Source organism: Panicum virgatum, chromosome 6K (genome assembly GCF_016808335.1).
Source record: "Panicum virgatum strain AP13 chromosome 6K, P.virgatum_v5, whole genome shotgun sequence".
NCBI classification, from domain to species: Eukaryota; Viridiplantae; Streptophyta; class Magnoliopsida; order Poales; family Poaceae; genus Panicum; species Panicum virgatum.
The window spans coordinates 45622555-45763900 of record NC_053141.1 but is presented as its reverse complement, the minus strand read 5'-3'; the positions used below and the strand labels follow the sequence as shown (position 1 = coordinate 45763900).

The 141346-nt window shown below is 45.9% G+C and overlaps 9 protein-coding genes, 2 long non-coding RNA genes and 2 other non-coding genes across 16 annotated transcripts in view; 5 read left to right on the top strand and 8 right to left on the bottom strand.

Moving 5' to 3' along the window:
• LOC120713016 (transcription factor bHLH137-like) overlaps positions 1–2854 on the top strand; it is an 8009-nt gene extending 5155 nt beyond the window's left edge. Inside the window, exon 8 of the mRNA XM_039998976.1 lies at positions 2829–2854. The gene's annotated coding sequence lies outside the window, so the exon portion shown is untranslated. The remainder of the gene's footprint in view (positions 1–2828) is intronic.
• Positions 2855–59872: 57018 nt separating this feature from the next.
• Positions 59873–59946, bottom strand: TRNAV-AAC. Its single transcript has one exon. It is a non-coding gene; the product is annotated as a tRNA-Val (tRNA).
• A 110-nt stretch (positions 59947–60056) lies between these two features.
• LOC120713015 (cysteine-rich and transmembrane domain-containing protein WIH2-like) lies at positions 60057–62349 on the bottom strand. Of its 2 annotated transcripts, XM_039998974.1 has the most exons (4): positions 62181–62336; positions 61754–61795; positions 61498–61708; positions 60057–60515 (listed from the first exon to the last, which is right to left on the bottom strand). In XM_039998974.1, the coding sequence occupies exons 1-4, from the start codon at positions 62332–62334 to the stop codon at positions 60461–60463; spliced, it is 462 nt and encodes a 153-aa protein (XP_039854908.1). In that variant the 5' UTR covers positions 62335–62336; the 3' UTR covers positions 60057–60460. The 2 variants fall into 2 exon arrangements, with proteins under 2 accessions (XP_039854908.1, XP_039854907.1); XM_039998973.1 differs by having other exon boundaries at positions 61498–61795; positions 62181–62349.
• Positions 62350–62440: 91 nt separating this feature from the next.
• TRNAN-GUU lies at positions 62441–62514 on the top strand. Its single transcript has one exon. It is a non-coding gene; the product is annotated as a tRNA-Asn (tRNA).
• Positions 62515–65053: 2539 nt separating this feature from the next.
• LOC120713557 lies at positions 65054–69075 on the bottom strand. Its single transcript, XM_039999494.1, has 4 exons — positions 68919–69075; positions 68056–68632; positions 67017–67142; positions 65054–66642 (listed from the first exon to the last, which is right to left on the bottom strand). Exons 1-4 carry the CDS (start codon positions 69073–69075, stop codon positions 66612–66614), a joined length of 891 nt encoding a protein of 296 aa, XP_039855428.1. The 3' UTR covers positions 65054–66611.
• A 3304-nt stretch (positions 69076–72379) lies between these two features.
• On the top strand, positions 72380–87054 carry LOC120713014. 2 transcript variants are annotated; one of them, XM_039998972.1, is made up of 2 exons: positions 72380–72915; positions 86701–87054. In XM_039998972.1, exons 1-2 carry the CDS (start codon positions 72412–72414, stop codon positions 86752–86754), a joined length of 558 nt encoding a protein of 185 aa, XP_039854906.1. In that variant the 5' UTR covers positions 72380–72411; the 3' UTR covers positions 86755–87054. The 2 variants fall into 2 exon arrangements, with proteins under 2 accessions (XP_039854906.1, XP_039854905.1); XM_039998971.1 differs by having other exon boundaries at positions 86697–87054.
• An 8453-nt stretch (positions 87055–95507) lies between these two features.
• Positions 95508–99863, top strand: LOC120713013 (zinc finger protein CONSTANS-LIKE 15-like). The gene is made up of 4 exons (XM_039998970.1): positions 95508–96621; positions 97628–97855; positions 99040–99284; positions 99404–99863. The coding sequence occupies exons 1-4, from the start codon at positions 95734–95736 to the stop codon at positions 99516–99518; spliced, it is 1476 nt and encodes a 491-aa protein (XP_039854904.1). The 5' UTR covers positions 95508–95733; the 3' UTR covers positions 99519–99863.
• A 157-nt stretch (positions 99864–100020) lies between these two features.
• On the bottom strand, positions 100021–100686 carry LOC120713556 (CASP-like protein UU-1). The gene is made up of 3 exons (XM_039999493.1): positions 100481–100686; positions 100209–100374; positions 100021–100131 (listed from the first exon to the last, which is right to left on the bottom strand). Exons 1-3 carry the CDS (start codon positions 100684–100686, stop codon positions 100021–100023), a joined length of 483 nt encoding a protein of 160 aa, XP_039855427.1.
• Positions 100687–101477: 791 nt separating this feature from the next.
• LOC120713012 lies at positions 101478–106635 on the bottom strand. Of its 2 annotated transcripts, none has more exons than XM_039998969.1 (7): positions 106223–106635; positions 104310–105695; positions 103973–104224; positions 103208–103288; positions 102517–102676; positions 101992–102422; positions 101478–101700 (listed from the first exon to the last, which is right to left on the bottom strand). In XM_039998969.1, exons 2-7 carry the CDS (start codon positions 105459–105461, stop codon positions 101644–101646), a joined length of 2133 nt encoding a protein of 710 aa, XP_039854903.1. In that variant the 5' UTR covers positions 105462–105695; positions 106223–106635; the 3' UTR covers positions 101478–101643. The 2 variants fall into 2 exon arrangements, with proteins under 2 accessions (XP_039854903.1, XP_039854902.1); XM_039998968.1 differs by having other exon boundaries at positions 101499–101700; positions 102505–102676; positions 106223–106625.
• Positions 106636–108604: 1969 nt separating this feature from the next.
• On the bottom strand, positions 108605–117011 carry LOC120713011 (pyruvate dehydrogenase E1 component subunit beta-1, mitochondrial-like). The gene is made up of 14 exons (XM_039998967.1): positions 116711–117011; positions 116518–116589; positions 112646–112726; positions 112540–112566; positions 112371–112433; positions 112192–112278; positions 111384–111509; positions 110947–111080; positions 110789–110861; positions 110619–110684; positions 109998–110036; positions 109768–109892; positions 109572–109686; positions 108605–109022 (listed from the first exon to the last, which is right to left on the bottom strand). Exons 1-14 carry the CDS (start codon positions 116750–116752, stop codon positions 108954–108956), a joined length of 1119 nt encoding a protein of 372 aa, XP_039854901.1. The 5' UTR covers positions 116753–117011; the 3' UTR covers positions 108605–108953.
• A 9501-nt stretch (positions 117012–126512) lies between these two features.
• LOC120713010 lies at positions 126513–129029 on the bottom strand. The gene is made up of 3 exons (XM_039998966.1): positions 127039–129029; positions 126870–126968; positions 126513–126782 (listed from the first exon to the last, which is right to left on the bottom strand). The coding sequence occupies exons 1-3, from the start codon at positions 129012–129014 to the stop codon at positions 126683–126685; spliced, it is 2175 nt and encodes a 724-aa protein (XP_039854900.1). The 5' UTR covers positions 129015–129029; the 3' UTR covers positions 126513–126682.
• A 2275-nt stretch (positions 129030–131304) lies between these two features.
• Positions 131305–132066, bottom strand: LOC120713008. The gene is made up of 2 exons (XR_005691142.1): positions 131928–132066; positions 131305–131831 (listed from the first exon to the last, which is right to left on the bottom strand). It is a non-coding gene; the product is annotated as an uncharacterized LOC120713008 (long non-coding RNA).
• LOC120713007 lies at positions 132062–133455 on the top strand. Its single transcript, XR_005691141.1, has 2 exons — positions 132062–132198; positions 132998–133455. It is a non-coding gene; the product is annotated as an uncharacterized LOC120713007 (long non-coding RNA).
• The last annotated feature ends 7891 nt before the right edge of the window (positions 133456–141346 follow it).

Here is a 141346-nt window from a genome sequence, read left to right as displayed (position 1 = left end):
TTGAACTAGCCGTTTGGAGCCGTTAGCAGCTTTTCTGCATGGGCATCGGATCTTCCGGTGCTGGGACATCGGTTCTTCCGGTCACTCACAAGCTGAAACTAGACGTTGGCTTCTCTGACGCTTCTACAGCTGAATTGGCACCCATCAGTTGAACCGATGCAATGGTGTCGGTTCAACCGGTGACTCTTGATCATCTTGTAGTCGTTGCCCTTGCTGACATCATTGCTCCGACACCTTGCTCCGACACATCACCGGTTCAACCGGTGCTGAAGATTTCGCTTCTGGTCGCTTGACATCGTCTCTGGACAATGGTACATTGATTGCACCGATGTCTATTTTGAAGCCGTCGGTTCAACCGGTGCTTCACTTGATCTTCCATTGATCTCCATTTGGCGCTCAGACTTGCACCAAAGCGAGGGCGTCGGAACTTCCGACAACCATCGGATGCACCGATGCTATATGCATCGGTTCTTCCGGTGCTACTGATTTCAGTAGAACTCGTCCAATTCAGCATTTCTTTGAGTTCTTTCTTCGTGTTTTGCTTTGTATGACCTTTTTAATTTATCCCTGGGATCTAGAAATGTTCACTTAACAAAAGCATTAGTCACATTGATTACGTTGTCATTCGATCACCAAAATCATTCGAAATGGCATAAATGGTGTCATGTTCGTAACAATAAGACATCGATTGATTGATTGAGATATGAATAATAACGCGCGTGTCAGCGCAAAGAACGGAACCATAAATTTTCCCAGATAATCCTAGCTTGAAGCTTCGAGGAAAAAGGAAGAATCTTTTTTTTTTGAAATAAGAAAGGAAGAATCTTTAAGGCGACCGTGTGAGCCTCATCAGCTAGGAGGCAGTAGCACACAACTGCAATGAATTGGTCGAGGCGGCCGATCTAGATCGACGACGACGACGGGGCGACGGCGGCCAATCAGCCACCGTCGACATCCGCTACCCAGCACGAACTATCAAGGCGCCAGTAGCGAGCTCCCGGCCGCCAGACACGGCGCCTCTGCCGGAGACGAAACGGTCACCCGCCACGCGGGCCCACTGAACGGCGCACTCCACACGGGCCCACATGCCAGCGACTGTTTCGCCGGCTGTGGAGGTCGCTGACGTGCGTGCGTGCTACTGGCTGCGCTGCTGATCGACGAGCTTGCTCGCCTGCCATCGGATAAGAAGGGAAATGCATGGAGGCATGCGTGTGGTTGGTTGCCCGTGAAGGCCGCCGCGCGCGAGTGACATGGATGGCGGCATCCGGGGCGGTGCCACCGTGTAGGGCCGGCCGGCCGGCCGACCGAGCGCCGTAGCCGGGCCCGGGCTCCGGCAGCGGCAGCGGCGGGGCAGGGCCGCACCGCGCGCATGGGGCCGACGAGCGGCCATGCATATGCATGCCATGATGCCCACAAGGATCAGCAAAAACGCAAATGGTGTGAGTGATCTGCGCTTAACGCAAGGTGTTAGCTCGAGGGAACAGTGGCCTTCCTCTCTCTAAGATACTGAGCCTGGTCATGTGTTGCTCACATGCCGTCATGCCCCGGCCGTATAGTTGTTGGTGTAGTATTGCATAGTATTTGCATTGCTGCTGCAGCTAGCCTGAGCCTGGTCATGATGATGAATGGATGGGCGAAGTGATTGATGAGAATATGGGTTAATTATCCCACAATGAAATAGATCAGGAAAAAAAAGATATGGTGATCATTAATCGACCTCATTGGACCCGGGCCTCTTGCTCATGAATGGATTGTTTCTCAACTGATCTGAATGCTACTGGATGAAGACGGGAACCAGCCATGACAGCTTTTCAAGCCTATACTACCTGCAGCCCTGCAGGTAGATAGGAGGTCATGTCCAGGGGCGGATGCACACCCCGGGCCACCCGGGCCATGGCCCGGGGTTCGGCCCAATTTTTTTTCATTTTACAGTAGCTTCTACTTCTGGACTTGAATCAATTGCTGAAGAAGGACTTGGATCAATTACTGAAGAAGAATAAATATATTACTTCGCGATGGCGCTTTTTGTATGTTATCTATCTTTCCGTTTATATTTTCATGTATCTTTTGAACTGTGAGTTTGTGGACGTCTATACTTAAAACTCGGCCCGGGGTTCGACTCAATCCTGGTTCCGCCACTGGTCATGTCCGGATCCTGATACCTCTCTCATCTTTTCGCAAGCATGCGTTGGCCATTGTAGTAACCTCTGTGTGCATAATTTTAAATCAAGGTTTTAAATCTCTGGCTAAGGGTATATAGCGGATGACCTCTAAAACAGTTATAGCGGAGGCTAAACGAGAATATAGCGGGATATTTGTCATAGCTTGATGAGCCAAAAACAGCTATAGCCGGCTATAGCGACGGCTATAGCCGTAGATTTAAAACTATGTTTTAAATGAGGCCAGGTTTCGTCTTCCTGGCAGGCAAATGCACGCCCTCGATCTCCATCAATCGTTTTCACACACTCGCACATTTGTTTCCCTGCAGATGAGATCAGAGCCCCCATCTATCTCCACTGGCCACCTGCAGCCGCGCGTTCTTCCCAAGGTCTCAGCACCAGCAGCAAAACATGCTGTTCAACTCAAAAATCTACTCCCATGATAGTGTAGCTGCTCATACAGTGACAGTGACTGGGCGACAGCGTCAAGAGCCAAAGGATTGGCATGGAGCGGCCTGCCTTTTCAGCGTTTCTGAAGTTTGCATGGACTTGGCCTGCACCGGCACAGTAAACTGAATGGATCCAGCAGCATTTATGCAAAAGCTGTGAGGCACTCATCAACCATCAACAGACCTCACCAATTCTTCACCATCCATTATCTCACCTTGAAGAGAGAGAGAGAGAGAGAGAGAGAGAGAGAGAGAGAGAGAGAGAGAGAGAGAGAGAGAGAGAGAGAGAGAGAGAGAGATTGGTCCAGTCATCAGATGTGGCAATTCAATAATGTGGGAAAGAAAGCGAGAAAGAGAGATGCTACTCCTAGCTAACGGTACCACACCACCACCACCACTGGCAAGCTATGGTGATAGATACTCCTACAAGCCTATGCCGGTGCCCCTGCAGCGGAAGTTGTTCGCAATTGGCAAATCATTTGACTGTGACCAGCTGATGTGACCATCTCCGAAGAGCAAGCAGGAGCACTGAAAACCTAATAATGGACATGGATCCCCACCATCTCATTACGAGCTAATCTACCTTATGGTTAATGATATCATCAAGCTAAGTCAGGTCAGGGCTTGTGGTTGCTAATGCCAATCCAATTTTTCAGGACCCACAACCTTTCCAATGCAGGGGGCCAAGACAACACTGGTACAACATGGGAGCAGGCAAAGCAACAATCCCCAGCTGCTCGCTGCTGTAGGCTCTCAATTCAGAACAGCTCGACGGTTGCAGGAAATTAAAAAAGCTAGTAGAAAAACGCATCCAAATCTCACGATCGATTTGGCATCCGAGACGTGTACCAAACAGTCCGCGCTTTGTGGCTGTCGACGGATCCCTCTGCCCATGCGTGTGTGCACGTACACTGAATTTGGCGCAAAGATAGGGTTTGCAGGGAGCTAGCTGCCATGCATAAAAGCAGGGAGGAATGGGAGGTGGAGAACTGGAGATCTCGCAGCCGCAGCAGGGGGGACGAAGGGGTGGTGGCCCGGTGGGGCTGGGCCTGCCGGCGACCTGCCGGCCGGCGGGGACCCATCTGTAGCTGCCATTGTGTGCGGGATTGAAGGCATGGCTTCTTTAGGCCCATGTTGGGACATAGCTTGCTTTTTTTTATTGTTCGTTCAAACGCAGCAAATGTATAATGTAGATGATCAAGATTGGGTGTGAATGCAAAAGAAAAACGAAAAAAAAACTTACATAAAAAATGTCTTTTAAATTTGTGAATTTGTGTACCTCAAGCTACAGCTATACCTCGATCCAGGTCTGAGCAACAATATTCACATCCAGACTTCAGTTATGCCTCGATCCAAAAAACAAACTGTCTTTTAAATTCTTTGGTCCTTATGAGATATTGGAAAGGATTGGTCCAGTTGCATATAAACTGAAGCTTCCACCGACAAGTGCCATAGACCCGGTCTTTCACGTTTCGCAAGTGAAGAAAGCACCTCGTAAAGAGTCTCCAGTTCTACAAGATTTGCCATCTATTGATTCATCTTTGCATATATAAATCAAGATTTTGCAGCGTCAATTCGTGACTCGTGGTACTGAGCTATTCTCCAGTTTTCTTGTTCAATATTGGTCGGGTATGCAAGTCTCTCGGGCGCTGCTGGGGTCACCCGTGTGACCCAACAGACCTATCACACTAGGCTCCCCCACTCCAGATTTTATGTTTTGGGTCTAAACTAGCCCAAAAAACCGGTCCACATGTTTAATCCAGTCAAATTTGTTTCGGAATAAATTATTTTTGTTTCGAAACAATTTTTTAATTAATCAAGCAATATAAAAAATTTGTTCGGAAATAAAATAAAATAATTAAATCTTGTGTGATAGTTTGACTCAATGTCTCTCGCTACTTTTTTATTTTATAAAACTGTCTCTCGCTACCTGGGAAGATGCTAAACCTTTGAAGCAGAAATTTCCCCGCACACCTGCATGGGGACAAGCAGGCTCTCAAGAACGGGGGAGTGTTACCAGTCTACCAGGCGGCCCACAAGACGGCGGCCCTGAAGCGGAGCTCGGCAGAGGCAAAAGGAGGACTCGGCCCAACATTAAGCTTACCGGCCCAGAATGGGTCCAGTAGCGGCTAGCTGGCACTTGCGTGTGTGGCGTGAGTATACGTCTGGAGGACTTGTTCGTGAGATGAGCGACAGAGTTGTAACCGAATCTTATTCCTTAATCTAACCTCTGCCACTCCCCAAATTTCTCTCCAATCCCTGTATACGATTCTTGCACTAAAAGTGAGCAAACCATCGTGCCACATCATCCAATGACCCGTCAGATCGATGGATCAGGCAGAGCACCCCCTCCCGCCTCCCTCTCGCCGTCCTCGCCGCCGTCGCACGCTATGCTGCTGTCGCGGCTGTGCTACGCCGCTACAGCAAGGCCAGCGCGCTTGGCTAGCAGACGAGGGCCCACCTGCCACCAAGCTATGTCGGGGATAGCGCGGGCCCGGCATAGCTCGACGGTCGGCCATCCGCCGTCGCTGTGGCCTTCCCCGGCTGGATCACACCATCGGAGCTTGCTCGCCACCGAGCGGCCAGCGTGGATTCTCTGACTTCCTCAAGCGAAGTCACAGCTGACTTCCTCCCTCTTTGATGCCATTCGTTTTCTATCCAACGGTTGGCAACATCTTCCAGCTTTCTTGATCAACCTAGACATAAGTCTTGGCCCATGTAAAGGCCCAGTTTGCCGATAAGTTTTTACCTTTTCTTCATGCGATGCTTTTGACTTGTGCTTATGGGTAACTAAAAGAAATCTTCTATCCTTCCCTCTCCTTGTTCCCAAAGGTGAAAAATATACTCATATTTGTTCATGATTTGTGCAGTATTCACTGAATCTTTGTCTTCAAGTTAAGACTCAATGGCGCAACCCAACAAGTAAGTTTGGTTTACATTCGAAATTTCTTTGCTTTGTTTGTGTCCAGTAAGTTAGGTTTACAAGATGAAAATTTACTTAGTTCTGCACGTCTAAAGAAAAAGGAGTTCAATAAAAAATTAAGGAGACAGAGAACTTGGCTCAGAAGATACTTGGTGGAGATTATTTTTTATTATTTTGTGCATAAAATAGTCCAAAAGACTAAAGTGAAATGCTTATTTAATTTTGTACTACAATATCGTGTTAAACTCGAGCGCAGATTATTTGCTTCATAATTTAAACTCAAGCTCAGCTCATTTGCGTCATAAGTGGGGCTAACTGTTGTGTACTAGAAAACTGAGAGATGCAGCACTGTAGTATGTAAAGTGGGTGGCATCGGAGAGGGAGAAAGTCAGCTGTGACTTCGCTTCAGCAAGTCAGTGAATCCACGCCGCCGAGCGGCACGACTTCAGCCCACCATTACTCGTGGATGCGGGACTATAGGCCCTCTCCGCCCTCGATTCACATCTCCACACGGGAGCACGGCTGCCGGCTGCCCGGAATCGGTTTTGCCGAGCTTGTTCCCTGCTCTCACGTGAGAGAGAAGTGAGGAAAGGAAGAAAAATGATTAGGGAAGTTCCTTCAGGGTTCCTAATGTAAAGATCTAGACTCAGATAAATAGTGCCGCATAGTGCTCATGTGCTTCAGTTTAATTACCTAGAAGTTTAGGGTTCCAGGTCCAAAATCTTTTTGTCTTTAGTGGCGAATCTTTTTTTTTTTAATTTTTTAAATCGGCTGAAAATTGATAAATGCGTAGTAATTCGTAGATAGATCCAAAAATAACAGATTTAGTTTTGTTGAGCTCCACATATGTAGATCTATACAATAATCAAATAATATGACATGTTTTATTAGAAAGTTTTCGCTGTAGATGCTTGCCTATGTTTTTTAGTGTGAAATTCATATCTTTACTCCACATATCTGCAATTATCTTGCTTCAAATACTAAGAAAATTTTATGATAGGCTATTCATGTGATGCTTGATCTGTGGTAAAACAATTTCACCTTCGTTGGTATATCTACGACCAAATTGTTGATTGGCTATTCATGTGATGCTACTCATGTAACTGCATTTATAATACGTTATTCATTGGTGCATCTATGATAGTCTATTCATGTGATGCTTTATGTGTAATAAAAGTTTCAGCTTCATTCGCATCTATGACTAAGGGCTTGTTTGGAACATTAGTCCAAGACTAATTTTGAGAGTTAATGTTTAGCCTTGAACTAGAAAACCTCGCGGCATTCCCGCGAGTTGCCAGTGGATGTACCCGTGATATGCTTAGATTTTTTTCGCATGCGGTTGTATAGCTATTTTTATAAATGAATTGTAGAAGCACTTTGAATTTCAAGCAACTTTTATATTGAGCACTTTTTTATTTGAAGACATTTCGGTGTTCCAATTATAGGTTCAATGGGTGATTTACTATAGAGCTTCGGGTTTCTAAATTTGCTCTGTAGTGAAGTTGTAGGTTGCTCTTTGTCGGAGGATTTCTCCAGCCGGGTGGCGGATTGCACCCGCCTAATCCTAAGTGTAGGATGAGCTTGGGGGCAGTCAAGGAGTGCTCGATCTAGAGACGAATGAATGCGAGAAGCACACAAGGATTTAGAGTGGTTCGGGCCGCCGGAGCGTAATACCCTACGTCCACTTTGTGTTGTATTGCCTGTCCCCAGAGTGTGCTCTCGGAGCCCGAGAGTGAGGATATGTTCAGAGTGTTCTGAGAGTTGTGACTCAGTTGTTTTGGTTTTGTGGACTTGAACCCCCCCCCCCCCCGTTTTCTACCGTGTGTGCTCTCCCTTTTATAAGCCCAAGGGGAGCAGTACACTGAGCGGGACCCCGACAGGTGGGCCCGTCGATGTATTATAAACTACACTTTGGCCTTCAATGCCTCAGATCCGGAGATCTTGTCGTCGGCTTCCGTGCGTAGCTTCTGACCAGGGATGGTCTTGAGCTGTCCTGTCGGAGTAGAGTCAAGCATCTACAGCCGCGCGTCGAGGTCATGATGAAGCGCCGAACTACTGACTCAGTCTGCTGTAGCAGGGTACACTATTGCTTCAGTTAGTAGCTGGTTATTATGACTCGTCGCCCATGCGCGCGGCGCTGAGACACTGCTGCGTGCCTCGGTAACAGACGAGCCGCCTTGGAAACAGGCGGGCTTACCGTGTTGTCATGTCACGCCTGTCCAACCCATGAGCGGGCATCCAATGCCCTGCTCTGGCAGCACACGCCTCAACCACCATCATTTAATGTGGAAGGAGGGCTGGCTTCAGGCGGAAGGCTCGCGCCTGTGGGACACGTGGCGGCACCAGACCCAGGGGTCGGCGGCCGCGCCCACAGGGGGATGTGGCGGCTCCGGACCCCTGCCCGAGCGGGGAGCGGAGGTCCGGAGGTCCGCGCCTATGGGACACGTGGCGGCACCGGACCAGGGGGTCGGCGGTCGCGCCCACAGGGGCATGTGGCGGCTCCGGACCCCTGCTCGAGAGGGGAGCGGAGGTTCCGAGGCTTGCGTCTGGCTGGCTTGAGGACTCAGGCCTCCTGGAGGTCCGGCTTCCATTTGTAGAGGCCCAGGTCCGGCCCGCGGAGGTTCGTGACCTGTCCGCGGGGGTCCGGGCCCGTGGTCCGTGGTTGCCGCTCCTGAGCGCCTTCGTCCTTGTCTTGTAGGAGAGGGTACCCCTATCTGAGTGTACCGACAGAGGCCCCCGGGCCCACCTGCGTGTGAGGTATGAACCCGTAGGTGGGGCCAAATCCATATCGTGGTTGCCGCCTGCTCAGACGGACCGCGCCGGTGTTCTTCACGGGGGAATTCGTCCCCTTCAACGCCTGCAACGCCAGTAGCTGGTGTTGCCGGTCTCTAGGTACTCTGGCCCCCCGTCCTGTACACAACTCAGGACTGGAGTTTAGTAACTTGCCCACGTGGTCCCGGATCCCGTTGGCAGAGGTCCTTTGAGATACGCAGCCGGTCCTGTGGAACAGAGTTTAGGAGGCCATCCCTCAAGCTAGAATGAGGTCCTGACCTCTAGGTACGCAGTTCTGGGTACTAGGGCACCTGTTATAGAGTGGTGGAGTGCGTAGGCTTGGGGTACGGAACCAAGCTAAGCGGCTGCACATGGCTCCGGACCACCCTTGGGAACAAGTACCTCTTCCGCGAAGCAGGTTCCTAAGGACCCAGCCCCCCTCTAGCAGTGAGGGGGTCCCCATCTGAACCATAGGCCGGCCAACTCAATTCGGACACAGGAGTGGGAAGCACGCGGGGGTTAGCGCAAACAGAATGCGTAGATTGAAATTGGAATGTAACATCCTTAGAGGCGAACTAAGAATAAACTTTTCCTTTATAACTAGTTGTACATGAGATGTGCGATGTAAGCCAGAGCACGAGTTTATGAGGCCGTAGCTGTCCGGACCTCCGGGCCCCCAGTCTTAGGTACTACGGTACTCGTCCTAGGGAGGTAGAGCATGCAGGCTTAGGGTACGGAACCAAGCTAAGCGGCTACACGACTCCGGACCTCCCCGGAGGGTGAGTACGCTTCCCTGAACCTGGTTCGTAGAGGTCCGGACCTCTCCATTGGGGAGGCTCAACGGACTGGACCACACGGAAGTACTACCTAGTTACAAAGGAAAATGTTTTATTCCCTGCTGGGTCTCTAAGGGTAGGACTTATAGAGATGTAGAGTCGGGGGTACGACCGGAGTCGGCTTAACATGGGAGAGAGCCACCAGAGTCGGCTTAGTGCGACCGAAGTGGGCTTTCCGCCGGAGCGGGCTTGGTGCGACCGGAGTCGGCTTTCCGCCAGAGCGGGCTTCCTCACATGAGTGAGGTATGCTGCGAGTTGGGATTTGTTGAAGCTGTGCTCCCCCCAGACCTGCTTGATGACGAGCTGGGAGAGCATGATCCGCTGTCGCCATCCTGCTGACGCGGGCGCTTGCCGCGTGAGTTCTGGCCCCCGGGTGTATCTTGAGGGGCCGAGTGCCATGCACGGCCCTCAGCGGCCCTGGCACACTTGTCCGCCAAGGCAAACAAGGTAGCAACAGTTTCCACCTGGTGTGTGGCCAGCTTCTCCAGCATCTTCTCGTCACGGACCACCTGTCGGAAAGCCGTGATAATAGATGCATCAGAAATACTGGGAATGGTTCCACATATCTTGGTGAAGCGGGAGATGAAGGCCCGGAGCGACTCCCCAGGTTGCTGCCTCACGACGTGGAGATGGGTCTCCACACTGTGCTGCTGGTACGCGCTGGCGAAGTTCACCGAGAACAGCGCGCCCCAGGATTGGATCGACCCGGGGGAGAAGTTCATGAGCCAAGTCCGGGCTGGCCCGGTCAAGGCAACATGGAAGTAACTCGCCATGACGACGTCGTTACCCCCAGCCGCCGTGATGACGGTGATGTAGACCTGCAGGAATTCCGACGGGTTGGTCGTCCCGTCGTACTTCTCCGGTAGGTGCGGCCAGAACTTGGGTGGCCAGGCCACCGCGCGGAGATGCTCCGCGAGGGCGACGCAGCCCACACCAGCCACCGGGGTCTGGATATGACCCTGGGACCTTGGTGCCGCCGCGCCGAGATCGGCGTCAAGGTTCTGACCCTCGATGTTGAGCCGGTGTTCACGTGCCCGCTCCATGGAGACGTGGGCGTCCTCTCCCGTACGCCTGCGGTTGAGTTCTGCCCGCAGATCAGCTATCAGCGCGCTTCCCACTGTAGGAAAGCGCGCAGAGGATGGTGCGCCGCCCTGTCGTCGACGCTGTCCTGACCCAGTCCCCGTGGAGCCGGGGGTGGCCTGGGCCAGGATGATGAGGCGGTCGATGTCGTCGCGCCACTGCCTCATCACATCCGGCGAGACCGCCAGTTCTGGCGAGTTGTGGAGCAGCTCCCTGGCCGCGGCTAATGGTTCGCTCGGAGTGACCTGCGCGGGGGCTCTGGGGGCATGCTCCGCTACACGCTGCTGCGTGCCGTGGGCAGCAGCCCTCGGCGTTGGACGGCGAGAGGCCTGCGGCGTGGGTGTCGCCGCGCCCTCCCCCATCGGGTGGTCATGGAACTCGACAATCCGAGCCATGGAGATGCCAAGTGGGCGATCAAGCGAAACCAAGCTAGCCCCTACCTGGCGCGCCAAATGTCGGAGGATTTCTCCAGCCGGGTGGCGGATTGCACCCGCCTAATCCTAAGTGTAGGATGAGCTTGGGGGCAGTCAAGGAGTGCTCGATCTAGAGGCGAATGAATGCGAGAAGCACACAAGGATTTAGAGTGGTTCGGGCCGCCGGAGCGTAATACCCTACGTCCACTTTGTGTTGTATTGCCTGTCCCCAGAGTGTGCTCTCTGAGCCCGAGAGTGAGGATATGTTCTGAGTGTTCTGAGAGTTGTGACTCAGTTGTTTTAGTTTTGTGGACTTGAACCCCCCCCCCCCCCCCCCGTTTTCTACCGTGCGTGCTCTCCCTTTTATAAGCCCAAGGGGAGCAGTACACTGAGCGGGACCCCGACAGGTGGGCCCGGCGATGTATTATAAACTACACTTTGGCCTTCAATGCCTCAGATCCGGAGATCTTGTCGTCGGCTTCCGTGCATAGCTTCTGACCAGGGATGGTCTTGAGCTGTCCTGTCGGAGTAGAGTCAAGCCTCTGCAGCCGCGCGTCGAGGTCATGATGAAGCGCCGAACTACTGACTCAGTCTGCTATAGCAGCGTGCACTGTTGCTTCAGTTAGTAGCTGGTTATTATGACTCGTCGCCCATGCGCACGGCGCTGAGACACTGCTGCGTGCCTCGATAACAGATGAGCCGCCTTGGAAATAGGCGGGCTTACCGTGTTGTCACGTCACGCTTGTCCAACCCGTGAGTGGGCATCCGATGCTCTGCTCTGGCAGCGCACTCTTCAACCACCATCATTTAATGCAGCAGGAGGGCTGGCTTCAGGCGGAAGACTCGCGCCTGTGGGACACGTGGCGGCACCGGACCCAGGGGTCGGCGGCCGCGCCCACAGGGGGACGTGGCGGCTCCAGACCCCTGCCTGAGCGGGGAGCGGAGGTCCGGAGGTCTGCGCCTGTGGGACACATGGTGGCACCAGACCCGGGAGTCGGCGGCCGCGCCCACAGGGGCACGTGGCGGCTTCGGACCCCTGCCCGAGCGGGGAGCAGAGGTCCCGAGGCTTGCGCCTGGCTGGCTTGATGACTCAGGCCTCCTGGAGGTCCGGCTTCCACTTGTAGAGGCCCAGGTCCAGCCCGCGGAGGTTCGGGACCTGTCCGCGGGGGTCTGGGCCCGTGGTCCGTGATTGCCGCTCCTGAACGCCTTCGTCCTTGTCTTGTAGGAGAGGGTACCCCTATCTGAGTGTACCGACGCTCTTTATGCTGAACATTTTTTAATTTGGAGACGTTTCATTTCAATGGGTTTGGGCATGAAGACATGTTCAATAACTTTTGGTTAATTTGTATGCATTTGGATAAATTTATAGAATGTATTTAGAATTTGTTCTAATTAAATAATGCATAGAAGGGCAAAAATGGAATATTTAGAATGTAGTCATTGTAGTCATAGTATTTGTTCATATGAACATCACGTTGATGTTATGTTTACATATTATCGCATATGGGTTCCATATGAAGTCTCTTTGATTACGCTAATGTAGCATAAAATAGGATGGCAATATTTTTTTGGTTTTAAAAAGAGAATATTTAGGGTTCCTTTTTTTGAAGAAGTTGTGTGACTTCTTAAAGAAAAGAAAATTGTAACGGAACAAAACCTATTTGGAATTTTAAAACACCTTTGGTTACAATACAATGCTTTGTTCTATAATCGTGTAACACGAATAAACTATTTTAGAATATCATTTGATATGCTTGTGTACCGCTGGCCGAAGCATTTGGCGCCAGCGGTGAGTAGCGGCGGGCGCCACGGCTTGCTCGCGTAGCTGCCGCCTTCGCCTCCGCTGCCGTTGCCGCCCTTGCCTTGACGTGCGACCAGCACGGACTGGCGACGGCACCGAGCAGGGTGTCGCTGTGGCGGGGTTCGGCCACGCCGGCACGTTCTGGCGACGGCGGCAAGCAGGGCTTTGCGACGGTGGAGCCGGGTTGGGCGGCGGTGCGACGACGCAGCTCGGTGGAGCAGCACGGTAGCCTGGCGGGAAGCTTGGTGCGGCATCGCGGCTGCTTGGCGGGAGGCGCTGCGATCCGAGGGCCCCGCGGCGCGTGCTGCTCTCGATGGCGTTGTGCAAGTGGGGGCCGCGGACAGCACTGCAGTACAGGGGGATACAGCCAGCTCTGCACCTGTGAAGTTGTTCACGGATGGCTCGGTGGCGTCTGCTGTGCCGTCTCTGTAGGAGGAGCTTGCTGTTGCTTCGCACGGAATGGGGAACACCGGTGACTCTGTTCCACAGGATGATCCTCGGGAGGAGGCAGTGGACAAAGAAGTTACTAGGGTGGAAAAGCAGGTGCCCGCAGCTAGGGCCAAGGGTGGGATTGTTTTGGAAGCTGACACTCTCAAACCCACCACTCTTCGTAGAAGCTCCAGATCTAAAGCCAAGGCAGATGAACATACTTTACAGAAAACTGAGCGGTTGGCTGCGAAAAAAAAACCTTGAATCTCTAGGTACTTCTTTTACCAGCTTTCTAGATACTCGTATTGTTTCGAACCTTGGTAGGATAGGCATCAACCTAGGCTCTAGTGCTGATATTGTTAAAGCTTCTACTGTGGCTATCAAGAATCTTGAGGTAGATAGAATGGTGGTTGTTGCTAATAAAAAAAGGTAATTTAAAATTTGATAAATTACAAGTTGAGAGTGATGATGAGAGGGAAGCTAGACTTGATGCTGTTCTCAGCCACGCCTGTGGTAATCTAAATGAGAACACGCATGACAAGGAGACTGATCTCATTATTGACCTATCTCCTGTCCGTCGTAAGAAAAAATCTAACACTGTCAAAAATCCAAAAAATGACAGACTCCCCAAAAGCCAAAAACCCCTTCGAAAATTGTTGTCAAATGAAAGGGGTATTCTAGAATAGCAGAGGTCTTGTAGACTTGGCTAAACACAGATTTTTGGATGATTTAGTGAAGGAAGAGCAAATTAATTTCATAGCTCTTTCTGAAACTAGCAGAGATGATTTTCCAGATCATATCTTAAAGAACCTGTGTGCGGGCTGTGATTTCCTGTGGCATTGTATGGCACCACACGGCCGATCTGGAGGCATCCTTCTGGGAGTTGATCTGAATGTTTTTGATATTGGAGCCATTGCCGAGGGAGATTCCTTTGTGAAATTTACCTTAAGATGCAAAAGTGATGGCTTCAAATTTGTGCTTTATACTGTCTATGGCCCGGCACAATATCAAAATAAAGAGGCCTTTTTAGTGGAATTGGCAAACACTTGCTCAAAAGAATCGCTCCCTTATTTAATTGGGGGTGATTTTAATATTATGCGAAAACCGGAAGACAAGAGCTCCAGAGTGTTTGACCCCAAATGGCCAAATTTGTTCAATGCTGTCATTGAATCTCTTGAACTCAAGTAGATTGTTATGTCCGGCCGCCATTATACTTGGGTGAGTGCTGGCGACAACCCAACCTTTGAGAAGCTTGATAGAGTACTCGTTAGTACGGATTGGGAAGATAAGTTCCCTCTATCAACAGTACAATCAAGAGATAGAGATATATCTGACCACACTCCTCTAGTTCTTAATATGGGGGCGTCCACCCATGCACCTATCCAACGTCCTTTCAAATTTGAAAGAGGATGGTTGATTAGAGATGGTTTCTACGATATGGTTGTAAACATTTGGCAATCAGACGTTTCAGGACGTACACCCCTTGAGAGATGGCAGAATAAAATACGCAGGCTCAGACAACATCTCAGAGGCGGCCAAGCATACAGCAGGAACTTATAGAAAAGAAAAGAAGAAGCTTTTAGCTCTTTTAGAAAATCTAGATAAAAGGGCCGAGTTGGCACCTCTTTCCGATCAAGAAATTAATTATAAACACTACCTAAAAGAGAGATTAGTTCTTCTTTTGAGAGAAGAAGAGATCAAATGGTACAAGAGAGCTAAGGTTAAAACTCTTCTGGAGGGAGACGATAATACTAGGTTCTTCCATCTAGCTGCTAATGGTAAATACCGAAAACAACACATTTATAAACTTGAAAATGATCAAGGGGTTGTTATTGGCGATGATCAGCTTAAAAGCCATATCACTCAGTTTTATAAAACCTCTTTGGGACTCCAGACATGTCAGAGATTACACTTATGGAAAATCAAATCTTGGATATTGTTGACGCTCCTTAGCGCCCCCGATTTATATACCGCAAGCGCACGGTTTCGTGTAGCTTTTCCCTCAGAGTATTCCCCCAAGGTTTATCAATCCACGGAACCAAAGAGATAAGAAACAATCTACTAGCATAGAGATTCCTTTATGTGAGATGGTGAAAACGAATCTAATCTACTAAAAACACGACAAACACCGAAGGTAGCAAGAGAAAGTTAGAGATAACCAATCTAGATCACCTAGATCATGCATATGTTGTAGTTCCAGCTAGATAAAGTGAAGTAAGATAGATGTGAATCTCAATGAAAAGCCTCTTTAAACCCAAAATCTCCAATCCGATCCCTCGATACCCAACCTACTCTGTGGAGACGGCCTGTCACGACGCCCCCCTTTTCAACGGGATGCCCTGAAGCAAGTCGAACTCACTTTGGTAGTTCCGCCATGAACCTCTAGCCACCATGACTACAAGATCATGCTAAGTGATCTATCTCGATAATAGATCTAAGATGAAGCGAACCCAAAGAAAAGAACGAAATCGAAAGAGGAGAACATGGTCGCTAAACATTCGGAAACACAAATAACTTCACCATGAATGATAGTACATCACAAGATCACAACCGGGGCCCTACCTTGATCTTGATGATCCTAGCTCCAGAACTCCGACGTGGTCTTCCTTGCAAGGTTCCCACGTCGGCTAGGACAAACCCTAGACAACTAGCACGACCCTTGGCTCTCCGAGAGGTGTCCCTCTATCTTCTCTGCTCCTTGGCGTCATCTCCCGAATTGCTCTCCCCGTGAACCTTGGGAAGGGGTCTTTAAATAGCCTCAGGGAACCCTCGGTCAAAGGGGAGGTCGAACTGACCTAAAAACAGGCTGGGCCGGCCGGCCCAATGAGCCTAGGCCGGCCGGCCTGGGTCTTTCCTTCGCCGGCTGGTGCTCAACTTTCTCCCCAAGTCTCCTGGAATCTTCTAGAGTTTATGTCTTTCACGATTGCACCCCTTTAGACGTCGTTATCTTCGAGATTTCTTCGAGAAGAAGGATAGGATGGAAAATCCTTCCTTAAATATCTCTTTGCTTTGCTTAGCCCCGAAGCATCTCAATCTTATCTTGTGGGCTTTGTCTTTTGGGCTTCATTGGAGGGTGGATGTGCATGAATGGGCCTCTAATCATCATGGCCTTCGATCCTTTGTTCGGGCTTTGGCCTTCGTCATTCTTCGTGTCATCGCGTGATCGTGGGCCTCGCCATTTCATGCTCCAAAATTGGTCAAAAACCTGCAAAAACGAAGTACCTCCAAAATATATGTGCAAACGTGAAGACGGCCAATAATTGGGCCGAGGTTAGGATGGTTAGTGATTTTGATATTAAATTCATGCCATTATCAAAGTTAAACAGGGGATAAAATGGATACTTAAGGAGCGCCAACATTCCCCCCATGCTTAAACCTTGCTCGTCCTCGAGTAAGTCTTTGATAAAAATCAGCACTGCCTTTCAGTGTCCAATCCCTGCACTTGATCATACACGAGAAAACACAATGCTCCCAAAAAATATTTTGTATTTATTAGTTCAAGTTGTACCCAGCTTTTTCAATGTGGAAGGTAGATACAAGTTAAATGCTTCCCCACAATTATTAAGCACATGCTCTCAAAATTAAACAAGTCTCAGGAGTAAGAAAGTAAGTTCCATAAGTAATGCTAAACCAAGATCAATAATTCAAACCTCATTGCAATTTGCTCATGGAAACTCTCAGCTCATCTTGTCTCTCAAACTTGCTAGAACTCTCTCCTTTCTTTCTCTCATATGTATGTGTGAGGCTTTATCTGGAGCTCTGGAAAGGTTAGTTCTAACAAAAGATATTATAATCAAGATATTATCAAAACAAGAAATACTTCTTATGGATTTACCGAGACTCGTCAAAAAGACCATTGGAAAATAATTTCTTTGTGGAGAGGGAGAGAATGGAACACACACTTTAGATGGTGGACATGTGCAAATGGCAACGGTTGATCCCAAGGCACGACTGAAGTCCTTGTTATCGGATTGCACATGGTTGGAATAATTGAGTATAGAATAATCTTCAAAGTACCTGGAGTTTAATGAAGCAAACGGGACCGAGGAGCTTTTCATCATTATTTATTTTTTTTCTTTTCTCTCTTCCTCTTTTTTTTTATTTCTTTCTTTTTGCTCCTCAGAACCACTGGCAACACAATGCACTTACTCCACCTCCCCCCATGCTTGAACGTTTGCTTGTCTTCAAGCAATGAAGTGATGATAACTTGATGGAGTGAGTGCACAAAACTTCTATCAATTCTCTGGACATAACTTTGGAATTCAAGGGAGCTTCTCCTCATAAAAGATTGAAGCCAACAAAGGAGGAAAAGGGGCAAGCCGGCCGGCCTACTGCCTATAGGCCTCCACTTCTTCGGATTTTTCTTCTGCGAACTCTTTGATGCTTCCCAAGCTTATGTTTTACTGAATTTTGCTCTTGATTCCACTGTTTTGCCGTCGAAATAAATATATATACTCAATATATAGGTTGTGGTCAAGGAGGTGTTTCACAAAAAGATGTTTTTGGTTAAGGGTGGATATCCAGCGAGGTTTGCGATGTTCCCGGTATAGAAACTCACAATGCATGGATATAATGGCTAGCAAAAGATAGGTACGCAAAAATACGGAATGGTCAGCTTCTTAGTCTCGTACCAAAGAAGATAAATCCTGAATTAATTCACTTGAAAATAATTCTTGCTCTATGTTTTGTTATGATATATCATTTAAGCTTGTAGAAGGGTAGAGCAAATGCAAAAGGTATCATTGACAAGGTTAGCTCAAAATTAAATCCAAATTAAATTTTCCTTGACAAGCTTAAGTAAGAGAGCAAAAGTAAAAGATATGGGTCCTAATTTATCATAACCTCCACAATTGAATTAGTCGGCATTTAATTAATTTTCAGATCATGTTAAAGAGAGCATTAGTTTAATCATGCATAAACCAAGCACAAGAAAGTAGACAAAGCGGCAACGATCATCATATTTTAACATGGCACAAACTTTCTATCATCATTACTAACCATAACATTAAAGCGCGGGTGATGCATTTATTTATCATGGTGATGAAGACAAAAGAAAACAAATTGCACACATGCTGAAATAAATAAAACAGAAAATTGCTACGCACACACAAGCTTGCACACATGCTGAAAATGAATGAAAAGAAATAGAAAATCCAAACCACACGTGCGAGCATTTTGTTCATGGTCATGCCGTCGATCAATCTCCTTGATTGACTCTTGCGTTGTATCCTTGATCATAATACTGCTGAAATGTTCCTCCATTAAATTGTTCCGGTGGCGCCAGACCTAGAAGTCCCATTTGATATGCAATTCTTGCAGTTCCATCTTCTAGTTGGGTTGTATGCCTCCGGATGGCATTTATATCTTCCATATTTCTTCTCGCATAAGCACCCATAATTCTCATTCCGTATTCTGGTTGAGGGAGGTCAAAAAAATTGTGCTCCAAATGATGGGTCGGGCATCTCTCCTTGATATGACGAGGGTGGGTATCCGTAGTTGCTAAATGGTGGGGGTGCCGCCGCAGCGTGCCCCCATGCTTGTTCTTGGCTTCCTTCCCATTGACTCGTCCATCCTTGCGGGTATCCCTGTCCACTTGATGCACCTTGAAATTCATTTCTCCAATAAGAAGAACTTGGCGGTGGAAGATTTACTTCCAAGTCTTCTTGATGTGCCGATGCCGATGTCCCTTCAATTAACCTTCCTCCTTTTGATTTCTTCACCTTTTTTCCAATATTTTCAACTCGCCAATCAGTCCTCCCTCTTGCAAATAATTTCAGCCTTTGATCGGGGAGGGAAATATCCATCTCAGAAATAGTAAATCCCTTCTTTTCATCTCCTCCGATATAATGGCCTTGCCTCAAATGATCAATCACAATATCTCTTCCCGGGACATAAAATTTTTGGATCACTCGTAACCTCGGATTCATTGCTCGGGCTATCATTGTGAGATAACATCCCGAACCAACTTCTCCCGTACCGGATGATGCTTCACAAAGTCACCTTTCAACCATGATGTTGGTGGGATCAATTACTTGCTTCTTCACCAATGCAGCATACATCTAACTTAATTCCTGGTCGGTGACCTTTGATTCTCTCATCCTCCCGTGAATTCTTTTGCTCAACAAAGAGTGGAATATTTGGAGGGTAACATTACTTATATTCTTTCTTTGGCGGTTGACATCTTTTGCTATTTTTGTCCAAAATTCATCAAGCTCTCCATCTTCAACTTGCACCATTTCATATGCATTATTTTTGAATCCGAGCAAGCTTCCTATTTCACCATAGGTGATTATTTTCTCTTCATTCTTGAGCCTAAATTTCAGACATGAAACTTCTTCACCATCCACCATTTCTGTTGATTTTTCTAATGTCATGAACATCACAAGAGCCACTTCTTCTTGCATATCAACCGTGACACCATCGGAAAATAACTTCCAACCGATGTTCTCCAATAGCTCATAGATGTCATGATGAAATCCCAGCTTCACCAATGCTTCATCATCAAAATCATAATTTGCTCGTAGTCTTCCCTTCATGAACTTGAGCCTTTCTTCTTCTTCCTTCGACAAGATAATAAACCCATATTCTGGATTCTTGGGCTTGTATGGTGGTGGTGCGGATGACCTTGTCGAACGCCGTGGAGGAGGTGGCATCCCTTCGGTGAATCTCATGGAGGAGCTTCTCGGGTCTCTCATCCCACCAAGGAGCAACATGTCGCTCCTCGGTGCAGGGTTGTCTTCCTCCATGCTCCGCGGAGACTCGGAGACCGAGTGCCTCCGCGAAGAACTTGCCGATGCGTCGGATGTTGATGAACGTGTCCTTCTCCTCCCGGCGATGAACTTCATGAGGCCACTCATGGTGACTCCTTGCTGCACACACTCAAAAACAAACACACCGGGGCTTTCTTGCCGGCGGGAGAACAATATATCGAAGAGTGGAACAAACTAGGAATTGTGGTGAATTTTCTGAGATTTTTGGAGTAGATTTTGGTGGACGAATTTTTCGGGGCTCTAACTGATGTTTCTGGGCAAAGAACTTGAAGAACATAAGCAAGGAAATGAGTGAGGAGCATACCTGCCAAAGGGGAGCACCAGAGGGCATAAATAGGGGCCAGGCCGGCCGGCCTAGGGCCTTGGGGCCGGCCGGCCTAGGGTGTTTTTCCCTCTTCTCCACTTCAATTTTCTCTGGTGGATTCCTGGTGCAATTATTTGCTTCTGTCCAGTACATCTTGTATGCTTTGCACCGCCCAAATCATGTGAACCACTCCTTCTTTGCCTTTGATGTCCACTTGCAACATTATTTCTCCACTTTGTGTCATTCACCTTGTCCCATGCTTAATCATTCATCACATGGTGCCATCTTTGCTGAAAATCACTTGTCCTTCCCATGCATGGCTGCCCCCTCCTTTGAATCATTTGCATGTGGTGGTAGGTAGAGAGCACAACTCTTTCCCGTGAACTCACTTTGATCAATGGATGTTAATCAAACACATAAACCCTTTCCAAATGATGCTTAGATGTTTAATCCTCCTCTAACTTCGAAATTTCAGAATTGACTCAAAGCATGCAATGAGTTTAAATGAATAATTAGAGGGGAATTGAAACATCTTTACATTTGTAAGTCGAAAAATATTTCCCGACTACGTTAATTTTTGGTTGCACCGGAACCGTTCACTTTCATGAATCGATAGCGAACAATCTCGAATTCAACCGTGGGTCTTGGGTTTAGATTCTAATTTTTGCCAAAGTGAGAGAGAATTTTGAAAAAGAGAATAATTAAGGTTAGGAAAATTCTAGTCCTATGGTAATGAAACTGAAAATTCTCTCTATGTTTGTGTGAACCTACGCATCAAGAATTTAAGTAACATAGCGCGGCTCTACTCGTGTGTTTTAACTCAACTTGGTCTGGCCGTCATGGAGAGGACGGTCGCCAAAAATAGGTATGGAATTTTGGATGTGGCTTTCTCAAGAAGAGGCAAATAAATCTTAGGATGGCTCATGTCATTGGTTTAAAATAAGAAATAACATTGGAATGACTGAGCGAATAAAATCCAAATTGAATTGTTCGACCGAACGACCAATTGTTCAAAAGTATATCATGTCCTTGCGTAGCAAAATTCTCGACTCACTTACCTAAACTTTTCACGGGTTGTCCTCTCGGCAGCTTATTCTTGACTCGACGAACGGGTTGAACTCCCGGTAGCTTTATTCTTGACTCGACGAACGGGTTGAACTCCCGGCAGCTTTACTCTTGACTCGATGAACGGGTTGCCTCCCGCAAAGCGCTTCATTTATAGTCTATAGCTAGACTTTCTTCTTCTTCACTTCGGACCAACGCTCGATGATGGCGCTGCAGTCTTGGGTACCCACTTCCGCACAATCCTTGGTGCGGGTTTGTCTTCTACGTTAGTCGTCTTTTTGGTCTTCACAGGCGGGCTTTTAGCTTTTTTCTTGACGGGTGCAACGATCTTCTTTGTCGCGATGGACACGACGACTTCTATCTCCTTCTTCGCTTCCTTCTTGTTCGGCTCCTCTTCTTTCTTTGGCTTCTCCTTTGTGACACGGCGGTGAGGCGGAACATATTTAACATTGATCATGTTGCATACCTCGAGGCGTGGACGAAACTTGAATTCGCTTGTGGTGCCATTGATGTCGAACTTTATCTCCCCCTTGCCAACGTCGATGTTTGCCCTTGCGGTCTTGAGGAAAGGCCTCCCAAGTATGAGAGGCGCCTTGCTCCCTTCTCCCATATCGAGAATCACAAAGTCAACGGGGATTAAGTGTTCTCCAATCTTCACGGGCACGTCTTCGGCGATTCCCAAAGGATAGCGAACGGAATTGTCCGCTAACTCTAGGCACATGGCGGTGGGTTCCAGCTCTGGTAAGCATAGCTTCTCGAACACATTCTTTGGCATGACGCTCACACTTGCACCGAGATCACAAAGTGCTCTTTCGAACATAAGAGATCCAATGGAACACGGGATGGTAGGACATCCGGGGTCCCTCTTCTTTTCAGGAGCTTCATTAGTGATTGCCACACTACATTCCTCGGTTAGCTTGACAGTGCTTGGCGGTATCTCGCGCTTGTTTCCCATGATGTCTTTGAAGTAGCGAGAATACGTCGGAACTTGTAGAGCGTCCAAGAGTGGCATATTGATGCTCAACCTGCGTACCATGTCAACAAATTTGTTGAACTGCTCCTTTGCGGTATCGTGGCCATGGCGGTAGAATCTTGGTGTCTATATCATCTAGCTCAAACTCCGGCTCTTCGGTGACTATCTCTGGCATAGGAGTAGGTGCCTTCTCCTTGATGATGGTCTCCACTTCAACTCTTGGCTTAGGCTTCCTTGCTCCCGCTGCATGTTCGGGTTCTTCGGTCTCCTTTCTCGAGCGAGTTTGAATTGTCTTAGCCGTCTCCGGACTTTGAGGTTGCCCGGGCAATTTTCCTTCGTTGCTAGATAGGCATCCGGCGAGCTGGGCTACTTGTGTTTCTAGCATCTTCATCATGTTGAGTACTTGAAGATTAGAGCTCCCGACCTCCGTCACCTTGCCATCAATGTTCTCCAAGATCTTGTTCATAGCCTTGAACTTGGTGACGGTGTCCTTGTTGATCTTGCCTTGCTCCTCCATAAACTCCTTCAATTGTATACGAAGAGGCACCGAGTTTTGAATGGAAGAGCTTGCATTAAATTGGGGTCTACCTTGCCCGTAGCGGAAATTGGTCGGCGGAATCCATTCTCCCTTTTTCATGTAGTCGAGCATTTTGGCTTCCTCCGGGCAATTCTTTTGTACATGGCCGTACTCTCCACATTCTTCACATGTAGACCTTGCTTCGGCCGCCTTCAAATCGATAGCTTGGGCTTCTCTCTTTTCCACTTCCATCTTCTCCAACCTTCTCATGAGCGAGTCGATCTTCCCTTCTAGCACTTCTTCGCGTTCCACTTGTAATACACTCTTCGCGGCGCCCACGGCTTGGAGTGGTTGCAGGCGCCCCGATGATGCCCATGCGTCATTGTCCGCCACCTTCTTGAATAGTTTGAAAACTTGAGTAGGCGTGAGTTCAATGATAGAGCCTCCGGCCGATGCGTCAATGATCCCCCTTGATGCAGTAGTGAGGCCTTAATAGAACTTCTGGACCACATCCTCCCTTGAGAACTTGTGATGAGGTACGGCGCGGATGTAGTCGTTGAAGCGCTCATAGGCTTCAGCAATAGTCTCTGTCGGGGCTTGCGCGAATGTTGCAATCTTGTTGCACAGAATCTGGGTCTTGCCCGGCGAGTAGAACTCCGTCATGAACTCTTTCATCAAGGACTCCCAATTTTGCACCGTGTGCGGTGGTAGAGAATGAAACCATTGCAGCGCTCTCCCAAGTAGAGAGAATGGAAAGAGCCTCGCTCTTATTTGATCTTGAGTCATCCCTTGCATGTCGAAGGTGTGGCATAGTTGGAGGAACGCTTGAAGATGTAGATTAGCATCTTCTTTTCCAGTGAAGGGCGAGCTTTGCACCATCCTTATGATTGAAGTCTTGATCTCGAACGGAACTTCGATGTTGTCGAGATTTTGGATCGGCAAGTCCCGAACGTCCGGAGTGCATAGCTCTCCGATCGTACGCTCCGGATCCGGTTGCGCCATCCCTTGGTGAAGTGACGCCTCCTTTGGACTTGTTGGTGGAGTTGCTTGAGGTGAAGACGATGAATCGTCGGCTTCAACTTTTGGATCTACTAGTTCTGGCTTCTTTGATCGTGCTTCTCGTCTCCTTTGCCTGTAAATTTTTTCTGGATCATCCACAAAATTTTTGGGTTTGTTGGAGAGGCTCCCGTCCATCTCCTATTAGGGGTTAGTGAAAAAGAAAAATATATACGAGATCTAAAAGATGAATATACAAGATCTAAAACATAAAAGAAAAATAAATCAAAATAAAGAAAACTCTAGATTAGATTGATTTTCGTGAAATAGATCCGTTTTTTTAGTTAGCTTAGAAAAAATAAGAGACCTAAAAAAAATCAAAAAGAAAAATCAAGAAATATTTACGAATGCAAGTAAGATTGGATCTTAAATCGATGGTTCCCCGGCAACGGCGCCAGAAAAGCTTGTTGACGCTCCTTAGCGCCCCCGATTTATATACCGCAAGCACACGGTTTCGTGTAGCTTTTCCCTCAGAGTATTCCCCCAAGGTTTATCAATCCACGGAACCAAAGAGATAAGAAACAATCTACTAGCATAGAGATTCCTTTATGTGAGATGGTGAAAACGAATCTAATCTACTAAAAACACGACAAACACCGAAGGTAGCAAGAGAAAGTTAGAGATAACCAATCTAGATCACCTAGATCATGCATATGTTGTAGTTCCAGCTAGATAAAGTGAAGTAAGATAGATGTGAATCTCAATGAAAAGCCTCTTTAAACCCAAAATCTCCAATCTGATCCCTCGATACCCAACCTACTCTGTGGAGACGGCCTGTCACGACGCCCCCCTTTTCAACGGGATACCCTGAAGCAAGCCGAACTCACTTTGGTAGTTCCGCCATGAACCTCTAGCCACCATGACTACAAGATCATGCTAAGTGATCTATCTCGATAATAGATCTAAGATGAAGCGAACCCAAAGAAAAGAACGAAATCGAAAGAGGAGAACATGGTCGCTAAACATTCGGAAACACAAATAACTTCACCATGAATGATAGTACATCACAAGATCACAACCGGGGCCCTACCTTGATCTTGATGATCCTAGCTCCAGAACTCCGACGTGGTCTTCCTTGCAAGGTTCCCACGTCGGCTAGGACAAACCCTAGACAACTAGCACGACCCTCGGCTCTCCGAGAGGTGTCCCTCTATCTTCTCTGCTCCTTGGCGTCGTCTCCCGAATTGCTCTCCCCGTGAACCTTGGGAAGGGGTCTTTAAATAGCCTCAGGGAACCCTCGGTCAAAGGGGAGGTCGAACCGACCTAAAAACAGGCTGGGCCGGCCGGCCCAATGAGCCTAGGCTGGCCGGCCTGGGTCTTTCCTTCGCCGGCTGGTGCTCAACTTTCTCCCCAAGTCTCCTGGAATCTTCTAGAGTTTATGTCTTTCACGATTGCACCCCTTTAGACGTCGTTATCTTCGAGATTTCTTCGAGAAGAAGGATAGGATGGAAAATCCTTCCTTAAATATCTCTTTGCTTTGCTTAGCCCCGAAGCATCTCAATCTTATCTTGTGGGCTTTGTCTTTTGGGCTTCATTGAAGGGTGGATGTGCATGAATGGGCCTCTAATCATCATGACCTTCGATCCTTTGTTCGGGCTTTGGCCTTCGTCATTCTTCGTGTCATCGCGTGATCGTGGGCCTCGCCATTTCATGCTCCAAAATTGGTCAAAAACCTGCAAAAACGAAGTACCTCCAAAATATATGTGCAAACGTGAAAACGACCAATAATTGGGCCGAGGTTAGGATGGTTAGTGATTTTGATATTAAATTCATGCCATTATCAAAGTTAAACAGGGGATAAAATGGATACTTAAGGAGCGCCAACAGATATTCCACAAGTTTCCCAAGAGGAGAATGATGTGCTCATCAGCGAGTTCACAGAAACTGAAGTAAAAGATGATGTGTTCTAGATGGAACATAATAAGGCACCGGGTCCTGATGGTTTTCCAGTGGAATTTTATCAAGTCTTCTGGAACTTAATTAAGGACGACCTTATGGCTCTTTTTTCGGATTTCCACAAAGAGGTATTAAACCTCTACAGCTTGAATTTTGGGATCATCACGCTAATTCCTAAAATTCAGGAAGCTACTAAAATTCAACAATATAGGCCGATCTGTGTCCTCAATGTCAGCTTCAAAATTTTTACCAAAGTTGGCACGAATAGGTTGAATAAGGTAGCTCAGACGGTGGTGAGTCCTACGCAGACTGCCTTTATGCCAGGCAGGAATATCATGGAGGGTGTCATTATTCTACATGAGACTATTCATGAACTGCATACCAAAAAGCGTGATGGGGTCATTTTCAAAATTGATTTTGAAAAGGCCTGCGATAAGGTTAAGTGGTCATTCCTTCAGCAAACTCTACGCATGAAAAGTTTCTCTCCTAAATGGTGTAGATGGATTGAAGGAATGGTGACTGGCGGGAGTGTGGGAATCAAAGTTAATGACGATATTGGTCCCTACTTCCAAACGAAGAGAGGGCTCCGTCAGGGAGATCCGATGTCACCTATCTTATTTAACATTGTGGCTGATATGTTGGCTCTCCTGATTAAAAGAGCAAAGGTCGATGGTCAAATAAGGGGTGTCATTCTTCATCTTGTAGATGATGGCTTGTCGATTTTGCAATATGCTGATGACACTATCATCTTTTTAGATCATGACTTGGAACAAGCAAAGAATCTCAAACTTTTGCTTTGTGCCTTCGAAGAGTTATCCGGTCTAAAGATTAATTTCCACAAGAACGAAATCTTCTGCTATGGTGCAGCAGAACAAATGGAGGATATTTATAACGACCTCTTTGGCTGCAACGCATGAGAATACCCTTTCAGATATCTAGGGATTCCAATGCATCATAGACAACTCCTTAATTCTGAATGGAGTAAAGTTGTAGAATGTTTTGAGAAAAAGCTATCCTGCTGGAAAGCAAAGTACATGTCTTATGGTGGACGTTTGGTTCTACTAAACTCGGTACTTAGTAGCCTGCCCATGTTTATGATGTCCTTTTTTGAGATCCCCAAAGGGGAGCTCAAGAATCTTGACCAGTTTAGATCTAGATTTTTTTGGCAAGGATCTTCGGATAAGCATAAGCTTCGCCTTTCCAAATGGGACATCTTGTGCCCAAATGGGACATCTTGTGCCGTCCTAAAGAACAGGGGGACTTGGGATCTTAAATCTACAGTTGCAGAATAAATGTTTATTGGCAAAATGGTTAGTAAATTTGCTAAACACCAATGGTTTGTGGCAAAATCTACTAACTAATAAGTACCTAAGATCTAAGTCGATCTCTTAGGTCAAGGCCAAACCTTGCGACTCTCATTTCTGGAGAGGAATGATGAAAATAAAAGATGAGGTGTTGGCTAAAGGCTCCTTTCAAATCAAAGATGGGAGCAAGACTAGGTTCTCGGAGGATACGTGGGCAGGTCAGGAGCCTTTCAAAGTTAGTTATCCATCAATCTATAATATTGTGCGTGACCCTCATGCAACGGTGGCAAAAGTATTGGCTACGAGACCCCTCAATTTATCTTTCAGAAGGACATTAGTGGATAACAAACTTGTGGAATGGCACAATATGGTAGCACAGATCGCCCATGTTGATTTGGTGGATGAGTTAGATAGTTTTAGATGGAACTTGACCAAATCCGGGTTATTTACAGTTCGATCTTTGTATCTGCATCTTATTGATACACATCCGCCATTTAGATATAAGTTGATCTGGAAGTTGAAGATTCCTCTAAAAATTAAGATTTTTCTCTGGCTTTTATAAACGGGAGTGATTTTAACTAAAGACAACCTCGCTAAGAAAAACTGGACAGGAAGCCAAAAATGTTGTGGGTGTAACAATAATGAGACTATCAAACACCTTTTCCTGGATTGTCCTTATGCGAGAATAGTCTAGAGGATTATCTTTTATGCTACAGGCTTGACGCCACCTAGATCGATTCGCCATATGTTTGACTCGTGGCTTTCTAATCAATCTAAAAATATTAGGAACTTGATTTGGGTGGGGGTCGCTGCTGTTTGCTGGGCCATTTGGAGATGTCGAAATGATATTATTTTTAACAAAATCAGAGTTAATTCGATTTTGCAGGTTATCTTCAGGGGAACGTGGTTACGGTTCTGGGCGCAGCTGCAGCGTGAGGAGCATGCTAAGAACACACTCTCCGTGATGAGCAAAAACATAGAGATCATTGCTATGGAGCTAGTCAAGGGAGGGTGGAAGCATAATTATCATTTTCTTTAGTTCTTTGTCTGGTTTACAGACTGGCGGTGCTTTTCTTCCTTTGTAAATGTTGTAATAATTGGCTGTGTACGTACACGGACGTAGAGGCCGGATTTATAGTCCTTTTTCTATAAAAAAAAGCAGCCGAGCAGCATGCCACCACGGAAATGAGATCAAGCTTAGGAGCGGCGCTGTTGCGATGACACCGGCCTCGGGAAGGAGCCGAATGGGGACTGCGCCACCGACGCCAGCAAGGAGCCAAACTCGAAGCTGCTCCTGGCGCGTCGCGCGGCCGGGATGGAGCTGCACGACACCGCACACACGCCGGCGATGAGGACCGCGCCGACCCGCAGAAGCACGAGCTCGCCACGCCCACAGCGACTTCGTCGCCTCCTCCACCGCCTCGCCATGGTTTTCGGGGAGGGCAGCGCCGCCGCGCGTGCGCCCTCGAGCTCGAGCGTAGTGGCGGAGTTGCGGCGCCCGGCACTCCGACCTCACCGGCTCCCTCCTCTAGTGCCCTTCCACGGCGGGGCTGGCCAGATCCGGCGGCCTCGAGATGGGCCCGTGGCGGCGGCAGCCGGATCTGGTGGCCTTGACGTCCGGCTACGGCGGTGGTGGCGCCCTCCTCGAGCTCCGTGGCGGCCCGATTTGGCGCGTCCTCCTCCCTCCTTCCTGGCCGGCCGCCATGGCAGGTGCCCGCGCGAGGCCATGGCGGGGAGCAGATCCCCTGGCAAGCGGCGCGGTGGAGCGGCTGCGGCGGCTCCTCTAGGTGCGGTGGCGGAGCAGGAGCGGGGGCGGCCGGCGAGGCGCGGGTCGACGTGCTAGAGGGACTGCAGGTTGATTTTCCATTAGTACAAGGGTTCTTTTTTGCAAAAATTATAGGATTTGCAAGATCCACACCGTTAGTGTGCTCAATCGAACGACCGGGAAAAGCGGGTGACGTGGCCACGCTGGCCGGCCAGCTTTTGTTGCATGAATCGTATTTAGAGATTGGTAGGCTAAGGATTAGCCCAAGGTAGATTGTTTGGATTTATGGGCTAATGGTCACCCCCTCTCTCTCTCCCATTCTCATGTAGCATACTCACTTTTTTTGTGGGGACCATGTAAAATTAGCCACATTATCACTCTTTGGAGGGGCTAAGGATTTTGAGAGGGATAATACACTTTAGCCCAAAATTATTCCACATGTTTGGATGCATGAAGATAAAAGGTGAGGGTTAAAGATTATTCTTTTTATCCAAACAGGCCCTAAGTTGTTGATTGATGGGAGAATTCCTACTCCAGAAGTAGCAGCTAGTGAGTCCAAAGTTAACAATGCTGATTCAAAAGCAGTAGCTGTGAAGCAACAAGATATTGATAAGGATGAAATTGGAATTGACAAAAATATGAATGGTGTATTCCCAGTTTCGAGTGAGAAGACTTTCAAAAATATGTCAAAGTCGAGGACGACTTTGTTTCAAGGAAGGGAGGATGATGAGCCCATGGCTCAACAAAATAATTCATTTGGCAATTTCTCGGATGAGAACAAGGATTCAATTATTTTATCTAGTAATAATCTAAATGCTTCTTCTTTTATAAAGATTGGTGCATTTTCTTTGGATGTGACGCAAATGATAAAGGATGGAATTATAGACAGTATGGTTTCTTTGCCGAACAAACTAATATTTCAAGGAGATAAATTTCTTAAGAAAATAAAAGCAACCAAGCAGATTTCTACTCAATCTAGTCCTGTGCCTTCTCGTGAGATGATGAAATTGAATGTCAAACAAGGAGGGTGTGGAGGAACCATGCAGATGGAGATGAAGTGCAGTCCAACCTGAGCACGTCATGGACTTGAGCTTTCCTAAGCACGTCATGGATTTATTTGTTTATTTAAATTGGTCTCCAAATAAGATCATTAGCATTGTGGCCGTATTAGTTTAATATTTTCTGGGCTCAATTAGTTGGTCATAGTTCAACGTGTCCATGCTGGGCCGAACCATCTTGGTGACCTTGTCACCGAGTCCATATATTAGGGAGTAGTCCGTTCCTTGTAAGGGGGGATTAGACTGGATTTTCATCGTGAGTTTATTTTAGGTCGAGGGTTTCGCCTCCTCTGTGAAGAGGCGGCGGCGCTGCTTCTTCCTTGCCGTGGCGATGGCTGTCGATCTTCCGAGATTGTGAGCGAGGCATGATCAGATCAAGTAATCTGGGTGTGCTTGGGAACCTCATTGGTTCTCCTTTTCTGATCGTGCTTCTTGGAGTGCACGGGTGGAAGAGATCTTTAGGGTTCTGGTTTGCTTCAACCTAAGTAAGCAGGCCAATCCAATTATTCTATCTTTTTTACGCGAACTACGGCGGACTCCTTTACGGAGCCAGCCTGAACACATCCATTAACCATTGGGAAACCAATTACAGAGTAAGGTCCGAGGGCCAAAGGCAGAAGGAGCAAAGAAAGAAACCTGAATCAAGGTTCAGGGACAAACTAGGAGCATACTTGAATGCTCAACAGAAGCTATGGAGAAAAAAACAACTGTAGGAGGGAAAATTACATAGAGGAAAGAAAAACACACCAATCGCTTATTACAAGCTTGTCCGCTGGAGAACGGAATCTGCATTGCCACAACTGAAGGTCGGCGACACAACGACAGAAGATGACAGTGTTGGTCTGAAGCTCAGAGTTGAAAACCAACGCATTCCGACATTTCCAGAAGTTCCAGAAGAGGCACGTAAGAACGGTAGAGCGCAACTTGGAAGAGGGCCATCCTGGTCCTGCCAACGTAGCAGACCACAGCGATTCAACCTGCAAAAAAACAGAAGAGTCGAGGCCCAAGGCACTCCAGAAAGTGGAGGCGCGATGACAGTGAAGAAACAGGTGAACCACGTCCTCACGCTCGCCGCAAAAATGACAGCTGCCGTCGTTGTCAATGCCGCGAGAGAGAAGGCGGCCGTTTGTATTGAGCTTACTGTGATGAAGTAGCCAAAGAAAGAACATGCAACGGGCGGGGGGGGGGGGGCAGCATTACACCAAATAAGAGGGGCGAATGCATCATCCGGTAGGTCGGAGAAGGAGAAGTGATAGAGGGAAGATACTGAAAGAGGTGTGTTTACACTTTACAGTCCCTCGGAGGGATCGCAAATCCATGGCTGAGGGGTGAAGGGTTACCTGAGCCAGGCAGGTAATGAGCTGATCGAGTTCCAGTGTCGCAGCCGAAGTGAGACGAGGCCGCAAGCAGAGGGAGAAACTCCCTTGAAGAACAGAGGCGACAGAAGCGTTGGGGCGGAGGCAATGAGAGAATAGGGACGGGAAAGTCTCAGCAAGAGTGCTGTTGCCGATCCAATGGTCAAGCCAAAAGAAGGTGGTTTGGCCAGAGCGAACGATCACAGAGGTAGCAGCGCGAAATTCGGCAATGCCGTCAATGATTCCCCGCCAAACAGCCGTGTCAGAGCGCCGAAGATCCCCAAGATCAGAGGAAGCGCACCAACTATACTTGTCGCGGAACCAAGATTGCCAGGGAAAGGGAGCCCGGCTCAAGAAGGCGGATAAGAAATTTTTGCAAGAGGCATCTGTTCTTGGTATGAAGATCCGGGATTGCAAGGCCACCCTTCTCCTTTGGTAAGCAAACGAGTTCCCAAGGTGCTTTGCAGTTTGCACCAACGCAGCTGGTGCTGCCCGTCCAGAGGAACGCGCGCCTTTTGGCATCAAGGAGATCAATTGCACCTTTCGGGAGGAGGATGGAGCACATAGCATAAATAGGGAAGCTCGAAAGGACAGAGCGCACAAGAACAGCTCGCCCACTTTGATTGAGAAGGTTTCCACACCAGCCAGCAAAATACTTGTCCTAGCGATCTAAGTGGGGCTGCAGATCACTAAGTCTAACCTTCGTAACAGTGAGGGGAAGGCCGAGGTAAGGTTGGGGGAACAAAGAGATGGGGCAGCCAAGCACCTCTGCCATAGCTTGAGCAGCTTCGAGTGAGACATTCATGGGGATGAAGGTGCTTTTCTCATAGTTGATATGAAGGCCAGAGAAAGAGGAAAAGGAGGATAGAATTTCCTTGAGGCGAACGAGTTGAGAAAGGTCGCCCTTCAAAATGATAAGGGTGTCGTCTGCATATTGGAGAGTAGGACAAGGAAGAGAGTTGGAGAGGGGGTGATCAAGCTCGCCACAGGTGGAAGCTTGAAGGATTAGCTGTTGCAAGGTATCAGCTAGTAGGATGAACATGTAGGGGGATAAGGGGTCTCCCTGGCGCAGCCCTCTTCTGCATTGGATCCAGCGTCTAGGCCGGCTGTTAAGGAGGACAGCCGACTGGCTGGTGGTGGCTAGGTCCAAGACCCAATCGCGCCAAAGCTGCGGAAAACCTTTAGCCGCAAGAACAGCATCCAAAGCATTCCAGTTAACCGTGTCAAATGCTTTCCGAAAGTCCAATTTGAGAACGATAGCAGGCATCTTGCGTTTATGGCAAGTTTGGATTATGTCTGCGGCATAGACAAAATTTTCAGAAATGCATCGGCCTTTAATGAACCCAGATTGGTCATTGTGAACTAGGAAGGGGATCAGAGGTTGGAGCCGCGTGGTGAGGGCCTTGGACGCAATCTTCGTGGGAGATCGGTCTATAGTCCGCAGGAGCACAAGGTCCCTGCTTCTTGGGGATAAGAACAATGTAGGACTTGTTCACGGAATTGAGGTTTGCTTTACGGGCATAGAAATCAGAGATGAAAGATAGCAGATTTTGGTGGGTAAGGTCCCAGAAGCTCTTGAAAAAGGCCGGACCAAAGCCATCCGGGCCCGGGCTGGCGTTACAGTTCATGCTAAGGAGAGCAAGTTTTAGTTCGGAGACATGAAAGGGCAAAATAAGATTTGCAGCCTGAGTGGTGTCGAGAGAGGAGTGGAAGAAGAGACCGGCCAAGTCAAAAGTGAGAGAAGAGGGAGAGGAGGTTCCAAGGAGATTTTTGTAGAAGTTGAAAAGAATAAGTTCCTTCCCTGAGTGACTGAAAACGTGCTGGTCATTTACAAGAAGCTGCCGAATATTATTACGCTGGTGTCTAAATGTAGCACACTGATGATGATAGGCGGTGTTTGTAGAGAAAATGGCCTCTCATGCCATATTTCAATATAATGTTTTGGCGATTGATGACACACACAACACTTGGACTAATATATGTGTTAAAGATGATCATTATCAGGCTTATAGGTCCAAGGGATGAAAAGATACAAAACCCCGAAGAAATCAGGTCGAAAGGACCAAGACAGAGGTAATTTGCACTCACCAGTTAAACCGACGTGAGGCAAATTACATACACCGGTGCAATGAGCTCAGAGAAGACTCAGTCAGCAGAGTGCACCGGATGAACCGACGATGGGAAAAATGATGGCATCGGTGCAATGGACCCAGAAGCTGAGGCTAGGGTTTGGCGTCGGTTGAACCGACGATGCCTGAAGACAAGCGTCGGTGCAGTTGTCCAGAGACTCTGTTTTTGGGGGTTTCTGAGCTTACATACACCGGTTAAACCGACGGTGCTTTTCAAGAGCGTCGGTGCAATTGATCAAGTAGCCGTTGGAGCAGTAACTGCTAGATACTGGGAAAAAGCATTCACCGGTTGAACCGGTGATGACAAAAAATTGAGCGTCGGATCAACTGGCGTTAAGAAATTTCGTCAGCCTTTTCCCAACGGCTAGTTTGAGGGGTTGGGCTATATATATGCCACCCCACGCCTCATTTGTGAGTGCTGGAGACTAAGGAAGCATAAAAGAGTTGAAGATCCTCTCCAACCACCTTAGAGTTTCATTGTATATCATATAGGCTTAAGCACACTTGTGAGAGTGCTTAGTGTTTGTTTAGACTTAGTTCTTGAGAGAACTAGCTTGAGTGACAGCCTTGCTGCGGCAAGCATCTTGTGTACTCGTCGTGTGACCCTCCGACTTGGTGTGGAGAGGCAACGACACTTTGTGCGGGGAAGGAGATCCCTCTCGGTGAGATGCTCCGATAGTGAAGACAGTGTCGTTGGTAACGCTTCGAGAGAGACGGTGGCGGTGGCTTTGTCTTTGTGACTTGGGGTCACTTAGCCTTTGCTTGCCGAAAGCCTTGGTGGCGAACGCAAGACGGTGATCAAGCGAAGAGACTCGGCATCACACTTGTTCTTGTTGGACAAGTGGCTGTGGACGTAGAGAGGGACTTGGTGTCCTAACCGAACCACGTTAAATCGTGTGTCTTGGTGTCTTCACGGGAGTTTGCATATTTTCTCCCTTACCTCTTTACTTACCATATTATGTTTCTGCATTTACTCAAATCTTGCGTGGCTTTACTTTCCTAGTTAGTTTGATTAGGATTGGCTATAGGTTGCAAGTCTTTTAGGGTAAGTAGAGAGTAGCATAGATAAACCTTAGTCATAACTAGCATGTGTAGGACGTGTTAGGTTTATCTTATGCAAGTAGATTGAGCCCTTGGTTAGAAAGCGAATTAGCGACCCTATTCACCCCCTCCCCCTCTAGGGTCGGACACCCCGGTGATCCTTACAGTGTTTTCATCACCCAAAAGACACTGGCGAACTTTACCCCGTTGGCGCCAATAATCAGCCCGTTGGCTGGTCAAGCGAGTGAGAGAAAGGCGAACCAAGCGTCTCAGGTTCAAGTGAGAGGATGAGAGTGATGATGAATCAAGTTCAAGCGATGAAGAATATCCAAGGGCAGTGCTATACCATCACCGCAAGATTGCCGAGCATGTACATGAGCTTGGGTACAAAACTCTCATTAGAGGGAGTGTGGTTGGGATGGAGAAGATGGCGAAGAAAAAGAACAAATCAAGATCTCAAGCTCTCTCCGCCATCTACAAGCCCAAGAAAAGTGGTGAGAGCTCAAGTCACAAGAAAAATTCCAAGAGCTCCACCACCCATCGCCCTCGGAGATCATCACCACCTCCCATGTGTCTCATGGTACAAGGTAATAACGATGTAAGTGATGACTCCTCCTCCAATGATGAATCCGATGTTGAAACTGATGAAATTAGTGAGATGATGACACTTCTTCATAAGCAACAAGAATATCTCACTAAACAAAATAAAGAAATCAAAGCTCTCAAGGGTAAAGAAAAACTTCATGCTTCATTTGTCTCTAGATATGAGAACTTGCTAAACAAATTCAATTTGTTAGACAATGAGCATGAAGAACTTAAAAAGAAATATGAGAGCCTTGAATCTAAAAGTAGATCATCATCGGATGAATCTTTCCCTTGCAATATTCCTTGTGCAATTCCTATTGTCAAGGTAGATGCGTCTACCTCTTGTGATCTAACCCCTTGCAATGAGGATGTGATTGTAGAAACATGTGATGATCTCATTGCTAAGGAAAATGATGAGCTCAAACAAGAGGTAGAAAGGCTATATACGGACTTGAGGCGGCTCAAAGGAAAGTACACTCAAGAGCAAGCCCAAACTTCTCAAGATAACACCTCCGTGGGCGTGAAGAAGCTTGAGAAGGGAGAAACCGTGACTTGCTTCATGTGTTGCAAAGAAGGCCACAAGTCCTACCAATGCAAGGAGAAAGAGGGAGAAGCAAAGGGCAAAGAGAATGGCAAGCCCAAGAACTTGAACAAGAGCAAGAAGGGACACAAGAAGGCTAAGGAGATCAAGAAAAACCCATCTCCAAACTTGAAGGCATCATACATGTACACCAAGCCCACCCACAAGAACAAGCAAAAGAGCAACCACTACATACTTGAAAAGAAGAAGAATGGCAAGGTGGTAGCTCATGTCATGGGGTGGAGAACATATGGATGGAACCGGCCTATTTGGGTGCCCAAGGATATTATTCATACCATGGATGGCTCCCAAAGGGTTTGGGTTCCAAAGACTTAGAAGATGAGAGCGGTCACGGGGAATTTGGAGGCTTGGCAATGTTTGGGATGCATGAGTAGGGATGCATCATGCAAAATTGAATTAAAATCAAGTTGTGGATTAAAGATTAGTGACCCAAATTCCCCTCCCCTACATATGAGGTAATGAGTAAGGTAAAAGGATGATCTCAATTTCATTTGATATCCTTCATGCATCATTGTAGCTCAATGCCTCTCTAGGAATGCATGATCTTATCTTTACTATTGGTATCTTTCGTTTGATATGCTTTCCTAGAAATTTCATATGGTAGGTTGTCTATGCTTTATCATATCTTGTTACAACCTACATAAGCTTAATTGTTTCTCTCACATGGCATATGTCTTTCATAGCATATCTTGCAATTTGATATCTCTCATATTCGTGGTAAAAATGCTTTTGATATCAATTGCTTGCTTATGATGCCATGATTAGCAAGTTATGAAGTTAAATCTCCATTATGTGAATTACAAGTGCATACATTTGTTTAAAGTGATTCAAACACTAATGCACACATTTAGGGGGAGCTAACTCTATAACTTACGTTTGTGTGACTAATATGCTTTACAAGTGCTATTTGGTGTAGTCACCTAGAGCTATCTCCATGGGTTCAAATTGTTTTTGAACACTACCCCTACAAATCACAATTGGCATCACAATTGGTGTTAAGATGAGAAGTGCCACAAGCTTTGAAAAAGGGGGAGCTTATTCAAACAAAGAGAGATATGCCAAATTTAGTGGGTATAACACTCTATCACTAGTCAATTTCTTTTGCTACTAATGCCCCTTGTTGCTAGTGGTTATGAAGCTTTTAGGTGTTTGATGACAAAGGGGGAGAAATGTACCCTAAAAGCAAGCAAATAGTTTGGAGTAAATGATGCCATTAGCAAGTGGGAGTAATGGAAAATGCAATGCAAAAGGATTCACGGTGATAGGGGGAGGTACTTAGTCAATATGGGGAGAAGTGCAATTTGATGATCCCATAGACTAAGGTACAAAAATTTTCATTGCTCATATGGTTCAAACTACACAATTGTCTTACATTGGCCACAAGCCATTGTTTCACAATTGCTATCAAGCCGGAAGCATCTCATCCTATGGACTAATCAAATGCCGGTGGCTTTTAAAATGAGCATTGAAATGTCATCCGAGCAAGCTAAGTAGTTTCTAACTTTTCAAATTGGTATCAATTTCATATTCTTGCAATTCATCTTGCTTGTTTTGGTTGTGTTGTCATCAATCACCAAAAAGGGGGAGATTGTAGCGAAAATGGCCTCTCATGCTATATTTTAATATAATGTTTTGGCGATTGATGGCACACACAACACTTGGACTAATATATGTGTTAAAGATGATCATTATCAGGCTTATAGGTCCAAGGGATGAAAAGATACAAAACCCCGAAGAAATCAGGTCGAAAGGACCAAAACAGAGGTAATTTGCACTCACCGGTTAAACCGACGTGAGGCAAATTACATACACCGGTGCAATGAGCTCAGAGAAGACTCAGTCAGCAGAATGCACCGGATGAACCGACGATGGAAAAAATGATGGCGTCGGTGCAATGGACCCAGAAGCTGAGGCTAGGGTTTGGCGTCGGTTGAACCGACGATGCCTGAAGACAAGCGTCGGAGCAGTTGTCCAGAGACTCCGTTTTTTGGGGGTTTCTGAGCTTACATACACCGGTTAAACCGACGGTGCTTTTCAAGAGCATCGGTGCAATTGATCAAGTAGCCGTTGGAGCAGTAACAGCTAGATACTAGGAAAAAGCATTCATCGGTTGAACCGGTGATGACAAAAAATTGAGCGTCGGATCAACCGGCATTAAGGAATTTCGTCAGCCTTTTCTCCACGGCTAGATTGAGGGGTTGGGCTATATATATGCCACCTCACGCCTCATTTGTGAGTGCTGGAGACTAAGGAAGCATAAAAGAGTTGAAGATCCTCTCCAACCACCTTAGAGCTTCATTGTATATCATATAGGCTTAAGCACACTTGTGAGAGTGCTTAGTGCTTGTTTAGGCTTAGTTCTTGAGAGAACTAGCTTGAGTGAAAGCCTTGCTGCGGCAAGCATCTTGTGTACTTGTCGTGTGACCCTCCGACTTGGTGTGGAGAGGCAATGACACTTTGTGCGGGGAAGGAGACCCCTCTTGGTGAGAAGCTCTGATAGTGAAGACGGTGCCGTTGGTGACTCTTCGAGAGAGACGGTGGCGGTGGCCTTATCTTGGTGACTTGGGGTCACTTAGCCTTTGCTTGCTGGAAGCCTTGGTGGAAAACGCAAGACGGTGATAAAGCGAAGGGACTCGGCATCACACTTGTTCTTGTTGGACAAGTGACCGTGGACGTAGGGAGGGACTTGGTGTCCTAACCGAACCACGTTAAATCGTGTGTCTTGGTGCCTTCATGGGAGTTTGCATATTCTCTCCCTTACCTCTTACTTACCATATTACGTTTCCGTATTTACTCAAATCTTGCGTGCCTTTACTTTCCTAGTTAGTTTGATTAGGATTGTCTATAGGTTGCAAGTCTTTTAGGGTAAGTAGAGAGTAGCATAGATAAACCTTAGTCATAACTAGCATGTGTAGGATGTGTTAGGTTTATCTTATGCAAGTAGATTGAGCCCTATGTTAGAAAGCGAATTAACGACCCTATTCACCCCCTCCCCCTCTAGGGTCGGACACCCCGGTGATCCTTACAGTGTTTTCATCACCCAAAAGACACTGGCGAACTTTACCCCGTTGGCCCCAATAATCAGCCCGTTGGTTGGTCAAGTGAGTGAGAGAAAGGCGAACCAAGCGTCTCAGGTTGAACTCGGGGATGCTGAGAACACGGTGTTCTTCAAGAAGGTCAAGGACAGAGACGACTAACTCACAGTTATGGATAGTAATGTCGAGAGGTTGGGCTCTCTTAGCCCAAGACCGGGCAGCAGAGCGAACGCGCTTTAGACACAGGGAGAGACGTCCAGCGCTAGAACGAGAAGCTTGAGGGCCGACGCTGCTCCAATTTGTCTCGACCAAGAGACGAAAAGAGGCGTTTTGGAGCCAGTGGTTGTTGAAGTGAAAAACTGCCGGACGGGGCGTATTGGAGGAAGCGGAAAGCAGAAGGGGAACATGATCCGAGGTGGTTCTAGTACACGAGCGAAGGGAGGTATCAGGGAGGGAAAAGTTCCAGGCAGTGTTAACAAAGGCATGGTCCAGTCGAGCAAGAATGGGGCAGAGTTGGTTGTTAGTCCAGGTGAAGAGGCGGTCAAGGAGAGGGATCTCAAGTAGACCAGCGTTGCCGATCCAAGAGTTCAGGAGTTGAGCACCTCTTGCATCAAAGTTGTCATTGGAGCGTTCGAAAGGGGTGTGGATTAGGTTGAAATCGCCAACGACCAGCTACGGCCCCGAGACGGTGGACGCTAAGGAAGCGAGCTCGTCCAAGAAAGCCGGCTTAAGCGCCGCATCGCAAGGCCCGTAGACGTTCGTGACAGTGAAGGAGAGGTCGGACGTTGTAGAGGCGAAGGCTGTGGTTAAAGAGAAAACCCCAGAGGAAGAGCAGGTCATCGAGAAGTCCGACGAGTTCTAAGCAGTGACAACCCCACCCGAAGCACCCTCCGAGGGGAGGAAAGCGAGAGAGAGAGAGAGGAGGCCGAGAGGGAGGAAGGAAGGTGCTTTAAAGACGCTAATCATTTGAAGCTTAGATTCCTGGAGGCAAACAACGGCAGGAGAAACAGAGGAGATAGCACGTTTCACATCAGCACACTTATCCGAATGACCCAGGCCTCTAACATTCCAGGATAGAATTGAAACAGTGCGGTTACACATTGAAGACAGGATAAATGACCAGGCAAACCAAAAGAAGCTGCCTCACATGGTAAGCGGCCAGGCACAAGCAGCAGAAAGAGCTAGAGAAGCTCACAGAGGCCCTCAGACAAATAGAAGAAAAAGGATACAGGTTCACGGCGCAGCCAAGAAAAGGAACAGAAGGTAACATGGATCAGACAGTGGGTGGAGCACCATCAATCATAGTGCCGAGCTCATACTCGGTGTCCAGCAGTGCCAGCTCCTCAGGCGGAATGCCGCAGGCAGAGCCGAGAAGCCACAGGTCGGCGAGAGGGATGGGCGCGGCGTCAGCGGCAGTATCGACGACCTCCAGGAGCTCGCCAGGAAGGGAACCCGGAGCAGAGGAAAGCCTACTGCGGCTAGGACACTCCATCTTGCGCTTCTTCAGTTGGGCCACCTTGTCCACAACCGAAACGTAGAACGGGTCCTCGGACGCGGCCAGGCGCGGGCTGCGACGCTGAGGGAACAGAGGAAGCCTGCGGCGCCCCGCCATCGGAGCAGGGACAACAGGGATGGGTAGGTCAGCCTGCGGAGCCAGGACGTCCAGAGCAGGCAGAGCAGGCACATCAGGGGCCACCGCCGGGGGATCGAACTCTCCCACCGGAGCAGGGAGCACCAGGGGCACGCAGGAGGCCGCAGGGATGGCCGGCTGCCATGCGCGACCGCTGGACATGAGCCTTGGCACCCGGCAGTTGAGGACTCCCACGGTGGCAGAGAAGAAATCCACCGTGAGGAGTCCACCGGCGAGAAGCGGCAGAATCAGCATGGGAAGGCGAAACTGGCCTCCCTCGCCAGCACCCCCCCGCATGCTGACCACGAACGAACCTAGCGTGGCACGGATAGTAACCGAAGAATGGACAGTCACCGGGGAAACTCGCACACGAACCGCAGGGGGAGACCCCACAGAGGTGAGCACAGAGGGGACACAGGCAGCGGGAGGAGCCGGAGCGACGAAGGCAGGAAGAGGGCGACCGCCTGACACCATGCTCGCTCCCTAGACAGAGGAGGGAGGTGGGGTGATAGAGTCGCTCGGATCAAAGCCATCAGAGTCAGAATCAGAGTCAGCCTCATCAGTTTCGATTTGGACAATGTGGACACGGCCGACAGAACCAGTCCCATCATAGTTTTTGAAGTGGATGTAGTGAGGAATGTCAAAGATGCTCTCCACCTTTACAATGACAAGGATTGCAGAGTAGTCGATTCCCGTAAGGCAGACAGGATCAATGAAGTAGGGGTTGCCAAAGGGGGCGACATAGTGCATGATGTGCTCACGGTGCTAATGCTCCAGAGGGAAGTCTTCGATGGACAGGGCCACAAATGCCTCGTGCTGGAAGAGGAAATGGTTTGCGGTTTCATCCATCCGCTCCAGAGAGACCGTGTGGCCAATGTAGACAAAGGGGGAATGGTGCAGGGTGGCCTCACGGGCATCCACATCGTCAAAGATAACGAGCTGGGAGCCGAGAGATGAGGGAGCGAGTCGCACACGCGGGTTGCCCCCCACCGATTGGAGAGCACGGCGGAGGAAAGGCGAGGGGGCAAGGACTGGAGGATCAACAAAAGCAAAGGCCAAGTTGCCGAAGCGATGCATGGGTACGAACGGCATGAAGGCGTCAACGTAGTCCGGGTGCGCCGGAGGAGCAAAATCCTCTACGTCAGGTGCGCCGTCCAACTCTCTAGGAGAAGCAGGGGGTGTTGGCGGGTGGGGCGAAGGGGCGAAGGAGGAAGGCGAGGAAGGAGGTGAAGGACGAGCATTGAGCACGCAGCGAGGAGAGCTTGGCCGGGTTTCTTCACCAAAGAGCTCCTGAAGGGATGGAGAGCGCGGGGGTGACGGCGTCGCCGGCAGGTTGGACGAGGAGGCAGGAAGAGCGATGAAGGAGGAGGCAGCATCACCGCTCACAGACGTCGAGGATGGCACAAGAAGCGAGGAGTCTGCCATCTTCTCACTGCAAGTGAAAGAAGAAGGGAATGTTGGGGCGGGAGGGGAAACCTAGGAAATAGAAGAAGTATGAGAAGTAGAGGAGGGGAGAGATGGCAACTTGCAGTACCTCTCAGTGTGCCCAACGCCCCAGCACCGGCGGCACCGAATCGGGTCTCTGCAGCGGTCGAGTTGCGGCCGAGTTTATGGTCGAGGGCGAGGCACCGGAAACACCGCCGCCACAGGTCGGAAGGAGGTGGGGGTGAAGGTCGAGGGGGCGTCGGCTCGGAATGAATTTATATTTGTTCAAATTTGAATTCTCCTTTTGTTATGCTACAATATGATCAATTTGAGGGTTGCAATATCTATAATAATATCATGTGGAGAAACCCAAACTTTGTCATAAAGAAGCAGGTTAAATTTCAAGAAGGGAAGCAATGTTTGCTACTACCTACAACCTCTCCTCCAACTATTCTCAAACCGAGGATGATTTGTTGTCAAGAAGGGGAGGATGATGAGGACATGACACCTTTGGATATGACCACTGATTACTTGGTGAGATCGTTTCGACATTTGCATAGTAACTTTTGGTACAACTCACTTGGTTCTATATGTACATTAAGGATGGCAACGGGTCGGGTTCGGGTCGGGTGGAGTGTCTGGGCACCCAAACCCGAAACCCGAATTTAAAATCCGAACCCACCCCGAACACCGATTCGGGTGAAAATCCATCCCCAAAACCGAAATCCGCGGATACCCGAAACCCAACGGATTATCCAAAACCCGAAAAAAAAAGTTCACAAACCATGCGTTACTGCTTCACCGTGTGCGGTTGTGCACTAACGGGCTGCGCGGTGAACCTCTGCTGGGCGCGCTGCTTGCTCTGTAGCTGCTGGACGCGACCCCGTGCAGGCTGCCTGCTTGCTTTGGGCCACGGGCCAGCTTTTGGCCTGTCCACTCCCATGGGAGCTGCCTCTGGTCTGGCTGCCTTGGACTGGCCCATGCGGAGGAGTGCTCCTGCAGCAAGCCGTGTGGGCCTTGGGCTGCTCGTGTGTGGCCAAGCTCGTGCTGCTTTCCGGAGCCCCGACGGTGGATCCGTGGGTAAAGATTAAGATCCGCCCCAAACCCGTTAGATTTCGGGTATCCGAACCCGAAAATCCGTGGGCATAAACTAAAACCCAAAACCGAAACCCGAAATCCGAAATCCGCGGATATCCGCCCCAAACCCAACCCGCTGCCATCCTTAATGTACATGTCTCTATTTGATTGAAGGTATAATTGTGTTTCAATGTGCAAGCTCATCAAAGTCCAACATTCGGTTCGGCAGCCCAACAATGCTTCTTCACCCATGGGATCCCGGCCCAAGTAGGAGCATGCCTCAAGGATGTTGACAACACTTTCGAAATGGCCCAAGACGTCCTCCACCTTGGCCACCACCTTAGGAGACCAGCAAGGGCGCCCCAACCAAGGTGGAGGCCCAAATCGATTCGACCTCGTTTTAGTTTCGGACTCCAAGAACAGCCCGCACTAAAACAGATGCCCAGGTCGCATATAGAGTCAGATTTGGACGTTCTTTATATGGTTGGAAAGATAATTTTAAGACACTTCCAATGGCACTGGTTTCAGGCCAAATTCATCTGGAGTCGATAGGAATCGTCCGAGGAAGTTGACGTCCAGAATCTGTCCCGACGCAGCGACGCCGTCTTTCGGTCTTTGGGCCTTCTATCGTGTTGGAGCCCATTAGAGGTGCGTGCAGGGGGTCTTGCACGACCCTAGAGTCTTCATAAACAGCAACCGCCACACCATTAGGGTTTGGGTTTTGCTTAAGTTATTCTATGAAGAACAGTTCGCCGCTAGATCGATTTGTGAGACCCCAACTTGTGAGATTAATCATTCATCTGCAGAGTCACTTCAATTGAGCTGCGTTCTTTAGAGTTCTTGCTTGTGTTCTTCGTTGCACTTGCAGGGATTAGCCTTCGTGGTGAGGTCAACCGAGTTGTGACACGGTTGATAACTAAAGGAGTTGTGGTGCTAAGATTGCAGGGTCGGATCTTGTTGATCTGAAGCCGGATCGGTGTGTCGCTCTCCGAACATAACGATAGTTATCCAGAACCTGACAGAAGATCGGGAACCCACATTCTCATCAAGTGGTATTCAGAGATAGGTTTACCATCAGGTTTACATCTATCCTTTACTTCGAGTGTTTTCTGTCTTTCGTCCCATAGTCCACCGCCATATTTATTTCCTGCCCTACAACCATCCGCGCCATAGCCTTTGCATATTTCAGTTTCAGAGTTTGTAGTGTTGAGTTTTTATCCTAGGTCAAGGTCTTGTTGCTGGTTTAGATCGTTTTTTAGTCTAATTTGTGTGATCCCCATTTGTTTTCCATCAATCTTGCTCTCACCATCCACTAGATCCACATCTTCTGTCCATATAACATCCTGATTCGAATGCCTTCCATAAAACAGTCATAACTTTTGCGTCCGAACTCGAAAAGGGGCAAACTTTATATCTATGGAGAACTACAGAAAATTTTAAATCCGTTTAATTGCGAAATTCGATCAGAAAAATTGAGTTTCGGGGCCGACAAGTTTGGCATGCATTTGAGAGCACAATTCCGATTTTGTATAGATCACATCTTTTATCCAATTGAGCTCACATTTTTTTGTGGTTTGTTCTTGTGCGCTCCTTGCTGAAAAAATATATATCAAAAGTATAAGAGAAAAAAAAGGTTGAGAAAAAAAAGGAAAATAGTGAATGAAAAGACAAGAAAAAAGGAGCACATAAGCAACAGTCAATAGCTCTATTTGTTTGTGGTGCCTTTTGCCTTGTCCTTGTTCGTTGCTACCTTTCATGCTTGTTTTCCTCTCTTGTTTATCCCAAATTGATGCTAGGAACATGTATAGGCCAGCAACTAGGACAAGTGCTTTGGACATTTATTCAGTATTGCTATCTGTGACTGACTTGTGTGCCACATACAAATATTTTTATTCCTTTGTGTGCCTTCCAAGCTCCATATATACACTTCAGATCAGTACAACAAAGGACCATTGCAATCTTGGTTCTACTCCCTCTTGGTAAGTATCATGAACCATCCACCGGTTGTACCATCTCTTGCTTTGTGTTGGTAAGAACCTTGTAAGAGCTTGGTAAGACGCTTCCTTTTGCTGTGTTGAGAGGCACCACTATCCACTTTCATAGCAGTTGATAGGGATCATTCTTGGTTGTCCTTTCTCGTATTACTAACTTTTTGTAGGACAACATGAGTAATGTAGCCCATCAAATACTCAGTTCTCAAATGGAAAAAGTAGAGCAAAATCAATTCAACAACTTGTTCCAAACATACTTTGCTGTGAAGGAGCGGCGTTGTTGTGTCATCATCGACAACAAGAGTTGCAACAACCTAGCAAGCTTAGAATTGGTCGAGAAGCTTGGCTTGACGATAAGACCACACCCTCATCCATACTACATCCAATGGGTAAATTCTTATGATAGGATAAAGGTAACTGAAATTGCACATATTGAATTCTCCATTAGTTTTTATAAGAGTAGTTTAGATTTTGATATTGTACCACTGCAAGTATGTCAATTGTTGCTAGGCAAGCCTTGTATATCTGAAAATAATGTTGTGCACGACACAATTGCTAATAAATATTCTTTCAAATACCATGGTAGGAAAATTACTCTTATACCTATGAGTGCTACTGAAATTTTAGAAGCTGATCTTGAAAGGGATGAGAGAAGAAAGAGCGAACCATTTAGGAGAGAATGGGCTGTTTTGAATGTGTCAACACTTTCATCTAAATCAGGTTTTGTACAAAATAAAGATCTTGCTTTGTCTTTTGTTGGACCTAATATTTTGCACCATGTATCAAATGAAGAGCAACAAATAGATGAGCAGCGTCTTGTTGTACCTCCATCTATGCCTAACATTTTGCAAGACTTTGGAGATTACAAACAACATGAGACAAATGAGAAGGAAGATGTACACACAGTTTTTGGTGAAATTTCAGAACCCACACTTCCACTTCCTTCCACTGAGACTGAGATCATCGGTAATAATATTTGTGAAACACTCCAAGGTGAGAATCCTTTTTCTACTCTACCTTTGTCACAAGCTGAGGTGCATGATGTTTCTTGTGACAAAGAAGAGTTGTGTGAAATTAATTCATTTATTCCTATGCCACTACTAGTCCATGTTAATGATACACATGCTTTGGAGCCATACACTAGTGCTGAAAATAAAGTGTTCATTCCAATTCCTAGTGCACCTGATGAACAAAAAATATTGTCTTCTTTAAATACTTTGGGTTATATTGAGTTTCATACTCTTTGTGCTTTTAGTAGTTTAGAAGAGAAATTTGAATGTGCTGAATTTTCTTGGTTGTCTAGATGTACATATCACTTTATTGACAAATATAATTGCAATGGAGACTACATGGTACACCGAGTTTATATTTGCTCAAATCTGAATTCTCCTTTTGCTATGCTACAATATGATCAATTTAAGGGCTGCAATATCTATAATAATGTCATGTGGAGAAACCCAAGCTTTGTCATAAAGAAGCAGGTTAAATTTCAAGAAGGGGAGCAATGTTTGCTGCTACCTACAACCTCTCCTCCAACTATTCTCAAACCGAGGACGGTTTGTTGTCAAGAAGGGGATGATGATGAGGACATGACACCTTCGGATATGACTACTGATTACTTGGTGAGCTCATTTTGACATTTGCATAGTAACTTTTGGTACAACTCACTTGGTTCCATATGTACATGTCTCTATTTGATTGAAGGTACAATTGTGTTTCAAAGTGCAAGATCATCAAAGTCCAACATTCGGTTCGGCAGCCCAACAATGCTTCTTCACCCTTGGGATCCCGGCCCAAGTAGGAGCATGCCTCAAGGACATGGACAACACCTTCACAATGGCCCCAGACGTCCTCCACCTTGGCCACCACCTTAGGAGACCAGCAAGGGCGCCCCAGGCAAGGGCGCCCCAGCCAAGGTGGAGGCCCAAACCAATTCGACTTCGTTTTAGTTTTGGACTTCAGGAACAGCCCGCACTAAAACGGACGCCCAGGTCGCATATGGAGTCGGATTTAGACGTTCTTTATATGGTTGGAAAGATAATTTCAAGACACTTCCAATGGAACTGGTTTCAGGCCCAAATTCATCTGGAGTCGACAGGAATCGTCCGAGGAAATTGACGTCCAGAATCTGTCCCGGCGCAGCGACGCCGTCTTTCGGTCTTTGGGCCTTGTATCGTGTTGGAGACCATTAGGGATGCATCCAGGGGGTCTTGCACGACCCTAGAGTCTTCATAAACAGCAGCCGCACACCATTAGGGTTTGGGTTTTGCTTAAGTTATTCTGTCAAGAATAGTTCGCCGCTAGATCGGTTTGTGAGACCCCAACTTGTGAGATTAATCATTCATCTGCAGAGTCACTTCAATTGAGCTGCGTTCTTTCGAGTTCTTGCTTGTGTTCTTCACTGCACTTGCAGGGATTAGCCTTCATGGCGAGGTCAACCGGGTTGTGACACGGTTGATAACCAGAGAAGTTGTGGTGCTAAGATTGCAGGGTCGGATCTTGTTGATCTGAAGTCGGATCGTTGTGTCGCTCTCCGAACACAACGATAGTTATCCAGAACCTGACAGAAGATCGGGAACCCACGTTCTCATCAAACTACACTGATTAATTACATCTGGGATTATTCTAGTGTTTGGGCTAGCAGATATTTTGAATATTGAATCACCGATATTTTGTACTGTGAAAGATTGGGCCAAATATCAGGCTTGTAGGCGTGTCCTTATCACTGATTTACCTAGATTCACACTTGGTTTACAATTAATTTGAGTATGTAAAAAGGAAAAAATATACTTCCAGTTCAGTTTTCGATTCTTCTCTGACAAGTGGAGAGAGTGCCATTGAGTTGCTATACTTTAGTTGCCTAAATTCAAAGATAAATTCAGGCAACGGTATAATCTTATCTTACTATTACTAATTGGAGGTTTTTTTTAAAGCCTCCAGGTGAAGCCACCTAGCTAGGATCCTAAGTGGATAGTCTAAAAAAATAGAGAAATTCTACAAATTCTCACAAAAAAACAGAAACATCCAGCCATCAATTTGGCAACTCTAATCATAATATTGGATCTATTATCCTTTTTTCTAATAAATTACACACCTTTGCCATTATGAAAATAGACTAAAGTAACACCATCAACATGTATCTAAATTATCCACCTCTGCCATTATAAAAAATAACCCCCTAAACTTCATGTAAATTACCCACTTATGCCATTATAAAATAATATCAAATAACCCCCTAAATTTTTATATCTATTATCCAATGATAACAGAATAAAAATTTAAAATAAACCCAAAATCTAAATCAAAACTATATTATTATAATAAAATCTTGAAGCGCATCAATATAAAATTCTAAATTACTATTTTTATCATTATTAATATATTATTTATGTTATTATTTACATAAAAATACTAATCATAATGTGTGTCACGATATATTCATGTATAAGAGAAGAGATAAGAATATCAATTTTCATGTTGTTCACATACCTCAAACAAAGTGTTCAATTAAATACATATCAAACATATATCAAACATATTCATGTTGTCGTACTGGATTAGAATATTTAATTGGTTAAATGGAGTGTAAAATAGATAATTATTAGATATATCCAACTAGCTTGTGCGGGAGCACGAGTTGATAGACTAGCACAAACACAAAAGTACGACTCACGCACACCAGACAATTTATATTTTTTTTCCTATAAGCCTCACCGGCTCCAATAGGCAGTTATCTTGCCTTTTTAATTGCGCATTGTGATAGGTGGTTCCCATATATCAAGCGGCCTCTGGTATTAATAGCAAAAAACGAGCAATACAAAAAGTATCTTTAGAGCATCTCCAAGAGTTCTCCATCCCAACTTGCCATTCTTATTTTTTTGGCAAAAACAGAAAAAGCCTTCTCCAATAGTTCCCCATCCCAGGTTGTCATTTATGCCAAGTTCGGAAAAAGAGCCTCCGCGCGCATATATATGCGCGCTCGTTTCCGCAGCGCATCCGTCCGTATCAGAAGAGGTGGAAGGGCATAAAAATAATTTTGTTTGTCTCAGGTTCCTGATGTAAGTTTTTATGAGGTGGAAGGGCATAAACATAATTTTATTTCTCTCTCAGGTTTCTGATGTAAGTTATATCTGGGTTTGGCAAGTGAATTATGCCAAACTATTGGAGATGAGCTCTTTTTTTACTTGGCATATCTTTTTAGAAGTTGGCAAAACATAAGATTTGCCAAGTAAAATTTGGTAAACTCTTGGAGATGCTCCATAAAATTTTCTGGACAAAGTTCATTTGCTATGTAGTGCAATCGAGTCTAAGCATAATGGCATTTATATGTTAAGCACATCAACATTCTCGACATGGATACTATCATACTAATATCCGAAATGGTATCGAAAGCTATTAATTCTTCTCAGAATAAATAGTTTTACCCCTTCTTTCTCCACAATAAATATAGCCAAAAAATACCATTTTGATACCAAAAATAATATCTTATTTAAATAATACATTCATAATAACGGGCTATAAATTATGACACCTATAGAAAATATAATGCCACAGAATCTTCTTATCTAGGTTGCTTTAAAAAAGTGTGTATGCAATAAAGTCTATACTAATTATAATACTAGGACAAAAGGTACTGCGAGGCAAGGCCACGTGCCTTTCTAGTTCCTATCGATTGCTAGCTATTCCCCCTTCTATTTCTTTGTATCCTAACACTGTGCCCAATATCTAAGTTCGGCGCCGAGGATCCCGATCTCACAGGAGCTCACCCTTTTTTCTTAGATTAAAGGAGATTCCGGCCTTGAACATTCACAAGTGAATGTCTACAGCCAACATAAAAGGTAGTAAGCAGACTGCAAGGCACAATGCCTGAAACCAGCACAGACAAAACGAAGAAAAACCACCAGCTCTAACTGGAAACAATCAGGAAAACAGCACTATTGTTTTAAAACCAATAACAGCCTAAGGCAGGGAGGGAACAGCAGTTTGACAAACCAAAACTGAAGGAGCTATCCCTTGATTCTCCTTCTGAAGTTCCACCCAGTCTTGGCAAAAAGTTCCTTTATTGTTTTCTCCAAAATGCTGCAGTTCTTTAAGATAAAATTCTTCACTTCCTCTTTAAGTAACTGCGACCATTTTCTTGCCCAAAAAATCCCCCTGAAGATAACCTACAAGTATGAGTTAGGCGCTTTTTTGACAAAAGATTACACCATTTCGGCACAACCAAATAGTCCAATATAAGGCCACCGCGCCTACTAGCAGTACTTTACAAGGAAAACCTCTAAGCCAAGAACCCAATAAATTAGCCACACTGGAGGGAGGTGGCAACCCAGAAACAACCCATACAGAATTCCAGACAAATTTTTCTATATGACAATCAAAGAAGAGATGTTGAATAGTCTCTTTGCAGCTGCAAGAACTGCAAGTATCTTCCCCCCTCCAGTTTCTCTTTTATAAATTATCTTTTGTGAGATTGGCGCCTTCCTGTAGGTACCATAGAAAGATCTTAACTTTCAGTGGTACCATAGGAGCTCACCCTTTTAGCAAACCGCAACAGAGCAAATAGACTCTATAGTCGAAGATGCTTCAGGAGACAGATTCACAAACCCAGTCCAGGAGTCTGGCTACTAGTCAGATTATCTCCCGCTAGCTCACTATTCCAGGAGCAAGAGACATGTTAGATTTATGGCTTGGCTCATATAAATAATCCTAATAAATCTCAAAGGCCCATTAGCGCTAAGAGGAGGTACACCATCTATTAGTCCCGTATTGCTAATGGACGAGGGTGTAAGGGGTTTTGCTCCCTTTAAATACGGACCACCTCCCTCATGGAAAAAGTGCACCATAGATCGCTATACGTGGAGTCCCCAAGGTATGGGAATTCATAAGAAGATCTAATCTGAGTTAGGGTTTTGCCTCCTCTCGTTGCTGCGCCGCCACCGTAGTCTTCTCCATCCCGAGCGCCGGCGTGCACCGGCGAACGGGAGAGCAGGTCTCCGGAACCGCTCGCTCTTGTGATCCTGCACCGGGAGAGGGCGAATAAGGTTTTTGGGAAGCGCTAAGCGCGACTGCTCATCTTCTCGCCACGGCTCGTCCTCCGTCCAAGTCAGGAGCTGCGGCGTATCGTCGTCTGCAACGCCGGTTGCTGCGCTCCGTTCGAAGGACCGTCTTCGTCTCGTCTGCGTCTTTCGTCTTCCCGGCGGCTCCCGCACAGTACGTATTTTGTGATCAGATCTGTTTCATAATCATGTTTTCTGAGATCATATTTATGATATACGTACTGTCTAGTATGTTAGAGTCATGCATGCTAGGTTTAATTCTCGTCATGATAAATCTAGTTCGGAATTTAAACTTACAGTTGTCTATTTTTCCAACAATCCAAAAACCTTATTATAGGCAATCTATTGATTTAACAATGGCTGGTTTCACTGAGTCACTGAGGCCAGAAAAGTTTACTGGCATGAATTTTAAGATCTGGAAGTCCAAGGTTCGCCTCTGGTTTACTTCTATGCACATCTGGGACATGAGACTTGGCAAGCCTGAGGGCGTACTTACTGCTGAAGAGCAGAAGAAGTACGATGAGGCCAATAATCTCTTTGTTGGATGTATCATTAGCAATCTGTCAGACGGATTAGTCCGTGTGTACATTGATGAGACAGAGGCGAAGACATTGTGGGATGCTCTGGTTGCTAAGTATGATGCAACAAATGCGGGGAATGAACTGTACCTCATGGAGAGTTTCCATGACTACAGGATGGTGAATAACCATTCTGTGGTGGAACAGGCGCATGAGGTGCAGTGCATTGTCAAGGATCTTGATCTCCTTAAGTGTCCTATTCCCGACAAGTTTGTGGCTGGATGCATTATTGCAAAGTTGCCTTCCCAGTGGAGGAACTTCGCCACAACTCTAAAACACAAGAGGCAGGAGATATTAGTTGAAAATCTGATAGCGACTCTTGATGTTGAGGAGAAGGCTCGGAAGAAGGACGTGCTTGAGAAAGGAGATCAAGGCCAGTCCAGCGCCAACCTGGTCCAAAAGTTCCCATATGGCAAGAACAAAGAGAACAACAAGCCTAACAAGACCACTACCTTCAAGAAGAAGAAGAACAAGGTTTTGGGAAAGTGTTATCCATGTGATAAGCTTGGACACTTCTCCAAGGAGTGCCCAGATCGGGCAGACCGCAGGGCCAAGAAAGCAAATGAGTCCAAGGATGTCAACATGGTGACCATAAGCAACACTGGAGATGGGTATGGTAATTTACCTACAGTTCTTTCAGTGTTTCAATCCACGAGTTGGTGGCTTGATACGGGTGCTAATGTTCATGTGTGTGCTGACATCTCTATGTTTTCTTCTTACCAGACCGTCCAGGACTTCTCCGAGCTGATGGGGAACGGTTCACATGCTTCTGTTCATGGTGTTGGCACGGTAGATCTGAAGTTTATTTCGGGGAAGATCGTGCAGCTGAGGAACGTGCAGCATGTGCCCACTATCAACAAGAATCTGGTCAGCGGGTCAGTCCTATGAAAGGACGGGTTTAAGGTAGTGTTAGAGTCTAATAAATTTGTCGTGTCGAAACATGGACAATTCGTTGGTAAAGGCTATGATTGCGGAGGCTTGTTTCGCTTTTCTCTTGCTGAATTTTGTAATAAGTCGGTGAACCATATTTGTGGCAACGTTAGCGATGATGCGAGTGTTTGGCATTCACGTTTATGTCATGTTAATTTTAGTTTGATGTCTCGGCTTTCCAGCATGTGTTTAATTCCGAAATTCACCATTGCTAAAGGTTCTAAGTGCCATAGTTGTGTGCAATCAAAGCAACCTCGGAAGCCTCACAAGGCTGCTGAGGAGAGACACTTGGCACCTCTAGAACTCATACATTCTGATCTATGTGAGATGAATGGTGTGTTGACAAAAGGTGGGAAAAGATACTTCATTACGTTAATTGACGATGCGACTAGATTTTGCTATGTTTATTTGTTGCGAACTAAGAACGAAGCGTTAGACTACTTTAAAATCTATAAAGCTGAAGTTGAGAATCAACTAGAGAGAAAGATCAAGCGTCTAAGGTCAGATCGTGGTGGCGAGTATTTTCCCAAAATATATGATGAATTCTGTGAGGAGCATGGAATTATTCATGAGAGGACGCCTCCCTGTTCTCCCGAATCAAATGGGATTGCCGAGAGGAAAAACCGCACGGTGACTGACTTGGTCCTGTTCTCCCGAATCAAATGGGATTGCCGAGAGGAAAAACCGCACGGTGACTGACTTGGTTAACTCCATGTTAGACACAGCTGGTCTTTCTAAGGCATGGTGGGGGGAGGCTGTATTGACTTCGTGTCATGTCTTGAATAAAGTTCCAAACAAGAATCAAGATCAAACTCCATATGAGATGTGGAATGGGAGAAAACCATCACTTTCATATCTGCGCACGTGGGGGTGCTTAGCGAAAGTTAACATGCCTATTCCAAAGAAGCGCAAGTTGGGAACTAAGACAGTGGATTGTGTCTTTCTAGGATATGCTCAGAGGAGCATTGCTTATAGATTCTTAGTGGTTAAACCTGAGATACCAGATGTGCATGTTGATACTATTATGGAATCTCGTGATGCAACATTTTTTGAGAATATTTTTCCTATGAAAGATATGCATAGCAATTCTAGATTTTCGACAGAGATAACTCCTCAACCTGCAGTACCTATCGAGTCTTCTGAACAATCCGATGAACATGAGCATGTCCTAGAGAAGGATGATAGTGAAGCTCCTAGAAGGAGCAAGAGACAAAGAATTGTAAAATCCTTTGGTGACGATTTCACTGTGTACCTTGTGGACAATACTCCCACGTCCATTGCAGAGGCATATGCATCTTCAAATGCAGATGATTGGAAAGAAGCAGTCCAAAGTGAGATGGACTCAATTCTTTCTAATGGAACATGGGAGCTCACTGAACGACCCTATGGTTGCAAGCCAGTAGGATGTAAGTGGATATTCAAGAAGAAGCTTAAGCCTGACAGTACTATTGACAAGTACAAGGCTCGGCTTATTGCTAAAGGGTACACACAAAAGGAAGGCAAAGACTTCTTTGATACTTATTCACCTGTCGCTAGATTGACCACTATTCGCGCATTAATTTCCTTGGCTGCCTCATATGGTCTTATCATTCATCAGATGGATGTTAAGACAGCTTTCCTAAATGGAGAGTTGGATGAGGAGATCTACATGGATCAGCCTGATGGATTTGTAATGAAAGGTCTAGAAAACAAGGTGTGTAAGCTATTGAAGTCTTTGTATGGGTTGAAATAAGCACCTAAGCAATGGCATGAGAAGTTCGACAGAACTTTAACTTCTACGAGCTTTGTCATTAATGAGGCTGATAGATGTGTGTACTATCGCTATGGTGGGGGTGGAGGAGTGATATTATGCTTGTATGTGGACGACATACTGATCTTTGGCACAAACATTGATGTGATCAATGAGATCAAGTCCTTTCTTTCAAAGAGCTTTGATATGAAGGATCTAGGAGAAGCTGATGTTATCCTTAACATCAAGCTTATTAAGGTTGAGAATGGGATTACTCTTTCACAATCCCATTATGTGGAAAAGGTCTTGAGCCGTTTTGATTATATCAACAGCAAGCCTTCTCCAACACCTTATGACCCTAGTGTGATGTTGAGAAAGAACAGGAAAATTGCCAAAGATCAACTGAGATATTCGCAGATTATTGGTTCACTCATGTACTTAGCTAGCGCAACGAGACCCGACATATCTTTTGCTGTGAGCAAATTGAGCAGGTTCATGTCAAACCCGGGTACTGATCATTGGCATGCACTTGAAAGGGTTATGCGCTATCTAGCAGATACTATGAGTTATGGGATTCACTATTCTGGGCACCCTGCTGTGCTTGAGGGATATAGTGATTCAAACTGGATATCTGACGCTGATGAGCTATATGCCACGAGTGGGTATGTGTTTACCCTTGGAGGTGGTGCGATATCATGGAGGTCTTGCAAACAGACCATTTTGATGCGGTCAACCATGGAAGCAGAACTTACTGCTTTGGACATAGCCACTGTTGAGGCAGAGTGGCTGCGTGAGCTCTTGATGGACTTGCCTGTGATTGAGAAACCAGTGTCGGCCATCCTTATGAACCGTGACAATCAAACGGTGATAGTCAAAGTGAACAGTGCTAAGAATAATGCAAAGTCATCAAGACATGTTAAAAGACGACTGAAGTCTGTCAGGAAGTTGAGAAACTCCGGAGTGATAAGTGTGACTTATATTCAAATAGACAAAAACCTGGCAGATCCCTTTACAAAAGGATTATCACGGAATGTGATAGATAGTGCATTAAGGGAGATAGGTATGAGACCCGTATAAGTTGCCACAGTGGTAATCCAACCTATGTGATCGGAGATCCTGTGAATTAGGACTTGAGGAGAACAAGCTGATGGTGAACTGAGGAGAGTAATGGTTAAACCCTCTCTAAGAAAAGATGCAATACTCTTAGTTGCTGTAAGGCAGGTTGGCTATTTGCCTTAATGTGTTTCTGTTGGCTCTAATGAGCAAAGGTGCTGTCCTACAGAGCATTCTTGAAAGAACACACCTATATGAGTCTGACTGTCTAACGTCGAAGTCTGTGAGATTTGGGTGATCTCTAGTAAACTCATGAAGAGACCAGGGAGTACGGCGTATATGCTCCACTCGCGGAGAAGGCTACTGGCAGCCATGTACTAGTTATGACTTTGAGTGAAACTTATTCGCACCAAACTTGCAATTCAAGACGTAGTCTATTGTTCAAGTTGTGGATAAGTGTAGCTTGGAGCTCTAGGTGAGAGTTCAACTTAACAGTCCTCACTAAAACACTGGTATATCAAACAGTAGTGAGAAACAGGCAAAATCTATAAATGGGTATTTGAGATCTGGTGGGGGATTGTTAGATTTATGGGCTTGGCCCATATAAATAATCCTAATAAATCTCAAAGGCACATTAGCGCTAAGAGGAGGTACACCATCTATTAGTCCTGTATTGCTAATGGAAGAGGGTGTAAGGGGTTTTTCTCCCTTTAAATACGGACCACCTCCCTCATGGAAAAAGTGCATCATAGATCGCTATACGTGGAGTCCCCAAGGTTTGGGAATTCATAAGAAGATCTAATCTGAGTTAGGGTTTTGCCTCCTCTCGTTGCTGCGCCGCCACCGTAGTCTTCTCCATCCCGAGCGCCGGCGTGCACCGGCGAACGGGAGAGCAGGTCTCCGGAACCGCTCGCTCTTGTGATCCTGCACCGGGAGAGGGCGAATAAGGTTTTTGGGAAGCGCTAAGCGCGACTGCTCATCTTCTTCGCCACGGCTCGTCCTTCGTCCAAGTCAGGAGCTGTGGCGTACCGTCGTCTGCAACGCCGGTTGCTGCGCTCCATTCGAAGGACCGTCTTCGTCTCGTCTGCGCCTTTCGTCTTCCCGGCGGCTCCCGCATAGTATGTATTTTGTGATCAGATCTGTTTCATAATCATGTTTTCTGAGATCATGTTTATGATATACGTACTGTCTAGTATGTTAGAGTCATACATGCTAGGTTTAATTCTCGTCATGATAAATCTAGTTCGGAATTTAAACTTACAATTATCTATTTTTCCAACAAGACAGACATCGTAATGTTTGCATGCTTTGTCCAGGGTGATCATTCGACCTGTGTAGTCTGAATCACCGGTCGGCAGGCTCTGAACAGGAGAGGATCCCTCATGTTCCTGATGCCCCCGATTCCTATGTCAGCTGAATGCTGTATCCTCTCTGAATTCCTCCTTATTTATCCTCTAGTGTGAGTAGAAGATAGTGTTGTTCTCTCCATGCTCATATATATACACTCCCTGCTACTTACACTACCAGGCTATCAGAAATGTCTATGAGTTTGAGTCTCAGCGGTAAAGATGATATGCTGGTTAGAGGTTTGGTATGTTTATATATAGGAAGGGAAGAACTGATAAAATTAATGCACAACTGTAATAATAACACAGTACTGGATACCAAATGCAATGCAGGTATCATGTACAAATGCGGTTCAAAGTAAAATGGTCTGATGGTTGTTGGTGCAGTATCACTTTTTCTGAGAATTAATTATATGCAACTACTTCTTGATTCTGCGTGTTCAACCACCATGGCATGAAAAATCAATTGATCTCTTTTCTTTCTTTATTTAGATGTTAATAGCGGAGCAGAGACTGTCACGATTTTATTAAATTGTCAAAGTGGGTAGCAGGGGGAATAGGGACGAACTGGTTTTATTAGTCCAATGCAAACTTGATTTCTCACCACCCTGGATCATCCAATCCGTGCCCTAGGTAGTGGTTACTCAAAGTTTATTGAGTCATCTTTTATCGTTGAACTACGATTCATACCTTTGCACAATATTCATAAGTCTGCCAGCACCCAGCAGTCGGTCAAGTGGCCTTGCAACGAAAAAAATAATAAAATGAAAAAATGGCTTCGCCTAGACTTGAACCGATAACCAACTACACCATGAAACCTTTAGCGTTTGAAGTAATTATGTAAAATTGAATCACAAGAAAAAGGTTGTGGAAACAACGAAGATCAAGCTGGAAAGACAGAAGGATCTGACGTCCCAATTGTATGCATATACACCTTTATTTTTTTATGACAAAGACAAACACTGTCTGAAAGCTTATTAACACTCTCCTCTTACTATTACATCAATTTGAAAAGCATATATAGAAACGATAGCTTGGAACTGGATGCCAGTTTGATCACACATCTCAGAAGAAGCTGCAGCATTCCTCCAGCACGCAGCAGCAGCAGAGAGCGGCCAAACTGCAGGAGAGAAACAGCAAGACGACACCAACTAATTAAGCAGGGTACATGCATGAGATTAGAGCATTAGGCAAGGAAATGGTGACTGAATAACATGTTTGATTTGTAGAAGTTCTTGGTACTTTGTTTATCCTAACTCCAAATTTCCTAGCACAAATTAAATCCATTGCAAACTTCGATTCAGTCAGGCTGGTATGTACAAAGTACTACTCTATTGATTCTCATGACTCGTGTCATGAGCAGTCTGATTTGTCAAAAAAAAAAACAGAGTTTGCTCTCTCAAGTAATGTGCACTTCCATATACTGAACCTCCTTATAATAACTGAATGAAAGCCTACGGTTAGAGAATATCTGTGGCTGATTCTCTTATTTCTTATGCTATAATTTTTCATCCAAATGTCAATACCACTGCTTAACTCTTATACTCTCCATGATGCAAAATATTGTATTTTAACCGATCAATGCATTGCATGAATCACTAAAACTGGATTTTAATCCAAACCCCACTAATAAGCATCATCAACTCATGATCTCTTTATCAGCCCAAGATGCCATTCAACTTTGCCGATTTATATATCAACCAGAGATCAGTAGTAAATCTATTGTCTAGTAGTAGTATTTCAAGTAAAGACTGACCTTGTCTTGCATCCAACACATTCCCGATGCTCAAATAGACCAAAATGCAGTTCCGCAAATTAAAGACCAAAAAATATCCTACCTTAATTCTAACTAGAATTTAGGAAATTATGCTTACTTGGTACAGTACAGTGCGCACATAAACATAAAAATAATATCCTGATGAGCAGCATATCTTACCATCCTCTGAAGAACCCAGAGAAGTAGCAGCCCCAGCAGCCGCAGCAGTCGTCCTCATCGTAGTGTCGTGGGGATGACGGGTAGTAAGGACTATCGTCATCATCACAGCAATGCCCTGAAATTCCACAAGGAAACAGCCAGATTGGCATCAACTTGACAGAATCCAGTGGCTTGGCAGCATCCAAATTCAGATAGGTTTTTTTTTTTGGCTTTCTACAATCTTTGGAAAGGTATGAAGAGGCACATCCAAATTTGGTACGTCTGGCACTAAAACAGATTATAATTTTGGTATCTCTTGACACATTCCCAAACAACTAAAGAACCATCATAGCAAAATTATTGGGAGCGCATAAGAACTAGCAAAAACACGGCAATCTCGGTACGCTTGGCTAGCAGCAGTTGTATGATTATAGGCAAAGGATATCATTAACAATTAACAAAGAAGAGCTTGCCTACTTTACCGTTCGATTTATAAATTAAAGATGACAGCGAAACTACAATCTTGTAATTCCAACACAAATTTGCAAAAGAAGTTGATGATTAGCACGAAGAGAAAAAGAAATTGCCTGGTGGGGGGTAGTAGGGATCATCATGCCGGCAGCTCATGGTTCCCCTTTTGTCTTCCCCTTGTTTGCTGGTTTGTTGTAGAGAGAGGTGCTTGCTGACTTTGGGAACTAGCCATGACCGACGGCTTTTAATCCATGTTGAGAAGAGATACTAGCATTTAAAATAATACGTGTTGAAGAAAACTAAGACCTCAATTTCACACTAATTACGGAGCGACGCATTTACATGTCAATGGCTTCATGTTCGACATGTTTCTAGAGATGCTACCTGCACATGCATAATCAAGTAGCCAAGTTGTTTTTCAATACTATCTACCTTTTTTTCTCATTCCCAAGTAATTGTTACTTATAAGTTATAAGGATTCGCACCACCGAAAACTGTTTCAAGTTTGACCATTGACATATAGATAACTGGATAGATCCACAATGTAAGGTCAGTGCTAGTAATTAGTGAATTCATCATGATTTGTAATCTCGTAGCATATAATTCTAGCTTTATTATTTAGGATATGTCTAGTAGAACGCATTGGTGTGTCCTATAGGTCACCTGTACATGTGACTAGAATTCAAAAGGAGTTTTGGTTCTACCCCATCCATTCTAAATCTTAGATCATTTTGACTTTTCTAAATTTTTAATTTTTATTATGCATCTAAACATATCATATATCTAGCTGCATACAAAAATTATATACTCTATTTAGAAAAAGTAAAAGTCTAACTACTTTATATTTGAGACGGAGGAAGTACGTGCTGTCACTTCTTAAGCAAGTTAAGACGGCAGTATGCTACATATCTACGTGCGAGCCACTGTCACATCAAAGGGAATATCATAACGTGACAAGGGAATAACTAAATCGTCTCGCTGATCTGGGAGGAAGCCTATGTGGAGCTCCAAATAGTGCCAGGTCCTTATTATACCCAATCCAAAGAGATAATCAAAGGCCCGGGTCACGAGCTGCAGCTTTGACTACAGCTGGATGGAGCGACGAGCTATGGCCGGCACGATTATTGTGGCACGAGGTCAACGCTCTGCTGCGGCAAGGAACAATTGCACATGTACTGCGATTGTAGAGTTTCACGTGCTGCGATCAAGGGAGGAGATCGGATCGACTAGCTTGTTGGCGTAGTGCTAATGGAGTAGTACTAATAATCAATCAACTAATATAATATATACTGCAGCAAGTGTACGCCAAAGGAAAAAAAATGTAGGGAAAAAACAAATGTGGTAAAAAAATAAATTGGCTTCGCCCGGGCTCGAACCGGAGACCTTCAGTGTGTTAGACTGACGTGATAACCAACTACACCACGAAACCTGACTGATTGCCGTGCCACTATTTAACTTCAAAACCAATAAAAACGATCAATCAGTGACCAGAGGGCGATCTCTGATCAGGTGCTAAATTGAACACAGGGAACCAGTATGTTCTTCCAAATATCTGGCCTTCAATCCAAATATCCATATAAAGCCTTTATTATTTTCTAATAGCTTCAACACGGGTCCCTGTGTTGGGCGTGCAGTGCTGCAACACGGGTCCAGCAAAGTTTACCTTAAGTACTTTTATACATGTTCTGCACCTAAACTTCTAGGATTTAACTCAAATTCAGGTAATCCAGCATATGCCTGCAGGCCCCGGGCCGGAGTGAAAGCCATTTCTGGCGCGGCTCCGCCCCTGGAAGCGCAGACAAAGGTGCCGGCGCACGGCACAATACTGACCGGTTCTGACACTGATACACAATGGCTGGAAGATCTTGAACACTCTCCTCCAGTTAACGCGATGATTTACAAACACAATTTAGGATAAGATGCTCCAGAATGCTAGTAACATCTCAGAAGCGGCCGCAGCATTCCTCCAGCACGCAGCAGCAGCAGAGAGCGGCCAAGCTGCAGGCAGCACATAGCAAAATGAGATCGAGTAACTATCAGGCAAACAAATGATGTCTCAAGTGATGTCCATTAAAGTGTACTGAAACTCCTTACCATAACTGAAGGAACGTTTGTGATTAAAGAATATATGTTACTGCTTGTTTCCTATGATATATTTTTTAAAAAAAAAGAAATACTATGAAAACACTAGATACCATACGTGCCACACCTTTGAAATTTTCTCAGCATATATAGCCCGAGTTCTACAGATATAGCCACAGCTCAAGATACTACTATTTGAGGGGGGGGGGGGGGGGGGGGGGGGGGGGGGGGGAGATTTGTTCTTGACAGAAAATGTAAACTTGCATCATGTCTTACAACAATCTCACAGCCGAGGACCAAAAGATAAATAATGTTACAAGGATCTCGTTCTCCTCTACAAAAACACTAGAAATAACCAACTTTAAACCAGACTAAGCTATAAGCATCAGTGCATCACCTGAAGGGCTCTCTATTAGCTGCCTTGCAAAGTTCTCATCCAATCAGGGTGAATCGCAATATGAACCAGAATCAGCAGTAACATCGATCATCTAGCATTTCAAGTAAACATTGATCTCTGCTTCTATTCAAGAACATACTATAATCATGCATTCCAAGACTCAAATAGACCAAAACAAAAGTTAAAGAAATCCTACCTTAATTCTTTTTTTTTTATGAAACAGGAGGGGCAGGGCCCCTACTGATTATATAAACAAGAAAAAGGTCTACACTTGGTACAAAAGTTCAAGAAACAAAGAAAATAAAGAAGATTACAGCAAGGTTTCTATCCATGAGGACATGGCAGGTTGAGAGGAACCTTTTGCCCTAAGAATAAATCCTACCTAATTCTAACCAGAAATGTGAAAATTTTGCTTATTACTACAACACAGTGCACAGTGACACACAATGAGATGTTTGGCAATAAAATTAATTAACATCAAGCAGTTGTTGCATATATTACCATCCTTTGAGGAACCCGGAGGAGCTGCCCTCTCCATTGTGTTGCTGTTGCTGATATCCCCCGTACGGCGGCGGAGGCTGATGCGATGGCGGCGGGTAGTAAGGGCGCTGCTGGTCGTTGAAGTAGCCCTGGTACCCCGGCGGAGGGTAAGGCCCCTGAGGTGGAGGGTGGGGCGGATGGCCATGGCCCCGAGGGGGAGGAGGGTACACATCTTGGGGCGGATGGCCATGGCCCCGAGGGGGAGGAGGGTACACATCTGGTGGTGGTGGGTGCGGATGTTGCTGAGGCGGACGATACCCTGAAATTGCAGGGGGAGGAGCCATTGTCATGCATCAACTTGACAGAATCCATGCCTCATCACAACTTGAGAATCAAATCTGTTTAAATCTTAATCATGCGTAGCATCTTCTCAGCCATCACAGCTCACAAGAACTAAAACCTCTTGAGAAAGTGAGCACAGAGCAACTAGGAAAACAGGATTGATAGGGATGACGACCATCCCAGCAGGCTTGGCAAGAAGATAGTAGTAGGATTCACAAAAAAGAAGACTGGAGCTGGCTGTCATAGTTGCCGGATTTTTTTTTCCCGGCTTCAAATAGCAGAAGGGCAAATCTAGTCAATCAATCATCAGATTCTAAGTTACGGATTCACAAAGAAGACGAGGAGCAGAAGAAATTGCATGCCTGGTGGAGGGTAGGTTTCCTCGGGGGGACTCTCTGGTAGCTCATCTCTTCCTCTTTTTCCAGCAAACTTGAGATTGTGGAGATGGCTGTTTCTTGAAACTCTGGGAACTGGTACTTCACGGGACAGCGACGACATCTTTGACAGTGAAATCATTTATTTCAAAAAAAGACAGGGAAATCAGGAAGTCATCAGAAAAAATCAGGAACCCAGGTACGTATTATAAATTATAAAATTTAACGTATCACTGAAGGCATCATCCGCTGGAATAGCTCAGTTGGTTAGAGCGTGTGGCTGTTAACCACAAGGTCGGAGGTTCAAGCCCTCCTTCTAGCGTCTTTTTTCTTGTTTTCGCTCCTCCTCGCAGCCCAATCCTTCTCCTTTTCCGGCCCATCATTTTTTTCTTCATCTTTTTGCTCTCCTTTTCCAGCCCAGATTTTGGGGAAAGCGGAACGCGGCCCAAATTAGCGCTCCTCGCGGCCCAATCCGTGCCGAAAACGGGCCCGTCACACTTACCTGACCGTTACCACATCCGGCCCGTCCAAACTGATGCTTGTTTTCTCTGTTGCGCATGGTTTTGTCCATGTCCATCTTGTCAATTGCCAGGTTGCTTTCTAGCTCTAAAAAAAATTGCCAGGTTGCTGATCTCTGTTCTTGCAAGAATTTACAGTACTGCGAATGGGCCATCTGAACAGATCCATGTGCTGAAAGATAAGAAAAATCGTGTGGCTGAAATAACCGAGCTCAGTATGTAAGGTTTTCAAGAGATCACAGCCTAGGTCGGCGCAAAAATGTGCCCCCTTCTTCTTAAGACAAAGCCAGGTCTTCTTTTTTTAAAAAAAATGGCAAAGCCAAATTGTATTTAAGCTGGGGCCTCCATAGCAGAGACGTTACTTAGTTTTCAAAAGAACACGCTCTCGTGAATCTCCCAGCCATGTTGATGCGCATGCAAGATAAAACGTGCACCGAAGAAAAGAGAGGACTAATACCGACCTGTATGCAAATTGTCACAAGGTTATGAGACGAAGGTGGATCTTTCAAAAATGAGACGGAGTGGACAAGTGGCAAATGTCAAATGTGTATGATTTCTCCTCAAATCAATGTGTATGATTAGTGTCACAACTCACACACACGGTTATGAGACGAACTGTGGCAAATGTCAAATGTGCATGATTAGTTACAAGCACTAGTGAAGTTCTTCCTACAGTTGTTACTGCACTTCTACTAAATGATAACTAATTAACAAGAAGGATAATTGTGAGCAACAAGTGATAGAGGCTGGATTGCGCCTAGCATGACCAATAGGAGCCGCTCAGGCTAGCCTAGGAGACTGCCTATGAACCATCTCAAGGCTCACACACTGCTGATCCTTCAGTATAAAGGACCTAGGCAAGTCATCCTTGGCTATCAGAGGCAGGCCCTTATTGCCATGTAAAGGCTTCTCCTCTGTGTGCCACCTAACTGGATGCTTCAGTAATTGGCTTGAGGTCCTCCTTCCATCCAACATCTATTTATACATACTACTCCCTCCGTCCCAAAAAGACCGTAATTCTTTGACTCTTAGAAATTGCGTTTGACTGCTCGTCTTATTCAACTTTTTTTACAAATATTATCACTTTTGTTATGACTTATTACATCAATAATGATATTTTAATAATATTTTATTTGTCTTATAATATATATAAAAAAATTGAATAAGACGAGCGGTCAAACACAATTTCTAAGAGTCAAAGAATTACAGTCTTTTTAGGACGGAGGGAGTACATTGCAGAGAGAACAGGATCAAGTTCTTGCTGTACCAGAATATATCTCTCCTTTCCCTTTATTTGGATTGCAGAATATATTCTAACATTGTCAACATACGGGAAACTTTATTGGCCTCGCTGAAAAAAAGTGTCCTAGATGTGAAATGTCAATGGCAATCATTGAGTACATCCGAAACTGATCGCCGCCATGCGCAGGCAACTTTTACTTTACACGTATAGAAGGTTTGCTTGGATCTTGTGACATGAGGACATTTTGACCCTCCAAAAGGAAGATGCCTAAAGCTACTATATGATTGACATCTCTCTGCAAAACGACCGAAAGTCCAAATGCTTGTGGATCATTGCTGCGGCGAGTACTTGTCATGCATGGTTGACAAACTTATTTGACATCCTGCTGGATGCTAGCAGCAGCTGTTTGACAAGTTTGGTTCTGGTCTTCCACTACCTGGTAATAATTCCTTTTGGCGAAAACGAATTACATAGTACAATACTACAATTAATGTAGGAGAAGATTTGCACAGGCTGTAGCCTTGATTCTTGACTAGTGGAGTGCCCGTGCGTTGCTACGGGCAACAAAATATGCTCAAATGTTTCTTTTTGTTATTACATGATGCAGCTCAAAAGATGCATCAAACAATTTACACATAATGACTGAACCATTAAACTCCACAAATAATAATATGTTTTGCGACACTGAGAGTAAGAGCATCTCCAGCAGTCCACTGAGAGTAAGAGCATTGGAGATGCTCTAACATACATTAAGTTTTACATAACACATCAAGGCAAGATCAAACAAAAGAACAAAAAAAAACATAAACCACATTATATTTAATATTTCAAAGTCCACGCTCTATCAAATAGATCATTGATCAAAGATAAATGAATAGTTAAATGCTCGTGCGTTGCTACGGAAGTTAAAAGAAATTCATACTCCTAATACTACTATTTATATAGATTACAATGTCCAAAGCTTGCATAAGTCATTGGATAATATAATCCAATATCGTCATAATACTGTGGAGAGCAGTTAGGTTTTTCACCCTGACAAACTTACACGATCTATTTTTTTCAACATGATGTGCCCTAACTTGCACAATTTTATCACATTCTGTCAATACTTAATCAAATCTCGTGTATCCATAGACCATAACAACCATCGTATCGTCCACAGTATATATCCTGTTGATAGTGCACATAGCCAATAATACATGGGGCACAACAAACCTAGCAACATGAACCGGTCCACAACATCATTCCAAGGAAATGATCTCACTCTATGGTATCTCTGGATTGCCACACCACAACAATTATGCACATTGTAATTGCAAGAATTTCAGTACCTAGTACGATTTTCAGAATTTCACCAATTATCTATACACGTGGCCTTTTCTTTGGAGCCCTGCACTCGGATGACAACAATGGGCAATGCTCAGGTCCTAGATTCTGGCTTGTCCGCTCCACCTCTTCACCAAGCGCACACCTTTAAACTACATAAAAAGCAGAACAAGGTACACATGAACTGGATTAGTGGAACTGGAACCAAACAATTGTTACCATTAATTTATTCAGGACAAAATCAACTTCAAAACAGAGTAGATAGAATGACACCGCATACATGTTATTGGACACTCACCTGCACAAGCAAACAACGTGTTGAAGCAGCATCAAATGGGCAGTTCGTGCATGTTTATTTCTAAACCAAACAGGCAAATTTATTGCACTACTGAATTACATATCACTTAATACTCAAAGCAGATGCTACTGCAATAGTAGGCTCGATGCGACTGCAACATTATATTTTCAGGCACAAGAGGCACAAAAATAAAGAGATTTTTTTGCTCACTCTTGCAGGGGGCAAGAAATAAATGCCAGAGCATCTATAACAGATAAATTCATGTATCCATAGATCTGGTTAAGTGAAGCGGATCAAATGGTTTTCATGGTACCAGAATACAGAGAGGAAGCGATACTTAGTTGCTAACTGAGTTTTAAAGCAAGAGTTACCTTTAATTATGAATGGCACCTAACTCTGCGAGTAATCATCCATAACCAGTTCTAGCTTTAACATTCTTATGTCTAGCATTAACATTCTTATGTTGGTTGGAGAAGCTAGCTATTTATGTTAGTTGGGCTGGAGATTCTAAGGTCTATGCTCAGAACACAGTATTACGATGACTACAATCTTCATGATCTTGACAAAAATGTTATTTTAAGCTAGTCAACATATATTGGTTAGACAATGAAAGCAGGCCGCAAACAGTGACGTCAGGTTGAGTGAAATCATACTTCTTAATAAGTAGACACCCCATGAGCCAGAACACTTGAAATGATTTCCTGAGCTAGCTCAACCTGGAAGAAAATAAAATAAAAGCAGAGAGAAATTTAGATAGCCGGCTGGACTCACATGATTTTGTTCTTTTGAAAACACCAACATGGGTTTATCGAAATTATATAACAAATGTATCAAATTCTGCAGCAGATAAAATATCCAAATAGTTCAGAACTATATGCAAGATGACAATCCAAATCATTACATGGTTAAACATGTGGGAATCGATAGAAGGTAGCTAGTTAATATTTTGAAGTCATCAGAATTTCATTCCTTACAGCAGTAAGGTTTCCTGAAGCTTGATCTGATGTAGTCCGGATATACAAGCGTCTGGTTTTCTAGCTGAATACCCGTGCGTTGCTACGTGAGCTTAAAAACAGTATAAAAAGATGTAAGTCTGCCAACAAATAGCAATATTCATCTTATATAATGTTCCAATAAATAACAATATTCATCGTATATAACATTGCCGTTCCAAAAAGTATTGAGATAAATCCAATCCATTGCTTCACCATTGTCAGCAAGATCAACTAAATATTCAAATGGCCGTATTGGTACTGGTCATGACAAACTAAAGTATGTAACATTTCAAATTAAAATATGTACTTCACAGTATTGGTGCTGGTCAAGAAACAATTGATATATCCTTTCCGCCTATTTCGTTAAGAACCAACTTCAGGTACCTTAATGTTCTGACGAAATTCAGAATAACAAGTTGCAATCGAGGAGTAAGAAGCGGCAACCTTGGCGCAGGAGTCCTAAGCGCAGGTGGGTGATCTGGTCCCTGACAAGGTCGAACACCTTGATCTTGAAACTGCCGATGCTCAGTTCCTTCGATGTTGGGTACCGCAGTGCTGCTGTAGGATCTGCTGCGCTCAATCCAACAAAACCAGATCAGGATTATCATGGGAAAACATATTAAGCTAAACAAAAGGCATAGGATGATTTTGTACCATTGCACTTAATGATTCAGAATTGAACTTCATTCAAATATGTGCAATCCTGAAGTACTACTACACAAATATTCTCAAATAGTAAACTGATAGTCAAGAACGATTATACAAACACTCAATAATGTTGTTTGATGCAGAATTAGTTTTTTTTCATATGTTAAACTATTTAAATTGTGCTCTAATTTTTGCACTATCTGTTCGAATAATATACGCTTAACCTGTTTATAATTTTTTGCACTATCAGCTCAAACAATAACAGATGTCCAAATCAAAAGAGATATGGGTTTTTATAGCAGGAAAATATATTCAGATTGGTACTCAATTCTTTCCATAATATGATTGGTTATAATGAAAATTGACAGCCATATGTTCCAGCAAAAGAACCTATAACATAAAGAGCATTTCTTGTTATATAATATTATTGCATTTCTCCCTGACTTGGACATAAGGTTGTGCAATTCCAATACAAGAAAATTTCGTCCCTATATACACTATCCCCCAACCAGCTTAGATTAACTACAGACGATAACAGAATAGACAAAAAAAAAACAGCTCCCAATTAAATTTAAGTTGTACCCAAAGCAAGTAAGTGTCGATCAAAAGTTATGAGCTATGGACATGTCATATATCAAGCTATTTAGGGCAGAGAAAAAACAAGATCAAACCAGTGGATTCTTGGGGGTAATCTTACTGGAGATCTGGTAAAGCACCCCACGCTAGAATTATCTCTGAATCAATCACCAAACATCAACAAACCTAACCCGCATCAACAGTGAAACCCTGGGGTCAGAGACGAAACGGGAGCAAAGGAGAACGCGTAGCAGCATACCTCGTCGTACTACTTGACGGCCTGGCCCTCCCTCCTACACCACCACCCCTAAGGAGTCGATACTGGAAGGAGGACGCGGGGAGAGGTGGCAGCGCGGCGGCAGCGTCCCGGCCGCGAGGAGGGCGAGTGGAGAGGACGCGCGGTGGCTTGAAGAAGGACGCGCGGAGGGGTGGGGATTTGGCCGGGATCCGGCCGGCGGCGGCCGGCTGCGGAGCAGCTTCGTGGTGGCGATTCAGCTTCGGAGCTGCTCCGCGATTGGTGGTGAATCGGCCTTCGGAGCAGCGGCGGCGGCGGCGTGTCGCGCCCCGGAGGTGGTGAATGGGACTCCGGTGGGCGAGCAGCGGCGGCGGAGGCGTGTAGCGCGTGCGCGAGAGAGAGCGGGCGGAGGTGGCGTCGAGGTGGAGTGGAACTGCCTGGGGGAGGTGGGGGGCAAGAGGCGTGACCGCTTGAGCGCGGAACCGGGGACGAACCGTCGGGCACTGGGTGGGGACGGGCGAAAAATTGCGCGCGGAGCGGGCGACGGGGGCGGACGAACGAAACGGGGCGATGACGAACCAAAAAAAAATCACCCTTCTTTCTAGTAGTAGTAGAGAAGATATTCGTTCTCCAAAAAACATCCAGGAGAAACAAAAAGTACTGCAATGTGATTTACCGAGGCGGGAAAAAATTTTAATAGAGGTATTTTTGCCAACCACCTCCAATGGAAGATCACGGCTAATCGCTCATTAACGGAGGCGGTTGGATGTCCGCCTCGGTTAATCGGATTAATTAAAAAAACAAAAAAAATAATTGTGGACAAGCCCATCCTCGAGCCCGCTGTGCCATCCATAGGGGAGGCCATTGCCGCCGCGCCTCGCTCACACCGCCGCCGAGGGAGGCCGGATCCAGGCCCGCCGCCCTGCACCACCGCCGGATCCGTGCCGCCGAGCCCGGCATCTCGAACGCCGGCGAGTTCTCGCCGCCCGGCTCGGCCTGGCCTTGCGCGCCGCCCCGGTCGTACACTGGGTTGGAGATGCACATGAATACCGTTGCCGCGCGCCGAGGAGTCTATGGACAAGCCCTACCGCGACGACGTCGAGCGGCGCGCGGGGGACCACCGCCACACTGTGGATTCCAGCTTGGGTATGGTGAGGAGGAGGTCCTTGGTGTTGGGCGCGTGGAGCACCCCGTGCGCATAGTAGAACAGCGGCGTGCTGGAGAGTGCCTCGTGCGCCGTCGTAGTGGTCGCCACCAATGCCCTCAGCGCTTTCCCCACCCTCAGGAATGGGAGCTCAACGACGGTCGCGTCCCCCGATGTGGGAGCCTTGGGAGGGTGGGAGGAGACAGAGGGAGGGAGAGAGTGAGGTAGAGGAGAGGGAGGTTGCGGGGATGAGAGAGGGATTGAGTGATTTAGGGTTTGATGTTCCTTTTATATGTTGGAGGTGTTAGTGGGTTGATGTGAGCTAGTGTGAGCTGTGCGCCTGAACCTGATTTATCGAGACGGTTGTATTATAATACCCATCTCGGTTAATAATTTTACGAGACGGATGTTTGTAACCATCGCGGTTAATATAAAATGACCGTCTTGGTTAATACCCGCCATTAACCGAGGCGGTTATTTTTCATGCCCGCCTCCAAGGACCTTTTTAAAGGTCACGGTTAATGCTTTTTTTTTGTAGTAGTAGTAGTGAAACACACGGCAGGAGTGGTACACAGAGGTTCTTTTAGCGGAGACTTGATCTGATGCTTAATGCAGTAAGACTGGGAACTCCTGGTCCTAAAACTCTAAAAAAAACTTTGAGCTGATTAATTAAGTTTTTTAATGCTCACAGGGGCCCTAACCATATACTGCTTCGATGGATCAGTAACTGATGGAAGGAACAAGAGCTTGAGGGTGATCCGATGCACTTAAAGCAATTGACAAAATTCGAAGAGGGTTTCTTTGGAAAGGGAAGAAGGACGTCAATGGCAGGCATTGTCTGTTGGCATGGCCCAAAGTTGCAAGACCACAGGAGCTAGGAGGTTTGGGCATTTCCAGTTTACAACAACTGGGCTGGGCTCTAAGAATGCGTTGGCTTGGCTGCAGAAGACAGAACCAGACAAACCTTGGGCTTCCTTTGCCATCCAAGTCCACCCTGCAGTTCATTCCTTCTTCTCTATCGCCATAAAATCAGAGGTAGGTAATGGAAGGAATACCTTGTTCTGGACAGATCGGTGGCTCCATGGACAGAGGCTCGATGATCCTGTGCCGAATTTATTTGGTGCAATCTCATCAAGGGCAAGGAAGCGGACTGTCCAGGATGCTCTCACTGATCAGAGATGGGTTAGAGATATTCGTGGGGCTCTATCTTTGGCTGTCCTAAGAGAATATCTTGCCCTTTGGGACCTCCTCTCAAACATTGTGCTGCACCCAGATATTGAGGATACTCATGTGTGGAAATTCTCCCCCTCAGGGAAGTATTCAGCAAAATCTGCCTATGAGTCCTTGTTCATTGGAGCCACTTCTTTCCGACCTTGGGAAAGAATTTGGAAAAGTTGGGCCCCAAATAAATGCAAATTCTTCATGTGGTTGGCTGCACATAACAGATGTTGGACAGTTGACCGCCTCACTAGAAGAAATTTGCCACATCCAGAACGCTGCCCGCTGTGTGACCAAGCTGAGGAAACGATAGATCATTTACTGGTCTCTTGTATCTTCACCCGACAAGTTTGGTTTAGGATATTACAGAAACTTGGCCTGCAGACCCTAACTCCGGAGGTGGAAACTGCTTCTTTTGATGAATGGTGGGAAACAACAAGCAATAGAGTCGACGGACAGGTTCAAAAGGGTCTGAATTCCATCATCATTCTTGGTGCTTGGTCAATTTGGAATCACCGAAATCGTTGTGTCTTTGATGGAATCTCTCCAAACTTAAATGTTGTTCTATCAGCTGTAGAAGAGGAGATGCACTTATGGAGTTGGGCTGGAGCTAGAGGAATCTCTCATCTCCTCGCTCTGGCACCTTGTTGATCTAGCTTAGGGCTAGTTAGGGTCAGGCCTTTCTTCCTTTATTTAACAGGTGATTAGGCTCTTTTTTGTAAGACATGATTTTTCTTGTCCAGGTTTTTTCCGTAATAAAACCTGGCTGTACGCTGGGTTTCTAAACCATTTTTCTTCTTAATATAATGATACGCAGCTCTCCTGCGTGTTTGAGAAAAAAAATTGAGGGTGATCCGATGGTCTTGGAATTGACTGATGATTTTTTTCTAGTATAATAAAAGAAGAGATCGTGATTTAGTAGAACATCATCTTGCCAAGTTTAGCCGTAACACGCTGAGAATGGGTATGCCAACAAAAGAGGCGTGATGGATCGCATGGCGTTGTGATGATACCTAGTTAAGTAGGGTGGTAGTGGTTCAGGTCTGTCGGTTACTGATTTTATATACTCCCTTCATTCCAAATTATAAGACATTACAATAATTTTGAAGAGTTAAAGTTTTTATGTTTGACCAAATTTATATAATAGAATAATAATATTTATTATTATAAATTAAGTATTATTAGATTCTTTATTAGTTATATTTTTATAGTACATCAATTTGATATTATAAATCTTTATATTTCTTTCTATAATCTTGGTTAAACTTGCGATTGCTTTGACTCTCCAAAATTCTTGGAATGTCTTATAATTTGGAACGGAGGGAGTATATCGGATACATGTAACAATTTGTTGTAGCTACTAGTGCTGACAACATTTATATATGCATATTTTGACTTTTATAGATTTAGTTATGCATCTAGACAACAAATAATATGAATCTAGAAAAATCAAAATGACCTACATCTTAGAACGGACGGAGTAATAAATTTTTAAAACATGCTATGACAATTTAGTTTGTCTTGTCCTAAATCACTCTACGTAAACTTAATTAGTTCCGGACTTCCGGTTAAGTACCAGCTAGGTATGTTAAGAAAGGTTACTCCCTTGGATTTCAAATACCTGAGGTATAGTACAAACGTAGTTTAAAAATAAACTAGCTTGATCTAAACATTATAGGTAGAAAAATGTTGGAGATTATAAATAAGATGCATACATTACTATAGCCTCTGCCAATGTTGATGCAAGCAAACATCACTTTTTTGATAACGTGCTTTATTTACATGTTTCATTAAGAGAACCTCGCAAAACAAAAAAAACAAAAACAAAAAAACAAAAACAAAAAAAAGAAGTTTCTCTGGGAAAAGCGGGACATGATCACATCTGTTCAAAAGCCAAGAGGCCCGAATGAAGAAATAAAGAAAGAAAAAGAGCCGAAACAACACTTAGCAACATTTTGATTATATTTGATCCGTTTCTGACACTGATTTTTTTTTAGCACAATCCGTTTCGGACACTGATGAGAAACGGCTGCGCAAATGTGGCCCGTGGGCCAAATCAAAAGCAATTCCGGTCTCGAAACGGCCCGCCACGTTGCGACAGATATCCAAATCCGGCCCGGTTGGTATTCGGCCCAGTAGACACATTCTCGGCCAGGTTCCGGATCCCGAAGCCCCTGCGCGGGCTCGCCGGTCGCCGCCACCGCCGCATCGCCGGCGGGACGGTGGTCGACCTGTCCGCCCATCCGCTTGCCCGCTTCGCCCTCCTCTTCCAGCTCCCTCTATCCGCCGGCCTCCTCTTTCCTGGCATTGGTGGCGACGGTCGCCACAGGCACGTGCGGTGCGTCGGCGCCTTCGCTGTTCGTTTTCGCGGCGGCGGCGCGGGCGAGGCGGGCGGGACACCATGGCCGTGCGCCTGCGCTGGCCTGGCTCTGGCTGGGTGGCGCCGGCAGAATGCCTTGGCCTCTGATGGCTGCGGAATGCGGAGGCCGGCGGCAGCGCCGCAGCGGCACTACTCTATTTCTGTAAGTTAATAATGTTATTAGTTTTCTTCGTGTACCAACTCGACAGGAGCACTAGATGATTATTGATATGATTGGAGTAGAATTCGCCTACCTGAAAGTGGTGAGCCGTGTCAATATTCTATACTTGAAGCACATTTTTTTTCTCTAATACTAAGTACTAAGGGGAAAAAATACAATAGTGCGAATCATCATTCCTAAGATGAAACCAGGCACGAATACAGCACAAGTACTCCCACTGCTGCTCGATGTTCTTTGTGTCAGTATTGCAAGAATTTACAGTGCTGGAACCCATGAGAAAAACTCAAGTGAAGTGACCAAAGATAACCAAATCCAAAAGTATAATGTAAGCTATTTCTATCCTCGCGCTGCAATCTACTAAATCAGAACTGTTCAATCCTTACCGTGCCCATATATTGAGGAATAAAGTCAGAAGATTTTACGCCAATTGTTCTAAAAGAGCAGAAGTAATGCCATGATATCAGTGTAGCATACACACTGAAACACAGCTGGATATGAGATAATACGATGTGCAGATAAGAGCTACCATTTTGATTATGAAGTGCATGCATTAGTTGTCAAAGAGAATCAATTAAGCCTGGCATGGACAATATGGGCTACTCAGACTAGCCAAGGAGACTGCCTATGAACCATCTCAAAGGCTCACATTTCTGATCCTTCAGCACAAAGGACATAGGCAAGTCATCCTTGGCTATCAGAGGCAGCCCTCATCGCCATGTGAGGCTTCTCCTCTGCGTATCACCTAGCCTAATTGCTTCTTGCTTATCTTGCAGCACTTCTTCCATTCAATACTATTTATATGCGCCTTGTGGAGAGAACCAGATCATATCTTGGTTCTACCAGAATATTTTATTCATCTATTTTGGTAGCAGAATATATTCTAACTTTACCAATATATGCCAAAACCCTTTTAGGCTTCACTGCAGACACGTGTATATGACTAGATGTCAAAGATAGTGAGCATATCGTGAGCTGATCTCCATGTGTACAACTTTAATTTACACATATAGAAAATAAATGTTTCCCTGGTTCCTATGAATTGAGAACATTTTGACTGCCCAAACAAGATTTTGTGATGCTGAAATATGACTAAAGCTAGTTTGGTCAACATCATCTTTGCAAAACAATGAAAGTTCACCTTTCGATCATTGGCTATACCAGTAGACATCATACATAGTTGACAAATTAAGATACCAATCAATATGAGGATGTGGACATCTTTCTGGATGCTTATAATTGTGAATAAGTTTGGTTCTGATCTTCCACTTGGTATTTCTTGGTGAAGAGAGAATTAGTCATATAGAGGAACCTTGAAAGCACAAACTTTTTCAGTTATTATCTCCTCTACACTAATATAGTAAATCGTGCACAGGTTATAAGTTTTTCATAATGCATCCGTGAGAAGCCAACAGACAATTGATACACAAAGACTCATTCACAGAATACTTTATTTGGTTCTTTTCCATATGTTCAGAAGGCCCTGAACATATACTTGTTCCAATGGAGCAGTACTGGGAGGGCACAGCAAAATCGCCACCTAAAACCATCTCAGGGTGCAAATTGACCTGGTTTTTTAAATTCTGGGGATTATTTCCTATCATGACGCGTGCACCCCCTCCATTCTGGTCCAAGGTGGGGGTTGATCTTGTATTTGGACCATTTTTTTCCCTCTTAATACAAAGATACGCAGATCTCCTGCGTGTTCAGGAAGAAGAAAAAAATCCTATCATGACAGTCAACCTCTATTGCTTTTCTTGTTTCTATCAGCGTGACCGTGTTTTACAGGCATGCTAAATCCCAGAAATTGTTGAATGATTAGCGTTGCATCTTTTTGCCTAAGAATGGGCCTGATTGCATGCAAGGTGACATCAAGCATGAATGGTAGTCAGTATAACTGTCTGGTCTTCTTTTATCAATGGATACGGTAGGGTATGTGTTGCTCGTGGCCCTGACCCTGCAGATTAAAACGGTTTTACGACATTCGTAGACAGAACCGGTTCTGATCTTGCCATCTCTACCAGAATATTTTCCAACTTCGCCAAATATTCCGAAGTCCAAACTTGTATGGCTTTGCTGCAAAGATGAGTAGATGCCAAAGATAGTGAGCACATTGTGACCTGATCGCATTGCATGTAGCTTTATGTACATATATAGGAAATAAGGATTTTTCTTGGATCTTACGAATTGAGAACATTTTGACCCTCCGAAAGGGATTTTTTGGTGCTGAAATATGCTGAAAGCTTGCATAACGACAAAAATTTTGATTGCCTTTTGATCATTAGATACGCCAGTAGTTATCATTCACAGTTGACAAATTAAGATACAAATCGGCAAAAGTTCTCCAGTATTCTACTTGTATTTCCTTTTGATGGAAAAGAAATAGGAATATAGGATAAGATTAGTGTGCATAAGCTTTTATTCATTGTCATGCATACATGAGGAACCAGAAGACAAGGGGTAGACACAAAGTAGGAGGACCATAGAGTGTTCAATTCATAGAAGGCTTCGACTAATGTGATTAACATTGTGGGTAACATTTTGGGACCTGACCATCGCTCCCTCCATCCATAAACATAAGGTGTAACTTGCTTTGGTAAAATGTCAAACTTTGCAACTTTTTGTCCTTATTCATGTTTATTGTACAAAGTTACATTGATATCCACATTCAAAGTAATTTTAAGATGGTATTGTTTTGTAGCAATTGGAAATACTGTACGATAAATTAAAGGTGAAAAGCTACATTTATGGACTTTCCCCTACCAAAATGTGGCTTACATTTATGGGCGGAGGGATTATGGTGGCTCAGTAATGGAAGGGGAAAAGGCTTAAAAATGATTCAGCGGATTAAAAACTGGTAAATCTTCACAAATATATTTGCATATGGGGCAGCTAGATAGCTTCATGTTAAATCTGTCACCCAAGAGGTTGATCAGTGCATATCTATGACCTCATGTAGGTACTTTGAGTTACAGAATATTGTGCTGTAAATCATCTCATATAGGAGTATCTTTATCAAGGCGGTGCATGAGCTAACTACCACATTCTTATGTGGTGGCCAACCTCGTTTTCGTCCTTGTTATCAGGCTTATCATGATTGGTAGCATTACATAGATGTGCCTTCAGTTGCAGTATCGATGGATTATTGTTTGTGCTAGTGTGCTTCCATTCCAACTTGGATTACATAGATCTTCAGTTGCAGTTATTTCTTCTTAAGTTAAGATGGAACACAACTCATCAACAATGGATCCATCTGGAAGAGAGGTGAGATTGACATACATTTAAATCTGAAACAGGGATAAAATAGCAGCAGGAACTGGTTGGTAACTGCTATTAGATATTTTTCCCTTTTATTTGGTAGGTTGTCTTGTTTTATAGTTGGTACCAGTAGCATTGTATAATTGTATCTCGCAGTGGCGGCATGTTTCTCGAGCTATTCTTTTTATTAAATTACATAGTGGGTTAAAATTCTTAGAGATGTTAAATGGTTTATATAGTTTCAGAGAAAATTTGGAAGAGATTGGAAATCGGCCAGTTGTCAGCCTTGTTAATTATCCTGTGCCACTGCTGCTAGTTTGTTTATGTTGTTAGATCATACTACGGTTAACAGGGAGAGAGAGAGAGAGGAGAGAGAGCATAAGTTAGCATCGCGTGAGAAACTTGAGAGGAACTAACATACATTTGTTCTCAATGTAGCTTCAGAAATCACACAGAACATGTAAATATGCAAGTAAGGTAGGTGGATATAGCCCAATTAATGATACACATAACACATATATGTTGATGTACATTAACTTGTATTGTACAGGTCATACACAAAGCCAGTACTCATGAAACATTATAGAAACTTCAAAATACTAGGGTGTTAATTGCTGCAGATGGTACAGGAGAGCAAACAACTGAAAATAAACTTCTGTCCTTGTGTGGCATAGCTGAGCTGTGCAAGCGTTACCAAGAAAATGAGGAAGCAATATTAGTGTTAGTAGTACTAGTGTCAGTTAATAAAGTAACAAACATAACAAAATGTTGGTGTATGTGTGTGTGGCCCATATGGCCCAGGTGTTAAGGCCCATCTAGAGGCCCATGTACAGCTACTATATACCCACCCTTCTAGGATTTGGAGGAATACACACTACACATTCTCTCCTATATGGTATCATTAGCCTAGCCTTCTCTCTTCATCTCCCCTGCCGCCGCCGCCGCCGCCGCTTCCATGGCCGGCCGGCCGCCGGCGCCGCCGGCACCACCCCTCTCCTCCTTCCCTCCCATCTCCTCTGTTACAGGCACCTCTGCTCCCGGCACTCTTGCCTCTGCTCCTCTGTTCCAGGCGTCGCGCGCGTGGCCTACCTCTGCTGCCGCCGCTCTTGCCGCCGTCGGGGTGCCCCCCGGCGCTCCCCCTCCGGCCGCCGCCGCTACCCCCCGCGGCCCCCGTGGCCTCCGCGGCCCCCGCCGCCCTCCGCGGCCCCCGCCGCCCTCCGCGGGAAGGAGCCCCTCGTCGCCGAAGCTGCTACGGCCGACGCTGCTCTCGCCGCGGCCCTCCTCGCCGCCAAGTCCGAGGCTGCGGCGGCCAAGGAGCGGGTCCGCGCGGCTGCCCTCGCTTGGGAGCGCGAGCGCTCCGCGGCCGACGCTCTCACTCGCCGGGTCGCCGAGGCGGAGCACTACTTTCGTGTTTCCTCTGGCCAGCAGCCCGTCACCCCCTTCACCGAGCACGGCGCCTATTCTTCCCACCAGGCTCCGTCCTCTGGTTCTGGACCCCGGCTCGACCCGACCGATCTCATGGTCGCCCAACTCCACCTTCAGGCCGCCGGCGTCAAGAACATTAAGGCCTTGGTCTCCGTCCTCCTCGACCCCACGTCCTCCTCCTATGGGCGCTGGCGGGACCACGTCCTCCTCGACACGCCAGTCGAGGCGAGAGACGTGGTGTGGCTGCGCCTCGACAGCGTCGTCATGTCCTGGATCTTTGGGACCATCTCCCTAGATCTGTAGGACATCGTCAGGCCTCACGGCGGCACCGCTCGACAGGCCTGGCTGGTGCTCGAGGGGCAGTTCCTCGGCAACGCCGAGTTCCGTGCTCTCCAGCTCGACGCCTCCTTCCGCACCTTCGAGTAGGGGGACCTCTTCGTTGGTGAGTTCGGCAGGAGGATGAAAGGCATGGCCGATGCTCTTCACAACCTCGGGTCTCCGGTGCCCGACCGGGTCTTGGTGCTCAATATCTCCTACGGGGTCTCAACAGCACCTATGACCACCTGCGGACATGGATCACCCGCCAAAGGCCGTTCCCCTCCTTCCTGTAGGTCCGAGACGACCTCATTCTCGAGGAGATCACGGGTTCCGCGACCGGCTCGTCCTCGTCCTCCTCCACCGCGCTCGTGGCTGCTCCACCGGCTTCCTCCGCCTCGCCAGCCATCTCCCTCCTTGGTGCTCCTCCCACCGGGCAGACCGGGGGGGGGGGGGTGACTTGGTGCTGGCACCGGTGGTGGTGCTGGCACTGGTGGGGGTCGTCGGGGCATGCCGACTCCTGCTCCGGCTCCTGCTTCTGCCCCTGTCTCTGGAGGTATGCTCTAGCCATCCTTCAGCAACTCATGATCAGGGCGCATCTCGATGTGGTCGTTTCAGGGTCGGGGGGGGGGGGCTCGTCCTCAGCTCCAGCCGGCAGCCATGTTCATCGGTGCTGCTCCCCTGTTCGCGCCGTCCTGGACCCCGCCCGCTCAGCCCAGCCAGCAGCCGACCTGGCCTGGGGGGTGGGACCAAGCCGCGCTGGCGCGGTCCTTCAGCACCATGGGGCTGACGCCGCTGGTCAACACCGAATGGATCGCCGACTCGAGTGCCTCCTTCCACACCACCCCAGATGCCGGTATCCTCCCTTCTGTCCGACCCCCACATCTCTCTTGTCCTTTTTCCATCATGGTTGGCGATGGGTCTTGTCTTCCTGTCACCGCCGTGGGTTCTGCTCCTGGTTCTTTCCGTCTTCCCAATGTTCTTGTTGCTCCTCAGATGATTTATAATCTTCTTTTCATTCGCCAGTTTACTGCTGATAATTCTTATTCCATCGAATTTGACTCCTCTGGTCTTACTGTGAAGGATTCGGCTTCCCGGCGTCCGCTCCTCCGATGTGATAGCTCGGGGGCCCTTTACACCCTTCGTCTTCCTGCTTTCGCTGCTCCGTATTCGACTTCTTCTTCGTCTGCTGCCTTTGCCGCGATACCGTCTTCCACCACTTGGCACCGCCGGCTTGGTCACCCCGGCCGCGACATTTTGGCTTAGCTCAGTTGTAGTACCGATGTTCCGTGTACTAGGGCTCCTGCTGAGCACCTCTGTCATGCGTGCCAGTTAGGTCGTCATGTTAGACTTCCTTTTTCTTCTTCTTCGCATGCCTTTGATCTTGTTCACTGTGACCTGTGGACCTCTCTTGTACTCAACATTTCTGGCTATAAATACTATCTGGTGGTGGTTGATGATTTCTCTCATTACTCTTGGACTTTTCCTTTGCGCGCCAAATCTGAGACCTTTCCCACCCTCCTCCACTTCTTTGCTTGGATGTCCACTCAGTTCAGCCTCACCATTAAGGCCGTCCAGTGTGACAACGGGCGTGAGTTCGACAACTTCACCTCCCGTTCTTTCTTCCTCTCTCAGGGTGTTCAGCTGCGTATGTCTTGTCCGTATACCTCTCCCCAGAACGGCAAGGCTGAGCGGATTATTCGCACGACGAACGACGTCATGCGCACCCTTTTGATCCAGGCCTCTCTGCCTCCCCGCTTCTGGGCTGAGAGTCTCCACACCGCCACCTACTTGCTTAACCGTCTTCCGTCCACTGCTTCCTCTTCTCCCACTCCACACCACGCTCTTTTCGGTACCCCTCCTCGCTACGACCACCTTCGTGTCTTTCGGGTGTGCATGTTATCCTAACATCTCCGCTACTGCTCCTCACAAGCTGGCGCCCTGCTCGACACGGTGTGTGTTTCTTGGTTACTCCCCTGACCACAAGGGGTACTGCTGCTTTGAACTCACCTCTCGTCGGGTCCTCATCTCCCGACACGTTGTGTTTGACGAGTCGGATTTCCCCTACTCCACCTCCTCTACACCTTCCCCTGACCCCGAGTTGGAGTCCCTGTTTTCGCCTGACCCGGTGGTTCAGCCACCTTTGTCTGTCTATTCTTTCCCTGCAGGTTTTTCTGGTACACCGGTACCGCTTCCGGTGATCCCTGCTGCGCCACGTGCGACCCCGGTGCCTGCTATCGCGCCACGCACGGCCCCAGGACCTCCTGTCGTGCCACGCGCAGCCCCGGTGTCTCCTGCTGCGCCACGCGTGGCCCCGACGCCTCCTACGGTGCTTGCGCGCTACGCCCAGCCAATGCAGGTGTACCGGCGTCGTTCGGTGCCAGCACCGGCGCCGGACCTGCGGCCTCCAACTCCGGCACCGGAGTCTCCACCGCCACCTACACCAGAGCCGTTGCCGCAGCCGCCTCCGCCGACTCGCTCTCGAGTCGAGCCGGCTGTGTACCACCCACCAGTCATCCATCGAGACCCTCGCCATATTCATCCCATGGTGACTCAGCGGATGGCTTCTCAGCCCGCGACTCTCTCCGCCACCGAGGGAGAGCCGCGGATCTCTCCGGTACCCTCCTCTGTTCGCGACGCCCTGGCGGATCCTCACTGGCGTCGCGCGATAGAAGAGGAGTACGTGGCTCTTCTTGCCAACCAGACGTGGGACCTCGTGCCGCGTCTGTCTGGTTGCAATGTGGTCACTGGCAAGTGGACTGGACGCATAAGCGTCGGACTGATGGCACACTGGATCGCTACAAGGCTCGCTGGGTTCTCCAGGGCTTCAGTCCAGTGGTGAAGCCTGCTACTGTGCGCACGGTCCTCTCGCTCGCTCTCTCTCTCGCTCTTGGTCTGTGCACCAACTGGATGTGAAGAATGCGTTTCTCCATGGCACTTTTTTAGAGACAGTCTACTGCAGTCAGCCAGCAGAATTTGTGGACTCCAGTCGTCCGGACATGGTCTGTCGGCTCAACAAGTCTCTCTATAGTCTGAAGTAGGCTCCTCGGGCTTGGTATTCTTGGTTTGCCACGTTCTTGCTGACATTGGGGTTCACCGAGGCCAAGTCTGACACTTCTCTGTTCAGCTACCGCCGTGGGGATGAGACTGCCTACCTGCTGCTCTATGTTGATAACATTGTGCTCACAACCTCCAGTCAGCAGTTACTTCAGCGCATCATCTCCTCTCTGCAGCAGAAGTTTGCTATGAAGGATCTTGGTCAGCTCCATCACTTTCTGGGTGTCACTGTTGAGCCTCGCCCGTCTGGCCTTCTCCTTCACCAGCGGCAGTATGCTCTTGATATTCTGGTTAGCTCCATCACTTTCTGGGTGTCACTGATTGCAAGCCATGCTCCACTCCTGTCGACACTCAGTCGAAGCTGTCTGCTGATCTGGGTGCTCCCGTGGCTGATCCTACTGCATACCGGAGTCTTGCCGGTGCCTTGCAGTACCTTACTGTCGAGGCTCTAGAAGGAGGGCCACAGCCGGGTGGCGTAGTGCACCCGCCTAATCTCAGATGTTGGTTACTCAGGGAAGCACAAGCGATTCGTCAGATCTACTCATGAAGTAAGCACATAAGAACACTCGAGGATTTAGAATGGTTCGGGCCGCCAAAGCGTAATACCCTACGTCCACTGAGAGTTGTATTGCTCTTGTGTCTGTGGATGAGTCTATCCTCCGCCTCTAAGTCCCTCTTGAGACCTCGGCCTTTCTCTAGCGGGCGTCCCCCTTTTATAGCGCAAGGAGGACGCGTACACAGGCGTTGGACCCCGACAGGTGGGCCCAATAAGGATGTATAGAATACCATGAAAAAGACATTAATGGCGCTACAGTGGTTGAGAATCTCTTCGCCGGATACGCTTCATCGCACTGTAGGCTCTCTGACCGAGGGGGGTCTTCACCTGTCCCATCAGCGAGGCGCCCGTTGAGGCGGTGTAGGTTGCGGCGTAGACTGTTGGGTCTACCGCGTAGGCGTTATGATACTCCGTCGCCGAGCTGTCGTGTCTAACTGGCGTTGCAAACTGACGCGCGTGGCGTAGGCGGCGCCAGAGGCTGCACTGTGCGCTTTGTTAACGCGCGGTCAACAGTACAGCCTGGCAAAAGTCGCATTGAGCTCTGCTGTGGCAGAGCGCACTTACATGTCCCGTATTGAATGCGGTAGGTGGGCGAGTCTTCCCGAGGAAGCTTCGCGGCCGTGTGCATGCCTGCGCCTGCGGACGCGTGGCGGCTCCGGACCCCCCCAGGCGGGGTGTTTGTTCCCTCCTCGCTGAGGGGTCCGGATAGTATATGGGAGTCCGGGACCCCGCGGGGGGTCCGGGGCCCCGGCTGTTTTGGTTGAGTGCTCCCATCTCCGGGACACGTGGCGTCACCGGACCCTTCCCTAGCAAGGGACGGGTCCGGGGCCGCTGACCGGGTGAGAAGGACCTCGGACCCCAGGGGTCCGGCTGCTCAGCCCCTTAGGGCGTAGTTACGGATAACTACGCGAGTCTTGACATAGCAAGAGGGGGTACCCTAGTCCAGAGGTACCGACACTTACTTTCACCAGGCCGGACCTCACATATGCCGTTCAGCATGTCTACCTTCATATGCATGATCCCTGGGAGTCACATCTTGCTGCGCTGAAGCGTCTACTCCGCTACGTTCGTGGCACTGTTGATTTCGTCCTGGTTCTTCACCGCTCTCCCTCTGCTGAGCTGGTTGTTTACACCGACGCTGACTGGGCTGGATGTCCGGACACTTGCCTCTCCACTTCCGGCTATGCCGTCTTCCTGGGCGGCAACCTTGTCTCCTGGTCATCCAAGCGGCAACCGGTTGTCTCCCGCTCCAGTGCCGAGGCGGAGTACTGTGCTGTCGCTAACGGCGTGGCGGATGCGTCTTGGCTACGACAGCCCTTGGCGGAGCTCCATAGCCCGCTCGCCAAGAGCACGCTCGTCTACTGCGACAACGTCAGCACCGTGTATCTCTGCACCAACCCCGTTCAGCATCAGCGGACGAAGCATGTGGAGATCGACTTGCACTTCGTTCGCGACAGGGTCGCTATCGGCGATGTTCGGGTCCTCCATGTCCCGACCACCTCCCAGTTTGCTGACATCTTCACCAAGGGTCTCCCCTCCTCGACTTTCTCGGAGTTTCGCTCCAGCCTCAACGTAGCAGGTGGCTAGTTGTGGCTGCGGGGGGAGGGGGGTTGCCCTGTGTGTGCTTTCTTTGTTGTTCAGTCTTGAACTCCGCTGCGCCGGTAGTTCAGAGTTCAGACTGCGGGGGGTGTTGGTGTATGTGTGTGTGGCCTATATGGCCCAGGTGTTAAGGCACATCTAGAGGCCCATGTACAACTACTATATACCCACCCTTTTAGGGTTTGGAGGAATACACACTACTCATTCTCTCCTACACAAAACACCAAGAAAGTCTTCCATTTTACATTTTACCTCTTAGACTGAGAAGCTAGATGCAACCAAAGTCTTCATACCTGTACGGACCACTGCATTTCAGAGATGTGCATCTTGTGTCTATGAATTTGTATGGAGATCAAGTGAGTAAAAATCAAAAGCATACATCGCAGGTTTCTCTTTTCGGGTGGTATCTTGATTCACCCGCAAATCAAAGATGCACAACTTCCCTGGGCATTTCTTTAAAAGAAACAGGGCCTGACCCAACGAGGTAAAGGACTGGCATAAAGGATAAGAGCTATCCAGGCTAGACAAGGAGACTGCCTATGACATCAGTCACCTGCCTGCTTGACAGTATGCAAGCAGATGAGCAAGCAACGCCTCAGGCAAATCATCCTTGGCTATCAGGACCAGACATTTATCACCATGCAAGGCCTCACCTTGTCCTCTATAGCCACTTGGTTGGCTTGTGTACTGCCATGAATACAACATGGCACTGCATGCCTATTTATAGTCTGATACTCTGATGCCATGTTATGGCAGCAGGCTGGGCATGTATGGGCTGAGTAGAGCCCAAAACGGAGGCCCGTGGTACTGTTCATGCGGCTACAGTACGCGTGAATAGTACCATGGGTGATTAGGGTTCAGCTAGGGCGCCTAGTCTATAAAGGTAGCGTGAGTCCTAGGGTTAGAGTTATCGAAGAAGAATAGAACCAGTCTTAGGCGGCCTGTTCTTTGGCAATCTGGCCGGGTTTTCTGCCCGGCCAGGCATTCTAGTCTTCCTGATCTAGTCAGTCCATAACAAATTGGTATCAGAGATCTAGCGCAGGGGCATCGTCATACACCATGACCGGCCCTAGCATCGATCCTGCGACCCTCTCCACCATATCTGCCAAGATCGACTACGCCCTCACGCAACTCTCCATCATCAACGAGAAGCTGGATTCCCACGAGGAGCGCCTTGCGCGCCTGGAGAAATTCCAGCAAGCGAAGAAAGTGGATCGCTGCTCAGGCGGGCGACGCTGGCCGGCGGCTACATCATCGACGGCGCCCCGTCTGCTGCACTGCCATCCTCAACAACATCGTCAGCAGCCGTAGCGGTGCCAGCGCAGTTCCACACTGCTGCACAATTTACTGCAACGGCGGCGGCGGCGGACATCGGCGGCGGCGAGCTGTCTGTCGGCGTGACCGCTAGTACCTTGCTTGCCCCTACGGTCGTCTCTGCACTAGCGGCGGGGGCGGCAACAGCACCATTGGCGGCCAAGGTGGAGATCTCCGCCGCGGCATCCGCGTCGGCGGCGTCCTTGTCCTGTTCCTCCGCCGCTATTCAATGCTACGTGCCGCTGCATCAGAGGGCCAAGGCCAAGGCGGAGGCTTCCGCCACAGCGTCCGCGTTGGCAGTGCCCTCGTCCTCATCCTCTGCCCACCTTTTCTCAGCCGCCGATGAACGACAAGGACTGGGTGCCATCCTTGCTCCAGACGTACACGCTCGCGGCGGCGGCGGCTATCTCATGAGCTGCCCTGAGGAGCAGGTTAGAGGAGTAGGCCCGTGGTGGGTTGCTTTGTGCATGTTGGACATGCCTTATGGGCCGGTGGATTGGTTCCTCCCCACAGCGCCAGCCCATAGGATGCCAGCAACTGGGCGTTGTTTGCTGTATGGGCTGTTGCGCTGTTGATGCTGCTTCGTGACAACTTCAACCCGTGTGCAGTCCATTGCAGAGCTGCTACTTCCGTGGGATCCAAGGAAGCCTTGGATTTTTGTTCTTCGCATGGAGAGAGAGGAAGGATGCGATGATCACATGGAAGCAGATTAGTATTTTTTTTCCATCACAAATAATATCAAGCCGAGATGTAAAAGGCTTGTTTATAGGTATTAGCTTTGTGTCGAGTCAAGTTAGCATGCAGCTCGTGGGCGAGCTGCTTCGAAAGGAGGGGAGTAGTGTTATGGCAGCAGGCTGGGCCTGTATGGGCTGAGTAGAGCCCAAACGGGAGGCTGTGGTACTGTTCAGACGGCTACAGTATGCGTGAACAGTACCATGGATGATTAGGGTTTAGTTAGGGCGCCTAGTCTATAAAGGTGGCCTGAGTCCTAGGGTTAGAGTTATCGAAGAAGAATAGAACCAGCTTTAGGCGGCCTGTTCTTCGGCGATCTGGCCGGGTTTCCTAGGCACCGAACTGAGCTGTGCGTACGTTATCGAGAAAATGTGCATGCAATATCAGTATTAGCAGTACTAGTGTCAGTTCATCAATTAGCAAATACCAAGGCCTCAAACTCTTCCATTTTCACATTTTTCCTCTGAAACTGAGAAGCTAGATGTGATCCAAAGTCTTCATGAATGTAGTGAACACCCAATATGGAGACCAAGGGAGTTAAAATCAAAACCATATATTTGTGGCAGAACCTTAATTCACATATCAAAGACAGAGTTCTTCGGGATATTAATTTTGAAAAAGAGAAGGTACCCAAGCGGTGAAGGCCTGGCATGAAGGATAAGAACCGTCCGGGCTAGCCAAGGATACTGCCTATGAGATCAGTTGCTTGCCTGCCCCAACAACATACAAGCAACAGAGCGAGTCCACAGGCAAGTCATCCTTGGCTACCAGGATGGTCAGCTCTTATCACCATGCAAGGCCTCCCCTCTCCTTCCTCTATCTCGTGTCAGCCTTTTGCCCTTAACATTCCCATCATCTGGCTAAACTGCAATGCACTTGGCTTGGCTTGTGAACTGCCATGCATACATCGAGCTGCATGACTATATATAGCTGCATACCTCCTGCAAAGGACATGCGCGGCTGATCAGAAACATGCATGCATTTGCATGCCAGGAGAATATGTTCTTGCGAATGATTGGGGTCCCTTTTCGGCGCCGTTTGTGGTTGCAAAGTTACATGGGAATCTTCCAGCTCATCATGTATGTAAATTGGAAGCAATGACTATGACCGATGTACAAAGACAGCTAAGTTGACCTTGGCCACATAACAGAGATGAACACATCACTTATGGATCGGAGCTAGTTATCGGTCGATTGGAAGAAGATGCGTCAATAAAAATTTTCTTTTTCATAGTCAGTGAATTTGCCTGGCATTGACTAAATGCAGAGAACATGGTATTGGCCTACGATTGATATCATATCTTTATTTGCCCGCCAACCAAAAATATTCGCTATATGCCTTAACAGATTTGGCAATGGGAATAGTTCCTGCTTATCGCTCCATGTCAAAAAGGCAGCAATGCTGACCTTTGAACACAAGTGAAGATTGATTGTAGATGTGTTCATGCGTGGTAAAGAGCTCTGTTTTACAGATTTTCTTATAAGCTTATGAGTCCATATTTTCTTGACAGGTAGGACGCAATTCTGTGGACAGGATTGCTCAACCAGCTAACTACTTGCATGCTGTGAGTATCCCTGGTGGCTGGTGCCATCATCCTGTGGGTGCAGGTAATACCTGTTCAGGAGCTGAATGCTCGATGGTGATGGAGGTTTGGAGGGTTTTAACTTCATATCTGGAAATTAAGTAAACCACTTTTTTCTGTTAGTTTGGTTTGGTTATATTCAATAGTTAATCTTGTGGAACTGGTGCAAATCTGTAGAAGAATTCACTTTTCGAATTCGCAAAGCTTCTCCCTAGTTCTGTTGACTGATTAATGCCTATATGTATTGTGAAATTACTTATAAACCTAGTAACCTTATGTTGCTAAATAAGTTTGGCTTAGGACAAACCTAAATGTCTAAAACTACTTTATAATTGTGATTAGAGGGGGTATTAGAAAGTGATAGGCCAACTCATGTTATTCTTCGAATTAAACTAAGTTCTACTCCCTGTCTGACTATGCACCTGGACGGGTACTCTCTTGTCCAGGTACACAGAGAATGTTGTAAGCACCATGAGCTGACTAGGGCCTAAGTTCGGGGTTATTTTTTTAGTTCAAATCTGACACAGGCACGCACTCACACCATACTAATTGAGTCATTGTTATTGGTTATATATCAATATCTTGGCCATCAGTGGCCCTCCATAACCTGGCCATTACTGGTCCTGATAGCAGATCAAATCTGAATGTATAGTACTTTTGTAGCCTGTATTCATTAAGAATAGCTTAGATGATATTAACTTGTATTCATTAGGCTAGATTAGAGGACATTATAGTCTTTAATCTTTCCATGTCTCTACACTCACGTCGATATAAGTACAGACCATGTCAATAGAGAAATCATCCCTGCAAGTATTCTACCTTCTCTCACTTATGCTCATATATACTGTTAGATAAGTCCCACATTAGTGCGTCCCTGTATCTATCTATATACTAGATAGGACTAGATATAGCCCCCCCCCCCCCCCACGGGGTGATCTCGACCATCGATGGGATCATACGGAGGGTTTTCTAGCCCCCTGTGGCTGCTTAGGTGTTAAGAGTCTAGTAGCATATTCCCTAGAATATGCTTTTTTGGGTCTATATATGTAAGACTGCCCTTTGGGCTTAATGGGTTGAGAGAAATCAGATTATTGGGCCAACATATACATCCATGTTGGTGTGTCCTTGCACATGCCTAAATAAAATTAGAGGCCTAACTTCACATAGCACCGAGAGGCCTACGTTTTGACCACTGACGTGTGCATGCATGTACTATTTCGTCCTCAGATTTTATCCAAGGAAAATATGACCGCTTGGGTGGACAGGTTCCATGCACCAGAGTAAACTAACTCAAACGAAATTTATATTGATTATTAATTTGAAAGAAATTTAATAGCATAGTCCTATTGAAGGTGCCAGACATCTTCATGTTCATGCAACATATATTTTTAGTTAGCTGAATAAAGAAGGTAGAGCTATCCTGTACTACTGCTAATATATACCTCGTGTACCTCTGTAATACATGCATCTCCATACGGTAATATATATGCAAATGAACGATCTCAGAATGCACTCCCTTCACATATATACCCCCTATAAACCAGCTAAGTACACAAGTAGTGTTCTCCAGAAGTCACATATATGCATACAAAAAGATGCAAGTCTAGCATGAGCAATAAGAGCCACTCAGGCTAGCCAAGGAGACTGCCCATGAGACCACTCAAAGCCTCAATATCGCTGATCCTCCAGAGAGGACACAGGCAAGTCATCCTTGGCTATCAGAGCCAAACTCTTTATCCCCATGTAAGGCTTGCTATCTCACCACTCTTCTCCTTCTCCTTCTCCCCCTTTTCTTATTATGTGTTCCAGTGCTTCGTTCTACTTCTACCACTCCTATTTATAGCAAGCAAAAGCAAGGAGCATAATGTTCGCTGTGGTCGGTCGATCTGTATATATATATGCCCATCTGTATATATATATATATGCCCATCAAGAATACTTCTGTTATGATTTCTACCCATGAAGAATCCATTCCCTTGCAAATGCATATATGTTGCAGGTAACCAATTGCAGGCCAATGTCTCCGTTACTGTAAAGATAAATAATAAACAAGACTTGGATATATCATGAGATTGTCTAAGATAACATATATAAGCATGCATTCGATGCATTTGAAAAAAGCTTGGAATATTAGCGGATGGACCGTGGACGGCTACCTTCCATCTTTGGAAAATGAAGACGTGAGTTGACCTTGGAAAGGGAGATTTTGTGCTGGAATATCTGCTCTATATGGACGGCTAATTGTGCATCTCATCAATTTTTTTATTAAACTAGCATAGACGCACGTGCGGCACACACGTGATTAAAAAACCTAATTAGTTTTCAGTTCAAAAATGTATTGAATGATATATTAATTAAATTAATATTCAAATTAAATCTGAAAGCATGCAACATTATAGATGTCACTGTTAAGGTTTATACGAATCTATTGCAACACGAACGGAACTAAAATAATTAAGCGGTTGAGGTTTAAAGATATAGGAATAGAGATTTAACTGTTATTAACTCTATACTTGGGAGGTTAGCAGGAGGTATCGCAAGACACATTGGATAGTGCTCATGAATTGGAAAAAATAACTTGTTGTCAGCTTTTATTAACCAGTTGGACCGAATTTGCTAGTGGCTTTTGGACGCTCTGTGTATCTCCACATACTCTCTTTTTTTCCTTCTCATTTCTTGTTTTGGCAGTTTGAGTACTATACTGCTCTAAGTATATACTCCCTCCGTTTTTATTTACATGTCGTATTAGGTTTGTCCTAATTCAAACTTGACTAACTTTGACCAAGTCTACAGAAAAATATAGCGACAACTATACTATCCAACCTATGCACTATGAACATATACTTCATGTTAGATACATTGAAACAAATTTGATATTGAAAATGCTATTATTTTTTCTATAAGTTTGGTCAAAGTTTGCCAAGCTTGACTTAGGACAAATCTAATACGACATGTAAATAGAAACAGAGGGAGTATATGTTAGCAACTCTTAAAAAGTGTGTTTACTCAGAAACATTTTTATGGCCAATATGACAGCATATTTTCTTTGTGTTAAAAATCTCAATGATTTTGAGAGAATAGAAATAGTTTGTCTTTAAAGTATAGCTGTACAGATTTCTTTATTAAAATGAAATTTATTTGAGAACGGAGTATATATGACAAAATCTTTGCAGTGCCTTAATGTAGTGTTCTCAGAAAGTCGATCAGAATGTCGTAAATATTCTTTATTGAGAGTAGTACATCTAGTAAATATTCTTTATTGAGAGGCTAAGCATAATTAGATGCACAAAAGTTTGGCCCATGTCGGCTAATAAGGTACTATCTAGATTAGCTTGCTTCTCTATCTTCATTTCTTTTATTAAGGCATAGATACATTATTACAAGATTTAAACTTCTTGACATTTGCCTGCGAGTATTTATCTAGATAGCATTATGTAATTTCCTTCTGGTAGAAAATTGGCTATTATATTTCTCTGAAAGTCGAAGTGTTAAACCTTTTGCCAACATATATATCTGCAATATGCTTTCCTCCTGAGGCAGTTACAGAACTGACCACTAACGCTTGTCGCACGTAGTGCAGAAGTCTGTTTTATCTGAAGAACTTTTAATTGGTCACACATCTTCGATCTAGCTAGGTCTCGCCTACCCACAGGCTGCCGTTGGTTGCCCTGAATCATCAGTGTGCTCTTGGAGCAGTTGTGAACCTGCAAACTAAAGAAGATGCCAGCAGCACGCCTAAGCTACCTTTTCAGACAAGTACATAATACACGCATCTACTGAAAGTGAAAACCTGAAAGTTCTGGGCGCCCAACATGAATGCGTGAATAAAATTTTAAGCTATATATGAGTATATGACTACTAGCTGCCATTTTCTTCATTTTTTTGCATTATTATCTGCACTCTTATTACATGGATATCCGTTGATCTACTGCATGCACCGGCGCCCACAAACATATATATACATTATCTTCATCTGCTGCTTTGCGGCTGTTGGAGCGTCTCCATGCATATGCATATGCATGCATTTTCTCAAGCTTTTTTGAGTCAATGGAATACTTATCTTTGTTCCCTGCCTGTTACTTTTTAGCATCTCTGTTCGAGAACTTTCTTTTGTTTCATTCCCTTCTTTTTTAATGTGTTTGTGAAGAAAAGAAACTGGAATTAATTCATTAAACACACCGCGAGCATTCGTAGAAATTAAACCGTGCATGGTTAACAGTACGTATATATAAACATTGTAGGACGCTACAATTGCTGAGATAGAGAATCAGAGATGATCACCATTATATTGCCATGTACAGGTCAACATACTATCTTACACTTCTGAAGTTCAGAAATACGCAAAGGGCTGGCTACTAGCTAGCTAGTCTGACAAGTGACCACCATCGAACAACAGGGGCTAGCTAGTTTGATCGATCTGGTGGATAGCAGAAGCACACACAGATCAGAAGAGAAGTGATATTGCCGGAGCCCATCCTTTGAGTCGATCGATCGACATTATTTCTTCATTCGCCTGCCAGCATAGCAGGATTTCCTGCCTAGCTCGCCTTTCATCTCGCGCCATTATTGATCATATATTCATCCACCCTGCATTATTATTAGCTAGTAGGAGTAGCATTGATCACACACATTGATATAATAATTCGAGCAAGCAACAAGATCGACGATGCGCATATATAGGACATGAACACAGTTAAGGATTTAGCCGATCGATGATCTGAAGAAGACAGGGGAAGACGTATACGGTCGATGAAGCAGGTATGTTGTTACTGGTAGAGATCGAGAGATGATGCAAGGCTAGCATGAGCGAGGAGAGCGAGCCAGGCTAGCCAAGGAGACTGCCCGTGATAACCGACCACTACCCGAAGGCTCATCTATCGATCATCCTCAGCTCTGAAGATGACGAAGATCTACGACGATCCTTCAGGGAGAGAGGCCGCGCCGACACAGGCAAGTCATCCTTGGCTACCAGAGCTAAACCCTCATCGCCATGTAAGCCTTGCTCTCTTTACTACCATCTTCTTCTTCGCCGCCGCTAGCCAATGTAGTGTGTGAGCTAGCTTATGCATGGCTTGCTGCTACAAGCTTAGGTTGCATGCCTTGCTTGCTGCCCTGGCAGGGATAGATTGCTCCCGTGCCTATTTATAGGCCGCTAGCTCCAGCAGCTGCTGTAACCTGCAGCTTGCAAAGTATTGGACGGACGACTCGAATAATGTATCCATCCATACAGAATCTTTTCATCATTATCGCATTTCTCATTTGCAGAGAACATATTCCAATTCCGGATAATGTCAACCCCCATCACGCTGCATCAGATATTCAGATTTGAAACCCTCATTTCCCCCCGCCTCCGCCGCCAAGAGCCCAAGAGCTAGCACGCAGGCCTCACGATAAATAAATGGGCCTGGGCCGTCATCTCCTCCTCGAAAACCACCGTAGCCCATACCTGAATCAGGCCCAACCCCAAGTACGGGCCCATGCACGCATGCTCGACCACTCCTCTCTCCATCAGGGAAAAAAAAAGTTCACTCCTTTCTCTGTCACTCACCCCATCCTCTCTCCCTCTCTCTGAACCCCCACTACACTAATCTCTGTCAGTTGGAGCATACATACAGTGCTAAAAGCGTAGTCGACAGCCGACAAGGGGGGCTTTATTTCTGGTAAGATTGAGGCACTAAAAATACTCGGATCCGTAGACCCGGCGGACGCTTCTGGACTCGGCCGCAACTAGCAACTGTCACGGCATCTTTTTTGTAAGCCAATTAATTAACTAACCCATCCTGCTAAAAGAGGCAGCTCATCCTAATACTATACTCGCCCAATCTAATCATGGTGGTGATGGCCCCCACCTGTGTATTGCCACGACAGGCAAGCTTAGTTTAGTCTAATCTGACCGCCACTTGCTAAATCCAGCTAAAACTGCGTACGTGTCAGCGCCCGACTCGGACGTTCGGACAATTATAGGGGTTTGTTTATTCGGCTTAGGCGTGCAACCGGTGGTTTAACGTCATGGGTGACCTCAATTCGAAGGAGTATCATAGCGTTTTCTTCTTTATAATTTATAAAAATAAGTTTTTTGTTTGCTAACAGTACGTACAGCATGGTGTCTCGGTGGGGCCCAACTCCCAATCCCATGAGGGCACATGCATCTCTCCTACTTGCCTGATAATTTGTACATAAAGTACCGTGTCTAATTGTAAATTTGTTTGCAAGTTTGTTCACCAAGTAGAGAATTTAGACGATTTTTGTTTCCTTGTTTATAGGGAAGTCGTGCTGGCACTACTCCTGTGCCCTCGAAAATGGGACCACACGAACATTTGTGGAGCAACTTGCAATGACCTATATAAAATCACAAGTGCCGTGCAAATCAATGAGATTGGAGCTGTGTTAGTGGTGGAATAATTAGAGAGGGTGAATGCCAGTGTTTCTTAAGCTTTCGAGGGTGGTGGGTTGGGTTTGTTTATAGTTAATAGCTTGATTGTGTCAATCTTTAAGAGATATGGATGTGTACTATTGTATTGATGTCATCGCTGTCCCGATGTGTTTAAAAAATATGGTTGGAAAGATGGTGTACGGACGCGAGTCCAGATGCTTCGAGAGGGCACGTGCCAGGTCAGCACGCTCCACGATAGTACTAGGTGATTTCCCGCACATTGCTGTGGGATTTGAAAGAGATTATGAGATTGAACACCCTTTATAGTTGCAGGAAGGGAGCGGAGCAGACAATGAGCTGAAAGCCATCAGTAGGGCACACGAGTTATGATATTACGGGGGAGCAGACAATGAGCTGAAAGCCATCAGTAGGGCACACGAGTTATGATATTACGGGTGATGCTAGTGGAGAAATGAGAGGATGATACATGGACAGATGGATTTTAGAGGACATCGATGATCTGACTGCAATGAAAATATAAGTGACGCGTCTTAACGCGGAGAAATAGGAATAAATGACTCTTAATGGGTTCCATCTATAAATATGGTATCGGCGTTTGCTATTTTAGTTTGTTAGTTGCACATGATCCGAAGGGGTTTTGTACCAATATAATAATAAACCACTAAATCCTAAAATTTTATTCTTACACAAAGCATCGAAGGGTAAAACCCTCAGCTGTATTATTGACTTGTGTTATCCTTTTATAGGATTATTCGATGTAATTTGTTGTTTCCACAAATTAGAAACCATCCTCCTTTTTCCGTGAAAAGAAAACAATGTAAAAGGCCTCTATCTTCGTACCTTTGTCATGAAAATCACTAGTAGTGTTCATATGAGGCACCATCATGTCGCGTTAGTTTAATTTCTTGCTGGCATGGCATGCATGATGACGAAGCTGAATACAGTGAAAGCATCTATGGTTGCATTAGCGTCTCATGCATCGCCTCTTAGAACTTTATTAGGAGATAGTGAAGGAGAAAACGAAGGCGAGGCCATTTAATTTTTCTTAATAAAACAGTGGTCTTGAAAACTAGCCGATACTGCCCCTATTCTGCTATACAATACAATCGTCGACGAGAAGAAATTCACCATGGCATCCATTTGGACTACATAGTGAGACCCAGTAGTAGTTCGGATGGTGGCCTTCTCACGAGCAACAGGCCACAGTGTACGGGTGGTGAAATAGAATTTCAAAAGTTTTCTTTACCTGTGTGAGAAGGTCTCCTTCTTAATAATACAATACCATGGGAGCGGTCTTAACCCCCCGCAAATCGAGTTTTCTTTTTATTTGGACTACATAATTTTCAGGGTAATTACTAGAAGATAGATGAAAATGTAACTCAATAATAATTATGGTTGGATTGGAATCCATCTCGAGATTGTTACGTATATGGCAATGCACGGAACAGTCCTGAGATATATAGCGCCATGGAACCTAGCTAGTCAGATCTTTTGTCTTGGAAATCTTTATCATGTGTTTGAAATCAAATCAAAGCCCACAGTAATAATGCGTCGACATCGCAATTACCACCGGGAAAGTTTGCGTCCTCGCCGTCACTACTGGCTTTTAGGCAAGAGCATGTGCTGCACGTCTCTTTTCCCCATGGCCGATCGACCTTTAGGCCTGGAAGACCCATCCATCCTTTTGCATTGCCCTCCCTCGTCGTCTCATCTCATGTGCCATTTGCACACATCTTTGATGCCCTGTCCTGTACCAGTCGTGACAAATGAAATGGCCAATATCTTGCGTCAAATTTGACACTGTATAGCTAGCTGTTGTCATTTCAGTCTCCCAGAGGAGATTAACCTTCTTTTTTTTTAGGACAGGAGGAGGAGATTAACCTGCTGATGCATCTCGTCACCCACCACTCTGATCGTTGCATCCAGCCAATAGCATTTTTCTCTCACATCAAACTAGCACCAATCAGCAACTACCAGCCAGCCAACAATATTTTTTTCTAACAAATTAGCACGAGATATCAGCCACAGCGAAGAGAGAGGGCGCCTGGCCCAAGTTGGAAATGCCCGTGACGCCGTGGGCCCGCGCCGCGAAGCCTTGTACGAACCCTGGCCCACCGCGTCAGCGACAGGCTCCGGCCGCGCCTTTGCCAGCTCGGCGAGGCCCGCGAGATATTTTCCGACACCCCCCACCGCCGCTGCGGCGCGGGCCCGGTAGGGGCCACCTCACCGCGCCCGCGGCGTCGACGCGTGGGGAGGCGCGGCGCTGTGCGCTGTTCGGCGCCGCGTGGCGGATCTCGGCCGCCGCCGCCTCCCTCCTCCCGCCCGCCTGCCTGTGCTTATTGCGTCGCGCGCGCGGGCGCAAGCGAGGCAAACCCGCCTGCCTGCCAGTGCCATCCCTTGGCTTGGCTTCCCTCTCCTCCGCTTCTCACCAGGCCAGCAGCCATTTTATCCGCCGTCGGCTGGTCCCGGTCCCTGGTTCGCGCGCGAGGCGGCCGCGTGGTTCACGTGCGCGCGGGGTTGGGTTGGGATCATTTGGGTGCGTTGCGTCCGGGGTCGGTGGCGGCGCGGGAGATGAAGAGCGGCGGCGGAGGAGGAGGAGACGGGGGTGGGGGAGGGGGCAGGCAACAGTGGCCGTGCGACTACTGCGGGGAGGAGGCGGCGGCGCTGCACTGCCGCGCGGACGCGGCGCGGCTCTGCGTGGCGTGCGACCGCCACGTGCACGCCGCCAACGCGCTCTCGCGGAAGCACGTGCGGGCGCCGCTCTGCGCGGGCTGCGCGGCGCGCCCGGCCGCCGCGCGCGTCGGGGCCGAGGCGGCGGCGTTCCTCTGCGCGGACTGCCTCGAGGGCCGCGGCGACGGGGGCGTCGCGGTCGAGGGGTTCTCGGGCTGCCCCTCGGCGGCCGAGCTCGCCGCGTCGTGGGGGCTCGACCTCCGCGGCGCGGGCGCCGCCGCCGGGTGCGGTGAGGGCGACGCCGGGGAGGAGGCCGAGGACGACGCCTTCTTCTCGGCGCTCGACTACTCCATGCTGGGGGCCGACACGGACCTGCGCGACCTCTACGTGCCGTGCGACCCGCCGGCGGTGCCCGCCCCCGCCGCCGGCGCAGGCGCCCACCGGCTCAAGGGGGAGGCGCTGTGCGACCAGCTCGCCGAGATGGCGCGCCGCGAGGCCGACACCACCTCCTCGCACCCGCACCAGCCGCACTCGGATCTGAGCCCCCGCACGCCGCGCCGGAACTCCGCGGCCTCCAGCGGCCGCCTGCCGGGCAAGATGGCGGCCCCCCACGTGCTGCCTCCGCACCCTCCGCCTGCGCCCGCTCAGGAGGTGCCGTTGCCGTACACGTCCCTGCTCATGATGGCATCGGCCAACTGCACTGAGCTCATTGGCGGCGGCGACAGGATGGCTGACGACGACGAGCAACTGCTATGGGATTGCGCTGCGCCCTCAGTGCCGCCCACACAGGTAAACTTCCCATCGTCAAGTGGAAATGAAAAAATAATGCCGAGATCGGTAACCTCTGCTATTTTCCGGTCATTCTGCGTGGCGATTGTACTGCTAACGCTTTAATCAGAAATCTGTTAGTTGCGTTGTGAAGTTGAGCTGTAAATTCAGTGGCCTCACATATGTTATGACATGGTAATGAGAAACGGTAGGGTCTTAATTTGCAAAGCTAACAATAGAAATCAAATTGGCTGCAGTTTCTAGTCCGTTATGCATATCAACTAGATTGAATAATGCGGTCAAGATCTCTGGTAGGTGAGTTGGTAGATGTAAACAATTAGTTTTACACGAATCATTATATTTCTAGTTTCATCTGGTCTGTTATTTTACAGGTCTGTCCCTTTTGCGCATCACCAGGTAGAGTAATCTGTGGTTCTGAACTTGTCATGGATCTTCCTTTAGTTTCCTAGGTTTTGGCAGCCAGGAAAACAGGATGATCACAGTAGCTTTCAGTAGAGAACCAGAGATAAATTTGATCTTTTGAGATGCTTTCACCATTTATGATTTGGTTTTTTCATAGAGAGCTTGTAGTTGTGATAAACGTTCACGGACAAATTTTTTTAGTAACATTGAATGCACAAATTGAGCCGGTGAAAAAGATGCATTTCCTTTAGAAAGGATGCAAATTATAACATACCTTTCTCAAGAGGCGTTGCTATCATGATGTGGCAAAATGCGCTGAATATGATTTCTCAGTTCGCACGCGACCGACTACTATTCAGAATTTCAAACTATATTTGACTTTTCGGATATGTAATGAATCATACTTTTCACATAATCTGCTCAATCATGCACCAGTGGCAATAACAATCGTTTGAATTTCTGGTTGCGCGTTTCATTGTCAGCAAGTCACATCTTTCACACTGCTGATGCTCCAGAATCCTCAGCTTTAGTTACAACTTCATGTTTGAGTGTGTTTATTGCCCAGTTATGCAAGGCAGTTCATTTTTTGTTATTTGCATGCCAGATATGGGACTTCAATTTAGGAAGGTCAAGGGATCACAATGAGAAGTCTGCTATTGAAGTTGGATTTGGTTTGAACCATGGAGGCTTTATGATTAAGAGTTATAGTGACATGCTTAAGGAAATTTCTTCAGGGACAACGAAAGATCTGGAAGATATTTATGACTCAAGATACTGCTCAACTGCCGAAGATATCATGTCCTCTAATATGTGTCAGTTGTCATCGAAAAATGTAAGTCTTCTTCCCCTTTTTCCATACGTTAAGGATGCTTGGTGTGCAGCTGTGCCTACCCAGCACATGTGGCAAGTTCCCTGTAGTAACAGTTTCAACTACGTATCCTTCTCATGTAGGCCATGTGATAGAAGATAAATTATTATTGGTCATGGATGTGAAGGCATAACTTATCTCATACTGAATGCATTTTTTTTTAAAAAAGAAATCTTCATATCGTTATATCCCTAAATGCAGAGGAGCAAAGTCAAAGGAAACATACCATGACTTCGTCCCTCTCAAGAAACTCTTAGCTAGCTTCTATTATAAAATCCTATGGGTTGAGTTGTGGATATTTTTGTTTGGGGAAAAAACTTTTTGATCAAAGCTTCAAGATGTACTGAAAATCAGCTGTTTGAAGAACTCACCAAACTTCTAAAAACAAGTTTCTGTTTATAGGACACAACATATTGCACATGTTTGATAGCTTGATGCACCACTTACTCTTCAATTGACTTCATAACCGAGCTTTTGCTGACGTTGATGCGCTACTTACTGTTGAATGTGTTCAGGCAGTCATGTGCATAATTAGATAAAGATCTTTTCTTGTAAAGGGCTATTCATGAAAAAGTGGGCTCAGTGGTCCCATACGGTATGAACATGCCGAGCTGTTTTCAGTCACCAGGATAGTTATGGGCCACCATACTTATCCTTGTTGCGTCCCCCTCTGGTCCACAAGTCATGGGACGCATCTTGTTTCTTTATTAGACATTAAAGGCTGATTTTGTCACTGCCAAAAAGATCCCTATACAATGCCCCACCACGTGTTCTTGGTTTTGCATCGTTGTGGAGAAGTACCAAGGCTGTGTGTTAGACCACGTGTTCTTGGTTTTGCATCGTTGTGTAGCACACTGTAGCACTTTTCGTTTGTTTGTGGTAATTGTTGTCCTACCATGACCTAACTAGGCTCAAAAGATTCGTCTCGTCGTGTACATCAAAACTATGCAATTAGTTTTTTTATTTATCTACATTTAATACTCCATACATGAGGCAAAGGATTTGATGTGATAGATGAATAGTGAAGTTTGGAGAGAGAAATTTTGGAACTAAACACAGCCCAAGTTTCTATGGCTATCTATGGCTATGCAGTAAAACTTTCAGCATTGCCAAGCTGCTGATATGTATCTGAATTTTCCTGTTCTCAGGTGAGCACTGGGAGCAACAAACGGAAGGTGAGCTCCTGCGCCTCAACGATTGATGGACCGACAACCTCCGGGAACCATGTGCCCACTCCAGGACCAGCACTCACAAGGGAGATCTCCTTCGGGGATCAAACGGTCTCCCCCGCTGCAGCTGAGAGGCCTGCTGCCATGAGGATCGACAGCGAGACGCTTGCACAGAACAGGGACAGCGCGATGCAGCGGTACAGGGAGAAGAGGAAGAATCGCAGGCACGTATCGATGAAAGCTGACCTTGGCCCTTTCCTGCCTGCTGCTGCCTGCAACTTCTTCTGCATTATCAGGAGACAGTTACAGTTTACTCACAGCTCTATCCATCATCCTTCTGTAGGTATGAGAAGCACATCCGCTACGAATCGAGGAAGCTGAGGGCGGACACGAGGAAGCGGGTGAAAGGGCGGTTTGTCAAGTCGACCGAAGCACTGAATGCCGTCAATGGCGGATGAACCAAGGGCCTCTGAAGATCGAGCTCGGTGTGTTGCGTCTAGTAGGATGGAGCTACTAACATCCGAAGGTGGTGGTACGGTGCTACACCTATGCATGATGCTATTGCTGGATCGCCGCGCAGCCGAGCCAAATTTTGCGTTGAAGCAATCGTGGCCATTGGTCAATCAATGCTAGAGACTGCACGGTACGCTTGTAGTTGTAAGAAACGACACCCCTTTTTGCTGCTGCCATCAGAACAGAAATAGGTAGCTTACAGTACTTGTTTACCATGTGGTTTTACTACGAGCGCCTGGTGATGCATATGGGTTCGCAGTGAAGTGTTCATACCCGTTTTGTTTCTACCATCTTGAAATCCCTAATTGTGTCAAACCACATTTAATATCCTAGTAAAAGCATCTGTACAATTCTAGTTTATAAAAAACAAATTAATTAGACTAGCAAACATATATGAAGAGTGAGTTGCATCTTGCAACCAAGAGAAGTAAAAAGTAATTGCATTCTCTATGTGGAGGCCGGTGGCGGAGGTGGCGGCCTGGCCGGGAAGCGGGAGAGCGTGGCGGCGGCGCCGAGGGCGAAGAAGGAGACGAACGCCAGCGCGAGGGAGACGGCGCCCTTGTCGCAGTAGAGCCGGTAGAGGCGGCACACGGCGAACCACCCGCTGGGCTGGTTGCCCCCACATGGCCACCGACCCAATCGCCCCGGCGCCGGCGGTCGGCGCCGGCGGTCGACGCCGCCTGCAGGTTCACCGCGAGCTGGTCGGCGTGGTGCAGCCAGTGCCTGCTGACGAGCCGCTTCACCAAGGCCGCCGTGAGCGCCGAGTAGGCGGCGCAGGCGAGGTTGACGGCCACGAACGCCCTGCAAGTTCAATTTTCACGTTGCGGATCGCCGGTCAGCCGGCGGCCGAGACCATAAAGCCATCATCGCCGGCAAGCTAGCTAGCTAGATAGATAGATATACGTACTCCCAGACGGCGAACATCCTGAAGGTGACGGTGATGCCCCAGCGGTCCTGCCGGTTGGTGGCCACGACCACCGCGGCGGCGAGCGACGCCGCAAAGGCCGCCAGCCGGAGCGCCGCGCTGGTCCTCAACTCCGCGTCGGAGGCGGCCCTCATCGTCGTCGTCTCCGCCACCGCCACCGCCTGCGACTCCAGCTGCTCGATCGTCATCGTCGATCGCCGCCGGCTGCCCTCCTCTCTCCTGTCTGCCTGACCCTGACACGTTCGCGCGCGGCGATCGCGAACAGCGGCAGCTATCGTCGGAGCCTCGGGCACTTTTATTACACGATTATTAAGTAGACGTGCGCTGTTATAAAAAAAAAAGTAGACGTGCTCTATCTGTGAGGTGATGAAAGGGTTTGATTGTCTGAGGAAGGGAATGCCCTTGAGAACGTTGTCGGACTCTCCCTGCCTCGTCCATGTACACCTATCTTAGACTCCTCCATGTACACGGATGCAGATTAAGCAGGTCATGTTTGAGAAGGTTGGACTCTCTTCGAAAATGTTTGCCTTTTCCCCGGGAATTCTTGACAACTCCTCTCTAAAAGATGTCTCACCTGGTAGGCAGCTAGGGGCATATTGCATGTATGGAGATCTTCAGAAAAAAAAAAAAGAAAAAGAAAAAAAGAAGACACCACACCAACGCAGACCAACAAACCGCAAACATGGCCCAATGTAACTTCAACATAGCGGAGACGGCCCGTACTACCTGAAACAAGGTATATTCGGGGCCCTGCTGTGCTGCCTCCAGCGGATCTTAATTTCAGCCCATCCATCATATTCATCCAGGAAGAAGGGAGAGATTCAGACCGTCATGTCACGTAATTTCTGAACACTAAGCATTTCAGTTGCCAGGTGATCATGAAACTATGTGATCACGGCCTGAATTCTCACAGTTGCTATGTTCAGAAACATGACTGCATATCCTCCAGCGGTTTCAAAATCAGGAGGCAAAGCGCACATAGATAGAACATTTGAGAACATGCATTTTATTGGAAGATTAAACCTGTACAGTTTGCTGGCGAAAGATGAAACGGCTGGCGACCGAGTTAGTCATGGTAAAATATTTACAGATTCTTTTTATGCGCAGGAGCGCAAGCTATACAAGAGATCAGGGCACAATAAACATCAGTTGCTTATGTCGAAGTACTTGGGATCAGCGGGGAAGTCATGCTCCACTCGCAGCTGCAGCAAAGATGAAACCTGTCGTGTTAAAATCAACGGATTTAACAGAACAAGAAACAAGCGAGGAGCAGTACAGCTGTCGGGGATAGGCTGTTTGGGCAAACTTAAATAAGTGTTTTGAAATTATTCTAAGATAAGACTACAAGATGGTTTACCATCATCTCTATGGAATAACAGAATCTCATCTTTAAAGTATGTGCACTTTATGCAACCAACTATACTGTAAATCAACCTGGTTTCAGACTGGTGATGGAAAGAAGAAATGGAAAATGCCAAGATCGGTTTGCGTACCTCGCCTTCATCTGAATCTGAGTGCCTTTGAGGAAATACAACTCTAAGATCATTGTAGAGATAGAATCTACGCTCTTCCTCAGCCACCGTATTACTGTTGTATGGTGCTGATGATGGATCAGATTTGCACCGTAGCATTGATTTGGAGGATTTCTTGGAGGGGCACAGAAAACGTAGGTGCAGAGCATAACGAAGCACACCTCCGGCTGAACTATCATTGATCTTAGAAGATGAGCAGCAGGGTTTCTTTCTACCTAAGCCAACCTTATCCACTTGACAGCAGCAATCATCAGAATCAGAATTGTTTTTCTTACTCCCAGGTGAGCTAGATTTAGTAGATTCTTTAGAATAACTCTCTGGTGAACGACATCTTGCCTTCATATCTTTTTCTGATTCGTCATTTGACTTGCAGTTCTGTCCACAGGAGCAGCCTGCAAAGACAAACAGAAAAATTAGCATTGCCCCAAAGTCTACCAGTTTGGATTCAACCATTATTTGGTATTATCAGGCTACCAGCTCCATTACATTCACAACATAGAGTTCCCCGTTCTCTAGGTTCACTTCCACATGAGACTGACTGAGAAGATTTGGGCCCAATATTAACATCACAGGCCCTGTTTCCTTCTTCCGCAGGATTAGAGGGTAAGACAGAGGGGGACAATGTGACCTTTTGCCGCATGAAAGTCTGTCTCGTTACACAACAAGAGAAACAAGATGAGAACGGCAGATAGAAAAAACAAAAACAGGTCACAACGATTGATAAAGCATCCCTCAGAAAAAATGTAGCACTCAGTCCCTCTGAGAAAAGGTAAAGCATTTTCATTGCAGGTCTCAATACTTTCAGCCATGCACTAAACAATAGATTACCTGCACTGCCCTATTTCCAAATTAGTTCCATCTTTCCAGTATATAGTTGATGGCAAACCACTTGGCAGATCTAATATAGAGGAGCAATGCATTGTAATATATGTGATCTCTTATGCACATGATTAGCATCAAACTAAGCCTACACAAAAGGAGGCTAGCAAGCAACCTGAGAGATGAAATTTGCTCACTCAATAAGGAAAACAATGCCTGAATATATTCAGACAGGTAAACAGAAAATTAGGTAAACATGCAACCATATGATGAATATTCAGTTCTCTACAGTATGCAACGAAAAATATTAGTCCAAGATCGTAGATAGTAATAAATTGTCCATTAGTCATTCTTGTACCTTGGTTCCAGAAGGCATGTCATTCAAATCATAGTTGCAGAAGAAAGTATGAAGTGGAGTTTTCTCCGGGTTGCTCACGACCTGTCAAATTTATACTTTTTATTATTTCAATAGTATGGAGACACAGTATACAACTTCCAAACGCATCTATTCCTGTACACTTTTGTCTCACTGCTGTGTGGGGAAACTAGCCAACGACAAACAACAAAGAATTTTCAGCCGACTTGGCTAGAGATCCCAGCATTAAGAAAATAAGTCCAAACATTTGGAACAATTTCAAACATACAATGAATAGTCCAAGGTAAAGGTGCAAACAACGGAAGGATTGAAAATAAAATGCCAGTCAGAGAAATATCAACCCTGTGTAATGCAATTAAGTATAAAAATCTTTAAAAAAATATATATGCAGACATCGGTGATGCCTATGAGAAACCTATAGACTTAGTAAAGAAGCAAGGATATTTATTAAAAAATGCTCAGTATTATGCATGAACTCAGCAGCATTGATGATATCAATTTCATGCAGCATGGAAGATGGAAGTTAATTGTGTTTTTATACCAGCCGTAACCAATTCTATCAAAGTATAATACAGACAGCTCCATTACCAAGAAAGTTTCTAATCATATAAATATCTGATTATGAATGAGTTCGGATAGAGAAAAACAAAATAGACCGGTGTACGATATAGAACGACATTTCACCAAGAATAAACTGGGAAAAGGCTGGAATGATATTAATCTTAAGGATGCAAAGCAATTCAGTACCAGTTGTATGCGACCCTTAACAGGGATGCGTAGACGACTCTTTGCTGATCGTGAATCATTATTACTATAGCTTCTTTGGAGCTTCGGACTTTTGCTGTTATTAGCAGGCAATCTCCCCGCAAGATCAATAGAAGAATAGTACAATAAGGAACTATCCTCGTCGATGCTTGTTACTGAAAACGGAAGTTTCTGAGTTGTGGGGAAGAAACTACCACCAGTGATATTTAGAACAGCTAAGAAACCATCAATTGTCTGCATTCAGAGAGGAAAAGGGAATCAAGTTCAATAATAAGTAACCCTGTATGGTAGTACACGTAAGTAAACAGAAATTAGAGACCTGTTTGTCTTTTCTGTATGAGTATCGACCAGATAAAAGGGACTCCTCAAAGGAGCCAACTAGTGACCTCCTCACAAGCAAACTTGAACTCCGACCATAACCGATCCGAGGAGATGTAGGGGAGAATTCAGGGCCCCAATTTCGGTATCTTCTCAGTGAACTACATTTAGGTGTCATAACATCAAGTTCATCATGTAAGAAGTTAGTTTCTTCTGATATCTCCTGCATCCTAGTTCCATCAGAACCTCCAGTTTCCTTTAAATCAAGGAAGTCATTCTCAAGACCTCTCATTATGTATCTTTGAGATCCTGTAACCTTAATTTTGTTCATATATTTAGGGCTAAGAGGAGACAAAGAAAGCGAAGAGTGTGCTAATTTCGCACTAGCTGCTAGATGGTCATAATAGGATATAGAATCCTTGCTCCCGAGTAAAGGACCATCAGTGAATGAATTAGAATTGCTCCTAGTAACATCCCATTCTGGGCTCCAATTAGAGCACCTAGAGGTTGGAGTGTCCTGTGTTTCAAAAGAATTGAGGCATCTGGTGTTGGCTTTTTTATTATCTTGGAAGCCAGAACAGTATAGTTTACTGGCTGAATCAGAATTCCTAAATCTAGAATCACCAGAGCAAATGTCAAGCATATCACCGTGGAACTGTTTAGGAAGCACATTTTTCAATGGGGAGAGCAGTCTCTTCCTTGCTTGAAGCTCATGCTGATCAAATGGCAAATGACAATTGCTGTCGACCAAAGATGAATTGACTGTATCTGTTTCTGTTCCATCAGAAGCCCCAATACAACTAGATTCAAAGCCCACAACCCTACTTGCTGGCATATGGACAGAAGGCACCAGTTTAGGACAAAGCCTAGAATTTGCATCTCTCAAGTCAATTTTTGGTCCATGGAGGTCTGCAGGTTCATCAAACATGTGACCATCTTTGGAATACCCATTTGATTCATTCGGAGCATCTAATGCAGTTTTTCTATTAAAATCACCAATCAATGGGTATGAAAACACCCTGCTACTTGAGCTTCCTGCAAGGCCATCCAAATCACAGGCACCGACATCTCCACAATGTGGAGGACACGAAAAGGATGTGTGTGGTGCTGTTGGCGCATCATCCTTGATTGAAGAAAGTTGAGGTAAACCCATTGTAGCCAATCTTTCTTATCCTCGCTGAAAGATTTTGTTTCCTAATTTGGATTTGCACCTAATTCAGAATCTGTATTTCAGTCACCAGAACAGCACTCTGATATCCGACTCAAACGCATCTGAAGCAAGGATATCATTATCTTTCCAATGCTACTACAGCAACCAGAGATGAAGCATAACTTTGAGCCTGAGCAAGCAACCAGAAACCTGGGATGAGCCATACCCATCACAGTCCTGCAGAAGCAAATCGAAGGACATTACATACTTCATCATACTGCTGAGCTCAGTAAATGCTATGAGCTAGTATACTTTATTCAATTCATAGAAGGAAAGCAGTATCAGCTTGTAAAGTTTCTTCTACTTATGCATCAGAAATAGCAAGTGAAAGCCAACTCAATCATTGGATAGCTTGAAATACAGATAATATTATGCAATTCCATTTCCATACTATACATAAATTGAAAAGGTAGAGGTCCATCACGCATATATATCAGTACTATGGAAACAAAATTATAAATGAACCAAAAGTAACATTCAGAGTTCAGGCTAGGAACCCAATCTAATTAAAGAAGGGAGTTAGCATCAGCTAAGCGTATGAAAGCGAGAAGCACAAATTTGGGGCGAACTCTGGAGCATTCGCCGTGTCATCGATCGGGACAAGCAAACCAAATTACCAAAAACAACTGAACAGAGCCCAACATGATAGATCAATTGCGGAAATCCAAAACAAAAACACTTGATAAATCAAGAAACCAGCCTACCAGACAAACCAAACAGAGAAATCAACCGCATGGCCGACTTCAAAGATTTGACTGCTTCGATCCGATCGCTAGGAATTCGCCCAAGAAGTCGGGTCTGTTCCGGCCAATTCCTCCAGGGTTCTACCCTTCCCCTCGATTTCTCTCCCTCCCCTTCCTGACCTTCCCCAGTCCTGCCCACCCTTTCTTGTGTCTTGGCTGCTCTCCCCTTCCTACCTTGTTATCTAATGGTGGCTATATAAATTCTTCAAGTAGCTACGGCCTACGGGTCGTTAATTGAGGCGCTAATCGGATATTTTTTAAGGCGGAAAGCGTTGGATTAGCAGCGCTGGTAGCATCTGGTAGTTTCCAATCCGGCGGAAGGCAGGTTTGGTTTGGCTTGTGTTCCTGTTGTTCGGTTGTTCGATTCCACGCCCACAGAATAAATGTTTCCCAGTGACTTATCTTCCATTTCAGTCCCTAAGGTTCTTCATTTTTAAAAGAAAAGACCTAAACCGATTTTCTTCTTTATTCTATAAATGTGCACGTACTCACATACACGCACTCATCTTTATGAATACATAAACCAACAAACTTACCAAAAGAATTTAAAAGGATTTTCTTCTTTAAGCTCGACAAAATTATTATAGTTGTAGACCAACACATCTACCAAAAAAATAGTGTGTTAATTTACACCGCCTACCATTAAAAGATCATATTGTTAGTTTATGTTGCCTCAAGGCTCGAAGATAATCATTAGGTGTTTTCTCACTTATATCACGAAAGGATACTAACTGTAGCGCCAAGATGACTTTTGGTCGCAGCTAAGGAAGTAATGAGAGTGCAAACACATTTTTATGTAATTAGAGGGTAGTGGTGATATCCTTAGTTTTAGCTTATATATAGGCGGATAGAAGTCAATACTGATAAGCTTCATAAAATTTTGGACTTTTTTATTAAATATGCGGCACATACCACTTTGAGAGAGAAAATACATAATATCTTTCTATATATCCAAACGACAATCATGAAACATCTTCATTTGATAAAAAAAGGATACTAGTAATTATTAACCTCTCCTGCATTATGGACCTTGAGAATGAGAATGATACCCATAAGACTATTCATTAAAAAAATCATTTGGAAGGTGACTTTCTTTTATTCAAAGAAAGAACGAGGGCTTATTTGTTAAGTGTGAGAAATAAAAGAATTGAAGCGTGTGGGGTCCACTGCCGGCGCCGCTCAGATCCTAACTTTCTACTTTTGCATTTGCATCAATCTAAGCCCTGTTTAGTTCAAAAAAAATTCTATGGTATCCATCACATCGAATATTCAAACACATTCTATAGAATATTAAATGTAGTTAAAAAATAACTAATTATACAGTTTAACTGATTAGCACGAAATGAATCTTTTAAGTCTAGTTAGTTTATTATTAGACATTATTTGTCAACTAATAATAAAATGTGCTACAGTACTAAAATTAATAACTTTTCACCAACTAAACAGGGCCTAAAGGACGATAAATTGGAACTTGCATTCGCTTCAGCTTTGCTCCATTTTCTTTCCTTCGTTTCCTTCTCCTGCTTCGTGCTTCCTTGCCACGGCTTGGATTTTCTTTGGTCATTTTCTTCAGTTGTTGGACTACAATATGCATTGGTTCAAGATACTTTGTTTTTTTTTAAAAAAAGCATCTGATTCGCCAAATCGTCTCTTTTTCTGCACCACCAGCGTGCTACGGAAAGCTTGAATAGTCGCCGGCTGTGAATGATGTGATGGGAGGCAGGAGGCAGGGGGCAGTCCACTATTACAGAATGCAGCAGATAGCAGCACTCCCCAGCCAAAAGGCCAGAATGGACGGAGCCACGGAGGCAGGCATCAAAGCTAGCATCAGCTATCCATACACCACCCACCCGTCGATCGATCAGGACCCGGAGGTGTGCAGGGCAATCATAAAGAATCGGGTAATGACAGACAAGGGCCAAGGGCCTGCCTGAATGCCTGATCCACAACGCCATCCAGTGGTGGGCTGGTGGTGATGGGTCGGGAATGGCAAGCGACATCCCTTTCCCCTACGCGTCCGTGTATCTTTTGAAAGCGAGGAGTTGGGTCCATCCATGGCCCCACAAACCCGCAAGTTGCAGAGCACATGTGTTGCTCTCCGGCATCACCATGTGTTGCTCTCCCTGGATATACCACCACCACCGGTACATGGAAGATAGAAGAATCTTCCACCTGGCCGTGCCTCTCTGAGACTCTGATCGCCAACGGCCTCAGCTTCCCTACGGGTCCATAGCCAAACCCGTCGCTTTCGGACGCCAAATCGGATCCTTTGGTGTTTCTACTTCAGGCATTGCTCGAACATGATTTTCAGTTTCAGAGGCCGGCAGCGGCAGGGCCGTTGGATATCCAGCATGGAAACAGAGATTTTAAACAACGCGCAACCAGAATTTCTATTCGAGGACCTCTTGGAGCTCCCTTTAAAATACATGTTATTGACACAATCCCCCTCATGTATATCCCTGCATGGCTCGCGAACCCGAGTTGAGAACCGTAAAGTGAAGCAGAGTCAGGCAGCCATCCGGCTGCTGCGGCGTCGGAGAGAACTGAACTGGACACACCTCTTTGGTTGCTCTACAAAATCAGCTCACGCTAGTTGAGTTGGAGCGGTAGTGGGCACTCATACCATTATGCAACACATCTTTCTCGACACAGACTACGAAATGGAAGATTGAGAAACGATTGGGTCTGTGAATTAGGCTGTTGCCGCCATTGGTACTGCTCTGTAGCAAGCCCGCTTCGCCGCTCGAACAATGTCCTCAACCTGCGAGTGCATAAGGATATATAGTCAGAAAAGTGACAAGGTCAATCACAATAACAGTCAATACCATAGATGAATACCACAGCCATACTCTCTTATAACAGCCAAGTTCCATAATTACATACCAACAAAAATTTCAGAAATTTGACCTCAACATCTTACAGCTATTTTCTCACGCGCCTACTAGAGATTATGGGTTCATAGTTCTTTTCTTCAGGATCTGGTAGATGATTGTACAATTTTGTCATGCACCTCAGAACCTACCAGCTTATGTCATTTGCCACCTATCATCCTGTCTTGCAATAAAGCTATATACGATAAAAAAAAGCTACTAGTGGCACCTAGTATAGTTTTGTCAAAAGGCTGCACGTTAATAATCGATTGTACAAGATGCAGGCCAAAATAAATGGTGTAGGCAAGAAAACTGAAAGTCCGGCATACTAAACATGTTATTTCGGGTGCTACTATTCAAACTGCTATGCCATTAATTTTGTAGAACCACAAATCCCTATGTAAACTTGGAATGAAAGCAAAAGGACAGTCTGTATAGACCTGTGGAACAGCCATCCTCTCTAGATTGGCAGCGTAAGGCACGGGCACATCAGCTCCAGCAATCCTCTCAACTGGCGCATCAAGATACTCAAAGCTGTCCTCGACAACAGCCATGCTGCAAGCAAGATACATTTCAACCCATTATGAGAGATGAATACCATGCAATTTGGCGGCGGGGGGGTGAGCGGAGACAGACCATATTTCAGCTCCAATCCCGTGTTGTGGGAAGCCTTCTTCTACTGTTACTAATCTGTTGGTTTTCCTCACAGATGCATTAATAGCAGCTCTATCCAGCGGTCTAATTGAACGAAGATTGATTACCTGAACAAAGAATTACTAAACCATAAGGAAATTATGATGGCCTCCATGAGAAAAGAGAGGAATCTGGTAGAGCAAGACTGTACTAGTAATTGCCAAAAGAAATACCTCGGCACTGATACCCTCCTTGGCTAGTATATCTGCAGCCTGAAAAATGACAGCACAGGAGAATGCAATCAGAACATCAACTGGGTATATTTTATAGGGTCAATTGTAAGTAGAACTCAATTTCCCCAAAACAATTTTTTTGGGTCAAATTTCAATAGAATATATCTTAGTTTTTAAAAGGAGATGGCCCATAGTACAGATATTCAAGCAAAGTTGAATACTATCTTGTATTCAAGGTGGCACTATGGGCATGTTTGGTTTCTTTGCTCAACTTTGTTGCTAGTGGGAAAGTTTGGGCAAGGAAAACCTTACTAGTGGGAAAGCCATCCTCAAAAGCAAGGAAATGGAAATCGTTGCTCACCATTCCCAAAACCAAGGTAAGGAAAGAAACCAATATATGCATCATCCTTCCTAACCTTTGTAAGCAAGGTTAGGTAAATGATCCAGAACATGTGTTTCATATGGGTCAAGTTAGCAATTCTTGACGAAATATTATCTTTCATAAACAAATACAAACTAGAATCACATTCTCAACCAATAGCAAGTTAAACTTCCGAAAAAACTATAAGACAAAAAAAGCGTAATTCAATACAATTAGCTTAAAAAATCTGGTATTCACACCTGAAGGGCATACCCAACCATCTTGGAGAATGCAATGATTGTAACATCTTTTCCTTGTCTCTCTATCTACACAAAAAACAAAGAAAAAAAAGATTCTTCCAAACAATTCATCAAGATAAGTCTGATGGACTTAAACATTTCACTACAACTGCGTAAATATAAAGACATACCTTAGCCTTGCCAATTGGAAGGCAGAAGCTAGAATCGAGTACCTCATCAGAAACAGGAAATGATTCACCATAACTGCAGAAAAATGAAAAAAACATTATATAATAAGATGTCAACTCAAACATAGAGAAAACAGATGTGCGGGGCAAGTATTGCATACAGAAGTTCATTTTCCAGGAAAACAACAGGATCTGGATCCCTGATTGCTGCTTTCAGCAAACCTCGAGCGTCTTCTGCAGAATATGGTGCTAGAACTTTCAATCCAGGAACATGTGCATACCAAGCCGCATAGCACTGCATACAACCAATGCCCATAAAATATCATGCACTGCAAGAAATTAGACTATAGCTTACACCTTTTGCGCCATTCAACACATTTACATTTTTATTCTGAGGAGAGCATTTAAACACAATATTCAAATGCGGGAGACAAACAACTCATGTAAACAATTTGGTTCTACAATTTATTCAATGTCCTGTAAATATTTCTGACAGAATCGGATATTCATAATACTAAATGATATGCTGTAATAGTTTGTATTCTAAGGAATCGACAGCAGTGAAACGACCAAATAGAGGCAAGTTTCTGCGAATAACCTGCGAGTGTTGAGCACCAACTCCAGCAGCAGCTCCATTTGGACCTCTGAAGACAATAGGAACAGATATCTGACCAGCTGACATGTAGTTCGACTTGGCAGCTGAATTAATGATATGATCAATTGCCTGAATAAGCAAAAGGGTACAGTTAAGGAAATTTCATTTTAAGCACGTGAAATTTGTAATTTGTACTCATTCTCAAAGATTCAGAATATGGGAGTAAGTCAAGAACATGGGCATTATGGCACAAAGGTATAGAAAAAAACAAATAAATACAACAAGGTGACAGGCTGACAGCAGATGGAGAGCACTGAATCATGAACAATGTCCTTGCAGGAAAAGAAATGCAAACACAAAGGAAATTGCCATGCAAGGATTTCATATAACATTATACCAAGTGTCTGATTCAGTAACCGGATCAATATAGATCATAACTGTTCCAATGATTTTATTATACAATTATAAACAAATGCATGGGGATCATGTAAGTTTTGCTAAAGAGAAGAATATCTCTGAACAATGTAACATATTGTTAAATTACATGTAGATTCACTTTCCTGCATAAGGTGCTACTTAAAACATGCCATCAGTAGCAATTTAATTTATGCAACAAATGCAGCTTAGAGACAGGAAAAGAGAAACCTATATGAAATAAGGTACTTCAGAAAACATGAATTTTCTCAAATTCAGGAACATGTGGAGCAAATGGTATGAACAAAAAAGAAGGAATATATCACATTCCAAATCAAGTAAATAAAAAACTAATTCAATGCACACGATGATTTGCAGAAATAATTAAATAACTAACCTGCATTGAAAAGTTAAATGTCATGAACTCTACTATAGGTCGAAGACCATGGTAAGCAGCACCAACACCAATGCCAGTAAAGCCAGCCTGTACATGAACAAAGCAGATCAGTATTAGTATGAGATTAAATCAACCTGACAGCTTATGAATGGTGATTGTTTTTTCCCCAGGTTTTTAACCTCAGTGATTGGTGTATCAAGAACCCTATCAGGGCCATACTTGTCGAGCAGTCCCTTGGATATCTGCAAAGAACACCAACGAAGAGAAGCTTAACACTAATAGCATTCATATATTAGTTCAGTTGCCACAGGGAGATAAAAAACAAATCTTCTTAGAAATGCAACTGACCTTGTATGCACCTTGATACTCCCCAACCTACCACAGAAGTCAAAATTATTAAACCAAAAGAAGCAAAGGAGAGAACAAAACAAACAAGTTCGGTTACTGGCAGCACCTCTTCTCCCATCAAGAAAACAGAAGGATCCGCAGACATTTCTTCATCTAGTGCGGAATTCAATGCTTCCCGCACAGTTATCTAAAAAGAAAAGGAGTAGTTGTGTAAACTTTCTTGCCAAATCTCAAGGTCACGACATAGAAGTACTACTGTAGAGAAGCATGGCATTTTCTTAACGACCTAGCAAGACATATAGAGGTATAATACCAACTGTATCTGAGACAATCATGATTCAGAGAAGAAAAGATCACAACGGACACTCAATAATACTATTTTTTAGCTATCTATAGGAACTTTTCAATCACCAAATTCAACTTAGTTATGCCACAGCTTGGTTCAGTTATTCCTACTTGATCATTTTCTTTTCAGCCTTCACATGTGTTTGCAATCTTCAATTTAGAGGTGAAATGTGAAACGCCCTTGTTTGTTTTGGTAATTGAGTGACAACTTAGGTGGACTAATAAGTGTTTATGTTGAGATACACAGGAGATTAGTCCACACAAAGACACTAGTACGAGCAACATGTGCCATGGAGGAGAAATGACTAAGGTTTGATACTATGCTCATATAGTGTGATCGAGGAGCTCATTGCATATGAGACATGACATGGAGTTATGTGACCAAAGTGGAGAAGATCAAGACAAGGCTTGGCTTGATGGACCGGTTGCAATGGAGAAGGGCAAGTCAAGGTTTTAAAGCGAGGGACCGCGATGCGGTGAAGCTTGGGCAAGATTTGGCGCCGATGGACCGAGGCAACGGTGAAGAGCGAGCAAGGTCAAGATCGATGGACCAAAGAGGTCATGTGATGATATGGAGTGGATCATATCATTTAAGAAAGATCAAGCCAAGTGTTGACTCATGATGATGATCAAAAGGCTTGATGGAGTTTGGTGCTTGTGTGGCATCAACATTTGGGAAGATGAAATGGAATGCGCAAGGCAAAGGTATGACTTGTAGGGCATTTCATTTCACCGGTCAAATGTTGTGTAAAGAAGTGTATGACCGGATTTAGAATAGATGGCCGTACTATCAAGAGGGACAAACTTGTTTGCATATCGGTCATCTAGTGCCACTTGAGCGATCTAACATTGCGATGTTGCTAGGATCGAGTGGCGTGGTGAGATCAAGTGAAAGTTCTTTGAAAATGATTATGAAATGCTAACACACATGCACATGGTGTTGTTCACGTGGTGGTGTTGTCACTTTTGCAATGGAGAAAGAGTTGGAGTTGATGTTTATCAACTTGGGGAAGCAAGAAAGGCTCTTCGGTGTTCTTCGGAGATTAGGTTGGCTCTTGGAGTGAAATACTGCTTTGATCCATTGTGTTTTGGATCAAATATTCAGTTGGGTTGTGTAGCCCTCTGAATAAACTTTCCATAGAGTCCAAGATCACCAATTTTGGACATTGGAGCTAAGAGTTATGGCCGTTTTACCGAGGTACATTTCTGCTGGAAATAGACCTGCGGACGGTCCGCTCCTTGGGGGCGGGGTCCGCCGTTATCTCGGATAAGCCCAAACAGAACCGTTTTTGGCTCTGTTGGTGGTCCAAAATGAACTGCGGACCGTCCGGTCCATGGGTGCGGACGGTCCGCCTTTAAAAGCTGAAACGGATGCAGAAAGTTAGTAGTTCTGTCTTGGGTGTCCAAATTGTACTGCGGACGGTCCGGCCCTTGGAGGCGGACGGTCCGCCTCCTACTGAAAATTCTGGGACAGAAACACTGCGGTTTCTGTGTGTGCTCACCTTTTGAACGGCGGACGGTCCGCCCATGGGGAGCGGACAGTCCGCCGGTCACTTCCAGATTTAGTCAGAGACGTTTGCAAATCAGTTGGTTCGAGGTTTTGAACCGCGGACCGTCCGCCCCAGGGGTGCGGACAGTCCGCCCGGGGCTCTAACGGTCGACTCTGACACATAATCATTGCAGTTCTAGCCGTTGATTTTGAATGGCGGACGGTCCGGTCTCTGTGAGGCGAACAGTCCGCCAAAACTCTGTTTTCACAGGATTTGAGTGTAACTGCTAGTTTGGGGCCTCCCTCTATAAATAGAGGGTGTGGCCGGCCATTTGAGGTGGCTGAGCACCTTGGGGACTTGGTGTCCATGTGTGAGAGTGCTTGAGAGCCCTCTACTCACTCTAACTTGATAGTAATCATCCGATCGAGTGAGAGAGCGATTCTAGTGCGATTGCTTTGAGAGATTGCATCGAGTGGCACTAGGTGATCGTGTTGCAAGCCGGTGTGCTTGTTACTTTTGGAGGTTGCCACCTCCTAGACGGCTTGGTGGCAAGAGGCTCCGTTGAAGCCCGCAAGAAGATTGTGCGGTGCTCCGGAGAAGAGATTGTGAGGGGTATTGTGCTCACCCCGCGGGAGCCGCGAAGAGCAACTCTAGTTGAGCGAGACGTGAAGAGCAACAAGTGGTCCGGCCGGATCATGTGCTAGAGCTCGGTGTGAGCACTCCACGTGGGAGAGTGTGACTTGAGAGTCACCACTAGCAAGAGGATCGGCAGCAACCTTGGAGTTTGTCTCAACAGGGATTAGCTTGGTGGCAACCAAGTGAACCTCGGAATAAAAATCACCGTGTCAATTTTGTCTACTCTTCTCGGTGGTTTGTATTCTCCAAACCATAAGCCTTGTATTTACATTCATCTATATCTTGTGCTTGTATAGTTGCTCCCTAGTGATTAGTTAGCTTGTGTAGCTTGCTAATCATCTTCTTGCTTGTGTAGCTAGAAGTAGAGATCCTAGTGTAACTAGTTAGCTTGTGTAGCTTAATTAGCTGCTCGTGCTTAGATTGTGTAGCTAAGCAAGTTGAGCTCTTGGATTTGGATTGTGTATCCTTGTCCTTGAGCATCTAGTGAGCTTAGGTTTGGTTTTGTGCTTTTGCTCATTAGAATTGTGTAGGAGCCCCCCGGTTTGTGAAGTACTAGTGGTTAGGCTTGTGTGACTTGGCATTAGAATTGTTAGGAGAGCTGTTACTAGCTTAGCACTCCATTTGCTTTGTGTATGATCTTTTTGGAGGTGCGAGTCATAGTTAGAGGGGTGAAGTCTTGGCTAAGTGAATAATTTCAATTCCGCATAAGTTTCGGTTAGCCGGCGTAATTAGTTTTAGAAAGGACTATTCACCCCCCTCTAGTCCGCCATCTTGACTCTACAAAATGGCATGGTGATGATGATGCCACGTCCTCAGGAGCAGGCATTGGAACAAGTAACAGGTAACAGCATCTGATAAGATGATCAAGCAAACAAGATCATCAAATCATATAGTGCACCACCACCATCTACTCAGAATACCGTTCAACCCGCCAAGGAGAGCTAGCATTCAGATTCCCCTGGTGTCAGATACTCAGAATACTTAAATATCTTAATAGCTAAACAATATCTGTGCTGCCATAATCTACAACTGCACCAGTTTGAACCGCAAACAAACTAATTGTCTGCATTATTTATACACAGCTGCTCCATCACCCAACCACTTGATGCCTGCCACCTACCCGTCACCCTTTACAGCTACTATCATCAAAATCCATCAAGGTCGACAACAAACAACTGTTACCGGCACGAAGTTCCTGCCGTTTGGCATCTAGAACGAAAGCAAAGGAGTTTCTACCATCTAGGGAGAGAATTTCCACAGCAAAACAAAGCATCTGGCAAACGAGTACGGCACGGCGAGCAATAGTCCACCGGAGCGCGAACATTGGCAGCAGGGAAAACGGTGACTGGCAGCGGGACGAATCCCATTCCCCCCATCGGAGTAAAAAAAAAAAGAAAAAAGGAAGGGAACATAAGCACAGTATAGTTCGAAAACGTGAATAGATTCGACAGCGCGTGCGTGCCGGCGGGATCGTGGGTTTAATGTTTGCGGAGCGCGAGCCGCTCACCTCCTTGGCGGCGGCGGAGTAGGTCCTCGCGGCGGCCGCCGGGCGGAGGGCCTGCGCCAGCTGGCCGAGCACCTACGCCACGAGGGGAAACGGATCACGGTGAGACCTGAGACCAAAGCGGGAGCGGGGAGACCGAGCCCCGCGACGAGGACGCGAGGAAAGCGCGGTGGCGGGCGCGCGGGGGAGCACTCACGCATCCGGATCCGACAAGCCGCCTCCGCGCGACGCCCAGCATCTCCGGCGCGGTCGGCGGACGGCGGGGTTGGAGGCTGGCGACGACGGGTGAGGAGGTGGGGACTTGGAGGTGTGGAGGGCTGGCTGGGGCGAGGAGAGGAGACGATGAGATGGATATAGGTGTATCTGTATCCGGGGAGGGAACCCACCCCAACCCAAGGCGGTGGCGGTGGCGATGGCGGCGGCGGGGTGGGTGGGTGTCTGTTCTGGCAGGACACGCCGCGGTCGCTGCGCACGCCTGGGAAAATGGCCTGCGTTCTGGCAACGGCTTTGCTTATCCAGGGCTTCAGTACTAATTGTATTAGAAATTTTTTATTATTTATTATTGGTATTAAATGAAGCCAGTTTGCAAAACTAACTCCACAGCTCTGCGCTACTCCGCGAGACAAATCTAATGAGACCTTTGAACACACAGTAGATGATGGTTACTGTAACCTTACTGTAGTCAATCACGGATTAATTACCGTCATTAGATTCATCGCGCAAAATTATACCTATATGTGAAAAGATTTTGCAAATAGACTTCATTTAGACCTTCATGCATGGAAAAAAAATAGTACTACTTGTACTACCTAACCAAACAAGGCCCCAATACTCCCATGGCCAAAAAAAAATATCAGCAGTATATTTCGTCTAAACTAATAAACTAATAAGGTATTTCGGGACCGGGATAAAACAAACAGAAATGGCACAGGAAAATTGAAGTTTTACGGCGACAGAGCACGGGACCATGACCCAATCTCTTCGCCGGCGCGGAAAGGAGACGGACAGCAGCGTCGCGGATCGCTCCAGTTGACTTGACGGTGGGACGGCGGCATCGATCTGGCCGACGCCGCGGCCGAGGGCCAGCGAGCGAAACACCTCACCGGCCGTTGGGGCGTCCAGGAGCCGTGCCGTCGCCGTATCTCCCACGCTGCTGCTACTTCTAGCCAGGTGCCTGCGCCCGGTTCGGGGGAGGCTAGCTAGCTATGGCTTACTCAACCCAGACCATTATTTGATCGATCCTTGATTAATTAATTTATATACGGACCGATTGGATCGTTACAAGATGACGCGACCATTTCTCTTTTGCTCCCTTTGTGCTAAACTCTTCCTTCTCTTTCGTGACATTGATTAACTAATTGAATTGGGTCCGTCCGTGCCAAGTGCCAGCTTGCCAGCAACAATAACAAGCGGCATTCCTTCTTGCACTTTGCTTGGGGTTGAGATGATGGCGACATTCTTATTCCTAGCTTGCTACAAGATCTAGCTAGCTGCACGACATAATGAGAGGGAGGAACTTTGGAACCGAATACAACAGATCAATGATGCATGGGTTCATTTGTGTTTAGGCAAAGTTGGTGTTCACTAAGTTTTTTGGGCCAAAATATAGTTAGTTTTAATTCCATGCATTAATCAAAGGTTAAAAAATAATACTTTTTTTTGAGGGGGTTAAAAAAATAATACTTGAGTCTGACGCCTTAGACCACTCGGCCATCCTGACCTCGCGTGCTTAAATTAGCTGAATCAGCTAAAATTACTGATTAGCATTATTACTAACTACCCAATTTGCTGATGCAGACTTTTTTTATGCGAGGATTGCAGACACACACAAGACAATGCAGAAGTGCGACAGCAAATCATTCCCACTTCTTGGGTAGGTCTTAAAGCACGCAGCGAGTCGTTGGGCCTGTGTACCACCCACACGCTCAAAGGAAGCCCACAAACCAGCAGCCTGGCCGGCCCATTTGGAGACATATATAGGGAGGGGGCTCTTGTCTCCTTGCGTGTCCAACCAAGCCCGATAGCCGCCGCACCTGATTCTCGCGGACTCAGATTCAAGTGACATGCTTAAGGGCCTATTTGGGATCGCTTATAATCGGATTCTCAACGGAGAGAAGCGAGCCGACGAAAAAATCCCGCCAAACGCCCGGCATTTTTCTCGCTTCTGTCAAACGCAGCGGCAGCAAAACGCGAAATTTGTACTGCGGCCGGTGAAAAGCGGAAAGCGACTTCTGGCTCGCTTCTCCGTGCCGCGCGTCCCCAGCAAGCGCGTCTCCTGGACGCGGAAACAAACAGGGCCTAAGGCATGTCACGGCTTGACATTCTCTCCATATGAGCCATCCAAAAGCAATCCGACGATTGTGTTTCACGCAAGCATCTCTCTCGGCGCCATCCCCTCTCTCTCAGCTCACAGCCTCTCACTCGGCTCACCCCACCGCCAGCGCCAGTGCCCTCGGCCCACCGCCGGCTAGACCGCCCTCGGGCGTGCCACCGCCTGCCGCCCCTTGCTTTGCACCCCGCCCGCTGAGCAGTCTCTCTCTCTCTGCCCACGACACTGCCCTCATCACTCTCCGTCCAGCGGTATTGGAGTATAAAACATGGGAAGCTGCCCTCGTCACTCTTTCATATGCTCTGGATCTCCCTCCCTGGGCTCTCAAAGCTATTGATAAAATTAGAAGAGGTTTTCTCTGGAAAATAAGAAAGGATATAAAAGGGGGCACTATTTGTTGTTTTGGTCCAAGATTACTCGACCTCAGGCACTAGGAGGACTTGGCATCTCACAGCTGCAGCAATTGAACTGGGCCCTTAGGTTGAAGTGGCTTTGGCTACATAAGACTGAACCTAACAAACCTTGGGCCTTCCTCCCAATTCAAGTTCATCAGTTAGTTAAATTCTTCTTTAGGGTGGCTGTCATCACTCAAGTAGAAAATGGCATGAATACCTTATTTTGGACCGCTGGTTGCATGGGCAAAGCCTGGATATGATGGTACATGACTTTTTGGCACAATTTCCAACAGAGCAAGGAAAAGAACAGTACATAGGCCATGACTGAAATGAGGTGGATATCTGACATAAGAGGGGCCCTAACTGTGGCTGTTCAGGCTGAGCATTTGTGACTCTGGGATTTACTTTCTGAGGTAGTGTTGCAACCAGAGATAGAAGATAACCATATTTGGCAATTCTCACCCTCAGGAAGGTACTCGGCAAAGTCAGCTTATGAAGCTTTATTCATCGGAGTCGTTCAGTTCAGACCATGGGAAAGGATTTGGAAAAGTTGAGCCCCAGGCAAATGTAAATTCTTTATGTGGCTGGTTGCACATGATAGGTGCTGGACGATCGATCGATTGCCTAGGAATGGACTGCCTCATCCTAAACATTGGCTTCTTTGTGATCAAGAAGAAGAGACAATAAACCACTTGCTGCTGCATTGTGTTTTTGCACGGCAGGTCTAGTTCTGTGTTCTGCAAGGGCTCGGTTTGCAGGCCTTAGCACCACAACCTGATGAAAACTCCTTGGATAATTGGTGGGAAAATGTGAACAGTAGGGTAGATGACCTAGTCAAGAAGGGGTTTAACTCAATTATAATCCTAGTGGCTTGGTCGTTGTGGATTCACCGAAACCGATGTGTGTTTGATGGAGTGCAGCCAAACCTGAGGGAAGTTCTTTCTTTAATCGGGGAGGAGCTGAGCTTATGGAGCTTTGCTGGTGCGCGAGGAATTACTCATATCCTCGCCAAGTTACCGGCTGGTTAGGATAGCTGCTCCTGGTCTTGGGTCTAGGAAATAAGTGCTACAGGTAATAGAGTTTTAGTTTGTGTGTGAGGGGGGTTTGTTTCTATAGGCTTTTGTTCCCCCCTAATAAGCAAATCAAAGCTTGTGTTCTCTGGGTATTCTCACCCATCTTCTTCTTAATATATTGATACGTAGATCTCCTGCGTGTTCCAGAAAAAAAACCTCCTCTGCACAGTCCTACTATTATTGCCATGATTTTTGTTATTTGGTACAACAGTATTTTTGAGAATGTTTATGCCAAGATGTTCATGTTAGTATCTGTCATATCGTATTTATGGATTAAAGCATATTACAAAATGGCTCAATATTCAATATAATATACATGTACTTCATGCGTAGTTGCATACGAGATACGACGACATGTCTGGCTTCTGAAAACCTCAACTAGAAGCTTCCTGAGCCTGATGAACTCGTCTATTAATGATCCGGTAGGTACTGCCTGCTTCCTCTCACTAGATTACACTGCATTACATTATACCGAGGGAGGAGAAAGAAAGAGAGAGACACAAGGAACTAATGTGACAAAATGTTTAGTTCCAAAATTTTTATGTCCAAATTTCACTATTCATCTATCACATCAAATCTTTTGCCTTATGTATAGAGCATTAAATGTAGATAAATAAAAAAACTAATTACATAGTTTTGATGTACACGACGAGACGATTCTTTTGAGCCTAGTTAAGTCATGGTAGATTAGTAGAACAATAATTACCACAAAAAATGAAAAGTGCTGCAGTGTGCTGCAGTGTCCAATGTAACTCTTTTTACCACTTTTTACGGATCTAAACACAGCCCTAAGCAAGAAAATTAAATAAGGGCGGCAGGTCGCTTTCGTTTCCTGGTTTCAGATTCAGCCTAACGCTATAGGCTAACTCATCAGCTCCGATCCAGCCTCTCTTTGAGAGACACGTACGACTAGCAGCAGCTGCGCAGACCTTGCTGGTCTTGTGGCCGGCCGGCCGGCCGCGAGGTAGCTAGCTGCTGACCTCCTCCTGGTCCGAGCCGTCCGTGACGCGGCAGCGGCGTGGCCGGCACCGGCAGGCGTCGATCGCCGCCTGTTGCTGCTCCTCTGGGTCTGGAAGACCCGGCACACCACCCACTCCACTTCCGCCTGCGCCAGGCTGCAGCCCTGCATCGGGATCACCAAACGGAACTGTCAGCGTCGCCATCAACAGGAGCGGAGCACGGGCATCACTATTGATCAACAAGCAAATTGCCGCGAGCTGAACTGCAGAGTGATGAAGCTGTAGCATGAGACGGGTGACGCTACTGTTCGAGCTAGCACACGTTGCCAATCAGACACACAGCTACCGCTCGTGAATTCAAGTGCCCGATCCCACTGTACTGTGTGGCAATCAATCAATTAAGAAGTTGTTTGGATCCAGCACTAAACTTTAGACCATATTAAGTCAAAGAGAATCTTAATATTCAGAAGTATTAAATGATATCTAATTATAAAAATAATTGCAGAACTCTGGAGCTAAACTGCAAGATGAATTTAATGAGATATACTAATTTATAATTAGCAAATAGTTATTGTAGCATCAATATAGTAAATTATGGATTAATTAGGCTCATTAGATTCGTTTCGCGAATTAGCACCCGGTTGTCAAAAAAGTTTTATAAACAGATTTTATTTTATACTCTTAAGTCTTAAATAGTAAGATTTTTTTTATGTTACGGGGGGCTAAAAAAACTGGCAGGATTCTGCCATCAAGACGAACGATCGGTGACCGTCGCGTGCCGATCGTGCAGGTGCAGTTGCGTTGTACTACGTCAGGACTGCAAGCATGGCTAGCGGTGCATGAGAGCGGGAGCAACTTCTTGCACATCTCTCTTGGATGCAACAGCGCCCATGAAATGGACACCAGCGGGAGCACATCTCTTGTGTGCTAGCGCCACCTCTCGTGGTGTGTTCTAGGGCTTGTAGCCAGGTGCCCGGGCCTGGTTTGGGGGAGCCATCTTATCTGATTTGGCTTACCCAACCCAGGCCATTATTTGATCCATTGTTGATTAATTTATGTACGGGATCATTGCAAGATGACGCGACTACGGCTTTGCATTTAATTATAGCGTTTGGACTCTGGAGAATCTGACTCTGCTTTGCCTTGTTAATGAACTAGGTTTGTGCCCGTGCGTTGCTACGGGACTTAAAAATTATTAGTGCAATACACAAAGCATGCGCAAATGATGTGTATCTTAGTACCTTATTAGCAACATATATACTGTTTTACGACACATTAGGATCTACAAACATCAATAAGGCATTAACATTGTGCAAGCAAGCACGAGAGTAACACAAGAAAATAGTTAATTCAATAATGGTTTTTAAACTAAACAAAGTTATATACACCACAATATCCATGCCCAACCAACTCTATTTTATATCTCTTATAAGTATATGATGCATTTAAAATATAGTTTTTTTTCTTTTACGCTGTCAATATGTATATTATCCTATATGCATTCATGTTAGATCCATACGTCTCACCAAAAAAAGGAAATAGACCCACAAATAGAAAGCTAACACATAAATATAAGGGTTTTTTACATTTCTCCCACTAGTCTAGCCACTCTCCTCAGTATTCCCCCTAGCTCACCCTCCTTCTCAGTTTTCCCCCTCCACCTCAAATTCGTGCTCAGATTTGCCATCACGGAAGACTTCCGTCCATCCTGCGGCCCGACAGGCGGGACCCAGCATCCCTTCCGTCACTGCGCCCCGACAGGTGGGACCAAAGCGTGGGGCCCACACGTCAGCAGTGCCCTCAACCCTAAATCGCGGCACCAACCTAGCAGAAATTCCCCAATCCAAGTATCCAACCCAGCGCCGCTCGGCCCCGGCCTCCCGCCGCCGGCCTCCGCTCCCGCCGCCGGCCTCCGCTCCCGCCGCCGCACTGCACCGTCCCGCGCGCCCCCTGACCGACCGCGGCCGGCCTCCGCTCCCGCCGCCCCCCGGCCCGGTCCCCCGCGCGGCGCGCGCCTGCAGCTGGTCGGCCCCGAGCGCCCGCCGCTGGCCTCCGCTCCCGCCGCCGCTCGGCCCCGTCCCCGCGCGCCTGCAGCAGCTCGGCCCCGAGCGCCCGCTGGCCTCGCTCGGCCCCTTTCCCTGCTGCAGCTCGAGCGCCCGCCGCCGGCCTCCGCTCCCGCCGCTGCTCGGCCCCGTCCCCGCGCGCCTGCAGCAGCTCGGGCCCGAGCGCCCGCTCGAGCGCCGGCCTTGCTCGGGCAGCTGCAGCTCGAGCGCCTGCGGGCCTGCTGCAGCTCGAGCGGGTCGAGCAGGCGGCAGCCGTCCCCGTCCCCGCGCGCTCCTCCCTGACCGACCGTGGCCGACCTCCGCTCCTGCCGCCGCTCGGCCCGGTCCCCGCGCGCCGCGCGCCTACAGCAGGTCGACCCCGAGCGCCCGCCGCCGGCCTCCGTTGCCGCCGCCGCTCGGCCCCGGCCGACAGCTCAAGTGCGGGCCTGCTGCAGCTCCCTGACCGACCGCGGCCGGCCTCCGCTCCCGCCGCCGCTCGGCCAGGTCCCCGCGCGCCGCGCGCCTGCAGCTGGTCGGCCCCGAGCGCCCGCCGCCGGCCTCCGCTCCCGCCGCCTATCGGCCCCATCCCCGCGCGTGCAGCTCAAGCGCGGGGCTGCAGCAGCACGAGCGCGGTCTAGCTTGGGCTCGACTCGGCCTCGACCGGCCGCCGCGCTTCCTCTGCTCGAGCACGGGCTGGAGCGCAGGCGCCGTTTGAGCTCTGCCGGAGCGCGTCCAGGAGCCCAGGCTGCCGTCCCCGCGGTCTGCTGCGCGCTCGCCGTCCCCGCCGGCTTGTTGCGCGCTCGCCGTCCCCGCCGGCCTCACTGCTTCAGGGAGCATGTCGCGTGCGAGCAGCTCATCCGAGGGAGTACATGGCTGGCCCAATTACGGCCCTGTGCCGCTCACCCGCTGCCCTGATTGCTCCCGCTTGGAGCCGCTCGTGCGGCTTAGAACAAAAAAAACAGAGAACGGAAACTATGGTCGGGAGTTCGTGAAGTGCGAAAGCAAGGCACAACCAGGGAAGGTTTGTGCTCGTTTTGTCGATTTTGGTTTACCATTCATTTCTTTTTGTCGATTTCATGTGATTTTAGCTTAATTGATGTTATTTTGCTGGATTAGATCATTAAGAAATGCAACTTTTTTATGTGGCTCAACGAGTACATTGAATCGTTGCGCTTGAATGGTACGATGAAAGAGGCACGGACGAATTTTGGGGAAGAACAAGCTGCTGCACAACTGATGGTGTCCAATTTTGGAGAAGAAGGTGATGCAAGTAGAGCTGATTTGTCCATTCTTGCCGTTGAATTGAAGAAGATGAATGGCAACCTCAACATAATTATTGAATTGAAAAAAAAAGAAGTGTTGCATGTATACATTTTGGCGGCATTTTGTGCTTTTATGATTTTTATCGGCTTGATTTTTGTTATGATGAACTATGGATGTTAGCACTAGAATTGTAGGTCAAAATTATAATCACTATGTATTCTCCAAAATTGTAGCTATATAAAGGAGACTTTGCTGGTATGGCTGTTGCTGCAGCATTATATTATCTAATTGTCCATAATCCTGTAAACAACATGAGTCTTGAAGTGTATAGTTCTGTTGATGGTTGTGAACTTGTGATGATGTAGTCTCGTGAAGAAGTGTGAAGACTGCCATCTATAACATGGCATCTGAAACCAATCCTTGGCATAGTTTTGGATCTTGATGAAGCTAATTTTGACACCTTTTTCCCTGTTATGTCAACTGCCATCTTTATACTTGCTTGACACAGACTTTTGTCATGCCTTTCCATATTCCATGACCATCCTTGTATTTCCTATTGGCAAAGCATTGGTGATGTTTCTGTCTAATCTAGCTGGTAGGAAAGCCTAATAGTTGCTTGTTGATTATGTGCGCATAACAAACATTTTTACCACATTACTGTAACCTTTTGTGTACTGCTTACATGATACATGATATATCAACCCGGGTAGAACTCATGATACATGGTAGACCATCGATACGGAATCTGGGAGTTAAAACATACTGGGTTGATGTTTGCGTGCAGTAAGTAGCTCCATTCCACCCCTGATTTTGGTTGTGGCAGAGTTAGTACGTAGCTCCATTCCACCCCTTGCCGCTGCGATAATAGTGAAGCCAAAAAAAGGGCCAAAAAGGCCTCTTTTTTGAGGCATGGGGGGCTCGAACCTACCCCCTCTCGAGACAGGGATGGACAAGGTTGCTGGCACTGGCCACTAAGGCACGTAACAGAGTTTGTGCAAGGATGGCGCAATAAGTTATATGATCTATGCTACCATGTAAATCCTACGAAAATTGAAAAAAGTAGCTAATTTGAACTATAGGTACCTCAACCAAAGTTCAAAAAAACCACCAAAAATTATATTTTGATTCTAAAATAGAAATTTACATCATATACAAAATAAATTTCCAAAAATGAACTATTTTAGGTACTATATTTTGAACTTGTATTTGGAAGCCATTTTAAAAAAAAAATAAGAATATGAAAATGTGGTCCGAAAATTCTGAAACTTGGCATGGCGACATAGTATCATAGTAAAAGCATGACAAAAAAGTTTCACATGATTTTACGATATTTTGTGTTAAAGTGTTCACAAATTGAATACATCTTGTATATCTTTCACACATATTCAACTACAACTCCCTATTTTGCACTATATAGGTTACGTTTTTTATTATTTTCATTTGAAATTTGGTACACACATTCATATAGGGTATTTATTCATTTAGGATCTAGAAATATAATTTTCTTACACAATAACCAATTTCTATCAATTAAATGAATTATGAAATACTTAATACTAGAAATTTGGCACTTTGGGCCGAGTGGACCTACGAGGCCCAGTTGCCGTTGCTGGATCGTCCGCATTAGCTGGGCTAACACTGGAAAATGCTCCTTGGTGACTTGCTAGCGTGTGGAAAATGCTAATAACCAGCGCTCATAGATCTTGGTCTGTCTTTTACACCCATTATCAAACTAAAGACACATTATCAAACCTTTTTCCTTTTCTTTTCTGCAAACCTATGTTACATCAATTCTTCCTCAAAATGCTTGCGAAGAAAGAACTGACGCCAAGGCAACCAATCTGTTGCGTCATCAAGACAAGCTAGCCATCATGTTTCAGCTACAACCATCTTCCACCACAGAGGAGATTCAGCAAAATGGCCAAAATAGACAAGCATGAAAAAAAGTAGTGATCCTGCATCAGTATGTTCACATAATCCCAAGCACAAATTATTACAAGTCCTAGGCTCAAAATATGCATACATAATGTTGCACCACAAATAGTTCAACCACACAGAAATATTACAATTAGTTCTAGGTTCAACCACACATAGAAATATGGAAATATTACAAATCCAGAATCTGCCTCATCTTCTTTGATCGGACAGGACGCTTGCTTTTCCCGTCTTCAGCTGGGCGTACCACCTCTTTTCCCCTCTTCCTTTTCCTGTAGAACAAATAAATGACCAATAAAAATGAATTATTCATTCATGATAGTAGTGCAACAAGCGCACAGCAAATAAATGAACAATACCTCTGTTGTGACACAAGAGTGGAGGGCTCAGCTAGTGGCACTATAGCAATAGTGTCTTCTCCTTCCTTCTTTTTCCTCCGCTTAGGTGCATTCTTTTTCCTGTCCAACAAATCAAATTATTATTGATTCACGACAGTTAAATATTACAAAATAAACAAACCTACAATACCTGGAGGGCTCTACTGCATTTTCTGGCTCTACTGCATTTGCTGCACCCCAATGCTGATCTTCTCTAAAAGATGGATCAACTGCATTTTTACATTTGCTAGCAAAATGTCCTAATTCTCCACATCTTCCACATTTTCGCTTCCTAGGGCCAAGTCCAGTGCCCTCTGCACTTGATCTTATTCTAGTCTTCTTTGGCCTTCCTGGTGCTCTTGTCTGCAATGGAGCGTGGAGAATGAATCCTGGATCAATGATGTCCCACTGATACTGTGACTCAATAGAAGGAACATTCTCAGCATATGTTGCATTAAACTTGGCGACAGAATAATACTCATCCACATATTGGTCGATTTCAGCAGCCGGACCACGCAATGAAGTTATGAAGAACAGGGCATGGATGCACGGCAACCCAGAAATTTGCCATTGCCTACAACTACATGTCTTCTTTTCTAAGTTTACTGGGTACCTCCATTCCCTATTTTCCTTGTCCTTGGCTGTCACCTCTGCCTCAAATGGCGCGCGCCTTATCATTGTCATCTTCAAACCTCTAGTTTTTGCAAGTAATTTCTTCATCACAGATGGAATTATTTTATGGCCTACAAACTTTGTCGCTGCAATTCTCTGACGCAACTCAAACTTTTCCATAATCATCTGCCTAATCTTGTCCAACATTTCCACCAAATGATGCCCCTTGATTTTTCTAACCTTTGCATTGAAACACTCGGCAAGATTATTGTTTACATAGTCGACCTTGCATACTTCATTGAATTTGCTTCTTGCCCATAACTTTGTATGACCCTTTTCGAACCAGTCCTTCACCTTTGGATGATTTGCTGCGTGCAATTGCCTCAAGTGATAATTATGCTTCTTGAGGCTGCATGTCAATGATGCAGGCCATAGGTTGTCATCATATATCTTGTCTTTAAAGATCTTGCTAAAATTTGCAGCTAGGTGACGCATGCATTCTCTATGCTCCACTCCAGGGAACACCTTCTCTACTGCAGTTTCTAAACCCTTGCAAGCATCTGTGTGTATAACCAGTCCCTGTGGAAACCCAATAACCTGACGTAGATTCTCAAGAAACCATTTCCAGCTCTCTTCTGATTCAATCTCTAGCACACCATAAGCTACTGGAAAAAGCCAGTTGTGTGCATCAATTGCACAAGCAGCTACTAACTGCCCTCTAAACCTTCCATTCAATGCAGTTGCATCCACTGCCAAATATGGTCTGCAACCATCTAAAAAGCCCTTCCAGCATGCCTTAAATGAAACAAAAGCCCTTCTAAAACATTCCTTCTCCATCATCTTCTTTCTCATTTTGTACGTCACCGTGTGCTTGTCAACCTCTACAACACTTCCTGGACATGCCTTCTCCACTTCAGCTTTGAATGTGTAAATCAACTTAAAACTATCCTTCCACGGACCATAAATCTTATCAAGAGCCATTTCCTTACCATAAAACACTCTCATGTAAGGCACACTCATTCTAAACTTCTCATGTATCTTCTTTATCAATGCAGTTGGACCAATACATGGGTTATCTCTCACCCAATCCCCCATAACTTCAGCGCACCACCTGCTCTTAGCTAGCTTCAATGTCTCTTTTCTTTCCGTACTTGGACAAGTGTGAGGCCAACGGTTCACTTTGACTTGAACAAGTGTGCTATTTCTCATCAAAGAAGCATGCATCCTCCATCTACACCTCTCGTATGTGCAATGCACTCTCAACCTGCTTGGCTCACTCTTGTCAATTTCAAAGTCAAATTCACCCTTAATGCAATAAGTAGCAAGTGCATTCCGACAATCAACCATCGATGGAAATATGGCGCCTTCTTCTAGGGATGGATTGTCCCTATCATATTCAATGACCGGTCTGTCCTCATCATCTTCGTGCCCAGACATCCCCATGTCATTGTTCTCCTCCTCCTTTTCTTCATCAGTGTCATCAAATTGTGCAGGCCTGTTACCTAGTGCCAACATTGGACAGCTTTGAACCAAGTCTGGATACAACCTCTCATCCTCATTATCATATAAAACAATTTTATCATGTTCATCATCATCCAGTGCTAAAATTTGACGGCTTTTGCTGCTACATGGTTGAGAGTAGGGTTGAAAACGGTCGGAAACGGTAATTATTCGGTAATCAGTTTTTTGGTCGTTTTTCTTTGATTGCGAATAAATAAGATATAGAATCTTGTATACAAATTTTGTATTCTTGTTTTGAGCATTGAGCTTGTAAAGATTCATAAAAGGTAAACCTCAAATTCATCCTATATTTTCTCAAATGATAGATATAAAATTCGGTATGGATTCGGAAACAAATTCGGTATTTTTTTCACTTTTTTTTTTGTTGTAGGGAGCAAATAATGCATAAAATAATTTATGCAAAATTTTATTCTTATTTGTAATAATGTGCTTGATAATATAAGAAATGATCAACATCCAATTTTATACATATCTATTTTAAAATATTAAATTTGTTCTAACAGTTCAGATTACCACTTTCATCCCTAGTTGAGAGCATATTGCCTGATTTGAAGTCTCTGGACACTCAGAAGTAGCCCTTGCTCTAATAACCACATCATTTTGAACAATAACAGACCTTTCCTCAATATACTTAGCAAACATCAGAGATAAATCTACGTCATTAGCAACTTTCACAAATATATTCTCATCCTTGTCGGAGTAGCTGAATTGCACAGCATCATCCACATTCCAAGCATGTCGATCACATATAGCCTTGCTAAATTGCTTGAAAGTCCAAGTAATATCTGCAGCTATGTGAAAATCAAAGCCACCAACATATACTTGCTTACCACTGTCATCCAATTTTCTGCTAGTTTCCCTTCTAACATTCAGCACAAAAGAAGTATTCGAATCCATCCTAATTTACAGGAAAATTAACATAATCAATCCTCAAATCTATAGTAGTGAAATTGGAAAGGTAGGAAGAGCTTACTACTACCTCACACCAAGCAGAGGCAGCTCTGGTGCTCCTGTCAAATAGGATGGTCGGCACCGGGGCTCTGGTTCTCCGAGAGAACAGGCGGGTCGGCAGCAGGGGAGCCCGCGCTAGAGCAGAGCTCGCGCGCCCGCGCTCGAGCAGAGCAAGCGCGGCGGCCGGTCGAGGCCGAGCCGAGCCCGCGCTCGTGCTGCAGCAGGCCCGCGCTCGAGCGGCAGGCGCGCGGGGACGGGACGACGCCGAGCAGTCCGCGGGGATGGCGACCGCGCGCGACCGCGCGGGGATGGGACGCCGACCGCGCGGGGACGGGGACGGCTGCCGCCTGCTCGACCCGCTCGAGCTGCAGCAGGCCCGCGGGCGCTCGAGCTGCAGCTGCCCGAGCAAGGCCGGCACTCGAGCGGGCGCTCGGGCCCGAGCTGCTGCAGGCGCGCGGGGACGGGGCCGAGCGGCGGCGGGAGCGGAGGCCGGCGGCGGGTGCTTGAGCTGCAGCAGGGAAAGGGGCCGAGCGAGGCCAGCGGGTGCTCGGGGCCGAGCTGCTGCAGGCGCGCGGGGACGGGGCCGAGCGGCGGCGGGAGCGGAGGCCGGCGGCGGGCGCTCGGGGCCGACCAGCTGCAGGCGCGCGCCGCGCGGGGACCGGGCCGGGGGGCGGCGGGAGCGGAGGCCGGCCGCGGTCGGTCAGGGGGCGCGCGGGACGGTGCAGTGCGGCGGCGGGAGCGGAGGCCGGCGGCGGGAGGCCGGGGCCGAGCGGCGCGCTCGGTTGGATACTTGGATTGGGGAATTTCTGCTAGGTTGGTGCCGCGATTTAGGGTTGGGGGCACTGCTGACGTGTGGGCCCCACGCTTTGGTCCCACCTGTCGGGGTGCAGTGACGGAAGGGATGCTGGGTCCCGCCTGTCGGGCCGCAGGATGGACGGAAGTCTTCCGTGATGGCAAATCTGAGCACGAATTTGAGGTGGAGGGGGAAAACTGAGGATGGTGAGCTAGGGGGAATACTGAGGAGAGTGGCTAGACTAGTGGGAGAAATGTAAAAAACCCTAAATGCAGATGAATGATCCCTACCATGTAACAAAATGATAACATAATATGCGTACGTAACATGTCAAACTTTAAAGCTAAACTAAATTAAATGGGATATCAAGGTAAAATAAACATTTTCATCTATTTCATTGTACAGATAAACTAAAGGCTTGCAAGATCATAACATGAGAGCTGTGGGAACAGAAAAAAATGGTATGCTTAAATTTTTTCTAGAATAAATCCATTATGAGAAGGATGAAGGATGACCTCAGACGACATTCCATAGCTCCCATTGCCCCTGTAAATTCTTAGCTACCAAATTTTGTTTGGGTGATCCTGACTTACATATCTTGATGAAACAGCTATTTTGAAACATGGATCACTACAGTAACACAACGCATTGATTGACCAACAACATGAGCAAAGAAACCAGAAGCAACAATGAGAAGGTTCCAGAGCCTAAACGAGTGGTGGGAAGCACCTGTCTGCAAGCCGGCACGTGAGCTGCTCATCTCCATTTGCAGCCGATGGCGTCACCTCACCGGCTCACCCTCCTCCCGTCCTGTGTCCTTTAGATGTTTCAGTAACTCTGCCTCCACCATGTCGCGAGGGCCGACGGCGTCGTGCTCCTCCTGTCTTCCATAGCTCGCAAGTGCCGTCGACATCGGGCCAGGCTCTTCCGTTGCTTGAGAGGGCTCTTCAGACGGCACGTACAGTGGCGGAGTTACGGGCTCACAGCCCCATCCTTCTCCAAGACTCCAACCCAGTGCTCGTCGGCGACCAAGCACCACGGCGGATGTCTAGCTCCGGCATGCCAATCTGACAATTTGATCTGTGTCATGGATTCTTCCAATTTGTTCATCCATCTGATATTTAATTGTTTTCTTTATTGAAACTCTAGGGATTTCACCGGACCTGGCTTGCGACGAGTGGTGCCCTATAGATCTGGTGTGGCTCGGTTCTGTTCTCCCCCGCCAACATCATCAGCAACCGGAGCTCCCCGGTACGACAGCTCGGCGACTCTCGTGGTGGTCGTGAACTCGTGATTCTTAACCCACGAAGAATCAATGCAAGGGGATCAAGACCGGCCGTTGAGGATGACGGAGCGACGCGCGCCGCGACTCACCTCACCTCACAGTCCCAGATCGCAAGGAGGATCATGAAGTGCACCGCGGCGGCCAACTCGGTAAGCGATATGGTTCACGACGCGGCCGCGGCCCATCCGTCAGCTGCCGTCGTTGGAATGGTGGCGTGGGATTGCGAGGGGGGAAAGGATCTGCGCCTAATGCGCATCGTCCGTTCCGCTTGATGTCCAAAACAGACGGTTCCCGTTCAATACCAGCAGAATGACGATTCTCGGGAGGGGCGTGGGGCACACAGGAATCATTTCCTCGGACGGCTGCTGGCTCTGCGAGGCAGACTGACGAGGGGGAGGCGGACGGGGGCGACGGACGAGTCGCCAATTGAAACTTTTTAGGAGTAGAGAAGAGAAGAGATAATGAACATGGGGCCACGAATCAGCAGCCTTCAATTTGTCTACTGCTACGGCCTACGGGGATAAGTATAGTTGTACGGGCATGATAGATTCCCTGCTGACGATAAAACTCAACTAGAAGCACGTATATTAGGCAAGCCATCTGTGTACTTTACTCTTCTCCCGTTAGTCAAATCGGCTATCATTCCTCTTTGCTTCCTTTTTTTTTTGCCCATCTCCTCCTCCTCGTGCCATGGAAAATGAAAATGGATGGCGTACCATGACCTAGCTCTAATGGGCGCAGGCTCTGCGAGTCTGAACATTGATTAATTGAATCGGGTCCGTCCGTGCCAAGTGCCAGCTTGCCAAGAACAACAACAAACGGTATGCGGCAGGCATGTCAATGATGCCAATCAGCAAGAGAAAAATATACGCCCGTTTGGGACCTGTTATTTGACTATACCAGCCTCTATGCTATCCGTGACATCCTCTTTTTTTTTTTACCAAGCAGGTAGGTGGAAACAGAAATTCTAATATTAAGACGTCTCAAAATATCGGACGCCTACTTCACCTAGCGCAGCAATGTCGTAGTGGAAATTTTCTGCATGTAATTTTGTTACTATATGAGCTGATGTTGCAGCGGATAACCCATTCCAACCTCAATGATGGATGATGCGGTGGACTTTCTCAAGTGATTTTTTATGTTGCGATAAACATATCACGGTGTTGCGGCAAGAGTTGATTACTAATGTTGCGGCGATCATTTTAGTCGACTATTGATGTTTCAGTAATTGTTTTAAGGTTGTTCCGTGGGTCGACATATGATGTTGTAGTGGTTATTTTCAATATGTTTGAGATGTGAGGTGATGTTGCAATAATTATTTTAGGATGTTGCATAAATTTATTTTAGATATTTCAATAGTTGATTTGCCATGTTGCACAATTTAATATAATGACTAATTCTATTTATTCTATTATTTTTTTAAAAAATATATTTTTCAATGTTACAATTATAGTGCAAAAATATCGCAATTACAATCTTTAAATGTTGCAACAGGTAAGTGTCAATGTTACATAACTCTATTTCTGCATATTGTCGTTCTTATCGGATGTTGCATGAAATATTGTGTCATGTTACGGCGGGAATTTTCTATCACAGGATTGGATGACGAAGTTATTTTTACATATATATTCATAACGTTCCAAGCAGTAGATTTAAAATATTACAATAGTTTATTCTCGATGTTGCGACGGAGCGTCCGATAGAAAATTTTCCATCGGACATCCGGGCGCTAGCAACTCCGATTTGGAAAAGCTCTAGGGATCATTTTTGTATTGTACATAGGGAAAAGACTTCTTTTTAGATTACATTGGGAAAAGACTTAAAAACAAGCCATAATATGCTAGGCCGGTCAAGCCCCGTGGGCCGGAACTCAGCTGGGTGGAACCGGAGCGTTTTTTCATTTTTATATTAAAAAAACAAAATTTCAAAAATATATGCCGAATAGGGAAATTTTCAAAAATGGGTGTCTGTCGCCCCCCTAATGGGCGACAGGGTGTCTATCACCTATCCAGTGGGCGACATGACCTAAATGTAAAAAAAATTACATTTAGGTCCTGGCGCCCAGGACGCATTAAACAATGAACTTGTAAAATCGATATAAAATCGTAGAAAAATAAAAAAAATACAAACTCAACTGTTCTGGATTCTATGAAACAAGATCTACAACTTTTGGTACATAAAGTTTTTCATTTGATCAATGTATCTTGCTTTATTTTAAATACCAGTTTAATACACTTTTATTTAAATCTCAAGATCCATCCTTTGGATGCATGTCATCTTTGGCCAGAGTATTGCATATGGTGAGCATAGGCTTGTACAAAATTGGTAGGCCCAGAAAACATTTGTAGAATAAGTTTTTAAATTAGATCTTGCAATATGTCTAGTTTAAATGGGTTATTTATCCATGCTGCTATGCTGAGTATTAGAAGCCATAACTTTTACAGTACCATTATTTTATTTCCTAAGAGCTATAAAAAAAGTTTGGTAAATTTTAGATAAGCACAACTAGACCAAATGAATTATTTCAGATTTTTCTAGGTAAAAGAACTATTTTTCTTGATTTAGATACATTGATCAAATGAAAAACTTTATGTAACAAAAGTTGTAGATATTATTTCATAGAATCCAGAACATTTGAGTTTGTATTGTTCCGATTTTTCTACGATTTTATATCGATTTTACAAGTTTACTGTTTAATGCGCCCTAGGTGCCAGGATCTAAATGTAAATTTTTTTTACATTTAGGATGGGCGACAGACACCCATTTTTTGAAAATTTGACTATTCGACATATTTTTTTGAAATTTTATTTTTTTAAATATAAAAACGAAAAAGATCCGGAAACGGACACCCATGGGCCTAACTCCTTTTGTTTTTTTGAGTTAGGTCGTGGGCCCAACTCCTCTCAGTATATGGGCCGAGCCGTAAGATGTTATTAGACCGTGGTCCGTCGCGTGTCCAATTCAGTGCGGAGTAAGAGATCAATATGGACCCATCGTGTGCGTATACCTCCCTGCACACACCAGTACACGACATCGCCATGAATGCTGATACAGCTTCGTGGACGGAGGCGGCCACCACTGCTCCATCATCTCACCGTCATCTTGAAGAAGAATTTTCTCAAGAACCGCGTGTAACTTTTGCCAAATGTCCACTCTACAGTAGTACGGGCAGGAATCAAAACCGGCACAGAAATTCTTCAATATTTAGTAATTTTCATGGTTATTTTTTGTGTCTAAATTTTGCTTAGGCCATGTTTACACATGCATGAAGTATTAAATGTAATTGAAAAAAATAATTAATTACATAGTATAACTGTTTCATCCAAAATAAATCTTTTAAGACTAATTAGTTTATAATTAGACATTAATTATCAAATAACAACGAAATGTGCTGCATTACTAAAATTCAAATTTTTTTTTGCGAACTAAACACAGCCTTAGAAGGTTAAATGGATAAAGTGAATTGGTGAGGGGCGGAAGGAAATGAACTTATGCGGCGCAAACAGTTAATCGTGGTTGACTGACGCAGTAATAATCGATGTTTTTTTTTAAAAAAAAAGGAAAATTGATGTCCGTCTGAACCAGGCAGGTCGTGAACTCGTGATAAGAGTTTGACGCTCGTAAGCCTGCCCGGTGTGGCCCAGCGAGTTGCCGGAACTCCCGGCAACCCAGCAGCTAGGCAGCCGGTGGCCGGGCCGCATCTGCAGGTCGACGCCGACTGTCCAACTCCGAACAGCAGCGGCGCGCGTCAATTCCCCTCTCTTGCCATCTGAGAGTGAAAGCAACCGTACCCGTCGACGGATCGGACGACCGGAGGAGGAGGAGACGGAATGAATCGGGCTGGAGTGGGAGACCGGAACACCTCCACAGCTGGACGGATGGATAGCTTCTGGACTGTGCCAGTGTCGCCGAGCGCGCGCGTGCACCCGTTTTCCACGCGAGTTCAGTCCGAGCGGAGTGCGGCGCACGCACGCAGCATCCTCCTCCTTGTTGGAGTATGAGGGGCTTTTTAGTTCAATAATTCAATGAAAAAAAATTAAACCTCACTACTAATGCTAGGGAGTCACGAGGAGAGTGATGGCTGGGTAATAAATAGCGATTAAATTAGAGGATTGATGACCAGTTAATAGTGCAAATTAATGGCCATTGTTGCACCTAGAGGCGTCTAGGTTCATCCCCCTTTCATCTAGGATCGACTATAAAAGGAGACCAGCTCCTTTCATTCTAACACAACACTCTCAAGCTCTCTGGTACTCCTGCTTAGGAGATCTCTCCCTTCTCCCTCAGCTGCTTTCTGCAATCCCCATCGCTAGCGCTGCGAGCACAATTCTGACGAGAGTAGGCCTCCGAAATCTCTGCAAAGCTGAGATCTTGCTCGGGATAGCGAGGCAATCAGGTTTTTTGGGAGTGTCTTGACGCGACTGCTCGCTCCGTGATCAACTACTTCGTCTACTTCCCAGTGGACGAACGAACATCTACGTCCTCGACTTCCTGGTGGCCGAACGCCTACGTCCTCTACTTCCTGGTGGCCGTACCTGTGTTCCCCAAGTGAACATCAAGATCGTCTCGATTACTTCCCGACGGCCATCTGCACTGCATCGATTAAGTTCAGCTACATCGAACAGCCCTAACCGACACAATGTCCAGTCATGGGAACGGCGCACCCGGTGCCTCTGGCACTGGTCCCGCTTTAGTGTACACTCTAAACCAATTCTGGTTTACTATTTTGTTCATGTTTATTAGTGAGAATAACATGAACACGAGCACATATTTTGTTAGCACAATATCACTCATTTATGCCATGAAATTGATAATAGCAATTGGAATTAAAATATACCGAAAACTGCCTATATTTCTAACAATCAAAAAACCTAAACTTGTTAATAGGCTTTCGGTATCTAACTTTGCTGCAACAATTCAGTCAGGGCACCTTTTGATGGTTCCAATTACAAACGTTGGCAAGAGCGGCTTATACTATGGTTAACAGTGCTGAGAGTGATGCATGTAAAAGAAGGTAAGCCTAAACAGTTCACTCCAGATGAAGGGAGTGCGTTCGATGAGGCTGATACCCTCTTTCGAGGCTGCGTCATTAGTGTTCTCGCTGAAAACCTGGTGGATTCTTATGTCCGACTGCCAACTGGCAAAGCATTGTGTGATGCTCTTAAGGCTCAATATGGAGTGTCTGATGCCGGCAGTGAGTTGTATGCGATGGAGCAGTTCCTTGACTATAGGATGGTCGAAAACCGTTCTGTGGTGGAACAGGCTCATGAAATACATATTCTGGCAAAAGATCTCAAAAATTGTAGCAAAGAGTCCCCATGTGTGATCCGATAAATTTGTGGCCGGAGGTATTATCTCTAAACTGCCACCTTCTTGGAGGGACTTTGTTACTTCACTAAAATACAAGAGACATGAGTTCACCATAGATGGACTCATTGGGACTCTTGATGTTGAGGAGAAGGCGAGAGCAAAGGACATATGTGTGAAAGGAGTTGTTGGTGCTTTAAGTGCCAATCTTGTTTAGAAGAACAACTCCCATAAGAATAAGAAAAAGCCACCGTTGAACCAACCAAAGACTAAGCAGACAATCACCTTCAAGAAGAAGAAGAAGAAGGGAGCTTGCTATGTGTGTGCTAGTACGGAACACTTTGCTGTAAAGTGTCCGAATCGCAAAGGCAAGGATTCTGCCAACATGGTAATTAGCGAGCCTGGAAGAACATCGGGGTACGGTAATTCATTACCTACAGTTCTTTCAGTTTTTTGTTCATCCGAGTGATGGGTGGACACTGGTGCTAATATTCATGTTTGTGCTGATGCTTCTTTATTTTCTTCTTACCAGGTCGGAGGATGTGACATCCTGAAAAATTTACCAAATAAATCACACGCTAAAAATAATTTTCAATTTTTTTTCGTCGTTGAGCTTAATCCATCCTGTCCAAGCCCCCAGTTCCCCAAAACCTTTCCCTGACCCGACACCCGAATCCAACCGTTGTCCCGTCTCCCATTTTCTCCTCGCTTTGATGCATATTTTGTCCTAGTTTTTATAAACACAACCTATTGGCCTGTTTTATAAAATTGCATATGTTTTACGTGCTGAAAACATGGTTGGATAGCCACCCCTTGATTTGTTATAACCATTCCTTGACCACCTAGATTAATGTCTGAATGTGATTTGTTTGGACGTTAATCGCTGCTAGAACGCTTAGGACCTTATACACGGTACAACTTGTTTTATAAAGAAAATGCGTGAGTGTGTGTGGGAAGGGAAAACGTAGAATTTTTGAAAGATAAGTTTAGACAGGATGGATGGCACTTCTGTGTGAATTGCCAAATGGTGTGCTCGTGCCTGTGTGGTTGAGCAAGGAAGGAAGATATCCATCTTGTCATAATTAAGGACCGAGTTGGTGTGTCATCTCACCTAACTCCACTCTCCTGCAAACCACTCGACCGTTGTATGGGCAACGGCTTAGCATAAACCCCACTAGTTAGTCTGATAGCCATCAGTAGAGCTGAGAGCAACGGGTGATCAAGGAGAATGGATTAGCTTTGTGTGACTTATGCCCTGGTTAAAACCTCTGTGATAGGTCAATGACCCCTTGGTGGATTCCGTGATGGCTAGTCAGGTCTAGCTAAAGTGGGTAATGGCTTTGTTGGGATCTGCGCCGACACTAAGGTGATCGAGTTGCGGTACCTCGCTTGTGGGTAAAGTTGCACACCTCTGCAGAGTTAAGAATCTATTTGAATAGCCGTGCCCACGGTACTGGGCAAGTTATGGTGTGGTCACATAACTAGTGTTTCTTCTGGGAATGGATGGGCTAGCGTGAGTTGTTTTGGAAAAGTGTCCGGCAAATGTGCCATGTGCTATGACAGATGAGGAGTCTGGTAGCAACTTAAAACTAGGATCTTGTGTGGATCAATCCTACGTGTTACTCAGTGCAAGATAATTGCTTTTGAAAACCCCTTTTTTCTTTCAAATAAACCCATGCATGAAAGTTAGCTTTCCGCAACTAAAACCCTAGCCATATCCTTGGTTTACCCTGTGAATTATATTCTGTTTATACCCCCTCCGTGGGTGTGGTTGGACTTGCTGTGTACGTTTGTACTCACCCCATTCTTAATTTTTACAAAGGAAGATCCAGACTTCGTTCCCGAAGACGTTGAGTAGAGGTTCTGTCCTGCACCCAACCTTACCTGTGGATAGGGTCACCCGCAGGAAGCTCCGTATGGCGCAAGACTCTGATGACCTCTTCGTAGTTAATGTCGTTGTGTGGGTTTTAGTTGTTATCTTCGCGATAGTGGCGCTTCACTGCCCATTACCGCGTAGAGTTGTACGGTGATGTACCAACTGATGTAATAAATGTGTTATCAGTCTCCTGGGACAGATATTTGTATCACATTTAAGTCTTCTCTCATGAGCGGATGCTTCAGAGGGACTTCCTCCTTGCTGATGGGGAACGGATCGCATGCGCGTGTTCTTGGTGTTGGTACGGTAAATCTGAAATTTACTGCAGGGAAGACCGTGCAGCATGTCCCCACCATCAAGAAGAATCTAGTCAGCGGCTCTCTACTGTGTAGAGATGATTTCAAATTAGTCTTTGAGTCCAATAAATGTATCATGTCTAAGTTTGGTACTTTCATTGGAAAATGTTATGAAAACGGAGGCTTGTTCCGTCTTTCTTTGTCAGATGTTTGTAATAAAATTGCGTACAATGTTATTAACATTGATGAATCAAATGTTTAGCATTCAAGACTTTGTCACGTTAATTTTGGTTGTATGATGCGCTTAGCTAATTTGAGTTTAATTTCAAAGTTTATTTTTGTCAAAAATTCTAAGTGCCATGTATGTGTTGAATCAAAACAAACTCGCAAGCCTCATAAGACCGCGGAGGCTAGGAGCTTGGCACCTTTAGAATTAAATCATTCCGATTTGTGCGAAATGAATGGCGTGTTGACAAAAGATAGTAAACGATATTTCATGACTTTGATCGATGACTGCACTAGATTTGTTACATCTATTTGTTGAAGTCAAAAGATAAAGCTTTACACTATTGTAAAATCTATAAAGCTGAAGTAGAAAACTAACTTGAAAGAAAGATCAAAAGAGTTAGGCCAGATCATGGTGGCGAGTACTTCTCAAATTTATTCACTTCATTTTGCAAGGAACATGGTATTATTCATGAGAGGACGTCTCCCTATTCACCTCAGTCAAATGGGGTTGCCGAAAGAAAGAACTGCACTCTAACTGATTTGGTTAACGTCATGTTAGATACAGCGGGACTTTCCAAGGAATGGTGGGGTGAGGCTATATTGACTGCATGTCATGTCCTAAACCGTGTTCCTACAAAGAATAAAGAGATAACATCATTCGAGGAATGGGAGAAGAAAAGGCCAACACTTTCATACTTACGTACACGGGGTTGTTTGGCAAAAATGAGTGTGCCAATAACCAAGAAATGTAAGTTTGGACCTAAAACTGTGGATTGTGTCTTTCTAAGTTATGCTATTCACAGCGTTGGGTATAGATTTTTAATAGTGAAATCTGGAATACCTGACATGCATGTTGGTACTATAATGGTGTCCAGAGATGCAACATTTTTTGAAAATATTTTTCCCATGAGAGATGGAACAAATTCATCTAGACAAGAGTTCATCGAGGATGATAGTTCTGCTGAGCCGATAGAACACAATGAACCTACACTTGTGGAAAATTCTGAGGATGATAACAATAATGATCCTAGAAAGAGCAAAAGACAAAGGACTGTAAAGTCTTTTGGTGATGATTTCATTGTATACCTCATGGATAATACACCCAGAACCATTGAAGAGGCATATTCATCTCCTAATGCTAACTATTGGAAGGAAGCAGTGAGGAGTGAGATGCATTCTATTATGTCTAATGAAACTTGGGAGGTCGTTGAACGTCCTTATGGATGTAAACCAGTTGGGTGCAAGTGGGTGTTCAAGAAAAAGCTTAGGCCAGATGGTACTATTAAAAAGTACAAAGCTAGACTTGTGGCCAAAGGTTATACCCAAAAAGAATGAGAAGATTTCTTTGACACTTATTCACCAGTTGCCCGATTGACCACATTTCGAGTGTTACTTTTCCTGGCAGCCTCTTATGGTTTTCTCGTTCATCAGATGGACGTTAAGACGACTTTCCACAATGGAGAGTTGGAAGGGGAGATCTATATGGATCAGACAGATGGGTTTGTATCAAAGGGTCAAGAAGAAATGGTTTGTAAGTTGTTGAAATCTTTATATGGTCTCAAGCAAGCGCCTAAGCAGTGGCATGAAAAG

Bases quoted from the DNA above. Each gene is read 5' to 3' on its own strand.
- LOC120713014 (XM_039998971.1), top strand. From the start codon at position 72,412: ATGAGAAACGGCTGCGCAAATGTGGCCCGTGGGCCAAATCAAAAGCAA. The intron at 72,916-86,696 runs GTAAGTTAATAA...TTTTCTTGACAG, and splicing joins AGCGGCACTACTCTATTTCT to GTAGGACGCAATTCTGTGGA.
- LOC120713013 (XM_039998970.1), top strand. From the start codon at position 95,734: ATGAAGAGCGGCGGCGGAGGAGGAGGAGACGGGGGTGGGGGAGGGGGC. The intron at 97,856-99,039 runs GTAAGTCTTCTT...TCCTGTTCTCAG, and splicing joins GTCAGTTGTCATCGAAAAAT to GTGAGCACTGGGAGCAACAA. The intron at 99,285-99,403 runs GCACGTATCGAT...ATCCTTCTGTAG, and splicing joins GAGAAGAGGAAGAATCGCAG to GTATGAGAAGCACATCCGCT.
- LOC120713015 (XM_039998973.1), bottom strand. From the start codon at position 62,334: ATGATTTCACTGTCAAAGATGTCGTCGCTGTCCCGTGAAGTACCAGTT. The intron at 61,796-62,180 runs GCATGCAATTTC...CTGCAATTTCAG, and splicing joins GGAAACCTACCCTCCACCAG to GGTATCGTCCGCCTCAGCAA. The intron at 60,516-61,497 runs GTAATATATGCA...TGCTGCCTGCAG, and splicing joins TCCGGGTTCCTCAAAGGATG to CTTGGCCGCTCTCTGCTGCT.
- LOC120713556 (XM_039999493.1), bottom strand. From the start codon at position 100,686: ATGACGATCGAGCAGCTGGAGTCGCAGGCGGTGGCGGTGGCGGAGACG. The intron at 100,375-100,480 runs GTACGTATATCT...TTGAACTTGCAG, and splicing joins AGGATGTTCGCCGTCTGGGA to GGCGTTCGTGGCCGTCAACC. The intron at 100,132-100,208 runs GTCGGTGGCCAT...TACTGCGACAAG, and splicing joins GCCGGCGCCGGGGCGATTGG to GGCGCCGTCTCCCTCGCGCT.
- LOC120713557 (XM_039999494.1), bottom strand. From the start codon at position 69,075: ATGTGCATCTCCAACCCAGTGTACGACCGGGGCGGCGCGCAAGGCCAG. The intron at 67,143-68,055 runs GTATGCTGCTAC...GATTGAGCGCAG, and splicing joins CCGTCAAGTAGTACGACGAG to CAGATCCTACAGCAGCACTG. The intron at 66,643-67,016 runs GTTGCCGCTTCT...ACTGTTTTTAAG, and splicing joins CTTAGGACTCCTGCGCCAAG to CTCACGTAGCAACGCACGGG.
- LOC120713012 (XM_039998968.1), bottom strand. From the start codon at position 105,461: ATGGGTTTACCTCAACTTTCTTCAATCAAGGATGATGCGCCAACAGCA. The intron at 102,677-103,207 runs GTACAAGAATGA...GTAACGAGACAG, and splicing joins ACATGCCTTCTGGAACCAAG to ACTTTCATGCGGCAAAAGGT. The intron at 102,423-102,504 runs GTAGCCTGATAA...TTGTCTTTGCAG, and splicing joins TTGTGAATGTAATGGAGCTG to GCTGCTCCTGTGGACAGAAC.
- LOC120713011 (XM_039998967.1), bottom strand. From the start codon at position 116,752: ATGCTGGGCGTCGCGCGGAGGCGGCTTGTCGGATCCGGATGC. The intron at 109,687-109,767 runs GTCTGTCTCCGC...TCTTGCTTGCAG, and splicing joins GGGATTGGAGCTGAAATATG to CATGGCTGTTGTCGAGGACA. The intron at 109,023-109,571 runs GTCTATACAGAC...ATGCACTCGCAG, and splicing joins AGAGGATGGCTGTTCCACAG to GTTGAGGACATTGTTCGAGC.
- LOC120713010 (XM_039998966.1), bottom strand. From the start codon at position 129,014: ATGTTGGCACTAGGTAACAGGCCTGCACAATTTGATGACACTGATGAA. The intron at 126,969-127,038 runs GTATTGTAGGTT...TTTGTTGGACAG, and splicing joins AATGCAGTAGAGCCCTCCAG to GAAAAAGAATGCACCTAAGC. The intron at 126,783-126,869 runs GTATTGTTCATT...TTTGTTCTACAG, and splicing joins ACTCTTGTGTCACAACAGAG to GAAAAGGAAGAGGGGAAAAG.